At 39.7% G+C, this 144179-nt stretch overlaps 5 protein-coding genes across 5 annotated transcripts in view; 3 read left to right on the top strand and 2 right to left on the bottom strand.

Moving 5' to 3' along the window:
* Positions 1-8612, bottom strand: part of LOC135463320 (uncharacterized) — a 10811-nt gene extending 2199 nt beyond the window's left edge. The window contains exon 1 of the mRNA XM_064740581.1: positions 8580-8612. Within this exon, the coding sequence (XP_064596651.1) occupies positions 8580-8612 (33 nt within the window). The remainder of the gene's footprint in view (positions 1-8579) is intronic.
* A 6111-nt stretch (positions 8613-14723) lies between these two features.
* On the top strand, positions 14724-26816 carry LOC135463805 (stromal cell-derived factor 2-like). Its single transcript, XM_064741247.1, has 6 exons — positions 14724-14844; positions 15865-15977; positions 16431-16513; positions 17805-17944; positions 22400-22481; positions 26345-26816. Exons 1-6 carry the CDS (start codon positions 14760-14762, stop codon positions 26508-26510), a joined length of 669 nt encoding a protein of 222 aa, XP_064597317.1. The 5' UTR covers positions 14724-14759; the 3' UTR covers positions 26511-26816.
* Positions 26817-34827: 8011 nt separating this feature from the next.
* Positions 34828-42969, bottom strand: LOC135463834 (transmembrane protein 205-like). Its single transcript, XM_064741280.1, has 4 exons — positions 42367-42969; positions 37765-37934; positions 36864-37027; positions 34828-36372 (listed from the first exon to the last, which is right to left on the bottom strand). The coding sequence occupies exons 1-4, from the start codon at positions 42375-42377 to the stop codon at positions 36082-36084; spliced, it is 636 nt and encodes a 211-aa protein (XP_064597350.1). The 5' UTR covers positions 42378-42969; the 3' UTR covers positions 34828-36081.
* Positions 42970-55769: 12800 nt separating this feature from the next.
* Positions 55770-63262, top strand: LOC135463708 (uncharacterized). The gene is made up of 3 exons (XM_064741110.1): positions 55770-55908; positions 57206-57409; positions 61164-63262. The coding sequence occupies exons 1-3, from the start codon at positions 55831-55833 to the stop codon at positions 62124-62126; spliced, it is 1245 nt and encodes a 414-aa protein (XP_064597180.1). The 5' UTR covers positions 55770-55830; the 3' UTR covers positions 62127-63262.
* A 16661-nt stretch (positions 63263-79923) lies between these two features.
* On the top strand, positions 79924-126496 carry LOC135463543 (uncharacterized). Its single transcript, XM_064740802.1, has 3 exons — positions 79924-80852; positions 123670-123813; positions 126278-126496. Exons 1-3 carry the CDS (start codon positions 80651-80653, stop codon positions 126469-126471), a joined length of 540 nt encoding a protein of 179 aa, XP_064596872.1. The 5' UTR covers positions 79924-80650; the 3' UTR covers positions 126472-126496.
* The last annotated feature ends 17683 nt before the right edge of the window (positions 126497-144179 follow it).

The following is a 144179-nucleotide window of genomic DNA, read 5'->3' as shown; positions in this document are numbered from 1 at the left end:
TAAAGTGTATGTCATGAGAAATGCATCGTTTCCGGTGATCCCGCTCAATCAATTTTACATGCATGAACTCACAAAGTGGTCACTGGGATATGACCATTCAATAAGATATTGAATACGTTTAGAGCAGAGTTAGTTGAATCAAAACAGCAACAACACCATAAAATGCACAAGACCCCTCATTTTTCATTTTGAACAGTTTAATTTAAAATGAATCTATTTTCCCTAGGATAAGCGTGAAAATGAAGGCCCAACTTAAGATTGGAGTCTCGTATAAATCCCCAACTAAATCATTATGTGTGGATATTTTGGGAGCGTGGGATCATCACGAGGTAGAACTATGAACTACCTGAAAATAACCATAAAAAGAGCAACAAACTATACAGACAGAAAAAAGGAGTGTGCAAACTAAGATTTAGATCCGCAGATTTCTTCATCTGTGTTCGTCCATGCCCTATGTGCAAATTCACACTGGACCCCAGGCCGCTGCGGGGGCCTAATGGTTTGAGTCGAGAGACCTGGAATCAGACTCAGTTCGGGTCACACAACTTTAAAAGTACTAATTGTAGCTGCCTTGCTTGACGCTAAGCACTTACAGATTAGGGCAAGGTAACATTGCTTTATTTCCTGGTGTCAGCATAATGTGACGGTGTAGGGTGTCACGTCTGGTGTCTTCGGCATGACACTTCAGTGGCGCCAGGGCATTGGCAGCATGGATCTGCCCTGACACAAGAAGACACAATATATATACACACACCTGATGGCTAATTAATAATGCACAATTGTTAAGTACGACGTAAAACCCCATGCATACATACGTAAACAGAATCCGCAAAGCGAATAAAAGCACAATGTATATTAGCGGGGACTGACAAGCTACAAAAAGGGGGTTAAAATCTCAATAAAACACATAGGTTCCTGTTGTGCTGTTATAGTGACTATATATAGGACCTAAGTGTTTTATGAGCAGATATGCGACAAGTCTTACGTGCTACAGAAAAAAAGAAGCAACAAAAAAAAAGGAAAGTAAGGAAAAAAAAACGTGGGCCGCATTGTTAAAGCTGGGGGAGTTTTACAAGTTCACAGATCGAACACTTTTGCAATAAAGGCATACAAGCTCACCAAACCTATAGCAGAATTTTAGTGGCGTCGTCAACAAACCTCACCTTTAAGTTTTCTTCTTTAGCGCTGCACAGTTTTAAAAATACAGTGTCCACGTCGGTGTGTCTGGTGACTGCAAAGCTGGGAGGAGATCGGTTATGATTTTATAGTCAGTTCAGGCCCCATCCCCGTATGCCGTTTGCTGGCTAATATGCACCAGTAATCACCCATAACGCCTTGAACATGAAATATATCCTCTCCTTTAATTACGGTAAATTTATTCAAATTTCATATTCAGTCGAGGATGTAATACGCTAGACTCGTGGTTTGCGATTACATAGAGGGCCGTGACTATGATAAAGATCTTTGATGTACTTACCCACCCCCCTTCCCAACAAACCCCACCTCACCCCAAATACAGAATTAACTATCATCGCAAGCGGCCTATGTGTCAAAGTGTGTTAAGTAATTTTAAGGTGAATGATGGTAAATCGAAGGATTGATTGATTGATTGATTGATTAATTGATTGATTGATTGATTGATGGTATGATTGTGACTTGACGCCGTACTCATGATAAAGATCACTTATACAATTAGTATCAGTTTAAAGGTTGAGAAAAAAAATGTAAACCATCGACGTTTGGACAGTCACTGACCACGTGTGACGTACCTGCACATCATATTACTAGAAGAGGAACGAATGATCCGCGCTAACTGCCCTATCACCCCCTTGGTCATATTAGTGTCTCCGTGCCTGGCTATTGTCTTAGTATAAGTTGTGATCTTGACCACGTGCATACATCAATTGTATTTTTTTTCTCCAGAATCAACCTTAGCCGTGCCTACTGAGGAATAAATATTGTAAAGGTTGAATTCCAATTCTAAATTCACCACAAACAAGGAGAGCAAGGTAATCTGTAAATTTCTTATAGCGATTGGAAAACAATTTCCTCCAGCCACTAGACAGCGGATCGCTCCCCGTTTTACATAACAGGGTGAACGAACGGCATATATAGAACGTTAAAGGAATTTAGTTATAAGGAAGATTCATACCAAATACATGTTTAATATGCATGAGATTTATGAATATTCAAATCCAAAACTAGGTCACATATTCACATATTACATCATTGGGCCTTAATAACGAAAGAGGGACGCACAACCGGTTATTATTTTATTACCACTTTATTACCACTATTATCACAAATTTTTGCTCTTTGATTATATAAATCCCGGTTTGTTTACCTCATAGCTGTTTTTATCAAATCATAATGGTCATAACCCAACTCTAGACTCGGTCATACGTTTGTATATCTATTACTGTAGAAAGAATATCGTAGTTATTATCAAAAGTGGTAAATACCTGCACCTCGCGATTTGTAAGTTTAATATATTGGCAAATATCTGAATTACATTGCAATAAAGCTGTTGTGATTTACGAGAAAATTAACTAAAACTGGATTCAGATAAAGAAAATGCACGTATCCTAATTGATTATAAATTTCGTTCATGACTAACTTGTCCATTTTTCTTGATTCTGAGAGTTGAATTAACTTTAGAAAGGTTTTCTTGAGGTTTGCTTCAAACATGGGATAATATTTTACTGGAAAATTATAAGTTTCAGCGCCAAAAATAATATCATTTTTGACAATTATTTGCCTTAAAAAATGCACCTGTGTAGGTCAATGTTTAGGTCATATAGGGTAAATCTTTTTAAACTCTCAACGTCATTTCAGATGGAATACAGGAAAGGTAACATAGTTGTCAGAGTAACAAACGTGTAGACTTGTCAATGTTTAGGATTACTGGGCTATACATACGCGCTGACTGTTAAAAAGTTCCTTTGGAGTGCGTCAAGGGGCGTCGCTCACGCAAGCCCTGTTCTTAACGTATGGTAATGTATGCTAATTATCTATGTTAAATTGAACAGACTGATAACAGGCAATGCATGTTGCATAAAATGAATAGATTTCACGATCCAGGTGCATCTAGTTAAGTTAGATATGCCATGCCTATTCAAGTATAACACGTGCTGGAACTCTTAACTAAGCCAGAATTCTACACTTTCACTGATCTGTTTATATAACACTTGTATATAAATTCACCGACCGCGTGCAAAACCTTACTATTGTTAGGTCGGAGAAAAACCAAGCTGGTCTGGATAATTTCTACAAGATACTAATTAACCCTCAATTAAGAACAAAGCAAACAGGGAAATAGATTGATCTTGTTTTTTTTTGAAGTCCGTGTCCTGCTTAGGTTGGACTGCTATTCACCGGACAACCGGCGTTCACATTTGACAGATGGGGTTTACACAGAGAGACAAATACTTAGTGATAAATAAACTTGATGGATTTGCAAGGTACTGGTACAGACGCACTGGCACGTCACTCACAAATTTTTGTAAAATATCCCCGAGGGAAATAACAAGGAGAACACTTAAAAAAGAAGTTACAAAAGAGAAAGAAAAAAAGAACCAAACGAAAAACAAAAAAAGAGCAAAAACAAAACACAAAACGTCAGTAAGTTAGTTCTTTCAAGAAGAAACCTCGCATATATCGGGTGACCTACGGCAGTCATACGATTTCTCGTGATTTTGAGACCTCGTCATTCAAGAGTGAATTGTCCTTAGTTTTCAATGCACAGGCGAAAGTCAAATCATCAAACAGAACCATGCACGTAGTCAGTATATGCCGTGATACCGTTCAACATCTTCAAGTCTTAACTGCATCATTTGAAGAAGCGGGGTAATGACCCAAGGGACTCTCACCAATGTGGTCGCTGTGAGTTCAAGTCCAGATCATGTTGACTTCCTCTTCGGCCGCACGTGTGAAGGTCTGCTAGCAATCTGCGGATGGTCGTGGGCTTTTCCTCCCACCACAATGCTGACCGACGTCGTAAAAGTGAAATATTATTGAGTACGGCGTAAAAGACGTATCAAATGAATAAATGAATAAATAAATCATGGGAAGAAAATCATTTGCCATTGTACGTTTGAACATAATTCCATACGTTAGATCTTTTGTTTGTGTATTGATTTCATATCTATATGTAACTGGATAAACAATAAACAATATTCACTAAGAATAAATAGGCTGGGACGAATTTACCCCCTACATTTGTATTTTTTTTATGCTATGGTAAATAAATCCTGTAACAAAGAATGCTTTTGTTATTTGAAATCAAGTTGAAAATTATTATTGCTGATGTATTCCGTTAAGTTCACTATCAACAGGAGCAGACAAAGAAATGTTGTCTAATCCGTATCCCATCTATTTTTAAAGAACCCCTCGGTGAAACACTGGCAATCCTTACTCGACATTGATTCGTTCTTTGGCCTAAAGGCACAATAAAGCACTGGATAACTCTAGTTTACGTTCCTCTAGAGTTCATAGTAATTGAGCACAACACATGCTTTGTGGAGTCGCTCCTTAAGGGTAAGATCATTCTTGAACAACAACAAGAAAATCAACACATATGATATGGCTGTGGTATTCTGTTCTTTCTGTCGGGATACATCTATATCAAGGGAAACGTTACCGTTTTGAACCACAAAGACACACAGACATATTTACGTTTAATACACGATCGGCTCGATGCTGCATGCTCTCAGTGTCTGCACGAGCCACGATTCTGCTGCATGCTCTCAGTGTCTGCATGAGCCCCGATTCTGCTGCATGCTCTCAGTGTCTGCATGAACCGCGATTCTGCTGCATGCTCTCTGTGTCTGCACGAGCCACGATTCTGCTGCATGCTCTCAGTTTCTGCATGAACCGCGATTCTGCTGCATGCTCTCAGTGTCTGCAAGAACCGCGATTCTGCTGTATGCTCTCAGTGTCTGCATGAACCGCGATTATGCTGCATGCTCTCAGTGTCCGCATGAGCCACGATTCTGCTGCATGCTCTCAGTGTCTGCATGAACTGCGATTATGCTGCATGCTCTCAGTGTCTGCATGAACCGCGACTCTGCTGCATGCTCTCAGTGTCTGCATGAACCGCGATTCTGCTGCATGCTCTCAGTGTCTGCATAAGCCACGATTCTGTTGCATTCTCTCAGTGTCTGCATGAGCCGCGACTCTGTTGCATGCTCTCAGTGTATGCAAGAACCGCGAATGTGCTGCATGATCTCAGTATCTGCATGAGCCGCGATTCTGCTGCATGCTCTCAGTGTCTGCATGAGCCGCGACTCTGTTGCATGCTCTCAGTGTATGCAAGAACCGCGAATGTGCTGCATGCTCTCATTATCTGCATGAACCGCGATTCTGCTACATGCTCTCAGTGTCTGCATGAGCCCCGATTCTGCTGCATGCTCTCTGTGTCTGCATGAGCCACGATTCCGCTGCATGCTCTCAGTGTCTGCATGAGCCACGATTCTGCTGCATGCTCTCAGTGTCTGCATGAGCCCCGATTCTGCTGCATGCTCTGAGTGTCTGCATGAACCGCGATTCTGCTGCATGCTCTGAGTGTCTGCATGAGCCACGATTCTGCTACATGCACTCAGTGTCTGCATGAACCGCGAATGTGCTGCATGCTCTCAGTGTCTGCAAGAACCGCGATTTTGCAGAAGGCTCTCAGTGTCTGCAAGAACCGCGATTCTGCTGCATGCTCTGAGTGTCTGCATGAAACGCGATTTTGCGTTGCGTGAACGTATATTCTAAGCCTGGTATCTGACACTATTTCCACATTATCGTTTGTTGAACGTGACAACACGGCATCTGAGTAACTGTACACTGGTGACATGTAATAATGACTTTTGGTCAGAACTTACCCGGAATTTTACACTATGACATACATGGAACTGTACTCTGAACTATCTGCTGGAAACCTAAGGATGGTTGTGGGTTTCCCTCGGGATCTGCTCGGTTTCATCCCGCCATTTTTTCTGAACTTAATTAATCTTGAAACATGGCATCACTCAGACAACATACATTCTATTAAAATTAACAGATTAATTTTTGGGTGTAGCTGAAAGTTTACACTAGGAAATGCATGGAACTTTATTCTAAACAATAAATGAACGTTTACTCTAAAACAAGCTGAAAGTTTTTCAAAAGAGCTGAAGCGCACAAAACCTTTACTATACATGGCTACTATAAATAGTAAATGTATCGGAATTTATATGTAATAAACAACTAGTGCATTAAGAAAGGAATTAATTTCTCCACGTACTTGGATCTCATGCGAGCGAGCTGCTGATCGTTACACGGTTATACAACATGTCGTGTCTAGCTAATTAACACGCTTAATTAACGTCTGCTTCTGATTTGCCCGCCATTTTTTTTTTTTTGGCTTTTTAAAGCTGAAAACCACTTAACTGAAGATTTTTTGGTTTTAAGGTGAGAGTTAAACAGGTAACCCCAGTTCATTTTCTTGTAATATGTTCCATATAATAATAGAAAACCACTTAACTTTTGTAATTGCATAATAAACACCAAATGAAATTTATTTATCACCAGTTATGTTTCACAACCTTTGTAGTCTCCTTAGAAATAAAAAAAGTCAACGAGTGAATGTTTTTATTGACATTATTTGAGACGGTGTGACATATAACACTTTAGCACAGTCTCTGTGGATAGAGGTAACAGCCTACATATTTCACGTTATAGCTTTTTTGTACAGGTTAGAAAAGGTAAAAGATTATAAAAAAAATCAACAACCAGCTGGCTTATATGGTTAAAGATCTGTTACTTGCTAGCTATAACCGTCCTTGACCAACGAATGGGATCGCCTTTTCGAATAGCTTTCTCATATTTGGACTAAGTTTTAAGTCATGACCGAGGTTTGTCAGGTACAGTGCCGGAATATAATGTCAGTGACTTACTCCGGTCACACCTTTTTACTCCACCCATCATCCAGACAAATAGAAATATGTTAAACGCTTGCAATCAATCAAGCAATCAATGCCACAAAAAGAATATTATACACATGTACCCGGCCATCATATTTTCCACAGTGTTGTAGTGTACTTTACCTAACATATCATCTTACACTAATTTTATGGCTGCGATATACTCATGTATACTCATGTATACTCAACATGGCTAATTCATCAATCTACCATTAACCTAGATTAGGGTCGAAATATATGTTGAGTTTCGATGTTCAAAATGTTCAAACGCCTCGTCAACAAACATTACAGAAGAATCTGTATAGTAAGCTGTACTCTTTAATCCAAAGGAGCAGGTCTTACGATCTGGGCTTTCGATTCGTCTTTGCACTGTGCTTAGATGTGCAGCGAATCAAAGATCAGGCTAAAATCAAACATCAGGAAAACATCTCCATTTCTCAACAGCAAGAATACCTACATTCTTTAAAACGACGAAAAACCAATATCAAAGAGAGCGAGAAGAATCCGTTGTCACAAGAACAAAGGAAGGTAGGCCAAAAAAGACATGGCTTCAAACAGCCATGATCACGTGACCTGACAAACTCGTCACGTGTATGCAAGCGTGAGGGAAGACACGACAGACGCTCATTTGACTTTAATAATTAGTCGATAGACCTACATGTGCATGTAGAAAATTGAATTTTATCGCGATGATTAGGTGTTATAAAAATTAAATGTGATTTTGTCAAACAATAAATAAGGAGGAAGGAAGCTGAGAAAGAAAACAAGCGAAAAATAATTTTACTTATTTTCTAGGCCTTATATATGTTGATCGCAGAGTTTAGCGATCCGTCAATGAAACAAATCAACAAAAAGCGGAATAATTCCGAAAACTTGCAATATCAAATGGACTGTCTCTTCGAGGTCTTACGCTGGGTCAAGGATAATCAATCTTTTATAAGTGCACCATTGTTGTTACAGAGCATAGGCTAGCTTTAACAAGCACCCGGGTGACACGAGATCGGAGTCGTGAGTGACAGTCCCTTCAGATAGCACCACAGACGTTATATCCGCTCTGTTATATTTTTTACGCAATTGAAGAACCTGTCTTGCACACATAGATGGCCAGCCGCAAAACTAACTATTAAAAAAAGGCATTATTTTAACAGCTATGCATGGACTGTAATTTAATCGCTGAAACAAAGAAAGCTCAAAATATCTTTTTTTTCTGTTACATTTAAAAAGAAAAGTCAGGGATATTTTTAACATCTTGAAGTAGCTTTGTTTTATACATAGATGAAACACCAAGAAATTATTGTGCTACGTTAAAATGCTTTTGTCTAACAGCTGTGCGTGCGCAATAATGTAATACGCAAAAAGAAAGTAAAAAAAAGTTTTTTTCATACAAATTTAAAACGAAGAAGAAAGTCTTTGATAGGGTTTAACCTCTCGGGGCAGGTGTCTTTCACACTTAACCGGCCCGTCAAGAACTGACTTAAGATATATACACTGCTCTCTTAAAACTGCTTATTCGAACAGCTATATGCGTAGCCTGTACTTTAATCGCAAAACAAAGGAAGTTCAAAAATATCTTTCTTTGTTTACATTGAAAACAAAGAAGAAAAGACAACGACATTTGTCTTTCACACTTACCTGGATAGCTAAGATCTTTCTCTCTATGAACATGTCGATGGCAGCTGTGTCATGTCCACGCCATCGGCCCTGTGATATTTTATAGTCATTGCTACGAAATCACCAATCAAATAAATCACACTGAAATAAAACACAAACCAAATAAATTACAAATCAAATAATCAAAGTATATGTCTCTGATGCTTTTCTTTGAAAGCGCAAATACAAGACAATCCCATATAACGATACCGTACAGCGAGCCTAAATTCTACATTATAGTTTAGCGATGGCATCTGCCTAAACCAACTCTCTACACCATATATGTACAGTCCTACAGTACATTTTAGTGTAAGTCTTAAACTTGTTTTGTTCACAGTGCTATTTTAAATTACCAAGGACTTATTTATGTATTTATTTGACTGATATTTTACGCCATACTCAAGCATACTTCACTTAGTAGTATACGAGGGCGACCAGCATTATGATGGGAAGGAAACCCACCACCATCCGCAGGTGGCTTGCAGGCCTTCCCACGTACGGCCGGAGAGTAAGGCAGATTGAAGCTTGACTTGAACTCAGGGCGACTGCATTGTTGAGAGGCTCTTGGGGCTGGCGCGCTAACCATAGTGGTCACCGAGGCCCAAAAATTAGCAATGACTGGGTTATATACAGTGGACAGTGCTGATAAAATGTTAGTTGTCAATAAATTACTTAAGTGACGAATGCGTTCTTCCATTTTGTGTACAATACATTAAAAACTTGAGACACACAGATTAAAATGCTGAGACAATGATGTGGAAATGCTGGGAAAACATAACGCGACCTAAACAAAGAAAATCAAAAATAACTTTTTTTCTTTTAAATTTAAAACGAAAAAGAGAAAAAGACATCACGACAAGGGTGCTCCTGGCAAATTGTGTGCACTAAAATCGTTGTCTGTCTCTCCATAAGATCGGTGAGACTTTTTTCGTCGACCGGAAAATACATGTGTTACGTGAGCAAGGTTAATGACGACCGAGTTATTTTACAGCCCGTTACTAATGGCACATAATGGCGACGTTAATAACGAGACAAGGTGCCAGTCCATACACCTAATTAAAACAAGACACCAGCCAACCCACTTAGCTATGTCCTTTGATCTGCTGATAGATTCGCTTCAAACACCGAATGATTCAAAAGCCGTCAAATAATAGCCGTGTACAGGACGTCAAGTATTTAACGGCGAAAGCCCTGTATATAGAACTTAATCCAGTGTATCAAGGAACGCACCCAGCTTTCTAGACGCTTTCAATTCAATTAACGTTCCCGTACATACCTGTCATGCAAGGGAGATAATTTATTGGCTCTTAACTCCGGCTTTCTCACACTAATAGCTTGGTCACGAACAAAATGCACAGGTCATATCTTTACAGTTCTCTGTTTATGGTTGTTAAAGTTATCTCTTTTGTTGGATACAGCTATAAACAGGCAGACAAATGTTTATTTCTTTACTTCGTTAATACAGTTCATCTGTGTGCGTTTACATACAATAGTACAGTATACAAATGTCGACATATTGATATGGCGCACACATGCTGCTTCACTGGAAAGCAATGTCTAAACACCGAGCATGACGTCTTACCCAGTCACAGCAGTTTTGACACCAGACCAATCACTATTTGGCTGAGCGCATTTTGTTTGGCGCCATTTATATGCATGCACCAAAGTTACCAATTTTACAATTTTGGATGCGGCTACACATAGTATTGAACCCTGAACTCCAAGATATGTACTTGCAGTAGACCTCTTGGACACCACTTCGTCGTAGGCAAGCAGACTTGAAAGAATGAACCTTTCCTTTCGTTTCAAGAAAAACAAAAGTTTCATCCTCTCAACGGTGTCATTTTCAAGTACGCAAGTATGAGTGCGGTTGTCAACTCTTGTGGGAAAACGTGGTTAAGGAGCTATTTCAGTTAACTATCTTGACAAATATATCTGATTCAATGTACCCATACATCACATAAGGAACATGGTCACCGTACGTTGCATGGAAACTGCATTTTGTGTTTGATCAGGTGATTACAGTTATTGAATGTTCTTTAAACCACGTTGCTCTTTAAGGAATCCTCCTTATAAATTAAAATTGAAAATACATCTAATTATTTTCTCGGAAATGGACTATACATATATACAGCCATTTATCACAAGTGACGTGAGAGTATGTGTATATTTTTTTTACATATGCACGTATATGTAGATGTGAATATATAACATGACAGAGGATAAAAATACCAAAGCTTTGGCATTATATATTTATTACTTAATTATTTATTTATTTAATTGGTGTTTTACGCCGTACTCAAGAATAGTTCACTTATACGATGGCGGCCAGCATTATGGTGGGTGGAAACCGGGCAAAGCCCGGGGGCAACCCACGACCATCCGCAGGTTGCTGGAACACCTTCCCATATATGGCCGGCATTATGTAAACCTTATATTAATTAAAATGTTTACCATACCAAAGTTAAAAATTTAAACGGAGTGGGGTGGGTGTGGATGTGCATACTGGTTATAAGATCGAGTTTACTCGCTCCCTGTGTACATGCTTGACATGGATGTTGATTTTCCTGATGCGTGATGTCTTGACACTGAATCTTGTGGGGTCACTTTACCTCTGACATGACAAGGCGACCTTGTAGATTGGAGACATTTTGACCAGGTGACAATTAACTGTTGCGTTTTTTTTTTAACCATTGTAGTCTCTAAAGCAATCTATAAATAGATACGCTACGCGATGTGAGGGATGGAGTGCTGTGGTATAAAGCGACAATATAATACATGCATAACGGGATACTGAAGGAGCTGTCTCTATATTGTACCAATCATGTTAAACGACAGCTGAACATCTAATTCATATTTCTGTCGCTGAGTGAGCGAGCTTTATTTTGCTGTTTATCAGACAGTGATACCTCTGCGACTTTAAGACATGGGTGTCTTTTTGTTTGTTTTGGTTTTATATAAATTATTATTACCTGTTCATTCATGTTTCACGTCGCACCCAAGCATTCTTCATTTCTATATTACGGCAGTCAGGTTTAGTGGTGAAGGAAACCGGATTTCCCTGGATAAACCATCGCTCCCATCTCTGAAGAGATGTCCGATTACCCCCCTTTCTTAAACCCGCAGCCAAACCAACAAGAGCTGGATTCGAACTCGTGAACTCATTACGCAGGGCCGTCACATTCGCAGCGAGGCAATGCTTGGACCATCTGTGCCAGCGACCGAAACAGCCTATTTACGGCGCTTTTATTTATTTATTTTTTTTATCACGATTTTTTCGGCATGTACGTTTCCATTTTATTCTGCATTTAAATAAATTCTGTAATAAACGTATAATACACACATGTACATAGAAAGCAATTGTGCCAAAGTCACGGGTGAATATTATCATTCTATAACACCTGACTAATGTTATGTCCACTGAAAGACAACCATTCAAAGTATCCTAAACCAGCATTTAATTTTTTTTTAGATTTTTTTTCCAACCCAGTAAAAGTTTAATGAAACTTCGTCTAGACGCAGCTTCGGTATGTATCCATTATTGAGGACAAGGTGCCGTAGAAAGAATCGGACTGCCGTTTTACGGGAGGACGAATGTAATTCTGTGTATTTTAGGGTGTAAAGTCTTTTTTGGCTGCTAGCCTACCATTTTTTGGTGTACAAAATGGTGGAAATTGTCTAAGTTTTAGGCAGGTATGAGTTTTAATGATGACAGTTTGACATGCGGAGACAGGTGGTGATGAGGGTGCGAGTGATGTCCCCTTGTTCTTACCTGGCACCCATCTCAGCTGCCGACATAGAAAGGTCCAGATTTTGACGGTCAACCTATATCAAGATTTTTATGGAAAATTAATGGGGGTATGAGGTCAGAGCGTTTACTCTGGCTCTCTAACGTCGAAGGTATTTTCCGTACCGGTATCATCTAAGCAGTAGCCTGTGACAGATAAAAGTTGTGATCTTCGGCGATGAAGGCCCAAGTGATAAATATAGTTTTCTCAGAAATTGGACATACTGGAAGAATATTTCTTCCACTGATTGAACTTTTGCAGATGGAGATGCACGGCTGGGGCTTGTGATGGTGATTTTGACCCCAAATAAATGATTACAATAGGATTATTGTACAACTAGATTCATGCGCAATTCTGAAACAAATGGAAAAAAATCTAAGTACCACTGAGGCTGATCTGGGCATTCGACTGTCGCTGGATTTTATGCTTCAGTTTTATAGCGGTAGCTGCTGAGATGAGAGCAGTGCTGACCAAGTTATCGCGGAGGTCAGAGAAAGCACCTCGGCTTGAATACGGCGGATCAATAATTTTGCTGTATTTCTTAAAAGAAAACAGAAAAAATCTCTTGTATGTGAGAAACACGAAGGAGCAAAATTAAAATTCTTCAGATGTAATAAATTCAGAGACAAAAATTGAAATCTTAAGATTTTTAATTAATTTTAAGCGTTATCCGTACGTGAGATGCCGTCTTCTCATTCCTATAAACCTTCGGCTTCCGTAATGAATTTTGCACTGACTTTGATATTTGTAATTTAGAAACTGCTGACAAAACGCTAAAATGAACGACAAAAAACGTATTTGGGGAGATGAATGTGGTTTGGGCTGAGACGGTATGCTACTATCTGACATAATTTGTGATGACATCGCTGAATATTAAACGGTTTTTAAATCAACTGATTTTACGTCACTGATGGTGAATAAGGGATACAGACCTGCCCCACAACAATGTGAAATGGTCCTTCGGCCATACGTAACTAAATCGTTGTAAACGATCACAGAATCGTTGTCATCGAGACATCTTGTCTCACTTCATGGAGTGAATGGATGATAGCTACACCACAACTCAGGCCGCTCAAACCTGATAGCAACGTGTTTGATTGGACAAAATTCTCAAGATGGCCGTGTCGACTCACACCAGCCATTTGTGTGCAACATGGTGATTTTGTTCCAAATGTTATTCGGTGAAATATCATTAAAATATTCAAGTGTGACAATTTTTAGAAAGGATGACCACCCTGTTTTCGATTGAAATATATTTCAGCCAGGTGCTGTCTTGTCCCTTTAACCTCCATCAGGAAAATTAAATGCCTTTTAATGTTTAGGCTTCATGGACAATATTTAATATAATGTTGAACATCGACGAAATCACACCGATATTATCCTTTAGGCTATGCTGACAATGTATTTTTTAGAAATCTATGTTGGTCCAATATAGGCCTAGATTGTTTTAATTATGACGGGCGTACATACACATACGTATATAGTATGACGTTAAACCTCAAGCCCTCACTCACTTACATACGTATAGGCCTATATGGCGTTTTCATGCTAGGTAATTCGTAGTGTTGCCCACCTTAAATATGCTCAGAGACAATTTCACACAAAATTCACACAATCGCCTATGGCGCCATTAATGGGCCTAATAACCAAGTGAAACGTACTGAGATAGGCCTACACATGCACAGAACCCCATTATAGGCCTAGTATTGTGGAACACTGTCGAGACAGTTAGTATGTCCCAGACACTGTTGGAGGGAGGGAAGTAATGCAACATTTTCAACTAGAGTTGTATCCCTTGGTCCATATTGGCTTACCAACGTATTTTCAAAACAAAACTGCTTTCAGACAGCCGAGTCGGTTTCGAGGCTTACTGCCTGATATTAAACTGTCTGTGTAGCCTACATAGATTACCGCCTTTTTTTTTGGTTATATTTATACCATTTCTAAATAAATATTTGCTTCTGTTTAGTCCTACTATTCAAAACGTGGACGAATAACTCAATCAATCAGTACATCAATTATTTGCGTATTCTTTTATGTACAAGTATTACACCTGATATTGATTCGTTCATTCGTTTATATTTTCGTCCATTTTGTTTTCCATTGTTTTTGTTATTGTTGTTGTTGTTCTCTCATCACAGTAAATAGAATTGGCTTGTAAATGAGAAAAATCACTTAATTAGCATTATGAATAAATCAATCAGTCAATTGTCTGCCAAGGTAGCCAACTGTGTGTACACATGTACATGTACACAAGCCTGTACCCAGCCTTTCCGTGTCGATGCGGCGTGGACAGGACTGCCTCTGCGCAGGAGAGGCGGTTCATATAACCTGACGTGTCAAGCGGAGAGCTACACACGCCTGAACAACAAGCATGGCGTATCCCAGGCAGATCGCACTCGGCTTCTTAAGAGCCATTCTCTCTTTTCTCGTCGTTTTATCCTCTTCTGTTGCGTACGGTAAGTCTAGTCCAATCTGTGTTTGTTGGGCAGCAAGTATTTCAGATGATAAGATTCCAGAATTGTTCAGCAGGGTGGTGGTGGTGTTGTTGTTGTTGTAGGGGCTTCTGTCCATAGCATAACAACTCTTTAATTATAAATTATCTGTGGGAGGCACATACACCGGCACCTCAGCAACTAGCTTGATTATATAACATTTATATGCTGCAACAAGATTTGATTAAAATCTGTATGCCATCCACTTTACCTTTCCTCCACACATAAATTTATGAAATAAATTGCGATGACTGAACGTACATATACCGGCCCGGATAGCACAGTTGGTAGAGCATCCGCTTCGGGACCGGTAGATCCAGGATCAATCCTTGGTCGAGTCACACCTAAGACTTTAAAAGAGGAAGTTGTAACTTCCTCGCTTGGCGTTCAGCATGAAGGGGATAGTGCAACGACTGGGTGACCCGTATCAGTATAATGGGTCGGGCGGGGCTGCTTACTTGCCTTCGGTAAGTCGTCATCAGTGATGCAGCACTAAATAAAAGAGCGGTGGAAATCCGTCCTGCAACAAGGAGGCACATTACACGTGCATGTACCCTAATGATTCCTTCGTCGTCATATGACTGAAAAATTGTTGAGTACGACGTTAAACCCCAAGCACTCACTCACTCACTGAACGTACATAAATTGATGCCGTCAGAAAGTGATGAAAAAGGGACATACCTTGATGTGTCGTGCGACCGGGTAGAAGTTGGATTATACTTTTTGAAAATGTCAGCATCTTCTCGGCCTGACACACATGAGACAGTGTCAGAAGGTTGAGGGCTTACCCAGGTCACTCCAGTTTCTTCCACCCATAAGACATCTTATTGCTTGTGAGGAGGCATAAGGCATTTAAGCTGTATGCTCCATATTTGGATGTCAGACGAATTCAAATATGTGAATAAAATCAGTTTTCAGTAACGATTTTGCGTTATTCTAGTCATAACGTATATCCATGCACTAATATTTGGTTTTTGTTCACAGATTTTGACTACGAATTTGTAACTTGCAATTCAGTGGTAAAACTACAGAACTCGCAACATAAAATCCGCCTGCACTCCCATGATGTCAAGTATGGCACAGGAAGTGGCCAGCAGGTAAAATGTGATAAGTGTATATGTAAAATACGACCTAACAACTTCCAACATACAGTACAATGTCAGATCTGACATCCAGCGTACAGTACCATGTCAGATCTGACATCCAACATACAGTATAATGTCAGATCTGACATCCAACATACAGTACAATGTCAGATCTGACATCCAACATACAGTATAATGTCAGATCTGACATCCAACGTGCAGGAAAAATATGAGAGCTGACATACAGCCAGAGAGCAACCAACAAAAGTAAAATTTCAAAACATAATTACATCTTGATTTACATGTATTGAAATCAGAGTTATTATGAAAAAACTTACACTTTGTCTAACATGGCAAAAAAGAAAAAAAAAAGAAAAAAATTATGTACGGTGTGAAAAAATTTATTTTTGGTGTTCGAAGATTAAATAAATTACTTGCTAGCTAAGTAATTTCATGTATTTGCAGTCTGTAACGGGTGTGGAAGGATCTGATGATCATAACAGTTACTGGCAAGTGAAGGGTAAAACTGGAGCTACGTGTAATAGAGGGTGAGTACACTCTAACACACGGGACCGGTAGATCCAGGATCAATCCTTGATACCGGCCCGGATAGCACAGTTGGTAGAGCGTCCGCTTCGGGACTGGTGGATTCAGGATCAATCCTTGATCGAGTCACACCAAAGACTGTAAAAGAGGAAGTTGTAACTTCCTTGCTTGGCGTTCAGCATGAAGGGGATAGTGCAACGACTGGTTGACCCATATCAGTATAATGGGTCGGGCGGGGCGGCTTACTTGCCTTGGGTAAGTCGTCTCAGTAAAGCAGCACTAAATAAAAGAGCGGTGGAAATCTGTCCTGCAACAAGGAGGCACATTACACGTACATGCACCCTAATGATTCCTTCGTCGTCATATGACTGAAAAATTGTTGAGTACGACATTAAACCCCAAGCACTCACTCACTCACTCTAACACACATGTAGTTATAGTGGAATTATTGTAATGGACATGTAATAGTGATGAGTACAATATTACAGATGTTGCTGGCTTTCTCTCCGGTTGGACGTGGGAAGGTCTACCAGTGACAGCAATGTGGGAATGGTTATTGGTTATGCTGGGCTCTGCCTGATTTCCTCCCACCATGAGACTGGCAACCATTTTCCGTTGTATATGTGAATTATATTTGAGTAAGAAATGTGTTATTGTAGAGTACATTGTAACAGAAATGTGTTATTATAGAGTACATTGTAACAGAAATTTATTATTACTAAGTACATTATAATAAGCATTAGGCAGAAGTGGAGAAGAAGATAAATTTGGCTCCTGGGTGATCTTAAAAGACATGCTAAAGAGGTATTGGTGCACTGCAAATTTCTTACAATGTACGAAATTGGTTACAATGTCATACCCAAGAATATTTCACCTGTACAGTGGTAGCTAGGGTTGTAGTGGGATGAAGCCTGACAGAACCCTGGGGAAACCTACAACCATCACTAGCAGACCTTTGCATGTGCAGCAAAAGAGGAAGCTAGCATAGGCTGGACTGAACTCACAACAACGGCACTGTTGAAAGGCTCATCTGTGCTTGTGCTGCGGTGGCACGCTAACCACCTTGGCCATGTAGTCCCCCAACCCTCAAATGTTACCACGCTTAATGTTCTGCTTGAATTCTGCTTTTATCTTTTGTCCGGTGATGTTTTTGAAATCAGCAGATAAAATTCGAATCCAACTCATTACGCTGTTAATCACACGTCAGATAAATAAATACATGTATATGCTTGAGGTTTAGACCTGAAGTAACTGTTCCTCTTTTCCTGACTTGCCTCTGGGTTTGTTTTTCAGAGTGCCTATAAAGTGTGGCCAGACAATCCGCCTCATGCACTTGTCCACCAAACGTAACTTACACAGCCATCACTTCAACTCGCCACTCTCCCACAACCTGGAGGTCAGCGCCTTTGGGGAAGGGGGAGAAGGCGATGAGGGTAAGTTAAAGTCCTACCAATGCCATGAGCCATTGAAGGGACATTTTTTCCATCTAAGGCTACCCTTGTTTTCTAAACAGTTTGGATGGGACTATCCTAATCCCTCAGTCTTTTTGCACGTGAAAGAGCAACTTTCAGTCAGATTTATGCACCTTTTAATTTACTTTCAAAAGAACACCGGCTGGGTTGACCAATTTCAGGACTTCGTAAAGAGTGTAATTTTATCAGTCTATGCAAAATAATGCTCATGAATAAACATCTTGCAAACATACATGTGAAAAGGTTGAAGAATTACAGTAACACCAGAATATCACACAAAATAGGATTGGTCGGCAAGCAGCATTTTTATTTTGAATGGGAGAGGGATTTTAAAGAAATTATCATTGAGAGAAATAAAGACAAAAATTTCATCAAAGTCCTTATAAAAACTGTCGAATAGGATCTGTTTTCGGAGGGTCCATAGGGTTGACCCAACAGAGATGTTTTAATTTTGGCCAAATAAGTCGGTTCCAAGGGGTGTAAAAACACATCTTTGATTTGAACTACAAGCTTACAGAAAGCACGAAGTATAAAAGAAAAGAACAATAAAGCACATAAATTAGACTGACGTGAGTTTTTCATTCCAAAAAGCCATTTATACGTTAAGTAAAAAAAATGGAAATGCAGTTTGTAGAGCTTGTTTTGGAGGCCAGTAAATAAAAATTTGGAGCATTTCATCATTTTTCACCAGAATCTAAATATTTACTCTGGACTTAAATCTTCAGGTATCCATCGGAATCTAGTGCATATGATTATCCAATATTACAAAGCACTTGCTCCAAAGGTTTTATTGCAAAACAAATTTTGGGAATTCTACGTTCATTTCTTTAACAAGGCAAAACATTGTACATGTATATTTTATTGTGAAAAAAAAAAAAAAAGAGTTCAAATGTGACTTTTTCTGGGAATCAAAGCAGACTCTGTAGCAGATTTTGACAAGAACTGGATTCACATTGAAAGTGAAAAACCCTGTCCCACGAATGTTATCTAAAGACAAAAGTATCAAAATTTCAATTTGGACTACCGAAAAGTAAAGCACTGTGACAGAGTTTTAAATTTTGACTAAAAGCCCTTGTAGAATCAAGTCCAATTCTAGAGACCATTCACAGCATGAACTGGCTAGATCTGAAGAAGCACCTGACCTGTATACTGAGTGTTTGTGTTATTGAAATTTTACCTTTGTACTGCACAAGAAGAAAAAAAAAAACCTCATTAGTGGCCCTTAAGGTGCATGGGTCAGTCAGAATAAAAAAAAAATCAGAGCAAAATATGTATCTCGACGAATGCTAAACTTAAGGTGAAATTCGGTAACTTAGTCGTGTGGTTAGCTTCTAACCGCAAGGATTACTACTGGGGCTGCTGTGGGAAGACTTCAGTCTGTACAGTGTCTCTTTACTTGATCCTGTGAAATGATAATAAGTGACCACGTTTATACTTTTGTTTGTTTTTGTTTGTAAGACATCGGTCAAATGAATATAAATGAATTTGTTTCTTTTATCCAGGTGATAACTGTTTAGTGTTTCTTTTATCCAGGTGATAACTGTTTAGTGTTTCTTTTATCCAGATGATAACTGTTTAGAGTTTCTTTTATCCAGGTGATAACTGTTTAGTGTTTCTTTTATCCAGGTGATAACTGGGTAGTGTTTCTTTTATCCAGATGATAACTGTTTAGAGTTTCTTTTATCCAGGTGATAACTGTTTAGAGTTTCTTTTATCCAGATGATAACTGTTTAGTGTTTCTTTTATCCAGGTGATAACTGGGTAGTGTTTCTTTTATCCAGGTGATAACTGTTTAGAGTTTCTTTTATCCAGGTGATAACTGTTTAGTGTTTCTTTTATCCAGATGATAACTGTTTAGAGTTTCTTTTATCCAGGTGACAACTGTTTAGAGTTTCTTTTATCCAGGTGATAACTGTTTAGAGTTTCTTTTATCCAGGTGATAACTGGGTAGTGTTTCTTTTATCCAGGTGATAACTGTTTAGAGTTTCTTTTATCCAGGTGATAACTGGGTAGTGTTTCTTTTATCCAGGTGATAACTGTTTAGTGTTTCTTTTATCCAGGTGATAACTGTTTAGTGTTTCTTTTATCCAGGTGATAACTGTTTAGTGTTTCTTTTATCCAGGTGATAACTGTTTAGTGTTTCTTTTATCCAGGTGATAACTGTTTAGAGTTTCTTTTATCCAGGTGATAACTGTTTAGAGTTTCTTTTATCCAGGTGATAACTGGGTACTGTTTCTTTTATCCAGATGATAACTGTTTAGTGTTTCTTTTATCCAGGTGATAACTGGGTAGTGTTTCTTTTATCCAGGTGATAACTGTTTAGAGTTTCTTTTATCCAGGTGATAACTGGGTAGTGTTTCTTTTATCCAGGTGATAACTGTTTAGTGTTTCTTTTATCCAGGTGATAACTGTTTAGTGTTTCTTTTATCCAGGTGATAACTGTTTAGAGTTTCTTTTATCCAGGTGATAACTGTTTAGTGTTTCTTTTATCCAGGTGATAACTGGGTAGTGTTTCTTTTATCCAGGTGATAACTGGGTAGTGTTTCTTTTATCCAGGTGATAACTGTTTAGAGTTTCTTTTATCCAAGTGATAACTGGGTAGTGTTTCTTTTATCCAGGTGATAACTGTTTAGAGTTTCTTTTATCCAGATGATAACTGGGTAGTGTTTCTTTTATCCAGATGATAACTGGGTAGTGTTTCTTTTATCCAGGTGATAACTGGGTAGTGTTTCTTTTATCCAGGTGATAACTGGGTAGTGTTTCTTTTATCCAGGTGATAACTGTTTAGAGTTTCTTTTATCCAGATGATAACTGGGTAGAGTTTCTTTTATCCAGGTGATAACTGGGTAGTGTTTCTTTTATCCAGGTGATAACTGTTTAGAGTTTCTTTTATCCAGGTGATAACTGTTTAGAGTTTCTTTTATCCAGGTGATAACTGGGTAGTGTTTCTTTTATCCAGGTGATAACTGGGTAGTGTTTCTTTTATCCAGATGATAACTGTTTAGTGTTTCTTTTATCCAGGTGATAACTGTTTAGAGTTTCTTTTATCCAGGTGATAACTGGGTAGTGTTTCTTTTATCCAGATGATAACTGTTTAGTGTTTCTTTTATCCAGGTGATAACTGTTTAGAGTTTCTTTTATCCAGGTGATAACTGTTTAGAGTTTCTTTTATCCAGGTGATAACTGTTTAGAGTTTCTTTTATCCAGGTGATAACTGTTTAGAGTTTCTTTTATCCAGGTGATAACTGTTTAGAGTTTCTTTTATCCAGATGATAACTGGGTAGTGTTTCTTTTATCCAGGTGATAACTGTTTAGAGTTTCTTTTATCCAGGTGATAACTGTTTAGTGTTTCTTTTATCCAGGTGATAACTGGGTAGTGTTTCTTTTATCCAGGTGATAACTGGGTAGTGTTTCTTTTATCCAGGTGATAACTGTTTAGAGTTTCTTTTATCCAGGTGATAACTGGGTAGTGTTTCTTTTATCCAGGTGATAACTGTTTAGAGTTTCTTTTATCCAGGTGATAACTGTTTAGAGTTTCTTTTATCCAGGTGATAACTGTTTAGAGTTTCTTTTATCCAGGTGATAACTGTTTAGAGTTTCTTTTATCCAGATGATAACTGGGTAGTGTTTCTTTTATCCAGATGATAACTGTTTAGAGTTTCTTTTATCCAGGTGATAACTGTTTAGAGTTTCTTTTATCCAGGTGATAACTGGGTAGTGTTTCTTTTATCCAGGTGATAACTGTTTAGTGTTTCTTTTATCCAGGTGATAACTGGGTAGTGTTTCTTTTATCCAGGTGATAACTGGGTAGTGTTTCTTTTATCCAGGTGATAACTGTTTAGAGTTTCTTTTATCCAGGTGATAACTGGGTAGTGTTTCTTTTATCCAGGTGATAACTGTTTAGAGTTTGTTTTATCCAGATGATAACTGGGTAGAGTTTCTTTTATCCAGATGATAACTGGGTAGAGTTTCTTTTATCCAGGTGATAACTGGGTAGAGTTTCTTTTATCCAGGTGATAACTGGGTAGTGTTTCTTTTATCCAGGTGATGACTGGGTAGTGTTTCTTTTATCCAGGTGATGACTGTTTAGTGTTTCTTTTATCCAGGTGATAACTGTTTAGAGTTTCTTTTATCCAGGTGATAACTGTTTAGTGTTTCTTTTATCCAGGTGATAACTGGGTAGTGTTTCTTTTATCCAGGTGATAACTGGGTAGTGTTTCTTTTATCCAGGTGATAACTGTTTAGAGTTTCTTTTATCCAGGTGATAACTGGGTAGTGTTTCTTTTATCCAGATGATAACTGTTTAGAGTTTCTTTTATCCAGGTGATAACTGGGTAGTGTTTCTTTTATCCAGGTGATAACTGTTTAGAGTTTCTTTTATCCAGGTGATAACTGTTTAGAGTTTCTTTTATCCAGGTGATAACTGGGTAGTGGTGTGCAGCGGGAAACTCTGGTCAAGGGAACAAAAATTTAGACTGAAGAATGTTGTCACTGAGCAGTGAGTATTCATTCTTTTGTTGTCTTTGTCATGTTTGTATTGTTATGGCCTTACATGTGAAGGTCTGGCAGCAACCTGCGAATGGTCGTGGGGGAGGTTTTCACTCACTATAAATGCTGGCCACCATTGTATTGGTGAAATATTCATGGGTAAAGAATATTGGTAAAACATCGACCAAGGAAATTAAATACATATAGTGCCACTTTATATTGAGGCTTTTTTCAATGGTGGATGAGAGTATGAAAATTAAAAAAATATCATCTGCTTTGTGTAACATGTGGGCTGTATACCAGCAATTGTTCCTGATAAAAACATCAAAAGCTTTGAAAAAAAGGAAAATCATAAAAAAAACATTAGGATTGGGCAAAATTAAGTGCATTTGCGATTTTATTTTTATTTCATTTTGGGTTTTTTTTTAAGCTTCAGCTTGCCCATAAAACACAAAATAAAATTGGTGTTGCCTTAGCTTATTTTCTGAATCTGGCTGGACAGTTGTAAAAGTTATGAGCTGTTATGACCCCAGAGCCTCTTAATGATGCAGTCGCTGAGAGTTCAAGTCCAGCTCATGCTGGCTTCCTCTCAGGCCGTACATGGGAAGGTCTGCCAGCAACCTGCAGATGTACGTGGGTTTTCCCTGGGCTATGTCAAGTTTCCTCCCAATGGAATACTGGCCGCCGTTGTATAAGTGAAATGTTCTTGAGTACGGCATAAAACACCAATCAAGTAAATCAAATAAAAGTTATGAGCACCAACAGAAATGTCATTCAAATTCCATGAGGTCCATTGCTGTGGCCTTTGGACATGATGACTTGAAGAACTGGTACATACAAACCAGGTTGTGAATAGAGGAATACAACAGGTGCTCTATAAATGCACCACTGGCATGCTGGTGACTCACTACTGGCTTGCCTGTAGAGAAGCCTCTCCCTGCTGTATACTGTACAGTGCATGGTAGTTGCTGAGGGTCTTAGGGACAGATGTCTCACTACTGGCATGCCTGTAGAGAAGCCTCTCCCTGCTGTTTACTGTACAGGGCATGTTAGTTGCTGAGGGTCTGGGGACAGATGTCTCACTACTGGCTTGCCTGTAGAGAAGCCTCTCCCTGCTGTATACTGTACAGGGCATGTTAGTCGCTGAGGGTCTGGAGACAGATGTCTCACTACTGGCTTGCCTGTAGAGAAGCCTCTCCCTGCTGTATACTGTACAGGGCATGTTAGTCGCTGAGGGTCTGAGGACAGATGTCTCACTACTGGCTTACATGTAGAGAAGCTCTTTCTGCTGTATACTGTACAGGGCATGTTAGTCGCTGAGGGTCTGAGGACAGATGTCTCACTACTGGCTTGCCTGTAGAGAAGCCTCTCCCTGCTGTATACTATACAGGGCATGTTAGTTGCTGAGGGTCTGAGGACAGATGTCTCACTACTGGCTTACATGTAGAGAAGCCTCTCCATGCTGTATACTGTACAGGGCATGTTAGTTGCTGAGGGTCTGGGGACAGATGTCTCACTGCTGGCTTGCATGTAGAGAAGCCTCTCCCTGCTGTATACTGTACAGGGCATGTTAGTTGCTGAGGGTCTGGGGACAGATGTCTCACTACTGGCTTACATGTAGAGAAGCCTCTCCCTGCTGTATACTATACAGGGCATGTTAGTTGCTGAGGGTCTGGGGACAGATGTCTCACTACTGGCTTGCATGTAAAGAAGCCTCCCTGCTGTATACTGTACAGGGCATGTTAGTTGCTGAGGGTCTGGGGACAGATGTCTCACTACTGGCTTGCATGTAGAGAAGCCTCTCCCTGCTGTATACTGTACAGGGCATGTTAGTTGCTGAGGGTCTGGGGACAGATGTCTCACTACTGGCTTGCCTGTAGAGAAGCCTCTCCCTGCTGTATACTGTACAGGGCATGTTAGTTGCTGAGGGTCTGGGGACAGATGTTTACTACTGGCTTGCATGTAGAGAAGCCTCTCCCTGCTGTATACTGTACAGGGCATGTTAGTCGCTGAGGGTCTGGAGACAGATGTCTCACTACTGGCTTGCCTGTAGAGAAGCCTCTCCCTGCTGTATACTGTATAGGGCATGTTAGTTGCTGAGGGTCTGGGTACTGATGTCTCACCACTGGCTTGCCTGTAGAGAAGCTCTCCCTGCTGTATACTGTACAGGGCATGTTAGTTGCTGAGGGTCTGGGGACAGATGTCTCACCACTGGCTTGCCTGTAGAGAAGCCTCTCCCTGCTGTATACTGTACAGGGCATGTTAGTCGCTGAGTGTCTGGAGACAGATGTCTCACTACTGGCTTGCCTGTAGAGAAGCCTCTCCCTGCTGTATACTGTACAGGGCATGTTAGTCGCTGAGGGTCTGGGGACAGATGTCTCACTACTGGCTTGCCTGTAGAGAAGCCTCTCCCTGCTGAATACTGTACAGGGCATGCTCATTGCTGAGGATCAAGGGACAGTTTTGGTGCCATAAATACATTCACTGTATTTCACCTGAACTTAAGCATTTTTGATGCGACACATTTTTCTGATTAATTTTTCTCTCACCAACGCGGGTCGCTGTGAGTTCAAGTCCAGCTCGTGCTGGCTTCCTCTCCCTCTGTACACTTTTGGTACGTAGGAAGGTCTTCCAGCAACCTGTGGATGGTCGTGGGTTTCTCCCAGGCTCTGCCCAATTTCCACCCACCATAATGCTGGCCGCCGACATAAGTGAAATATATGCTTGAGTACTGCGTAAAAATACCAATCAACTAAATAAATAAATCAAAAGTTTTATTTTAAGGCCTTTATGTTCTTCTGATGTTCATTTTTACATACTAAACTTTAGATGAAATACCGTAGTTGTTCTGTTATTCTATTTGTTCTGACCTAATTCTCTAAAAAACAGCTCTACCAAAGCCAATTACATAATTCTACACAATCCTACACAGTCAATGCAAAATATGCACAAATGACTGTTTCTGTCTTATCACCTCTTTCTTTGACCGCATAGGCGAGAGTTATGTCCCTTTGAACAGGCGGTATATCAAACATCACACCTTACCTCTGATTATTGGTGTGACTTGAATAGGATTTTTGTTACATTTAGTCTACAGGTATCAGACTTCATAAAAACTGTCCCCCACAGGCAATGTATAAGGTTGATGAACCAGTCACAAACAAGCATAATGTTAAAAATTAAAATGGGCAAGATTACCATTTGAAGTTTCAAAGTTACATCAGTGTCTCGGTTTGTTAAATGTTCTTTCTTCATATATGTATTGAGAATTACTTCAATTACTTCAAATAAAATCATGAATCTGACCTGGCCCATATGCCTTACCAAAAACCCATACATGTCAATGTGATCTAACCCAAAACCCATAAATCGGACCTTATCATAAAATCTTACCTGACCTGACCAAAAAACCATAAGTCCTGATCTGACATGACTAAAAAACATAAGTCTGACCTGACCCAAAAACCATATGTGTAATTATGACCTAACCTGAAAAACCATAAATCTAACCTGACTAAAAAAAATATAAATCTGATCTGACATGACTAAAAAAACATAAATCTGACCTGACCCAAACACCATATATGTAAATATGATCTAACCTGAAAACCATAAATCTGACCTGACTAAATCTGACATGGCTAAAGACCATAAGTCTGACCTGACTAAAACAACATAAATTTGACCTAATCATCAATCTCACCTGACCAAAAGAAAAAATCCAAAAAAAAAAAAAATTCTCACGAATAAAACTTTCTTGAGCATTGCATAAATTCATGAACAAGGCAATTGGCATAACTCTGTATACATGTACTTGGTTAACAACCAACACAGTAAATAATTCTCACCTTTATTATCGACTTTATATTTCAGCTACCTGCACGTGAGCGGGGACTCGTACGGCCGCCCGATCCATGGTCAGTATGAGATTAGCGGCTATCCCCATCCCAGTGATCTCAACTACTGGCAGACCGCAGAGGGCATCTTTATCAAACCTGCCGATGACCCGTTACAAAACCTCAAACATGACGAGCTTTAACTAGAATAGGTACTTAACAGAATTTGCTCATTTTATATTTTCACTTGGACGTTTTCACTCGTTATTTAAATATTATGTGGAAAGAGTTATGTTTAAAGTACTGGTAAAGTAAAAGATCGTGTGTGCATTAGTATGGGAAGTACATTGTTTGTGAGCACTTAGATATGATACTTGTTTATGTGGGTCCATATGTCATTTGTTTTATACAAGCGTTTTGACAAGGTTTGATGCACTTAACTGATGGGTATATTTCATATTTTCATATGACAGGTAAATGAATCAATTTTGTCAGTAAATCAAAACTATGTATGTATGTATTATGAATTTCATTTATCTTCTAGCAATGTAAATATATAGGCCTACATTAACAGTTGTTTGAGAGTTCAATTCCACTCTGGGGCAGAATTTGTCTTTATATACTGTACGTAATATGACATTTTTTCGTTGCTTGTTATGATATTAGAACATTGAAACATTGAAAGCGGTGCCCATTTTATGCATTGACTTTTAACCCTGGCTACTTTGTGAGAAATGCCGTTGCTGCCAACACATTTGGTGAAGTCTGTTTGACTGGTTTTATATCTGTGGTACGTGTACTTTGGCACATGACTCTAACTGTACATGTTGTGGCCATTCTATGTTGTGACATCATTCCAGAATACAATGAACAATGTCTCATAATTTGGAAACATTGTGCGGTTTTATTGATATCCATATGTGTGAGCCTATAAATACAACAGATTGTTTCTAAATTGTGCTGACTTTCGTATCTTTGTTGACTAAATATCACGAATTCATGTGTAACTGTTTATTGTATGGTGTGTATGACGCAGTTCTGTCATTATTTCCCGTCTAATGTATCGATGGTATCATATTTAGTGGTGACACATGTTCACGTTTCGGGGAGAAAAGATAAGCCTTTCGGCTTATCACGAGTAGAAACAACATTGTAAACTGTTCCCCAGGTACTTTCTGATGTGTAAACAGTTACAGTTGTGACAAAGCGGGTTATCAGCATATAGTCTTGAAAAAAAAATGGGGCAAAAATGTGTATGATTAGTTGGCAACATTCTGTGTAAATAAAGTTAAGTGTATTTTATTTCATTTCCTGTCTCGTTCTTCGTGTTTCGCACAGAAGTACTATATATCTGGATTATCTCCCTTTGAATGTTTACCCCCGTTGTGCTATTTTCATAAGTACCGAGGTATTTGGCATTTGCTGATTTTTCCTCTACAGATAAAACAGACGGCCATTGTATATATATCTAGATTTTTTTAAATAAGAAGCCTCAGTACTGCAGAGACCGCTTGGGTGGCCTAATGGTTAGAGAGTCCGCCTCGAAGTCGGCAGACCCCGCAGTCAACCCCGGGTCGGGTCATACTAAATACTTTAAAGATCATATATGCTGTCGCCTCTCTTGGCGCCCAGTACTGGAAACATAACAGGTTGGCTCGGTGTCATTATAATGTGACTTGGTTTGGTGTCATGCCTGGTGTCTGCTTCAGTGGAGGTACACTTTGGCGGCGAGGACTCGTCTTGCCACAAGAAGACACAATATATGTACACAGACACCTGATAACCCCTCGTCATACGTGTGGCAAATTGTACAACGTTTAATCCCAAGCATACACAATGCATGCTACGTATATGCACATTTACGCTTGTGTACTTTTATGTAAATATGTCCACATCAACTGGCATCTTGCCGTATATACAAGACATTTGTAAGGATTTGGAAATTGATTGCACTATATTGTCACTGCTGGTGAAGCCTTCATGACAATAAGCGTTGGCGACCACCCGTATGGTTGTTTGCACAGTCTGACGTGCGTTGAAGACAACTGGACTTACACCAGTAGGACGTCAATAACTGTACGCCACACGTGGGAAAGTTTGTCAGGTAATTTGTCGAAACAATCTGGTTCCCTCCATCCATAAAACCAGTGGCTGTTGTACAATTGAAAAAATTCTTGATTATGAAGTCAAATAAAATTAAATATATCAATTGGGAGATGATATATGTTAACTCAAAAGGTTAATCTGTTCATTTTAAAAGAAAGAATTAATGGAATGTTTGTTGTATTTAAGAGAAAAATCTGCGTCAACAGAATACACTCTAGCATCAACTCAGATAACAGACTTTCTATTAAAATTAACAGATTATTTTTTGAATGTTGTTTGAATACCCTGACTGATGGTCACGTCTATACCGGTGTAAAACGGTCACAGAGGCGGTGTACATGTTTGCATAAGTTGTGAATGCAAATAATCGTTGCGGCCCTAATTAAATGTACCCACTTCAGGCGGGAATAAAAAGGGGAATTCCCTTACGCTGGCTAAAAGGGGGAAAAAGCTATGAAACCGACATCGCGGTCAATGGGAGATTGTTACGGGATATACATGTATGCCGTAAAAGCCCAAATTGCAGTAAAAACGTATCCGTTTTCTGACGTAACGCCGCAGTGTTTGTATATACCTACGTGCTTTGACGGAGCACACATACAACAGAAAGTTTGTACAGGAAAGAGTAATAGAGTAGACTTTGGACAGATTTGCTGACGGCGGAGAGGAGTTTTACGGAGTTTGGCATTGCTGCTAATACTGGATCATGCCAGGTTGAATCGAGTGCTGGCTAGTTCGGCTGTCACTTTAAGTCAGTGGGATTGTGATGTAGGCCTATGCCGGCGGTGAGTGGGGGTTTTGGGCGGCTTTGAGAACATTTGCTCCAGGCATAAGCATAACCACCATGGTATAATTTTAAAAAAAAGAAGTAATGAGTAACTTATGAAACGCCAATATCGAATTCAAAATATATATGCACAAGTAAATTTTCAAGGACTAACGGCTTTCTCTTGTGAATGTCGATGGTAGGAACTTTGCTCAGAAATATCCACTTATAGCAGCAATTAACAAGGCGACAAATGCATTGAACTTCTTACTTCTTTCAGCGCATGCGACGCTCCCAACGTTCGCTTTTCATCACTGCCACCACTAGCAAATTTTGTACAGAAATCTTGAACAACAACGAGGTCACTGGGATCACGGTGATGAGACAGGAAGTAATCTCAGACACCACTAAAACTCTGCCCCAAACTTTGTTTCTAATAATATAATACACACACGCTTTCTCTTTATTTAATGTAGGCACATTATGATTCTAGCCAACATGATAGATGCTGATTAAATAGTCCTGAGTGAGGATACTAGTGTTGAGGCTAAGCTTAAACAAGCCGAGAATCGCGCAGGGTCCAAAGGTCATGCTTGTCGAGTGGTGGCAGTGATGTAAAGCTGGCGTAGAGAGTGGCGCTTACGCTGAGAGAGTATGGCAGGCTATACTTCCCTGTATCACACAAAAGAGCAGGTAATCCTGAACTAACTCTGGTCCTGGATTATATGACTCGCCATACAACAGCAGAATGAATAAAATATTAGATTATGTTCATACAGTCGTCATGCATACAGATACATCCAATGTCGTGGTATTAATTATTACTGGGAAAACATGTACATGTATAGGATACATTCATGCATATATTAGCATATCGCCTATCATACATGTACATTGACGTTTAGCCTACAAAAGGGAAACCGAATGTACAGATCGGCTCGATGGCAAACTGGTGTGCTGTGGCTGGGTGGGTTGTCCTGTGCATGCGTGTGTACGGGATGGCGTTCTAGTTGGGCAGCATTATAGGTATATGTATATTGGTGGGACTGATGCTAGTATAATCTAATTTACTGGTGTCGTCCATAAGAAATAAAGTAAGGGAGAATGTGTGTGAATCTTTATTCCTGGGGTTCAGGAACTTCAGGTCATTCGCCTTTTATACTGGGTAGGAGTGAATCTTGTCCGGTGCCCTCGACATGGTGTTTTAGTGAAGCAGCTTTATAAATGTTTGTGAGACCTTGCTGGCAATATGCGGTTGACGTGGGGTATCTTATGAAATCTAACGAACGATATATATATATATATATATATATATATATATATATATATATATATATATATATATATATATATATATATATATATATATATATATATATATATATATATATATATATATATATATATATATATGCATTATATATTACATAAGTAAACTGTCATGTACATTGCCATGGTCTCTCCTCTGAATTTTATTTTATCATGAAGAGGACATTTTCTTCTATTTGAACTCTTTTTATCTAAAAATCAATACATCAGCAACAACAAAACCATAAAATAAATTACGACAATGGAGTCGTGTAACATATAATTATATACGACAACTGGAATGTGTAATGGCGACGACGACAACGTCAGATATATAATTACGCCGACGAAAACATAATTGCGGCAAGGACAACATGAATCAACAACATATAATTAATAAACAACATATAATTACGACAATGAGAATATTAAATACGCAATTTAGCCTACATCACAATGAAAATAACACGCTCACTGACGCCATAGCTTCAGTACTGTAGATATAACAATGGTTCATCTGGAAAACAATGCCCTAGTCTATTGTATATGATCCACACGTTAATTCACAATATCGACTACATCGGATTTCCTTGCGCATGTACATATAAATACCGCATGCGCCCGATAGGTCAAAAAAAAACACACACACACACACGCGGTATACGCATGACAAATTTTCACACTCTCAAAAACTTCATCTGTTAATTTTAACAAAAATTTGTTGCCAGAGTGCATGGCGCTAGAACGTATTCTGTTATAATAACACAATACTGTGTCGTATATTCCACATTCTGTTATTCTACTATAATCTTGATGTTGAATTTATATTAGCTGTCAGTAGACTTATAGATATACTGTACTATATGTGGCGGCCAAGCCGTTAGAGCGTCGGCCGCATGAGAAGAATGGCGAGGCTTCAGTTTGAGTCGGGTTATGTCAGGCTTCAAAAATGTGCGTCAGCTATGCACTGACTCTTGTACGCTCGGGAAAAAAGACAAAGGATAGGCTTGCTTGTCGGACTGATCAGGCTTAATTACAAATATATGGGGCGACAAGTCCCAAGGTAATAGGGCAAGCCCTTCAAATGACGGGGCACCACTGGTGTTTATGCTGTGAACTTCCAACGACAGGCCGCCAATTCTGGTTTATACGATGTGGCCTTCCAGCATCGGGGCGCCAATTGTGGCGTACATGCCGTGGCCTTCCATCGCTGTGGCCTTTTAGTAAATACGACGCTGTGGCCGACGGGGCGCCAAGTCTGATGTATACATGCACTGCCTCATCTCTATATTTCTACTTTCCTGTCTCGAAATTTTCACTTTTTCCCCGTCAGTTTTTTTTTTTTCATCGTGACACAAAGAGCCTTCCGTATACAGGCCTACATGAATGATGAAGCAAATGCTATGTCTAGCCGATGTCAAAATTGTATAAAAGCGATGTGATTGTGGCAGGCCTGTGATAGACCTATTTACTGACCTATCTTCTGGGTGAAAACTTGAGTGATAATTACAAACTTGTTACGCACACAGTTTGTCGATATGCATCACTGACTTGGGTTTTGTAAAGGCTTTGGAGTTTTAATGAGCTCGTTTTCGTAGAACGTATAAGTGAGAAAAACAATAAGAAAAATACTACAATTATGCCAGCCTAAGGTGAAATATTGTCAACTACAAGGTCTGCATTATATTCACAATACCGGCATAAGGTGGAATATTGTCTACTACAAGGTCTCTATTATATTCACAATACCAGCATAAGGTGGAATATTGTCTACTACAAGGTCTCTATTATATTCACAATACCAGCATAAGGTGGAATATTGTCTACTACAAGGTCTCTATTATATTCACAATACCAGCATAAGGTGGAATATTGTCTACTACAAGGTCTCTATTATATTCACAATACCAGCATAAGGTGGAATATTGTCTACTACAAGGTCTCTATTATATTCACAATACCAGCATAAGGTGAAATATTGTCTACTACAAGGTCTGCATTATATTCACAATACCAGCATAAAGTGAAATATTGTCTACTACAAGGTCTCTATTATATTCACAAGACCAGCATAAGGTGGAATATTGTCTACTACAAGGTCTCTATTATATTCACAATACCAGCATAAGGTGGAATATTGTCTACTACAAGGTCTCTATTATATTCACAATACCAGCATAAGGTGGAATATTGTCTACTACAAGGTCTCTATTATATTCACAATACCAGCATCAGGTGGAATATTGTCTACTACAAGGTCTCTATTATATTCACAAGACCAGCATAAGGTGGAATATTGTCTACTACAAGGTCTCTTTTATGTTTACAATACCAGCAAAAGGTGGAATATTATCTACTACAAGGTCCCTATTATATTCACAAGACCAGCATAAGGTGGAATATTGTCTACTACAAGGTCTGCATTATATTCACAATACCAGCATCAGGTGGAATATTGTCTACTACAAGGTCTCTATTATATTCACAATACCAGCATAAGGTGGAATATTGTCTACTACAAGGTCTCTATTATATTCACAGTACCAGCATAAGGTGGAATATTGTCTACTACAAGGTCTGCATTATATTCACAAGACCAGCATAAGGTGGAATATTGTCTACTACAAGGTCTCTTTTATATTTACAATACCAGCAAAAGGTGGAATATTATCTACTACAAGGTCTGCATTATATTCACAATACCAGCATAAGGTGGAATATTGTCTACTACAAGGTCTGCATTATATTCACAATACCAGCAGAACGCGATATATTGTCTACTACAAGGTCTCTATTATATTCACAATACCAGCAGAACGCGATATATTGTCTACTATTACGTTTGCATTATATGTGAGCGAGACAAAAAGTAAATTTACAAATACGTCATTAGAGTTAAAGTACATTTGCCGTTTTGCGAACAGGTTTATGGTAACGGAAATGTCACACAACGCACTTTCCTTCCTCCAGGCACGTGTCTGGTGGACATCAGACATGCGCACATCCTGTCCACACCCTGTCTTCCGCCTGTGGTTTTAAACTCGCTCACAATTATTGCTGTTGTACCGGTATATTGTACTTAACTATAATTGTATATGTTTATGCGCCACTTGTCTGAGTGTGTGTGTGTGTGTGTGGGGGGGGGGGGGGGGGGGGGGGGGCGAGTGGGGGGTGGATATATGTATCCCAAAATAGGATACCCATGTGCTCTGCCCCGCTTTCCCCTCACCATAATGCTTACTGCAGTCTTGTAAGTGAAATATTCTTGAGTGCGGCGTAAAACTCCAATCGATCAAGTAAATAAATAAATAAATAAATAAATAAAAACATAGGATAGACCATATACTGCAACGACGACCATAACATTTAACAGGGACCTTAGGTTCCCATATATTATCAGTTTTTGAAAAAAATCATGTCCTACAATTTGAAATTTGAATCTCACGATCCTGCATATGATTGGTCCGTTCGAGACACAAAGACAGCTTACGTAATAAAATGCACTGTCTGTTGTATTATCGTGGATTTCTTCTTTCTGCCGCATGACCAAAAGCACTATTTGGTTTAAAATGTATGGTTTACAAATCAAATAAATCTAGACAAATCTCGATAGGCGTAATTATGGTAAGCAATCAAAGGATTCCAAAGGATTGTGTATGAAGGGAATATCACTCCCACGTTGTGTACACACACACACACACACACACACACACACACGCACACAAATATATATATATATATATATATATATATATATATATATATATATATATGTGTGTGTGTGTGTGTGCGCGTGTGCGTGTGTGTGCGTGTGCGTGTGCGTGTGTGTGTGTCTATATTCGGTTGAACTCATACAGTGAGTTTTACGACTATAGGTGTGAGTTTTACTTTATGCATGCTCAGTAGAATCTCGTACTATTTAGCTAGAATTTGGAGATAAAAATTCTGTACAAAAATCACGTCATGATAAGCTCAATAGGCTCATACATATTCATATACATATGATAGAGGCTCAATAGGCTCATACATATTCATATACATATGATAGAGGCTCAATAGGCTCATACATATTCATATACATATGATAAAGGCTCAATAGGCTCATACATATTCATATACATATGATAGAGGCTCAATAGGCTCATACATATTCATATACATATGAAAAACAATCAATCAACCAACCAACCAATCAATCAACCAATCAACCAACAGACTGACAAAGTCAGTCAATCAGTCAACTATCCATTGATTAGTTATGTCATGATACTTGATCCTTGGTTCTCAGTGTTAGTTTTAGATGAATAAAAAAACTCCTCATAGAGAGACTTAAATATCTTTCATTGGCAAAGTTTTATTCGCGAGTGTTATACAAGTTCCCAATAAGGAGAAAATAAAAAAGGACAAAATCAACAAAATACAATAAAGAACGACAAAATACATATTAAATGTCAATTGTACATCGTTGTTGAAACCCAAACAAACATAAATGTATACATTCACTGCTGACAACTCAGTCAAGAATGTAAACAAAATAAACGTCATGTATTTAGCGCACGTCAGTTGTCATGTATTTCAAAACACACGTTGTCTATACAGTACAAATCTTAGTAAACACTCGGTTTACACTATGGGCAACACTCCAGACATGTCCCATATTTGCTCAAATGCTTATGTGTCAACATAAATGTTGGCATTGGGACAGTATTTAAATACATAACATATTGCATAACATACGACTGTGACCACAGGATACCATTTGTCAGGTACAATTACAGAATTTAACCAACTCGTGCCAACATTGATTCGATTCGATTTTTATCGCAAGATAGAAATTGTATGAAGAGATATTGTCCTAACGAAAGTCTATTCAACAATTCCCACAGTGAGATTAGCTGATTTCGAAATTCGGGTTTAATGTGCAATCCATTTGAGCAAGTTCTAAACTTTGAAATCGTAGGAGCACTCAGACGACGGACTTAACAAGGAATCACACGTAATGTACACATGTGAACAACGTGTAGGGCCTATAATGGTATTCAACAACTACATCCGCAAAAAATAACTGCTTCAGTAAAAGGGTAAAACCTCACTATATGCAATTATATCGCACATCAAAGAATTATCAGGACGAATATGGACATCCTTGAAACTGGTCATTAATTATTCTGAGTGAACAAACGGGGTTTGTGTAGTTAAGGTGGTTAAAACAGCACTTTGATCCATAACAAAACATCCACTCACATCGTGCAATGTACATTCTATCCCAGAACGCAATGAGTAAAGTGTATAGGTTACCTTTCAATAACATTCAATGGAGACAAAATAAATTAAATGTGGCAACATTTACGTAACATGATTTATTCCATTTATTCTATAATGTTTAATAAATACACTATCAACTGGCCATCAAAGAGAAGGGTGGAGCACGGCAAGTATGCGGCATGAAAAACCTACGATGACCTCGTCTTCGCCTCCAGTCTTGGTCTGGGTCTTGGTCAAACACTCAGACCGGATGTTCGTTGGTCGATTAACTCACCGTTGTCACGCACGCTTTGGAACTATTAATGTTTTTAATGACTGACGCTACAACGTCAACGTAGCACGAGCTTTGACGCCAAGTAATACATGAACACCAAATTGGACGCCAAGGTCACAACGTTTGCCAAGCTGCTGTAGCAGTGCCAACGTATAAACCGTTTGTGAATCTCGCGGTATTTGGCGTTTTCTTTGCTGTAAGACCGGCTGTCAATCTTCCCGACCACGCTGGACACGCCCATTTTAGTTTCGGCGTCACAACGTTCCATCATCGCGCTGATCGTGCCAGGGGCGAAAACAAGGCAGTTGGCAAAAGCTGCTAAGCAACCAATTCCTAACACACAGACCTGTAAATAGAACAGGAAAAAACATGGAATAAGCGTTTGTTATTATGAACTGTCTTTTCTGACAATTAACAAGTGAGTAGAACCGGTGCAACAGGTGGGGGATTGGGAAGTTTTCTTTCCTGTGTACATACGATATTGTTTTTACTACGATAAAAGGAAGTTCATGGGATAATTTCCAATAACAGCTTAATAAAATGTTAACATTTATTCATAATAATTATGGAAGATGAATTCCTGTTTTGTTTTTATATGTTTTATTTGTTTCAAACGTGTACATGTTGTTTTTGGACGGTTTTGTTTATTCAACAGTATGACAGTTGCGCTCCTTGTAATGGATAATTTAATGCTGAACTATGGTATAATTTTTGCCGAAAATATTGATAGGATTAGACATTTTATTTGACAAATGTCCATTTACATCTTGATAGGTCAGTTCTCTATACTGTTTTCAAATCATGGCCGTAAAATTTTTATCGTGAATTTTTGCTTACCTGTACTAGTTGCGAAAGCGTCCAGGTATCGGCTTTGAGCGTCAAGAGGTAGGTTGCCATGGTGATAACAGACATGGTGAGGCTGAGAAGGAAGAAGAGAGGAAACAGCTGGCTCTGGACCTCACCAAACATCTGGCGAGGTAAGGCGCGGAACATGACGAACCCTAGAAAAAAAGAAGAAAGAGTTAGTGCGGGGGTGACCATTTGCTGTGGGTACCTCGTAGATCACGTGATCTGACGCAGAATGGGACAGGTAGCGTTACCCTTTTGCAAAGGTGACGAAGATCAATCTTTCGACGTTGTGTAAGTGTTTAAATGATATAACATTTAAAAGGCTGTAAAACATCAGTGCCAACATTCTAAAATGTTACGCCGTGTAACGAGTGTCATTAAGCTGTAACATAATTTTTGATTACAAGATTTCATAATGAACGACACAACATATATAGGTATTGATTTAACATCAGATAATCTCAGATTACAACATTATCCAAGCATTTCGCAAACTGTTAATTTTTGAACTCTTCAGAAATTGTTTTTACCCGGCATTATAAATGCTTACCCCCATCAATACCAAAATTTTGTACTTAACATTATTAAAGCTATACATAACATTTAAGTCTTGAGAAAGTATAAAGGAGTGAGGGAAAGGCGCAACACGGATTTGAACTCTCAGCTTATATGTAAATATCACACTGCGATAAAACCAAGCTTTTTAAATCACGACAAACGTTTAACTATGATTTCTCTTATGAATATGTTCACATATTCGCGCAATGCACCAAATTTGTTCGCAGATACTTCGCAGATATAGTAGAACAAAAGAGTGCCATTGCAACATTCTTAATCTGTTAAACTCCACTGCACAGTTGTCAGAAAAGTCTGGAAACTGCTCACTCACCAGCAATGAACGTCACCCAAAGCTGTGACCCGAAATGAAGGGCCAAACTGCCTATTAGGACGAAGTGGATGAGGGTGATGGGGAAGTCGACGACATCTTTGCTCCAGTACAACAGTACACTGAGAACGACGACAGCCGCTGTGGAGGACTGGATCTGGGGTTGGGTCAACCTGCACAACATAATATTTACTTATTTATTTATTTATTCATTCTACAATTAGTAATTTAAAATCTAAATATTTCCTTAAAACATTTAACACTGTGCAAAAGTATCATATTTATTTAGTTAGATATTTAACTGATTGTTTTACGTCATGTTTAAGAATTTTCCACTTGCATGGTGGCCGTCCGTTTTATGGGCGGAGAGTACCGATCTATACACTCAGTGTAACTTTGGTAATTTGCTGATAAACTTCCCCACGTGTGAGGTACAGATACTGGCACCATATCGGTGGAAGACAAGTGGTTTTGAATGAAAGCTGAATTGAAAAAAAAAAAAAAAAGCAGCCTTATAAACGGCGGCGACCAACTCTCCGTGAACTACATGTAACAGTGAGAGCCGGGGATTCTATAAATTCTCTTTCAGATGAGACTGAAAAAGTTATTATTATTACTCTGTAAATCGCCCTTTATTAGCATTTAGACGAGCTTGTAATTAACAATAATTAGTTTAATTAGAGTTTGCTAATGGTGTCAACCAAATTATTCTGTTTCGTGCGTATCCTCTTACACGCTGACAATTTCTATCACCATACTTGGATTACGACCATGGAGTCTATTAGTGTCTCTTTCCAGTGATTTTAATGGATAGTCAAACAGCTTAAGAGAATCAGAGGTAATATTGTGCATGGTTTGTAGCAATTGCTTGCATTCTAAAATATTTTTTGTATTGTACTTGATATTGACAATAAACAGCATCGTCCCATGAACGTTGGTTGTGAGCTGAAAGTAAAGATCGTATACTTTCATGAGAAGTTTACTTGTTTCTAAACACGTGTTCGTTTAGAAACAAAAAAAAAATATATATATATATATATATATATATATAGACCCTGAGATTCTCAAGACAACTCACACAGTAGGTCTACGTGTACAGGCTTACATATCGTCAATACGGGGCTACATGTTAGTTAAAATGACCGATGCAACCTTCAAAGACGTACAATGACCTCAATCGATTCTGTCTTTGGGAAGGTATTACAAGTTGTGTCTAGTCGGAAATGGCCTGTGAAAGTTGACCTAGGAACCACCATCATCTGTGTACATACAGTGCACTCAGTGCAAAGTGCTTATCATATACCAAATGGATTTACCATAGTCGTATCACGAAATCAGGTCATTATCATTCATATGACCCACTCCCCTTCAGTGCAAGCGTCCCAAAGACCCTCTATTCGCATATATGCCTCTGCGGTTAAGCAGTGTTAGGAGGTACCCATATATCGACGCCTTGGCACCCAATCTTTATAAGGATGCTAACGCTCAAAACTGGAGATTTATTTTCTGTATCCAGCGTAACAATTTGCAGGAGGGATAAAACAGGACCAGGCCTATTTCACAGAGAAGTTAATGAGAAATGTTTTTTTTCTATATCTTTTATCATATAAAATCTTATAATATGCTTATTTTCTGCAGAGTATGTGATGGTCCTGTCTGATTACCCGTCATATTCAAACACTACATCCGTCCATATCTCAATAGCATTTAATTTTATTTCCAAACAAATTACTGTTTATTCACCTGGCCAATGTTAAATGCACCTCTACTGAATACAAGTTAATCCAGCTTTAGACCACCTGATCGGGCACATATTAGTACTGTATGTAATGTTACTCAGGTGTAACTAATCGTCCTGTGTGGTGGGCTACACAAGGATTTCAGCTTCAACGAAAATGTTTAGCTTCAAAGCCTCATATTTGTATCGACCAGATCGCACTCACTGATAAATTGCCACTAACCATTCCACATAACTTCCGTTTGTGGAAGTCCCATTTGTTCGCATTTAGTTGCTTACAAATCGCGATGTTATTACTTGTTGCTTTGGATCAGGACGAAAGTACTTCGATATACAGTATTTGCTGGGTATGAGTCGAAACACAAAACGAAGCATGGACCTGTTTTTAAGTTTCTTCGCTCTTGTTGTGTATTTTAGAATCTGTGCATTAACCAAAAAGGAGGTTCTGGGTCAATAATTGCAAGGGCAATTCTCAAAACGAAGTTTAACACAAATCACCGACTAAGAAACTAAGAAAGTATACAATGTAAGAAATAAGTCAACTGTTTTCAATAGAGTTGGAAATACCCAAGGAATGATCTAAGCCAATGGGTGGAATCGGTACTCAAATCTTGTAATCGTTGGAATTGATGTACTCAAAGTGACAATATGTTCAGCACGAGGCAAATTTACATTCCGTGACATGAGGAAAAATCTAGAACTGTTGTGAAGGGGAGCGCCAAAGATTTAGAGAAAACCGAACCTGAGAATAAAGCTTCATTCCTTCACTTGTATCATTCAATCTACCCGGTTGCTTATGATATGCTTTCTTCTCGCTCTGATGGCTTTCACTGCGTTCCCCTCGTTCACCTCGACAGTTTACTTGACACAAGTGGGCGTTTGAGCTAAATTTTTGTGTGTCTGGATTCTGTATCAGTATGTTTCTAACCGACTTTAAAAGCTCTACTTTCGTGCACCCAGCCATCCTTAATTCCCAGTTTTTGTGTGCAGCAAAATCCAAACAGGAAGATGTGTCTGGAGCGGGTGATTTCTGGATGATTGCTAGAGAAAACACACCGGCACTCTAGACATTAGTTTCCAGTCTTTTGCTTGTGTGCAGATTGAAGCAGCTCTTTGAGATTTTTGATGCATTTTATTTCTAACGAGTAGATTTTTTTTACATATAACTAAATATTTGTTCAAATGTTTGTACTTAACGCGCACGCACGATTGCTTCAGTCTGGCGTTGAACGAAGGCATGGAAATGTGACTGACTGGCGTCGCAAAGAGAAGGCGAATCGAATTTGCCTTTACTCACTCAAACCCATTTTCTTAAGAGGTCGATCAGTTGGATCAAATCCAGTGTCGATCAGTTCGATATATCTTAGGCCCAGGCTGTTTTATAATACTTCAGAATATTAAAATCATTAATAATAACAATATCTGTATTTGACGAATTATGCTTAAACAATTTAGATAAAATTCGTCCTTTCCCAAGGCATTCGCAAAAAAAGTGAATAATATACACACATTGTTAGGACTGACTATTGCACACTTCACTGCTCATGGTATACCATAATACGTGAGACAGAGCCGGTGTAATTGTTGCCGTGGTGCAAAGTGCAGATGTAAGGAAAGGTGTTGATATGTGACGCACGGAGACCTATGCATTTTCGTTAATAAGGATGAACTATTAAACTCGGCTTGGAGCACGTCAACGTTTCTGCCACGTCAATTAGGCCCGTTATATAGCGGTCTTCGCCTGCAGACATGAGTCATGCATCTTACGTGTGTAAAGCTCTCAGTACAGGCCTCATCAGTGCAAACTACTTCACATCGTAAACATCACTATATCACATTTACATTTATATATCATTACCACTGCGTTATTTCGATGTTACGAACTTTGAACTTAAACGTTGTTGTTTAGAGAAGGTATACATACACAAATATACAATAGACGTACACAAGCGTGCAAGGTAAGTAAACACATCATTACCCAAAGGCGATGTAGGCCAGAAAAGTGATGACACAGTGTCTATGTCGAAGCTGCGCTTATTGTGTCCTGTAACTCCGTACTTGTACCACTTCCTATTGTGTCATGTAACTCCATACTTGTACCACTTCCTATTGTTTTTTTTAATGGATTGGTGTTTTACGCCGTACTCAAGAATATTTCACTTATACGACGGCGGCCAGCATTATGATGGGAGAAAACCGGGCAGAGCCCGCTGGAAACCCACAACCATCCGCAGGCTGCTGACAGACATTCCCATATACGGCCGGAGAGGAAGCCAGCATGAGCTGGACTTGAACTCACAGCGACCCCATTGATGAGAGACTCCTGGTTCATTACGCTGCGCTAGCGCGCTAACTAACTTCCTATTGTGTCGTGTAATTACGAACTTCCACCACTTTCTATTGCGTCGTGTAACTCCGCACTTGTACCACTTCCTATTGTGTCGTGTAATCCAGCCCTTGTGTATATATATATATATATATATATATATATATATATATATATATATATATATATATATATATATATAGTTGTTTAACGCATCGTTGTCAGAATAGTATAAACTTCACACGAATAATGCATGGGTTCCCATTGTATACATAATTTTTCGGTATTTCGACTAAAATTAGGCGATATAACCTATATATAGAAAACAATACTTCTATTTGCAACCATTCCGTTTACATGTTACAGTTATACAGCTTAAGACGTAGACCTAATAAAAACAATGGCAGTTTTTATGCTTGGCTAGACAACCTACAGACTGACGGCAGAGCAGCGAAAGACATTTTTATTTAGTATCAAAAATTATCCTTATAGCGCAGTAAATATTTTTAAATACCTTTAATTAACTTTTTTCTCCACTTACCTGATATGCATAATTTGATGTTAGCAAGTCCAAGTGTGTTTCAAGCTTCTTCCTCTGACAATGCAAATTATTCCGGTACGTAAATCAGCTGGTTAGCTTCACAAGATCAATAGATTAGATGCTCCTCGCTTCGATGTATGCTGAGGAATGTTCACGTGGCACAGGTAAGAAAGTCCTTACAAATCACCGGACACAACAGATATTCAATTTCGTATTCAAGTGCACAAGGCTGAGGTATGGCCCTGCAGATTCCCTTTTTAAACAGTCTCTCTTGATGCCAGTTGTGTAAGATATAAGGGGGTTCGGCTGGAATCGCGGACGATGATTGGCTGGTGTGGATTACGAACTCCATTCTGATTGGTGGCCGAATATTTGTGAGTTGTGTCGTAGTTCCGATACAAGGGCGTTTGGAAATGGGATGAGACACTGGACAACGTGTGCGTTTGTGTGTGACGGCGGGAAGACAGAAGAGGGGAGGGGGGGAGTAAGGGAAGATGGGTCAATGACAGATAGACAATGTGCACACTCTGTAACACTCTACTTCTTAGCACCGCAAATAAAAACGAAATCCGTACAAAGTTCACCGGGTTAAGCGACAAAAGAAGCGTACCGTCTTCGCTGTAGAGGCCTATCCAGGGGGAGTCCTGCACGTCGTCCGTCTATCAACGTACGGAGTATGGATAGCGGGCCTGGCGAGGAAGGTTACGTGCTGCACAGCAGGTCTGAGCCTCCCTTGTGAGCGTGGATACACAAACTCTGCCAGTCACGGACGACATGGTCGATGAAAAACGGCTTTGTGTTTCATCATCTTTTCTGAATGACCTTACCGAAGCACCTTGTTGTCTACGTGCGGTCAGTTCTTCTGCCGGAACTTGAACTTTTGACACCGCGGTTTGCGTTGATGTATTTAAATTTATTTTGAACAAGTAAGCACCAGATTAAGAAAATGCAAAAATACTAATTTATTCAGTTTTGAACTCATTAATGCATGTTTCTCTCCGCCCAAGGGTTATCTGAGCTTTGTCCAGAGTAAAATTTTAGGTTTATGCAAAAGGTAATATTTAACAGAATTAGCAGGACTTTCGCTTGACAAATTCTTGGCAGATTTTCGTTTTAGCACCGAATATCTTTTGAGTGCTTAATGTTCAACGAATTGTGTGGTTTGACATTTACGAATTCTTGTAGTTTGCACGTTATACCCACGACAATGAATCAACGGGCCACTTAATCAGTGAACCAGTCCATCAGGTGACAAAGGATAAAGCTTACTTCGGATTGAAATAGTCAATTTTTTATTTCAAAATTTATCGGCAGGGTTGTTTCAAAACGGGTCAATACTTATTCAAAAATGTGTTTCATTTCAAAACTGATATTTTTTCAGAAATAGCTCTTACAGACCTTTCGTTGCCTTGCCCTATATTGGAAAGGGATCCTCCGTAGCTCAGTTGGTTAGCGCGCTAGCGCAGCATAGTGACCCAGGGGCCTCTCACCAATGCGGTAACTTTGAGTTCAAGTCCAGCTCATGCTGGCTTCCTCTCCAGCCCTACGTGAGGTCTGTCAGCAACCTGCGGATGGTCGTGGGTTTGCACCGGGCTCTGCACGGTTTCCTCCCACCATAATGCTGGCCGCCGTCGTATAAGTGAGATATTCTAGAGTACGGCTTAAAACATCAAATAAATAAATAAATATATTGAAAAGGTTGATGTATCGATGTATAGTCAAAGGTGCTTCCATGGATAGACTGGGAAATAAATCTGTAAAATACAGTCCAAATATATATATATATATATATATATATATATATATATATATATATATATATATTATAAAATGAGAGGATATATTGCATATCAATGAGCCAAAGTTATTAATATTCGATGCGTTTATTTAAACATTATATCAAGAACACTGAGCAATCTGATGAAAAGAAGCGATATAAGTTTAAGTTTTGATTTAATCAGTCGAATTAACGTGTGGAAAATGAAGACTTTGAATATAAATTGCGAAATGTTCAGCAGAGGGGTCCATGTGGCGGTCATACAAAACGCGAGCAGGGTACTGACGATCCCTTTGATGTCTCGTGAACAGCTTAACCATATATTCCTTGTTCATTCACGTCTATACCATCATATTTTTGAGAAATACTTATACACAAACTTGAAAGGAAAAAGAAAGAACGAGTTTGAAGCCACAAAAAGCAGTGCATGTACGTACTGTCTTTGTACATTTGTGAACCAGGAAGCAGTTGTCGACTCCAGCATGAGAATGATGCCTTTCAAATCGGAATAAAAAGGAAACAATGCATTGTTATGTAAATCATTTTCTTTGAATTCATTCAAATGCTGGGTGAATGCTTGTGGTTTAACGTCATACTTAACAATTTTTGAGTCATATGACACTTCTTTATTAAGGCGGGATAAATAGATATGTATCTCATATAGATTTTCTCCGGTATGAACGCACGGTGTCCCTTTGAGTACACCATTTAATAAATTTAATGAATACGACATTCTTATTTACATCAGATAGGATAATGATTTCTACAATTTCGAACTTTATTTATTTATTTGTATTATTTGAATATTTCACTTATACGATGGTGGCCAGCATTATGGTGGGAAGAAGCCGAACAGAAACCCATGACCATCCACAGGTTGCTGACAGACTTTTCCACTTACGACTAGCATAAGGTGGACTTGAACTCACGGCGACCGCATTGTTGAGAGACCCCTAGGTCATTACGCCGCACTGGTACGCGCCCCACCCCCACCATGTTCCGCTTTAGGATGGTCTTGACCGACAATCACTTTGATGTCTCTGGCGGATGATACCTGTATAAACCATAATAAATACCTGAGGATCAGTGTCAATAAATACACGTTACACTTTTGCCCTCACATATGCAAGCATGTACTAATGGGAGAAGTTTTGAACCCTTGATAATACCAGTGTGCACATATGTTAACTGTACCGCGGTATACAGAGTTGATCTTAGTTCTCGAAGAAAAAACCTTTGTGATATCAAAAGTCTAGTTGGCCTATGTATACATCTGTGTAGCCTCACAGTTTCTTAATTTACACATGTATATTCTATCCACGCTATAGCTTCAGTATTGCCGAAATGGGGTTATTACCATTTATTCATTCATTCTCAGTAGACCCTACCGCGTGGGTGTTATACCCGAATGTTTGAAACGCAAGGGTCAAGGGTTCACGTATATGGTATATAGAATAAAGTGTCAGACAGAGTTCTCGGGAGTTTCGCGTGTTGGCGCTCGCGCATATATACTGCGTTGGGGTCAGAACCCTGGTGGTACACGGCCTTCGCGCATATGCGTTGGGCAAATGGAGCGTACTCCTATGTTAGCTTTAGACATGAATTGACCATTTCACGGGAAGAAGAAGAATAATTCATTTAACCTGTAAATATATACAGAAATTACATTACTAATGTAGTAATTCATGTTTCTACATTTTAATTTGGTTGTATTATTTCACATTAATCGCCAAATCACAGCAGTTTGTACAGAAAATAAGCAGATATGAACAAATGGCTTTTAAAATTATTCTCCAAAGTTTACTGAACTGTCTCAGATGTCAACATAATTAACTGCATTGACAGAAATTTTTTTCTGTTGCTTTCGTTGGGTGCACTTTTACCTCTACTCTCTTCCTTCCTCCTTTTTCTAACTCTTAATTTATTTCTCTCTTCGACAAACAGTCGGGGGGCATGCAATGCACGCCCCTGTCCACGATGGCTGTATAAAGCTATATTTAATTAAATTTTTATACGCACTGGTGACGGTTTCTTATTCGCTGTTCAAAATGTGTACAACTCTTGTCCCATTATCGTCTACGATAGCCTATTCATCGATCGTTGTAAGGGCAATGCACGCCCCTGTCCACGACGGCTGTATAAAACTATATTTAATTAAATTTTTATACGCACTGGTGACGGTTTCTTATTCGCTGTTCAAAATGTGTACAACTCTTGTCCCATTATCGTCTACGATAGCCTATTCATCGATCGTTGTAAGGGCTGTACAACAATATATGCATGACAGCTCAGTTAGCGCAGAGATACTGATGCTCGGGAGAATACGTCATCACTCGCCACTTACAACGATGCTGCCCGAACATTCCCGATCGCTGACGTACATCAACAGATGGTAAAATGTAGGTCAGGCTGAATATTTGTATATTTTCATATCTCTCTACGCGTGCTGTTAGGCACATGGAAAAACGTGTTACTGTGCTATAGGTTACTACAGACATAGATCACAACACACGGGTGCACTTCGACTTAAAATGATATTCCCCTTGGCCGAGTTTGGATGTTGAAATTAGGCAGCTGTTCTGCACACCGTGGGCTATAAGCATATATATACACATGTACATCCCAGAAGACTAATAACTTCATTTTCAAGATGGCGAAAAAAAAATGTGATGACGTAATCTTTCCCCGGTCCATTGCTCAGGTGCCGTCTGATGCACAGAGGCGGTGTGTGTGACACGAATAGTTACGTATATATTTCAGACTTTATTCTGCAGTACATGCGAGAACATTCCATCGGTTTAAAAAAAGAAGTTCAACCACCTGAAGCCTTACTATATTTTAGGCATAGAGAAAAGTCACGATGTGGATACACTAAATTGTTCTTAAACAAAAATTTCACCTTGAGCATGGCGCTGAGCACCAATCAAAAAAGTCAATGGCCTAAATAAATCAATCAAAATATACTGAACAAAAATATAAAGACACGAAGCAATTTTATATTATTTTCTCTCAGTATATAATAACGTGTTAATTCAGAAATTAGGGTACAGTTAGTATTCATTATCAAATATGGCTTCAATTTCCACCAGATTGTCACATTTTACGGCAATAATCCAGGGACTATGGCAGAGTAAAAACAGAGTGGTCGGTAATCACAGTTCACGCTCTTCGTGATGCTAACGTTGGACACACTTGGTATTGGGTGCAGTCAACTGTGATAACCGACCACTCTGTTTTCACGCTGTCATAGCTCCTGGATTATTGCCCTAAATTGTGAACATATGGTGGAAAACTGACGCCACAACTGATAATGAATAATTATCGTAATTGTTGAGCTACCATATTTTTGTTGAGTATAGTTCAGATGCCATGGGCACACAAATTGCTTGTTTAACCATCTATGCCTCGTTGATCACCATGTTCCACATGCACTCATCGTACATTTTTGAATTTCATTACGCTACCTGCGGATAGTCGTGGGTTTCCTCCGGGCTGTGCTCGCTTTCCACCCACCATAATGCCGTCGTGTAAGTGAAATAGTCTTGAGTACGGCGTAAAGCACCAATCAAATAAATAAATAAATAATTAAAAAAAAAAAATAAATAAATAATTTCATTACATTTTATTACTGCACAGCAGTAGCAAGATAAATGTTGTCGAATATATGACATTTCTCTATGTACGATACAGTATCAGTTTCATGGTTCTACGGGACCTGAAAGTTACTACTTTTTAAGTATTCATATGAAGAGAATCCCTTATTGAGATAAACTGACAAGAAGCCGGATTTCATCGGTTACGTGTGGTCAACTGACACGTTGTCCTCCCTGCTCTGGTTTTACTCTATGTATGCTGATGTCTTTAAGATCAACATCAATTCAGATTTCAAACAGCAACATTGTTATACATGCACTCCCAATGTTAATACGGAATACAGCGCCAAACCACTGCTTTTATTTATACCAGTTCAAACTTATTTAAATTTCCTTGATTATGTTTAATGATTAAGTGCATACTTTAGTTGGATTTTTTTTCACCGTTTTGACAATATAACATCCAAATTTCAATTAATGCATTTGATTTAATGCAGCGTAAATTTAGCATCTCACGTTGGAATGAAGTGTTTGATATCTTGGAGCTCCATAATTCAAAGTCTATAGTGCGATCACGTGCTCAAATGCAGCTCCTGCGTGATAGTTCGACTGCAGCTTTCAGTCAGGAGACATGGCAGGTACATGGTCAAGGGCGGTGGTTTTCAGCGAGCTTCCACCTATCAGCCGCCGTTATAAGTGAAATATTCAAGAGTAGAACCAGCGGATGGTCGCGGGTTTCTTCCGCTCTCCACACGATTTCTTCCCAAGATAATGTTTTCCGCAGTCGTATTATTCTTGAGTGGGGCGTAAAACTCCAATCAAATAAATAAATAAATAAATAATAAATAAATAAGTATTCAAGAGTAAAGCGTTAAACCAAAACAATAAATAAATCCGTACGGGTCCATAAAATATGACTAAAATGTGAATATTGGATTTATAGACGAGTAAGTTTATAATAGATTGTCTTCACAATCACGTGACATAGATACATGTACAACGCCCATCCTCAGTTTGTTACTCAGAGGTATATGTATCATATATTGTGTCAAGAAGAGATGACGAAGGATGATAGTATATACCTTCGATCAGTTACGACTAACAGGTATATGTATATATATATATTGGGGTACAGTTATAGGCCTACATTGAATTATAATACTCGACAATTCAAAGGAGACTCATAAAATGTCACATAAGAATCATACAAGTCTACACAAGACCATAAAATGGAGCACTTTGGTTTTAGGTACATATAAGTACATATATGGTGGAATGGTGGCTCGTTTTATGCATGTTTACACACCAAGGCGGTGCTCAGCATGCAAAGCCTACGTGGGTCATGTGACGTCACGCGCGAGACAGTGTGACCTACTAATCGTTGGCCTGTGTCAAATTCTTTTGAATATCTGCTTCCTCATAGCTACAGGCGTATTGTGCACCTGGGGCATTGGGTCAGGGGTTTAGAAATGTGTGAAAGGATTGAACACTTATACGTTTGACGTCACATTGCATCGACATGACGTGAATTATGCAATTTTGTGCAACAGATGAGAGTACTTAGCCAATTTTCGAAATGCGTGTGTGTACAGGCGGGTTTACTTGCGTGGGTAGAAGCTGTAACACGTTGCATTGTTGGTTAACTTAGTAGAGCTTGGTAACCGCGCAAACAAACAGGCCATACGTTACAAATGACTTGCGCCACACAAATAATCAGCCGATGGTGAAATATGCAGATTCATCAAAATTTTGGGTGTGGTTCTATGTATGTACAACGTAAGCTCCGTGTTATGTGTGGAACTAATTTTGTGACCCTTTTTATGCACGCCCCGAGATATCAAAATATATTTATCATAAGGACATGCCGAAATTTAGCAAACAAACGAGCACGTTTAATATATGCTGACTCATTAAACTGAACGGGGGTTGTTCTATAGGAGACAAGGGTATTCATAATTCTAAGAGACATATTTTATTTACATTTTATGAGCTATATTGGGTAAGGTCAAGTTAGTTCATGGACAGATTTTTACTTGAGCTTGTGGTAGGACTGCATCAAATTTATACAAGTAAAAAAGTTGTCGTAATCCAGTAGACCCGATCCACTGATATTAATTTATTTATTTGATTGGTTTTTTACGCCGTACTCAAGAATATTTCACTTATACGACGCCGGCCAGCATTATGGTGGGAGGAAAGCGTGCAGAGCCCGGTGGGAAACCCACGACCATCCGCAGGTTGCTCCAAGACCTTCCCACTTGCGACAGGAGAGGAAGCCAGCATGAGCTGAACTTGAACTCACAGCGACCGCATTGGTGAGAGACTCCTGGTGTCGTTACGCTGTGCTAGCGCGCTAACGAACTGAGCCACGGAGCCCCCCCCCCCCCTCCCCTCCAGCCCGATCCACTGATAAGTTTCAGGTAATACATATGTAGTGTAACTCCGAAAAACAAGATTCATTTTGAATCAATAATTCAGCATTTTATTGCGCCTACACTCCCCATATAGCCCTATATATATGTCGTTGCTGGCTATTTTATATTACTCCTGATGATGGCATAATAAAATGCTGAAATATTGAGTCAAAAAGAAGCTTTCGTTTTTCTGAGCTACACTACTTGTGTACTACCAAAATGATTATCAGTTTCAGTGAATAAATGTGTTGAAGTACATTGTAAGAATCATTACGAATATTGGTTAAATGGTTATTTCTGGCGCCAAAATTCAGTCTAAGGCAGTCTTTAATTAAGGCGTGTAGGTCAAAATTTCAAACACACAGCTACAGTGGAAACGTTTTGCTCTTAGAAGTGTAAAATTTGTACACTGATTGTATACTACAGAACATCGCAGGCATCAATCACAATTTCATTTTTATCCGATTCTTAATTGTTTTTTAAGCACTTGCGATTTATGAATGAAGTCTTAAGTTGCTTGAGTTCTGGTCGATTCTGTTCGAAAACACATGCACATAGTGTATTATGACATTGGGCGTCATGTCTGGTTTCATGGACATGGCGATTTAGTAACAGCCATAACAGGACACCCTCGCGATCATATGTGATCCCTGTACCTATAGCTTCCGGGTAATGTCAAGGTGTCGCAAGGCTTGTGCTGTTTTGGTCACCTTGGCGAGATTTTGCACAATTCCAAATTTACGCAAGCCACAAATTAAATTACACAGCATAGAACTTATTCAGTGTCTATTATTATACAGTGACAAAGCCTGTTATTCGAATGACACAGGTAGACGCTGTCACGCAAATGCTAATCAAGAATGAGCATTACGACATAACGGCATGTACATGCATCACCCTCCATTGAATACTGATCCGATTTCACGACAAACCCTGTATGAAAAAAAAGAATAATATTATTGTCAAGGATGTGTCGAGTCATCATATTTCGTAATACCGGTATCTTATCTGTCTTGTGATTAGTATCCTTAGGCCTACTTTTGCTGTTGTTGTATTCCTTGGTAATGTCGCCTATTACGGATTGCTCACCTCCCTTTCAGGTAGCATTGCCTATATACACTCATATTTCACAGTCACGATTTACTGATTCAGCGGGTTTAGTAGGTCAAACTCCACACAGCGATTGTTCCACCTCCTTCATCCGACACTTCGGACAGATTTAAGGTCAGTCGAGGACGTAGATATTCCTTTACTGTATTCATGTTGGAAATTTGTTAAATTCATCTCAAAAAATGTGTCCCCTGCATCACGTGCAGTTTGAACTTTGTTCTACTGCATATAACCCTCTGAACAATGAGGTTTAGTGAGGTTCCTACCCGGTGTCACCTACTTACAACCTTTGACCGCCGTCGTACACTGTGTGAAATATGCGTGAGCACTCTATTTATAATAAATAAATAAATAAATAAACAAATAAATAAATAATGTGTATACTTATTTAAATGATATTAAAACAACAAAATGACATTTTTCTGAATGCACATATGTATTATGGTACATAAATATACTAGTAAGGCTATATATATATATATATATATATATATATATATATATATATATATATACACACACATGTATATGTGTATATAAATAGAGAGAGAGAGAGAGAACATCTATTGTGAATAATCAATGGTTATACAGGTCTATATACACTCTCATGGGTATAACTGGGAAGAAGAAAACATCATGCCGCGAGAGCGTGCATGCATAATGCGCAGTGTGTGTATACGTCCAACCTCGTGTCGTCGTCATATTAAAGTCGTCGCTGGATCTACATGTACTTAGGTGTCGTGTGTAAAATGACACCAGTAGCACCTATTCCGTATTCATGAAGACCTATTCGTGGAAGAACTCATCACGGTCTATGACGTCAGCTGAATATTCCGCCTTATATGAAGAACCGCGCGTCGATGTTGGAAAGTTCGTGAAACACGTTTCGTTCCTGTTTAAATTTAAACAGGAACTAAAATTTAAAATCAGTGACTATACCAGCAATGTTCTGACCAAACTGAGGAAAAAGAAATAAAACAGTTATACAAACATTTCTGGTAATTTGAAGTATATGGTATATATATATATTATTTATATAGACACTTACTTAAATATAGTTCTACATTTCAAACTACAATATATTTCGAACTCGAATTAAAACTAACGTTTATACAATGCATGTAGAATGCTATTGCTTTCACAAATTTATATTCCCTAAGTCAAGTTTCCCCAGATAAACATGTTCTGTTGACTTCGTTTTCAAATGTTTCCCAACATATGTAAATTACTGACGAACTCCCCCCCCCCCCCATACCAATCAGTACATTTACATGCATACAAACCATAGTAGAAGTTAAGTGGTATTCAACGAACGCTACAGTGCGCAAATTGTCTTCGACTGTCCATTGCCATTAAAGCCCTACAAGCGGAGAGAGCGGAGGTATCGACAAAGTCTCTTTTCAGTTAGGTCTAAGACACATCCAACTACGCATGAAGATGATCTTTTCAAATTGTCCAAAGCAAAAACTCAAATTTTCAAAAGCAGTCCAGGGTTTCAGATAAAAAAATGTAAACAGTTAACAATTATGCCTAAAAAAAACACTACAAAATTTATAATTACACACTTTGGAAACAATAAAATTGTTATCATTCCTTTCAGTTTTAATGAGAATACATGTAAGACGGTAACCACAATATACTATTGGTTATAGTTATTGGTATTAAATCAGAGGTGTCTCGGGGGAGGCCCCTCGGTAACCCAGGTAGACGCGCACATAATACTAAAGGCGTATAATCGTGTATTAACACTGTGCCGGTATTTTCAGCCAATCTGCATATGCCAAACAAGGAAGCATGACAGAGCAAATCTTATATATATTTATACTAAGAAGTAAAATACAATAGTTATTTCACGACAGGGACACGTAGACCAAGTAAATGCGTATAAATGGGTGGATATTTTCTATATATATTATAATAAGCATAGCTGCATTAAATCAACATGTCACCTGGGTCCTTCATTTCATTTTTTTTAAAAGGAACTTAAGGCTGTAATTTACATTCACCCTTGGAATATATAATAATGCACATTATAATCAATTCAAGGTGAATCTTCGACTCAAAGACAGCGGCACAACAACTCCGTATCTCCCTTTATGTGCGATGCTGGAGTCAGTTAGTATAATGAAATCAGGTGATCAATAAATTAAACCATGAATCAATGAGCGAGTCAGATAATCAAATGATCAGACACCAGTCAGACAACACAGGGTCAGACAGTCACGAGAGTCAGGCACCTGTGAGTCACTCAGTAAGTGTTAGACACCAGTGATTTCGACAGTCAGATAATCAACCACCAGTGAGTCAGAGAGTCAGATAATCAGGCACCAGTGAGTCAGAAAGTCAGACAGTCAGATAATCAGGCACCGGTGAGTCAGACAGTTAGACAACCAGGGGCCAGTGAGTCACACAGTCAGATAATCAGGCACAAGTGAGTCAGACAGTTAGATAACCAGGGACCAGTGAGTCAGACAGTCAGAGAATCAGGCACCAGTGAGTCAGTTAGTCAGGTATCAGTAAGATATTCATGTATCAATAGGCCTTACTGATATTTTGTCATATGCTGAAATCTGCTGTAATTACACATTTCAAACAGTTCGGTTTCATAAAACCATTATTATGTAATTTCGCACTATTTACTCGAAAACAACTTACTATGTATTGACTGCTAACTCTCTACCAGTGTTCATGATCGAACATAGTGCGCATGTCCAGATATTTATTGTCAGGGACCGATAGCACAAACCATTACAAAATCTGAATTTAAGATATCATTTTATACATTTTTATACCAGCTTATTTTTTGGCTTGGAAATTAAAATTTTGTCCACCCCTCAATGTTATCTTTAAAAAAAATGTGTCCAAATTTCAGCTTTCAGTACAAAACCTAACCATTGTCAGGAGCTTTTCAATTTTGACTTAGCCTAAGTCAAAAATGGCTTTGTGGAATCGGCCCCAGGTGCCAGCGATCTTAAACTTAAATCCACATTTCAAATCATTTTAAAATTGTTATTTCTGATGTAAGAAGGTCAAAATATTACATTGAGGACGTAACTTCTGGGTAAGTTATTGTGCAACAAATTTCGCCTTAAATAACAGAAAGGAACTTCCAAAATACACTGATTAAAACTTTGACTTAAGTGTAACATCGCTTCGTAACAACCCCGGGTCCTGATCCATATTTTCTCGAATAATGGTCAGTTAAGATGCGACTAACATTGGCAGGATTCATATATAATCTTATATGTTATGAAGGAATTTGATCCCTTATACGTGGACATGTAGGCCTGTACCAACGACTGCAACGTTAGTCTTCATGATGGCATTAACACCGATCTAATGAATGGACACCTACCTATTTGTTTTCTTTCGTACAGCTAGTACAGCTATACGTGCGTAGACCGACATGTGAACATGCCAGTATCTGCATGTATACAGGTTGTGCACCTGTTAGCCTACTAGACGATCATGTTATTTAAGGCGTGGGGTTGATAGAGGCTACTAATACTCCCCTCCCCCCTCCTCACCCCATCTACTGAATATGCAGAATAAAAAAAAACATGTGATAGTTAAAAAATTAGAATTAATGGAAAAAAATTCAACTTACTCGAATTTATCTGTCCCCATCCTTTAAAAGAAACCATGATAACAAAAACTGTTTTATTCATTGATTTTATTTTATTCGTGTTTTTACACCGTACTTAAGAATATTTCACTTATACGACGGCGGCTGGCATTATGGTAGGAATACCCTCAACCATCCGCAGGTTGCTGTCAGAATCTATGTTGACTTGGCATGTATTTAAATGTATATACTTATACATATTTATTCTACAGGTTATGGGTCGACTCTGCCGGTTTCCACCCACCATAATGCTGGCCGCCGTCGAATAAGTGAAATATTCTTGAGTACGGCGTAAAACACCAAGCAAATAAATAAATGAATTCTACAGGTTACGGTGGAAATCCGGAACCTCTGAACTTCTGTTCTCATTTCATTATTGGATACATTTTCTACATCTGCTTTTTAAGATACTTTTTGCATGGCTGTTTTTAAAAGACCAGTCGTCTCATCTCTGGAGACGCCTGCGTGAGGATGAAGAAATGTTCATAGGCTGGTATCATTGTCCAATCTCGTCTGAGCCGGCTATTACAAGATTGTTCCATATTTTGACCTTCACTCAAGGTTAGTTTTTTTTGTTGACATGTCAGTGTACTTCGGGATGATTGTTAAAGAAAAAATGAGTCATGCTTTATCTCTACTTTGTTATAACGATTTACAATCAGCAGGCTTCTAAATTTGAAATGTATCTACCTCGTCTCTGTACCGTAGGATCACGTGAAAAGACACTTGGGCACTTTGTTTTGATTCTGTCGAGCAGTAACGCCTCTCACTGTGACGTCTGCAAATACGGTCATTTGATTGGCTTGCTAAGTATAGTAGCCAATCGTAGGGTATAGAATGTTCTAGAATAAAAACCGTGTCAGCTGAGAGAGAACGTGATTCGAAGTAAACACACGGCGATGAAAACATCGAAGCTCCGAGTTGGAGCCAGTTTGTTATAAATTCATGACAGAATCGTCTGCAAAAATTTCACAGGCTGGACTAGTGGAGAAGGTTGGAACGCTGAGCGACAAAATGTCCAAGGTAAGAGCGTTAAAACGATCGTTTCGGGCTTTGTTTGCGAGTCTGTGTGACTGTAGCGTACAGGTTGTTGTTGTAATCTGTAATCAAAACAACGATGTCGCTTAGACATATTGGTTTTGCAATGTTTTACCTCAATCGTCCTAGCTGTCTGTCAGCGGGCTTGTAGAAAGTTTTGATGAATAACTAAAAATAGAATTTAGAAATAAATTTCTATTTGTTGAGATTGTGGAATCGTTGTTCTCAAATTTCAATCCGAGAACGACGATTCCACAGTCTGTGTTTACCTCGAAATGTCAGTCAGTCAGTCACGTTCATTGTTATCATTCAGCTGTTAGTTCTACTGTTTCGTAATGTAAACAAATACAGTCTAAGAAGCCTATGAATACGATTAAACAATGTTACTAACCATAGATATTCAGTTCCTTATTGTATCTTTTGTGGTATAGTCAGTGCCTATAAGCCTTCATTGTATTTTTTGGGGTATAGTCAGTGCCTATGTAAGCCTACATTGTATTTTTTTGTGGTATAGTCAGCACCTATGTAGGCCTACATTGTATTTTTTGTGGTGTAGTCAGCACCTATGTAGGCCTACATTGTATTTTTTATGGTATAGTCAGTACCTATGTAGGCTTACATTGTATTTTTGTGGATGGTACTGATAGTAGTGCTGTATTCCCTAGTCAGTGTTTTTGTGATTTAGTGTCAGTTCTGTTCATTATGGCGATTTCATGAGGACAGCCTGACCAGTGAGAGGTATAAAATCTGTAGATTAATTTGCATAAATGTGAAAGAACAGAATTGAGAACGAAATGTCAGGCCTCATACAACATGCGAAATGACATAATAATTGTTGTACGAAACCGAACTATTTGAAATTGCAGCAGATTTCAGCATATGATAAAATATCAGTAAGGTCTGTCGATAAATGAACATCTTACCGATGCCTGACTCTCTCACTGTCTGACTCACCAATGCCTGACTCTCTCTCTGTCTGACTCACCAATGCCTGACTCTCTCACTGTCTGACTCACCGATGCCTGACTCTCTCACTGTCTGACTCACTGTTGCCTGGCTCTCTCACTGCCTGACTCACTGTTGCCTGACTCTCTCACTGTCTGACTGACTGATACCTGGCTCTCTCACCGTCTGACTCACTGGTGCCTGGCCCTGTGCATATGTCAAAACTGTATAATCATAAGGCTGCTGTCCTGATCTATATATGTGTGTGTTAAGTTTATTGAGCTTGATACGTGTAACACCTAGGTGTTATAATGTTTGTCTTCTATCAATTTAACAGAAATCAACAAATGAGACCTCAACAAAGAGAGTGGGGAAGCGTGGCAGAAGACCGTCTAAGGTAGATGTGAAAGTAAAGTTAGAAAGGAGTCGTCAAAGTGCAAGAGAATGTCGGGCGCGGAAAAAGCTCCGATACCAGTATCTTGAGGAGTTAGTGAACAGCCGAGAAAAGGCAGTGTATGCACTGCGATCAGAGCTGGAGCAAGTGAGTATATGTTTTTATTATTTTAACTCCTATTATTTAACCGTGTTTTGAAGAGTTTTGATACCATTTATGCACATTAAATACAGACACTTAAATGTGTGGTAGAAATAAAGTGAACATGGAAATTCCAACAAAACAAACACCACAATTTTTTCCAGATGTTTTTTTTTTTTTTTAAATTGCGTGGGTTTTGAATCACATTCAATACCTACGCCGCGTTTTATAAGGCCGCGTTTTAGAAAGTAATGTTACCGATACCCTGAGGGCACAAACACTTCTGCTGTCCATGCATAAAGTTTGTTTCCAATGACATTCACATACATTCATGTAACACAAATGTTTCCTGGAATGAAGGAACAACTTTAGCAGGCGTGTAATATTACATTGTACACAACATATCAGTGGTTAAGAAGATGTGATATGACATTGTACACAACATATCAGTGGTTAAGAAGATGTGATATGACACTGTACACAACATATCAGTGGTTAAGTAGATATGATATTACATTGTAAACAACATATCAGTGGTTAAGAAGCTCTACAGGCATTTTAGCTTGGTAAGCATTTTGAAATGAAGTCATACATTGTGCTGATGAAGTCATCTCTTATTGATAGTACACCAAAAAAAAAAGAAAAAAGAAAAGAAAGTCAGAAGAATACTTTCATATAAGTTTTGGCTTGGCGTCTTGATAATTATGAAATTACGGTATGTGTAGGTCTTCTTGTGTCAGGTATATATGCAGGTACAAACTAGCCTTCTAGATCATTTCAGTCTGATGTTCCATTCATTTCCTCACTATTCTTGATCACTTATATGTGTACCCATAGGGATCATCATTTGCCCTACTTCACAACTTGAAAAAATTAATTCAGAACCAGCTCCTTAGCTAAGTATGTATTATGATGCAGTGTTAAGTAGTATCATTCACATACCAGCAATAGGTATGGATATACAGGGATGTCCTTCAAAAAGTGGGACTGCAAACGCCTTTTAGAGTTATCTCCCCTTATCTTAGACTTTTCTGAAGGATTTTGTAGAAGTTCTTCACATGTATGGTAGCTAAACCAATCTGGGCAAAGAATCTAAAGTTGAGTTAGGAAATCCTTGAAGAACAGGTGTGAATATGAAACTTGTGCCTTTTCTGATTGCGTAAAAAGAAAAACTGTATTTAGGGACGAAGTGAGAAATAAGTAATTTATACAGTATGATTTACCTGTGTGTTTTTGATTTCTGTCATGTCATGGTGTCTACAGACTGACCGTATTTATAATAAATTTATTTGAGTGACTTTTTCATGAAAATGGTAAAGAAAAAGACCGTGGGAAGGGTGGGGGATTTTCTGTTGTTGTCTCAACATGGAAGAACACAATACCGTCTTAGGACAACGTACTTGTATTTAGCTTTTCCTTTCATGGGAGGATTAAAGTAAATAAGTATTTAGAAATAGAAAAGATTTCCAGCAAATCTAACGAATTATCTGCCGTATAGAAATTCTTCAAAAGCCATTTTTCAGTTTTCACAGCCTGTTCATAGTTGCATTAAAGTCAGCATGAATGTTTTGTATTATGATACTGAAGATTTTGTTGCCGTCACTCTGTATATCACAGCAGGTACTCTGCCCTTGAAAAATAAAATATGGATTTTATGCTATGTTATTGTGAGGAACAAGAAAAGACAGCAGAAGAAAAAAAAAAAAATAAAATAAAAAGGAAGAAAAAAAAATGAACAAAAGAAAGGAGAAAAAAGCCAAGAAGCCAAAGGAAAAAAAAAAAAAAAAAGCAGGATAAGAAGTGCAAGCAAACGAAGATAAAATGAAAGAGATAAAATAAGAAAGGAAAGCGAGGAATCACGATGAACCTTGGAAGAAGAGAATTCGAGGATTTCATTCTGGAGCTTCATGGATCTGAAGCTGGTTATGTGGTGAGAGGCAAAGAGGAGAACGAATTTTGGAGGAGATGGATACAGCCAAGGTTTGCATGTGTACCAGACTTTGCTCAGTGTGTGTTCTAAATGTGAACTAGACTTGGTCAAAGCTTGCTGGTTCTGGTTACAGATTTCGGGGTTTATGGTGATGTTGGAATTTCTGAGTTTGCTAATGGGCAATAAGTCATATGTACTGTACTTCATCGAAATGGAGATGTATGAGGCCCAAGTTATGTGCTCTGTAAGATCAGACGTGAATTTCATGTGATGTGGATTACAAGGCTGGAAAATACGTGTATTAAACTGGAAGACGCAAATCTTCACTTTACGTGACAGAAATCAACAATGTTTGTATTTCAAGTCTTGGAGGTGGAGCCCTGGTTGAAGTGTCTGTTGTAATGTTTCTTGCAAAGGTGGCGACACAACAGTGCCCAAGCGTACATGTATATCTGAGTGTCAGAGGTTGTCTCCAAGCGCCTGGAAGTCACACGTATTATTGGCGTTGTACAGTTGTATTGCAGTGCTGTACAGTTGTAGTTTCAGTTTGTGATACTGTGTGATAGTCAAAGTGAAATTATAACAGGTCATTCAAATGTGCAGTGACTGACGTCATGAGAAATTACCAGAGATATCATTGCGAGTAGTATTACAAAGAACTCCAGCCAAACTCCTGTCTAAGCAGTTGCCACAGTTCAGTTGTTTTCGTGAAAGCTGCGAGAGGTTTGAGATGTGCAAGATGTTACAAGTCATGTTACATGAAGGAAGACTGTCACAGGTGACCAAGATATATTTCGAATGCAGGCTGAAAGTTACAAAGATGTGTTATATTTGCACTCTTCAAAGATCAGAGATCGAGAGCCTTGGTGATGTAGCAAAATAACATGCATATTGAATGGCAGAAGCATTACTTATGGATAACAACTCCTGGATTTTTTGTGTTGGTGACGTTCCGATGAAGGTTCTTACATCGTTATCAAACCATATGCATGTCCCCTGTGAGTTTACTTGTTAGCTTGCATCACAAGGGATGCAGGTAGGAAAAATAGTAAATATTTTCACAGAACAGCTTTGTGACTGTTTGATTCAGTGATGAGGATGATATGGCCAGAAAGATTTTGGATGCTCAAGGATTGTGTCTGGATTTCACCTTAAAAGTGAGAAAGGACCTGTTGCTGAAAAAGAATTGAAGTTCACTGAACAAAAGATAAGCCTGCATGTGTTCATTTCATAACATTATGGATAACAGAGCAAAGATTTCAAAGAAGCAAGATTTTATCAACATGTCGAAAAAAAAAAAATGAAGTTAAAAAGCAGAAAAAATTTCTTGACACAGTGCATATTATTGTTAGCCACAGAAACATCCAGCTCAACCGGACGTTCCTTACTCATGGTTGACCTCAGAGTACTTTTCCACTTTGACCTCTGTTGAATCTTATATATTTTATTGGGTCAAAAATGCTAACTGAATAATATAAGAGTGTACCTGTACTAAAACTTCTAGTCAATACATGCTAAAGTTGATACATTACACATATTTGGTATTGACGTCACCATATATTATCTGTACACCCTAAGATCAAATTAAAATAAAACAACACAGAAAGGGAAAAAAAATGCATAAATGGTTTCAATATATACCCCCTTCCAATGCTACATGTAATAGTGTGAAATTTTGAAGAATAACATTTTGTTCCTTGTTTCAAGAGCACTTTATCCTTGTGTTCCATCATCATGCCCCTGAGTCCAGAGTAATGCATGCCATAACCTGGGAGCATGTGAGCATGTGTATGATGTTTTGTTTTTCATCTCGAATATCCTGTGTTACAGTTCAGAGAAGTGTGTGAGGCTATTGACAATGGTCACATCCCTGAAGGAATTGAAAGTCTCTTGGCTTCATCTGCCACACCTGCAAACCAAAAAAGAAAATCTCAAAAGCCTGTCGTGAAAGCTGAAAGCGACAGCGAAGAAACTCCGTATGATATCCTAATGGATGTCCTCGGAAAGCCGGGGACAAGCCAGCAATTCGGAGAAACCTCAAAAAGTTCACCTGTTGGAAGCGATGGCCGGTCGTCACATACTGATGACCTCAAAGAAATGTCCCCTTCATCGTCTTCCAGTGAGTCATTGCAGAGTTCAAGTTGTTCCCCAATTACACCCACCCAGGAGGATCCAAGGACGACAAGTTTTTTGAACATTTTGGATGATATTCGCGGAACTTCCATCTCTGTGAGTGATACTGGAAACAGTTTTGATATGGCGGTTGGTGCTCCATACGAATTTGGAGCCATCGCTTCTCCGAATGTTGCTGTTCAGATGTCTCCCCCTTCCGTATTCCGTCATTTGCCCCCAGATGGCAACCACACAACAAGCAGTTCATCATCCTACAACAGAAATGTTAGTATGGATGTTGATCCAGCCTTTCAGGATGCCATCAACTCCGAGGCATCTGTCAGCCAAATTGTTTCCGGAAACTCTGGAGGACAACCAGTGTTTCTGGACGCCACTCCTGCGTCTGCACCGATGTTGTGCGGCACCGATAGCATATTTTATGCTACACCGTCAGTCTCCACGTCGTCGCCACAACCGTTTTTGTATGAGCTGAACGTATCGGCTGTGGGACAGGTGACCGGGGATGCCCAGCATGACGCCAAACTCTTGAACCATTTCAAAACTACGTCATCATGGTATCCCAGTGCCGTACACGACCAACCCACCAATCAGATCGTAACAAATGCGCCTTGTCCGGAGGATATACAGGAAATACTCTTGTCTACACAAGAATTGTCGTGAGAAGCAATTAGACAATTGTATTTGTGTAGAAATTGACGCGAAAGTCTACTTGAATGTCAGAAGTGATACATTCTGCATTCAGAGTTCGGTATCACTGACGGAGAGCATGTGCATTAATGCTTTCTGCTACAAATATTGTTCATGCATGTTAAAGACACAGCACTGCACCTTAAGAAGAAGCATGGTAGGATGCAAAGAAGAGTGAAGAGTTCAGGAAGAAGGGTGAAGAGGAGTCCATGAAGAGTCCGTGAAGAGGGGTACAGGATTCTCTCGGGGAAATGCTGTCAGTGCCATAGGAAAAGGATTTTGAAGCTCCGAAAGGGTACTCTCCTATTTATTGACTATGAGCACACAGATTACATTGTGACCTCCGAGAACTAATCAGCTGTAAACCTGTATTGTAACCTTAAATTCAGAAGATAATAGAGTAGTGCCTTTATTTTGTTCATTTCAAATTCCCTCGAAACTTAGGAATCTCAAAACATAGAAATTTTCATTTTGCACATTGTTTTTCTTCAAGTTTACAAAAACACACATTCTCAGTTGAATGATTTGCACATTTCTAATTTTCAGTAACATGAATGTAAAATAATTGTATACATATATTTATTTATTTATTTATTTATTTGTAAATCACATTTTTCTGGCTTGAAATTACTGACCAAGGACAAGGTTAAGTGAAGGCTTTGTTGAGTAAAAGATATTCTAATAGAGCATACTTTAAACTTTCTTTGAGAGTATTTCATTAGCTATGACATTGATTTACCTAATATGACAGAGTATTATATTTTGAAACTACGTATTTTGGAAGCAATATACATTTAACCTGTACTTTCGTTCCCTTGATTCCATTCCTTAACATGTAGTTAATGTAATGTCCATAGAATTCAACAGTAGAGCATTCAAAATTTATTATACAATTTTAATCCTGGATAATTCTCTCTGATTAAAAGCGACAGTACCAATTTTGTAAGATCTGATTTGACCGATTAACAACCGTTTTTATAGACCAAGGAGTCTGCGGGGTCGGGTTGGGGATGACTTACTGTACATGTACGTGGAGTAGCAGTAATTGTATGGCTTCAAACTCCATGTATTTGTGTGCTAGCCTTTATCAGAGACACATTTTCACCAAAAATTTTAATTGTTCAATACAATATATGTATATATATATATATATATATATATATATATATATATATATATATATATATATATATCTGCATAGGTTTTCTCTACAGAAGAAATAAGATATTTTTCCCCAGTCTTTAATATTACAAATCAAAGAAGGACTTGGTACATTATTTATTTATTTTTCTATTTTAAACATTAACTTGAATTAGATTTGCCATTCTTCTGATATATTAAGTTACATCCAGCATATGTGCCATAACCTTATACATGTATATACACTGCATGCTATACCTGTATGTGTGTAAATACAAACTTGGCCTTGCATGGGAAGGCCTGCTAGCAACTTGCGGATGGTAGTGGGTATCCCCTGGGCTCTGCCCAGTTTCCTCCCACTGTAAGGTTGGCGGCCGTTGTATACGTGAAATACTCCCGAGTACGGTGTAAAACACCAATCAAATAAATAAGTAAATAAATAAATATAAGGCCAAGATAGCAAGCTATGAAGATGATCCACCATGTGACAGCCCAGACTCATTCACTTAGCCGTATAATTTTGTTACACACGAGTCATAGTTTTTTTTTTTCTTTTCTTTAGTTTGGATAAAATATTTTTGTAGTTCAAAATTAAAATGTTGAACAAGATGTCTTTAGTCTACATATACATGTTCATGCACAGTATAACACAGCAAAATGTGAGTCACTTCATACTGTACATAGGTCAATTGTTGAGTGCAGCATGAAACAGTAATCAGATGAAGAAAATGTGTCTGTTCAGTTTTTAATATATGATATTAAATGATAAGTATGATACAGGTGTAGTGCTTAAATCACCATTAAGTTAGCATTAAGGTTTTTGGTTAATGCAGAAGACATTTTAATGAGCAATCAGCCAAACATTCTATGATAAATCATGTAGAATTTTGTTACACTCAGATAACCACATTAATATCAGATTTGTATTTTAGAATTCAGGAGGAAAAAAAGCTTAAATTTCAATGCTCACTTGCCGTTTTTTGTCTTTATTTTTTTTTAAATTTACACATTTCTATTTTATTTACTTTTTTTTCAAATTTGACATTTTATACAGTGTAAGTGAAACCTATTTTACATCTTGTCAGATACATTTATTTTGCTAAAACAGTGAAAGGGCTAAGCATGTGAAACTGAAGCTAGGTAGGTCACCTAAAGATGTAAATTCTGTGAACTAGGACTTCCAAGAAATGTGAACGAAAGGGAAAAAAGTTAAGGCAGGTTGAGCGAATTATGAAATGGAAAGCTGAGGCCTTTTGTTTCTGTACCTTTTTGCTTTTCAGATTTTCCCACACACTTAAACTCTACACTAATGTATTAAAAATATTCTATATACTTCATTGCCAGTTACGTACCCCTGGCAATGAACACATTTTTATGGACGTTTTCAGGTTTTGTTTTACTTCTAACGTGCCATTTTTTTATACCAAGAATAATGACTAATTTTGTTACGAGCATGCCTTTAGTGCTGTTTTATTGAATAAATTATTTACATACATGTATTGAATGCTATAAGGCGGTCATAGTATCTATTTTTATGGAGTGTACAGAACAGCACACATACATATGTAGGCCGCTGTCACTTTTTCTGTTTTCCAAAGGCTTTATTTGTCATGTAAATTATCACAAATTGCACGTATATTATTATTATTATTATTATTATTACATGTTTTATAATTGTTATTACATTTTGTTAAGTATTTTCAGTCATTTTCAACGCAAATTGTTAACAGTTAGACTAGCATGAGTTAAAGTTTGTTTTATGAATTTATGGTTCAAATTTATATTGAAAGTCATTTAAAAAGAGTTATATATATATATATATATATATATAAATATATATATTGTTATATACGTGTATTTATTTAGTGCTATGTCAATGAAGTTGTGAGTACAAAAAGTAAAGACATCTAAGTATTATACCAGAATGGTGCACACATTTACATTGCTTGTTCAAATAAAAAGACTGCTTGTGAAAATCTGGGTGAGGTGTGTATTTGTTTTCTTTTTGTTCTTTGTTGTTGTTGTTGTTGTTTTAATTAATTTATTGTTTTTGGGCAGTGGTAATATACATATTGTATTTTTCTTATATGTTGAACTCAAAATGAGAGTGTTGTTTCAAAGGGAGGTTTTCTTACAAATGATCACCTCACTTTCTTACCACAAGAATGTTTTTTTTTTTACTTAATATTTGCTTTACCGCACATGAGGGCAGGAGAATTTCCATTAAATGGGTTCTTAGGAACTTAACAACTCCATTCAGTATTGCATAAGATGTCAGTGTTGTAATGAGGTAAATTTGGTGTACCTTATAAAATGAGAGCCAAAGCCTAAACAGTCCTCGTATTATTATGTCGTCAAAAGTATTTATTGAAAGTCTTCAATAAAGTGGTTGCAAACGTATTTTTCATGTTGTTGTTGTGTTATTACTTTTATGATTTATTATTACTACTTTTGTAAAAATGGCGTGGGATAAAATATTCTCTGTAGCCTGTCAGTTCCTGCGTATAAATTGAGATTAAGGTCCTGTAGACAAGACATGACATCATGTAAAAACCAGCACATGGGCTGAGATTAAGGTCAGTAGATAAGAGATGACTTCATGTAAAAACCAGCACATTGGCTGAGATTAAGGTCAGTAGATAAGAGATGACTTCATATAAAAACCAGTACATTGGCTGAGATTGGGGCCAGTGGGTAAGAGAGAACTTCATGTAAAAACCAACACACTGACTGAATTCTACATGTAGGCCTGTAGACAAGAGGAGACTTTCTGCAACAAACCAACACACTGACTGAATTCTACATGCAGTCCAGTAGACAAGAGGAGACTTCCTGCAACAAACCAACACACTGACTGAATTCTACATGCAGTCCAGTAGACAAGAGGAGACTTCCTGCAAAAAACCAACACACTGACTGAATTCTACATGCAGTCCAGTAGACAAGAGGAGACTTTCTGCAAAAAACCAACTTACTGACTGAATTCTACATGCAGTCCAGTAGACAAGAGGAGACTTCATGTAAAAACCAACACACTGACTGAATTCTACACGTAGGCCAGTAGACAATTAAACCTGGACCTTCAAGTTCTGTTTACTGAGATAGTCTCAAATTTTTTTCTTCAGAATATTCTGTGATAAACTGGATAAAATTTTTTGACCTCACATATATTGCTAACAGATTAACCTCACTTTTCACCTCACGTTAACACGTACAAATTACGTGTGCCTTAACGTTTGTGATGTGAAGTCACACGTATAGAATGGTCAAAAGTTCCACACTCCGGAACTCTGTGTGTAAGGTGCCATGGTGTGGGGTGCCATGGTGTGAGGTGTCATGGTCTCGGTAAGCCGTTGACGACGTTCTTGTGGCCGTTTGCCCAGTCTGACGTTCGTTGACCTCGTCCCTCATCTTCCACTTCTTTGGTGTGCGGTTTGTCACATGTGGGAACGTTCGCTAGTAACTTGCCAGAGGTCGGTGGTTTACTCCGGATGCTTCGGTTTCCTTCACTCATGAAACTGGCCACCATCGTGTAAGTGAAATTTTCTCAAATATGATATTAAACAATAGTCGAATAAGCAAATAGATAAGGACTTAAATGAAGTGAAAAATATTTGTATGGGTTCTGCACGTGGCTATGGGTGGATATTGACTGTTAATGCCTCAGTGACAGCTGAATACAGGGATGAGGGTTTTCAGCCGATCTGTTGATTTTAAGGTATACACTTACTGTAAGTCAGGGCCTAGTTTCTCAAAGCGGCGTACGACATGTTTTTATCGTACAGTGGGGAAAAAAAAGAAAAATCCCCGCCGGTGTCAAGAAGGTTCAAAGCTGTAAACTCGTTTACGTCTTCCTTTATTACGTCACAATTATCGGTGTATGTGGGCGCATAAAACATCTACTAAGTACACAATCACTACAGCATCACGGAGGAAAACGTTGCGTTCTACTGTTATTTGGACCGTCTGTATATCCCGTCGGCGAGTCTCCCAATTTCAAACGATATTTTATGCGTCACTATTACCGTATTACTGACCTAGATGTGCGCATGCGTACGTCATCGTTGTGAAATTGGGCCCACTGAATTTTCAAAATATCTAACCTTTGACCAAAACTGCCAGAACTAACCCTTTTACTTCTGGGATAAGGTAGTAGAAGAAAGTTGAGTATATATGGTGAAATGATTGTCTTTTCTGTGTATCATATTTGCGACAACACCAAAAAGACCATGGGCTTATTCTTGTCCGTATGGCCCATTGGGAGTTACAAGAATTTAACCGTAAAACCGGACACACGACCACACATCCGTGAAAGGGATCCTAAAAAGTGAAAGTGATGGAATTTCATATCGCTTTATAGTTTGCGGCGACCAAAATTCCGGGTAACATATATTAGTGCTAAATTCAGGCCTCTTTAATTCTTTAATTTTGCAACGAAGTGAAAAGTGATAATATACCACAGAGTTGTATATCGTCGGTATTAGTCAGCTTAGTGTCCATTCATAGTGCGTATAGTTTCCAGGATGTGAACACAGGCATATATGTAAATCGTCCAACCGTATTTAACGCTAAGGTTTGTTTGTTCTGTATTGACATGCTTTTAACCGTATACCCCGTTCAGACGGGCAAAGTTCACCTGAGTCACCTTGCGAAAGTGGCTTTGAGCCAGTTCCACGTCGCCTATGTGAACGCAAAGTGGAGGCATCTAATCCGGTTTATTTGCTCCAGCTAGCGACGTCGCTTAAAGCCAGTTTCAGGGCTTGAGTGGGTTTATCTGCGCTGTGTGAACGGTAACTGGATTAAATGCTCCTGGTACGTAGAGGTCAGGATGACGTCGTAATTACTAAACCGGCTTAAATGTGACCTTGTGAACGGGCAAATCCCTGAACTGATTGAAAACGGGCTTGGCCCGTATGGTCGTGTGAACGCACGCATTTTTACAACTGGCTTGGGTTTAAATCAGTTCAGATTTGATTCGGTTTAAATATTGGCCGCGTTAAATAATGGCAGTAACATGTCATTGTCTAAAACTTCTACCAAGCCTTAGTGCCTGATCACGCTATAGAAGGCCTGGATGTTAGCATACACCAAACACGATTTCATCAAAGGCGGTTCTTACCAGCCTCTCGATCTGAACCAAACCTACCGTAGGCCATCATCTGACCAGGATACGGTACATGGTTTTATGATGGCAAGAATACGACATTATTTGGCGGTGAAATAACATCCCGTGTTGACATGCACATGTATTTCTCCATAAACAGGAGGAGTAGTTGAGGTTATGGGTACATTTTACGGTGATGTACATTAAAGTTTGTCATCTCCACCGGAAACCTTAACAGCGTGTGGAACCGTTAGTTATACTACCAGTTGCGGACATAACTGGCTTATTCACCTCAAATGCCAGTTGACCTCGCAGATCAATGAGGTTAGAGGCTCGGAGCGGGCTCTCGAACGTTTTTAAACGGGTTGTAGTCAGTATTGAAAAAAATCAACATGTGGACACCGATCAGATAAAGGAAGTTACGTTGATTGTTCTCTAGTAAATTAACGATCGCTCATTTACCCATTTCTGATAATTTTACGATTTGTTTTTCTATGAAGTCACAAATGTTTAGCTCCATTATGAATACGTCAGTCGCGAGCCTTTGCCACGTGGCAAGTCTGCAATTTTTGTGTAACGAATCCATATTTGTCGCGTGAATTTTGTGTATCACGTGGCAATTGATTTATTCTTTAGCTGGTTAACTCAGCCTTGACTTAAAGTCAAGTTACACTTAAAACCTAACGACGTGTTCACGCGGTGCGACTTGTCGTAATGGTTTATCGAATGCCATTTCAATGTAAAATTGATCATCTCTGTTTTATACGATTTGTATACCTTGTTATTAAAATCAGTTAACATTTCACACGTTTCGATTGTGATGAATTCTTCGCGTGGTGCAACGAATGGTGCATGTTACACATTTCTGAACGACTTACCTCATTTACCATACTTACCCATCTTGTATTCCCAAGGTGAGACAGTGGTGCCGGGACGTGGACACCGGGAACATCCCTGAGGATCTCCAGGAACACCTAGGGGATTGGGAGAAGGAGTATATCACCAAGGATCTGTTGTCTGCTCCCCAGGAGTGACCCGTTGCGTCACGCTTGTGTGGTCACAAAGTTTTACCTGCAGCGCTTCTGATCTGCAAGCTGCGTGATGAAGTCAGAAAGCCATTGAGATATCATGCTGGGATCGACGTCATTCATGTTGTAATTTTGACCTATGATGTTTCACGTTGAAACGTCATCTCTGTCGGCTGATTGGCCAGTGAGATAAGTTCAATAACGTTATCCATATTGCGATTGGTCTGTGTGATGACACAATTTAATGCCACTCATGTTAAAATCATGCAATGAGATCATCCGTGTTATGTAAATGTCCGGAATTACCGTCATAGTTTTTACAATTGACGAACCTAACAGTGTGATAAAGTCTCCAAGTAGACCGTTGATAACATTTGAAGTCTCTCAAATGCGAATGGCACTTGTTAAATCTAAGAACCTTAATGTCACTGTCGACAAAGCATAAAGCCTTATAAAACACTCTAATGAAATTCGCCTCGTGCGTTTTTACTTAGCACACTTTTCACAAAAGTAATCATATTTTAAAAAGTATTTCATATTTCTTTATATGTATGACAATTTGTGTACACTAAAGATATATCTATTGTTTGTGTATGGTTCTTGAAATTTCATATGCAGTGTATTGTCACAAAATGAATCGGGCCAAAGGCGAACTTTTGTAAATCGTTGGCTTATGTAACTTGTTTATTAATCTGTGTTGTCTTTTGGTATGTTTATCCCAGATGTGTGTATGTAAATGACAGTTTCTCAAATGCGATCGAGGCGGACGGGATAGAGATATATGGGGAAACCTCTAAGCAGATTTAAGGTGTAGAGCCTAAATTCTGATGTATAAGTCAAGATATGGACGACATGTTATGATAAATAATGTATGTTACGTAAAACGGAAGTTCCTAGGTGAAAAGATATTGTATATACGTGCCCATATGACCAATATGCAGTAATGGTGTGTACAAGCATTATTAGGGGTTAGTTTTGATATTGACATGTACGTACGAGTGTGTTCGTAACATTAGAAGTCTTTACGAAAAATGTTACATAAAAAAAGGATACATCTGGTCATATCAAGGTGTCTTAAGACTAATCCAGGGTTCCTGTCTAATGATTTCACCTTATATTGTTAACAGTTTCATAGCGAGTTCACCTTTGTAATAGAATGTTGTGGTATCGGATTGGCCCAGTAACAGTTTCTACAACAGTTCGTCTTTGTAACAGTAACATTCTGTAGTGGTTTCACCTTCGTAATAGTAACAGTTTTGCGGTCGTTTCGTATTACGTTATAGTAAAATCTCGCATAATTGTTTGTAGCGGTTTCAGCACCGTAATATTGTAACGTGCAGGTTTATAGTATAGATTCTGCGTCATGACAGAAATAGCTCTCTAGTGGTTTCATTTTGTCGGTAACAATAATAGCCTTCTGGTGGTTGGATCAGTGTTAAGCTAATAATGTGGCAAGGGTTCCATATGTGTAACAGTTAGTTTCGTTGTAGTTTAATCATGTTTCTGTAACAGTTCTGTTCTGGTTGCAGTCTTTGTAACAACTTGAATTTTGTGATTGTTCCAGATTCATAGTAGTTGTGTAGTGGTCAAAGTTCGTCTTTGTAACAGTAACATTTTGAAGTGCATCTGTCTTAGTAAATGGAACAGCTTTCTGTAAGTTTTGAAGTGGTTTGACTTTTGTAATATCAGTCAACGTCGTAAAAAGACGTCCAACATATGTGGCCAGTTTGATTCGAGTATGCACTAATCCAATCTAAAATGCAAACCAGTTGTTGTGGATATTTTGTGTTTCCATTTGCAAACTCTGTCCAAAGTTAAAATGGGTTCAAGGCAACCATTTTAATCCCACAATTTAATGAGAAGAGCTTTCAGTGTAAAGCCAGCTAAAATGGTGAACCCGAGCAAAACTTTTGCGCTATTTGTGATTTGTGAAAGCAGATAGATGGGCAGAGCTTCAGTTTCACTTGACAAAAATAGTTGTTAACTAGATCTGTCACTAACTAGGTCTGAAGTAAATACCTATTTCCATCACTTTCCCTCAGCCGTCATTTAATGGAGAGATCAAATCGTAGTACACCATTCAGAATCTTTAGTTCTCAAAACGCTCGTTTCAGTTCTCAGTTAAGTAAAATACCACACTTCACTCGGTAAAAAAAACGAGAACAAGAATTTGATTGGGCGACAGAACGGATGTATTGGGAAACTGTTTGGTTTAAATGATCTACTTAGTAACAGATCAGTACACGGAAATTTGAACAGAAGGTATGTTACTTGAATGATGCTGGATTATATTCTGTTGTTGTAACACAATATTCTGTCCTATTAAACATAATATCCTGGTAGTGTAGTAGCATCGTATGTTGAATTAACAGAATATGTATGTTGTGTTTAACAGAGCACTCTTCTGCAGTAGCAGAATGCATTCTAGCATTACCCAGACTTGCTATTAAAATCAGTAGATTAATTTTTAGAGTGTATATGGGAAGTGGTTGTTAGATCTGACTTATGTGAGGTAGAATCGGACACCATGCAGATTCATGAGATGGAATCGGACACCATGCAGATTCATGAGATGGAATCGGACACCATGAAGATTCATGAAATGGAATCGGACACCATGTAGATTCATGAGATGAATCGGACACCATGCAGATTCGTGAGATGGAATCGGACACCATGCAGATTCATGAGATGGAATCGGACACCATGTAGATTCATGAGATGGAGTCGGATACCATGCAGATTGATGAGATGGAATCGGACACCATGCAGATTTGATGAGATGGAATCGGACACCATGTAGATTCATGAGATGGAATCGGATACCATGCAGATTGATGAGATGGAATCGGACACCATGCAGATTTGATGAGATGGAATCGGACACCATGTAGATTCATGAGATGGAATCGGACACCATGCAGATTTGATGAGATGGAATCGGACACCATGTAGATTCATGAGATGGAATCGGACACCATGCAGATTGATGAGATGGAATCGGACACCATGCAAATTCATGAGATGGAATCGGACACCATGCAGATGCATGAGATGGAAAAGGACACCATGCAGATTCATGGGTTGACTTTGAAAGCCCTTCTCGCACTTATTATCGTGGGGCCAGTTGTTCAAAAGCAGATGTGGTCTTAAGCCAGCTATTAACTTTACTTCAGCCTGAAGAGAAATTTACTATGTATTAAGATGAGACTGGTATCAAGACTTAAACTGGTTACATTTTTAACACACTCGTGAACAACTGGTCCCCAATTGTCTTTCTCGTGGCTGTGAGCATGTGTAACGCCTTGAAATAATTACACGTATACAATCTGTCTTATCAATGCAAATGCAGGGTTTGCCTGCCAGATATGCACTCAAAAAGCGAACGAATGTGCAATATTTATATATATGTATATATTTTGTCAACGGTTTGCGCTGCGCATCATGCTTTTTGAACTACAGTTTTCTATATCGATTTATGGTGTTCGTGTATAGATGTAATATTGGTATACATGTATGTAAATAGGCCTCCGTGGCTCAGTTCGACGTAGTTCAACGCCCTGGTCACGAATCCAATTTTTTTTTTTCTCCTGTGATGTATATTTTTGTCGTAAATTGCGAAAAAGTGCAGAAAACTATTAATGTTGTAAAGGTGAAAATCGCTTTGTAATAAGGGCTATGTATGTGCTATATGTATGCTGAAAATCCTTGAGCTGTGTGAAAAATAACAGAGGACATGTAAGCCACAGGTCGACAGACTACATTTGGCACATTTATACCCACATATTATATAATGTACAGACAGTGCATTGATGGTTACGAAGAATATGCGCTTTCTATCAGTGCATAAACACCATTCAATTAACTTCCTCTTGTCGTCGTATTACGGTTGATAGAGAGCCTTTAATTGTAATTTTCCTGAGAAGCTTTTTTGCGATTAAGCTGAAATTTAAAAAATGCAGATGCATGCAGAGATTTTTGAGGGCAAATTATTGGTGCAAAAATCAGTTATTGATCTGTGAAAATGCACTGATTACCGAAAGTGATGTATCCCCCCCATATTTGGAGGTCACGTGACAGAAAATCGTTACAGCTGTAAAGCTGAAAATGGCTGTTTGAAAAAAGGCTATGTATGTACTACATGTATATTATAACTCGTTGAGCTATGTTGAAAAAAAAAGGGGGGACTTGCATGCCTTAAAATATTGCCCAAAAGTCGATTTACTCTTTTTGGCGCAGCTACGTACGCATACTGTACAGAGTACTTAAGGCTACGAAAAATGTAGGCTGTCTAATTAAGTTGGTTTTCTATCTATGCATGGGCACCATTCAGGTTACTGGAATTTACACCGCATAGGCCGGCAATACCGGCTCGAACCCCGGCATAGCAGCTATGTTTAGAAATTTATTTGTGTCATTTTTTAATTGTTGTCTCCTTATTTCGTTAGTGATTATAAAAGATTTGTATAACTATAAAGGGGTTATTTGCGCTGTATTAGCTTTATCTTTCTGTGTAATGAATCATTTGGTTGCGAGCTATGGTGTACATGGGTGTGCTCCTACAATAATGCGATATCGCTGCACAGTAATTTTATGGTGCAATGTGGTTGCCACACACTATCGTGTGGTTCACAGTTACATAGTAACGGTAACTATGTATTGCACAGTAACCATACAGTTATAGTATTGAGCTGTGTTCAGATTCATGTGTACAAGTACACAAAGAAAAAGTCTTAATGTATAAAAATGAACATCATCGTGATTGGTTTGGTCCGTATGCCACTGTTTCCTTGCCTTGATTGTCTGAAAGGAAATGCTCTCTTTATTCACCAAATGGAGAATAAAACTGGCTAAATGAACAATACGACCGGCAAAATTTTACCCTAAAGATGAACTAAGAATTCAGAGTGATTCTTTTTTTGGTAAATGACAGATTGTCAGTCAGAATTAATAGAAAAATTTTCTTCAGATTTTCCCTTTTGTGTATTATTTCATTTTTGTAATTTAACTACTTCTTATTAAAACATAAATTACACTTGATACTTTTGAGTATGGCGTTAAACACCAAACAAGTAAATACTGAAGTCTAAAGCTGGGCGTAGGTCGACTTGCGATCAAGGGTGTCGGGGTCATCAATATGAGTCGGAGGTTGCCAGTGATCGCAATCTCGCGTATAAATCGACTAAGACAGGTGTCAGACAGGATGCCCCCAATTGCTTCCAGTTCCGAGAAGCCTCCCAGTCGTCAACAAACCCCAGTTGGTCCGAGTGCTGGCAAGAACGATCTATACATACGTATGCCCAGCGTTAATCAAGCTTGTGGATGGAATCCGTCTCACATACATATATGGATTTCAGCGGTCAGCATGTTGTTTATGACTTAAACTTTAATACTAGTCTCACCTTAATACATATCAGAATAAAGTTCAAAATCTGACTACCCTTTTGAACTCGCAGTATTTGTCCATTGTCATCATTTTTATTACTTGTCAAGATAAATGATTTGTATATGTATGTATATCGTGATATTTCATATAAATTATCTGTGTGATTGATTTGGATGGAACGGGTATGTTTTAGTGCATATAACACTAATATTAGTACTGTGGATTGTCATGGTATCTGAAAAGTTCAGTTTGTTGTCACATTTTTGTCAACAAAGTGTTATTTCTTGCTCCTGTCAAAAGCCTGTATATATTAGTTACGGTCAATCGGCGGAAATCATGTACTGCTTTCGCTAACGGGTTAATGAAAGGACTGAAAACTTGTTTTTTATACTTTAAATTAGATTTAATATGTCAGAGCAAAACTTACACCACAGCGTGCACTGCATGGATACTGCTACCCTTCAGCAAGCAGAAGGGTGGCTGCAAGGCGCTTATCAGGTTTATGTACCGTGTGCTACCGCACAGCAGTCGCACTGCATTGAGTGACAAATCGCACGGTGATGTGTTCTTGAAGACTACACAGTACAGCGCAATTGTCGCTCGGTAAATACTGTGCGTCTATCTCAAAACATCTAGTTGCCACTGTTTGTGCAATATCTCAATGTTCGTGATTCCGGACAGAGCCAGGGGAAACCCACAACCATCCACAGGTTGCTGCAGACCTTCCCACGTACAGCTGAAGGGGAAGCCAGCATGAGGTGGACTTAAACTCACAGCGACCGCATTGGTGAGAGACTCCTGGGTCATTACGCCGCGTTAGTGCGCTAACCAACTGATCGAGCCACATAGGCCCCTACCATAAAGAAAATGCCAGAAACAGTAAACTGCAACTCTTCGAAAAACAGACTTTCTTTTTCGACACTTTTCCCTTAGCTTGCTTTGAGTACACGTGTAGATGCAGACGGATGTATCGAGTTAATTTTGGCCTGTAGCATGTTGAATTTACCCTGTGAAAGTTGGATGTATTTTGTTTATTTAAGCCGAACATCAATAAATGGATGCTATGCATGCATTATTGTATAGTATTCTGTGTTTATATCACCATTGTTCTCAAAACGAGGTCATCTGTTCAAAGTCAATACTGTCAGTGACACGGAGGTTAGGTCAGGTTTGACTGGCTTGCTGCCGTGGTTTCCTTTGTGCTCTATCCACTTTCCCATGGGTTCTACCCGGTGTCCTTTGTGCTATATCCAATGAATTGGGTACTGCCTGGTTTTCTTTGTGCTCTATTCACTTTCCTCTTGGTACTACCCGGTTTCCCTATTGCTCTGTGATCACTGGGTTTTACCCGGTTTCCTTTGTGGTCTCTCCAGTGTTCACTGTGTCCTACCCGGTTTCCCTTGTGCTCTATGCAGTGTTCACTGGGTTCTGTCCTGTCCCCTTTGCGCTCTATCCCGTGTTCACTGGGTTCTACCCGGTTTCCTTTGCGCTCTATCCCGTGTTCACTGGGTTCTACCCAGTTTCCTTTGTGCTCTATCACTGGGTCCTATCGGATTGTCTTTGTGCTCTATCCAGTATTCACTGGGTTCTACCCGGTTTCCTTTGAAGTTTATTTGGTTTTCTCGTTGATCTAGGGTTTCTTAGGGTTCTATAGCCGACTTCTTTGACTTACTTGGTTCTTTCCGGGGCCTGTCTCGTTTCTTTTAGGCTCTATCTTAGCGCTCTCCTCGGGAGACCTGGAATCAAATCCATGTCGGGTCATACCAAATACTGTAAGAATGATGTCTAGAAAAGAAACCGTTTGACTGTCACAATAACTTCTTTTGGACAGGCATACCAACAGCTTCTTCCTCCAGCTGTAGTTTAATTTATATAGTCTTTGATTGGTTGATTGTATACTTTGCGCGCTCATAGAAAGAAGCAGTCTGTGCGTCACCGCTGTTGCTGCTGTAATGTTTCTGATGGTCGTTGAACTCCGGTTGATGTGTCGTCAGGTACTTTTAGGAGTTTCCGTCCATCTATATTTGATGTGAAGCCTAGAATCGCACCCAAGGATTTTCCATTTCTATACGATGGCGGCCCAGTTTATAGCCGGAGGCAACCGAATACTGAGTGCAAACCATGGAGCCCATCAACACATCCGGGTTTCTGTTATCATTCTCAGAAGAGATGCGGCATGCAATGAACTAGCCGGAATCTGAAAGGAGAGAGAACGCGAGATTAACTTTTCATGAAATCTCGCGACATCAGTTAATACAATGCGGAAACAGGACGTTTATCTCGCATTATCACGCAGAATAAAGACGTGAATTTGTCACAACCTAACCCGTGTAAACGCAATCAGTGTACAAGTGCTTTACGAAATTCAAGGGAAGCAACCGATTCAGTCATAATTGAAAATGTTTTCTCACTGTAAGAGTGACTGCACCTTGATCTCCATATGGCAGGAGCTTTATCATTTTTGTTTACATGAGTGCATTTCAGAAGGATGAAATATTCTGTACCCAAGAGACACAACGGAAAGCTCATTCGTATGAAGTGTTGAACCTGTCGCAGCCGCCCGTTGAAAGATACGTACACAGGTTCGAAACCAGGTTTCGCAGGTTCTACAGTGGCTTTTATAAATCAGAAGTATCTGGTGACGGTCATTATTTCCCTCCCCTTCAACCCCAAACCGTTTTATTAGGGAAAAATTCTGAGCCTGGTCTGGAGCTACAACAATACCAATACTACATGTCTGTAGAAAGAAGGGGGCGAGGGGGAATGACCCAGGAGTTTGTCAGCAGTGCGATCGCTGTCCAGATCATATTAACTTCCTCTCCGGCCGTAGGTGATGAGAAGGCCTGCCATGCAGTGACCTGTGGATGCCCGTGCGTTTCCCCCTAGCGCTTGTTTGTCAATCGATGGGACGCACGGGGTGGTTCAAACCCTGCCTTGGAAGACGGGGACTTTGTATCTCTGCCTTGGGGGGCTTGGTAACAATACTAATTTCCCTGAGGTCGATTAATTACTCCGGTTTCTTCCTCCCATCAAACTGATCAGTATTGTACATACATGTGTGCGTGACAAATTCTTGAGTCGTGCGTGAAACAAGAATCACATAAATCAGATAAATTAGATAAATCAAAAATCTAATCTAATCTAATTAACAAATGAAGTCAGTTGTACTGAAATATTTCATTATATGTCGTGTCATGGGCCTTGGTAATTAAACACAGCATGAAGTGTTGAATAATATTTAAAGCCAAGCTTGACCGATTTCATGGTAAGCAGTTGTTTTCATTTGCCTCACATACAGCTTTACAGAAATCTTATTTATGGCGCCCAACAAGCAGACAGCACCGGCTGTCACATCTACAGACCTAAACACATTTGTTCTAGAAACATCGGTGTAGCACTGGTAAAATAAATAAATCTGTTGTAATCGCGGCTTGCACGTGGTTTCATTTCACGAGAACGGCGTTTATGTAAGTTTTTTTTTCTTTTTGGAAGGAATGCACAGGCGTCATTTGTGGGCGATCGAATGTACAGTCTGCTGACGATGACGCTGTCAAACTGCTCACAGCTACAGCACCGATGAGGAACTAGAATGTCGCTGTGCCCATTGTTTCAGAGGGGCTTGCTTAGTGGTTCATCGATTGTAAATGTCTGTGTAGCCCGTAGCGTGGGTAATGGCGACTTTAAATAGAAAGTAAAAGGGGAAGAATTAATAATTATACACTATTTGTGTGTGTGTATTATTATTTGTGCGAAATTACATAGCCTGTATACACATGAACGACAAAGACTTGATTCGTTTGTCATATCGATCCTTAGTTCATTACTGTTTTACTGAATCAAGTTTTGTTGCAGGTATAACAAAAGCTTGAACTGTTTGACCTTGACCCTTAGCTATCGGTTTCCATTGAACTCCCAACATATACTGTAGGCTATTACAGTACACGCATGTTTATTTGGCCAAAACCTCAGGTGTTTTTTGCATATAAAATAAAGGTTAGGACGACCTATTTGCTGTCCAACAGGCATTGGGCTTCATTTCAAACAGGAAAACGAACAGGCGTTGGACAAAGATAATTACAGCTGTATTACATGCCTGTTTTATCTTGTAGAAATACAGGTGTTTGAAAGGATTTTCACAGCCTAGGTCAGTTCCTCACACAGGTCTCAGTTTGACAATTTAATAAAACAGAATTTCAAGTCTATATACATTTGGAGGGGGGGGGGGGGGGTGGTAACCGGGGCAAGAGTTAAAATTTTGATGTGTTTCTCTAAAGAAATGGCACATACTTGTGATATGTTCAGTTATTTGTAATAAATGCCTATAAATCAAATATGAAATGCATAAGCGTCTCTATCACGTATCAGACTTTGAAATAAGACGAACATTGCCTTTGTGAAATCGTCTCTAGCTTAAGGTATGCGTAACAATCAGAGTAAATTTTAGTCCTATGAGCAACAAACAGCAAACAGATCCACCCAAAATACATTTCGTTTACTTTCACACGCCATACGAAAGCTTAGGTGGCGGCTTTCAGCAGGAGTTTGCTATGGTTATTTATGGAGTATCAAAGGAAACTGTGGAAAAAAATACAAAAGAAAATAATCTGTTAACTTTAACAGTCTGTTGTTTGAGTGATGCTAGAATGTATACAGTTATTGCAGCATATTATTCTTTGAAATACAGCAAAAATATTCTTTTAATTCAACATAAAGATTCTGTTACACTAACAGGGTATTCTGTTGAATATAACAAAGTATTATGTTATAATAACAGTAATGTTCTAACATCACTCGGACAACAAATTTTCTGGTAAATTAAGATTATTTTTGTGAGCTAAGGTCATTTAATGTATGGTATATAACAAAGTTTCAAATTCGACCAGAGGAATTTTCTTCTTTCTGCATGCCAGGCGAGTCTAATCGATAAACCATCTGGCCTGTCATCTGTAGCCATGTACCAAAAAGCGAAGCAGCCGAAGCTTTGACGATGATGTGTTTGAGAGAGAGAGATATCAGTTTACACGCTGTGCAGATTGTAAAAGTAGACCGCGCGTGTTAAAATCTAGCCTCTCGCCAGAGCTGCCAGCATTAGCTTGTACGCGGGCAGATACAGCCAGTCCTGCACATTCAGCTACGTATAGGAAGACGGTCGGCAGGAGAGATACTGGGATAAGCTGTGCGCTGAGAGAGTCGTGTGCATTGTCTTGTCTGAATATTTTGCCCTGTACATTTCCTTCTAACGGAGACATCAAAGCCGAGGTAGCTGCCGCCAGTGACAAATTTACGTCGTGGTGATTTGGAAGAATCGCATCATCTTTTGTGGCCGGCATCCCTGACTTCCCGCGCAGCATACAGCCGACTCGTCAGATCTGTCCGGATCAATACTAAAGTTGTACCCTCGTGGTAGCTCTGTGGCACAATCTACACCGCAACAATCGCTCTGATGTGGAATGCTGCATAGAGGTTCTACAGCTGTTTCATTTTGCTGAGATCCAAGTCCGCTCTATTCTCAGCTAAACCGCGTTTTGAGTTTTTCAGTCGTAGACTGTTACCGCGGCCTTATTCTTTGGCAGCTCTTGACTTGACAACCAATGCAAACGCCGATTCGCCCTTTTACTGCATATACCTGTTTGTCAACAAGTTCTGTATAAGATCGAATCTGTCTATCTGACTTGTTGCCAGTCTCGTGCAGATTGGGATCTGGATTTATCGTCGGCTTTGCAGAACCACATAAAAGGCTGTTTTTGGACCGCGCGTGCGGTGTGGCCTCCTTTTCCACTGAGATTTCCAAGTGTCGTCTGCCTCAGTGAAGTTTTTGCAAAAATCCTTATCGTCCAAAATGGCGTCTTGTTTGGCAGTGATGGGGATCATATGGCTGGTGATTACCAACCTAGCCATCATCATTTGTTTCTCCACGCCATTCTGGATGGAAGATTACATGATCAATCTCATTAATAACGAAGGTCTCTGGGCTAAATGTGGCATCAGCTCCTGCGTCTGGTTCTTTGAGGACGACTTTGCGCTAGAGGAGACCAAACCTGGTAAGTTTCTATGCACGAGACCATTTTAGGGGAGTTGTAAGGAATCGGTTGCTGCACGCGATAGATTGATGTATATTCACTGAAGAGTCTGAACACCTGAAACGCCGGAGGGTGGGGGGGCACAATAAATACAGATGGCATGCTTGCAGCTGATTCTTTAAAACTTCCCAATTTTGTCTGACCTACACGTTTTCCTCCATACACGAGTCACCTGGTGACACGTGTATTTTAGTTTAAGAGGGTCTTATATGTGTCAGACAGGTGGCCCAGCACAAGTTCGTGTTATCCGTCCATCAGGCTTCCTCACTACGTGAGTTTGTACGGAATACGCAGTGTGACAACACCTACGTGTACTTTTTTTTAAAAGAGCCTATTCACTCTGTCACGTTTCTGAAATGTGTTTCTCTTATAGCCCAGTTAGCCGGACTATACTAGGAAGAGTGTGTCCAGCTGGGCTTTGTCTCCCCATAGGTCCAAACACAAATGCTTATGATTTATTTATGTATTTATTTACTTGATTGGTATTTTACGTCGTACTCAAGGATATTTCGCTTATAGGACGGCGTTATGGTAGGAGGAAACCGGACACAGCCTGGGAGAAACCCACGACCATCCCCAGGTTGTTGCCAGACCTTCCCTCATACGGCCGGAGAGGAAGCCTGCATGAGCTGGACAATGCGACCGCATTGATGAGAGGGTCCTGGGTCATTACGCTGCGCTAGCGCGCTAACAAACTAAGCCACGGAGGCCCCCAAATTCTTATGTCACAGCACATGTGTTTATGTTAAAATAAAAAGTTTTCGCTGAAACAAAATGTATACCTCCATACATCCCTGCACAATGTGACAAAGGTGTATTTGAGTTTCAAGAGTAGTCATTCGGTCACGTGTTTGAAATACCGGGTTACTGCGTTGAAATACTGCGTTGCTGACACGCACAATGTTAAAAAGACGTGTATGCACATTTTCTTTTTTATTTTATTTATTTCATTGGGGCCTTGCGGTATTTAAGTGAATCTACGACAATTAGGTTCATAATGTGAAAAACACCTGCCATTTGAAGGTACCTTATAAATCCGCTGACTTGAAGCTGCAGCCGGATTAGTGGAGCGGAATTCAGATCTTAATTACAACCTCACTGATCAAGGCTTGCTCATTGAGCTGTTAATCTCGGTGCTACCGATCAACGCGGGCGAGCAGTGGGTCAAGTTTCTAACTGTTTTCACATACCGGGTACACTTTGTGTTCAATTAGGAATAATTCACGTATGCTCTCGTTCAGGTTTCTTAAAACTTTGTTTCCTGGATCCACATACACATTGTGGCAAGACCATGGTTCATCTTACAGTAGATTTTGTAGACCTATGCCCTCGTTAAAGTTTCAAGAAGGAGTGTTTCTGTTCTTATTCACATGGCCTCGGGAACACGAAGCGATCTTACTAAAGCCGCTTTAAAATTGTTATTTCTGATGTAACAAGGTCAAAATATTGCCTCACAGAGTAAATTTTGGTCAAGTTATTGTACGACAAATATCGGCTAAAATAACGGAAAGGAACATACCAAATTTAAGGATTAAAATTTAGACTTAGGTCTAAGTTCGCTTCGTAAGTAGAGATGCGTAAATGTAATATGCCAAGGTTTGGGTTGCTAATCACAACGATTCCAGGGTTAATGATAGGGTGTAGGACAAGTTTATGTATGCTCTGACGAATCGTAAAACAACGTGTGTTCATAAGAGTGGAGTGGGACGGTTGGGGGTATGGCGGTAGGGAGGTTTGGCAGGTGGCGGGTGGGTGGGGGGATTTCATGTAAATGAGAATCACGTTTCTCAAAATGATACAAGCTCGGTGAGAACAAGGGGTTGAACCTAGTCTCAAATGGCTAAGCGTTTCTTCATTAGTGCGACGTAAACTGCATGTGGTCATTACATCATCGCTTGTGTGTACTGTATACTGACTCTTCGTCAAAGTAAATGGGACACAGTGGGTGGGATGGTAAGGGAGAAGGGGACGGGTGTTTCGTTGCATTCGGGAGTGTGTTTAACGTTTCAGATTTACTATCCCATAGTACAAACATTGGCTCTGAAAACTGGGTCTAGTGTTATTCGTATGCTAGGGCATAGGCGTAAATACGGTATATTTCAAGCCAAATTATTATAGCACATGACCCATTGAGCAAACACAAGTTGTTGACGGTTTAATCTGAGTTTTGTTTGATAATGTTTGAAGTTGTATCATTGGACATGTCCTCTAGCATCATAACTGAAATTAAAGGGAAGGCATTGAGTTGAATACGGCATTTTCAAGGAGGACACTTTAGCGAGTTATAAAGTTTCATTTTTAGTAATGTTAAGTTCATACAGATTTAGTGGGGAAGACTGCTTGGTCTCAAGTCGCTATATGGTAAATAGTCACTAAGCTAGCGGCGTAGTATTTATTTGATTGCTGTTTAATGGAATACTAAAAAGCGATCAGTTTTATGTTACTGACCAACATCGCCACGTGTAATGCAGTGCACGCCATATTGGTGGAATTACAACAAGTAGTCTTTAACGGTTGTGGGCCCGCTCGACTACGACCGGTTATAGTCACTGAGGCCCCGCGAGACACATTCTGGTGCATTTAGGTGTGTATTGTCGACAGCACGGTATACTAACTGAGACATAGAGCAAAGGCACAACGTTAGTGCAGAACTGGACATGTGGTTAACCCTATCCGTGGCAAAGTACGATCACCTAACTTTTTCTTTACGTCGGCCAACATGTTGTTCTTACTTCTCCCGAACATTCGAAAAGTGTAACACTGAATACATGTATGTGCTTTAGCAGCATGGTGTGAGCTCAGTTAGGTAAAACGTAATCAGCAAAGAGCTTTTCCCCCACAGACAAGCCCAGACGTTGGTGCGTTTCCAAAGGCAGAGGGGAAAATTGTTGGTGTATACCGTAGAATTAATCGTCTTATGTTCATCTGCGACACAAATAGAACAACATGTGCGTAACGAATCCAAAACCTGTGTCGTAAATGCATGCCCTCATACTATCCGTGTTCAGTAAAGTGAAAAATCAGTTTGAATTAAGGTCAAATTTCTGTCGTCAATAGACACTGAATGTTTTTTATAGTCCATTGTTATAGTTAATATTCACCGCATGTGTTGTATTTTATGAGCAGTGGTGTTGCAGCGATTCTCGAATATATGTAAGTATCAAGAGTGCAGTTTCACGAATGAATACGTTCGTCATGTATTTTAAGGAGCGGTGCAAAGCTTTGCGAATGAATTTTCGTTGTGTGTTTATTTAAATTTAACTAAATGTAGTTAAGTGGGAAGGTCTTCCATCAACCTGCGGATGGTCTTGGGTTTCCCCCAGGCTCTGGCCGATTTCTTCCCACCATAATGTTGACCGCCGTCAACATTCTTAAATATGGCGTAAAACACCAATCTAATAAATAAATAAAAAAAAATAAATCAAATTTTATGTAAAAAAAGACCTTGCAAAACAACAAGGCGTGGTAGAAAATATACCTGCAACAAAGAAACAGCAATAAGTACTAGATATCCTCAATGAAAGTTTCTACTTTTTACCATGATGTATTGCCCAGTGCCTGTCATCATGATGTACTGCCCAGTACCTGTTACCATGATGTATTTCTCAGTGCCTGTTACCATGATGTATTGCTCAGTGCCTGTTACCATGATGTACTGCCCAGTATCTGTTACCATGATGTATTGCTCAGTGCCTGTTACTATGCTTGCAGTTTCTAGGTTGTAGAAACAGAACAGCCTGCTGCTCGTCTGGCGAGGGTAGCGTCACATTTAAAACCGTTATTCACCTCTGCACCATCGAGAGCAGTTTATTTTCTACTTTGCTTTCTGAAGGCTTGTACAAATTCTAATGGTCGTTCTGGAAACAAATCGGGAATGGGCTGCGTATGCATGCGGGCTTCGCGAGATGGTCTCCAGTTTATCCAGGGGCATGTTTGAAAAGGCGTTCCTCTCAGGAATTGGATACCCCAAAACGATACAGGCCTAAGCCTGCCATTGGCACACTCCCTCTGCGGACTTTGAACTTTGACCTTAGAGCTCATTTGGGAGTGAACACAATTACAAGCGTACAATCTGCTTTGCACTGGACTTGGCATGCGGTAATTTTCGACACAGGCTCGATTAACAGTTTCTACCCGCAATAATTAAAGCGATCTACGTGTACGTAACAAAATGAGTTTGTGTTATTGCGCCAGGGTTTCTGATTATATTCTCATCTCAAAAGTGCCAAAGGTTTTGGTACATTGGAACTGCTAGTAGCTATGTAGCGGATTTTACACAAAAGGTGTCGGTGGGTTTCCTCCCACCATAATGCTGGCCGCCGTCGTATAAGTGAAATATTCTTGAACACGGCGTAAAAACACCAAATAAATAAATTAATCAAAACATGTCGGCACTCCGTGAAACACAGTGGGATAATATTAAGGTAGCCAGTGCTGTATGTGTAACTCGCTCAGTTAACTAAGGAAGTATAATACACGAGGGACTAATTTGTACTGTGAATTCAAACGTTGCTCTTAAAATGAATCTATATTAAATCGCCTCTTGAGATACACGAAAAGTGTCCATTCACAAAATGTGTATTGTTATTAATTTGTAATGCGCCGGAAAACTACTCACAACATTTTTTACAGTTAACATGTACTTGAAATATCACGCCACCAAATGATTTCAGTTGAAGCATGGGTCCCTCAGCTATGGCTTATATTTTTGGTTGTGGAAGGAAATGCGTGCACTGCACGGGAATCTTGCGCCTTGCTCGGATGTCTCCGTGGCCTGCTTCACACATATGGTTTGCATCAAGTCACCCGCGGCTGGTTAATAGGTTGAGTCGGTTAAGTCCATTCCTTCGATTATAGGAGAAAGTCAAGTTTTTTAGGTGTGACTCTACATACTCTATGTACTGTACTCTGTAAAAACATGTGCGGAGGGAAAAATATTTACCGTGGTGTTTTGCGTGCCTTGATAACTAAACCCAAGACGGCTTAAGGCTGATAGGTTTCTACCCAGAATGTGGATCTATCCTTTGATTAGCTCTACTGCAAGTACAGGATTACTGCATCTCAAGTAAAGGAGTGTATTGCCTTAGTAAGCTTCAATGTTTTCAAGCGTAAATCGGATTTGTCAGCGTAGAAAAAGTGAAAACGGAAGATTCGTAGAGGAGGGAATGGAAGGTGCGCTCATGAGGTTTGATGATGGATTGAAGCACTTACAATACACGTAAGTGTTGTAAATGTACAGTTAGAGTAGTTCTGGGAATTTTTAGATCAGTGAATTTGACCTTGTGTCTACGGTTGCGGATTAAACAAGCATACTATTGGAGCTTACATGGCACTGAACATCAATTTTGCATATATATTTTCTGATACTTGCTGTATATTAATTTAAGACCGGGACTGTATACTGTCCAGTCAGATTCACTGGTCTCAAAATTTCCATCACTTTTAGCTGTATATTTACGACAGTTTTTAGCAGTGCAAAGTTTTGCATCATGGGTTAAAAGTTTTCGCAAAGCGCCGTAATAAGGACATTGGTAATACCAGCTTCATTTGTAACTGCGTCGGCTTCATATCAAAACCACATGTCTGATGTCACCGGCGCCCAGTTGCCGCCGTTGCCCTGTTCACTAATGGGTGTCAAAGTCACCACCCATCTGTTGACCAGTGACACTAACTGAAGTCGTCACAGCATTCTGATTTTCTGGATTTTCTGGACTACCCTGCATCTCTGTCAAAGACCGTGATAATTACTAAAGCCGTTGAATCCCGTATCTCGCCTTACGTACCCGTTGCCCAGCGGAAAGTCTGTTATAGCTTAACCTAACCTAACCGTCACAAAACCTTCCATATTAATCTCGAGTAAGCCTTAATCGGAGTGTAGTGCGAATGCCATCATCTGGATCTGCGCATGCCATCATCTGGATCTGGGTACATCATTTGTTCAGGGGAATTATTAATATTGGTCAACACACGGAATTCAGCAAATTTCTTGTACTAGGTCTGAGTTACAATTTAAATTCGAGAACTGAGAAAAATACAAATAACATCACTGCATGATTGATTCCAACTGCTTAGTGACGAAAGTTTATAATAGAGGGGTTGCACGTGACATCATCACCCTCACAGAAAAACAGCCAACCATAATTATACATAGGCTGGTATAGCCACAGTACTCCAATATGGCTGCCGGAAGTAGGTCATGCGACCCTTCTCTTCTGACTAGGCTATATTCCCCGTTATGCGATTTCGGAATGTTAATATTCAAGTATAATGATGACGACGAATCGCATTTGCCAAAGGCATTTCCGGATCTACCGTAATCAGGTGCAAGTTAATGACCTATAAGATATTCATAGTTCTGCGGTGCTGTCATAGTTTTCTCTCAGCCAATCACCAGCACACTCTTTGGTCACGTGACTAATATACTGGAGGTCAAAACAAAGTCGAATTTAAGCTAGGTGAGATAGTCATTGAAGAAGATTTTACAAAATGAAAAATATAGCTTTAAGGTAAAACATTCTTTCTGTAACTATGATTAGAATGTGTCTAGACTTCAAATATGATAGTTCCATTGCCATGTAGTACTTAAAACTGTAGGAATCGGCAAAAATCATTATTTCGCCCATTTAGATCCATGTTATTTATTACCGCCTACTCTTTACCAGGAACCCAGACGGTCGAAACTATGAACAGTGTTACTCCCGTTTATATGACATGAACAAAACACTGTATTACACTATGCTAATACAGGCATATATATTTAATCATATTTAGCTGAAAAAAAACGCGAAGGCTGTAGAAACGAAAAAAAACGTCTGGACTAAATTTAAGTGCATGATTGCACCCGTTTGGTTAGAGACACTTTCCATGCCCTGTTGGCGTTTGTACGTTTTATTTTTGCTGGTGACATTTTACCGCCAGTCTTCGTGTACATGTTCGTGTCAAGTTACATTCTCGTTGATATTTAGTAATGCCACTTAACACGCTTAGCATGCCACCATCCGCATGACCTAATAATATTCATCACAGCCTCAAATTCCACATTTAGCCTCTACTATTATCCTTCATAGCAGCTCTAACCGTTTTATTCTGGTTAAATCTGTTCTTAGAAAAGTGACATTTTACGTCCTATTTGACGCAAGCTTATTTGATGAATTAATAGGCCTATAATGGATTACTCAGTGATACGCAACAGGACTATTCCGTACTATTGACCAGATGCAATCTGTCTGTATTCATATCAACGGATTTTTGGGTGATTATTTTAGAATGGAATGTTAATTACATGTATTTGAAAGTAGACATTAAAGGCTATTGTATGGCTATACCGGAGATTGTTAGCAAAAACTCCATACTCAATTTTTGATTCATTATTTTAGAATGGAATGTTAATTATTTGAAAGTAGACATTAAAGGCTATTGTATGGCTATACCGGAGATTGTTAGCAAAGACTCCATACTCTCTAATGAAATCATATTTTTGCCTTTTAGTAAATATCAGCCTGTACTGCTAATGTTAAAATGGTTCTAAAATTTGAAATCTTTATATAGTGTCCCGCTTGATAAAGTTAAGGAAGTTAATATCTTTTAAAAGGTAACTAATTGCGCTATTGTAAAATATTAGCAAAAAATCGCTTGAATTTGTGCTGATCGATTTTTTCCAAAAGTCTCCGATATATTTCTTTAAATTACTTCGAGTAAGCTCCATTTGAACCCGGATTCTAATTCAATGAAAAAAATCTGGAGGCATTTGTGAAACTTTCACTTTCATTTCTTGTGACTGTGATAAAACAATATGTGAAATAAATGGATTGTCAGCCCTTTGTTTTTGTTTTGAGCGATGTCGAACCTCATAACATACGATTTGCACAATTTGTAGGGAAAATCTACCTCGTCCATTTATGAAATTATTTCCATAAAATGTCTTCTAATGAAGCTTGATTGTTAAACCGATATTAGTAAAACAAACGTTGAATCTAATGACGATGAGTTGATTGATGGCGACATCTGCCATGGCGATGGCTTGTTAACTAAACGTTGGGTACAGGCGGCCCAGTTTGCTACGTCACGATGACGATAACTTGTTAAATAAACGTTGGTTACATGCGTCTCAGTTTGCTACGTCACGATGACGATAACTTGTTAAATAAACGTTGGGTACAGGCATGCCAGTTTGCTATGTCAGTTTAAGACACACAGTAGGGCACCTGCTTTTAACTTAATCAGATGTAAATGTACAAGGAAACAACGTCTTGATACGACATAAATAATGATGAAAGCTGACATTAATATCGATCCAAACAGACAAACAAATAGTCAAATCAAAGTGCTACGTCCCAAACGTTTGTGTCAAGCTTTTATGAGAAGAGATGTACGCGTTTGATTGATTCACAGCTCTTGCCTCCGGTCGCTGCTTGCCATTATCTCCTGTGCGCTTTCCTGGATTTGTCAGATGGTCAGATGGTATAGATGGGCACCGAAGGGTCAGTGGAATCCTAGGAAGATTTATAAGCCATGTTGGTCACGTGACGAGTATTAGCTCAGCTATACCCACTAACGTTGCTGCGTAGTCGCCATTCGACAGAGAAATCCGCTTCAATTACATGCACTGCTCATTTTGATAGGGGGTTTATAGCGAATTCGGAGTTTTACCCTAGGGGAGATTTCGCGAGAGAGTTGATTTAATCTAAGATGGCCGAAGAGAAATGAGGCGGTGTCCCTTCTAGTCACTTTTGGTAGTCCTGTTCTGTCTAGATCATCGGACCGACAACGAATATAGAGCTGTTTGGTTATACTGAAGCCCTTTAGAGGTCGATTAAAGTAACTAACACAAAGACGGTGTATATACTTGCACTTACTAGATTCACAATTCCAAGGATGCTAAATTTAACCAATTGTTCACAGCTTTCGCGGTAGTCGTCAGCTCTTTTGAGAGATCAAAAATGTCATTTGGTGCAGACCAATTTTTATTACAGTATTACATACTGTAGGCGTTTGTAATGAAGATGGGGGTCATGTTTCACAAAGGCTTGAAAAATGGCAGCTCGTTTTCGCACTTTCACCCTTTTCTGTTGGCGTATATCAACTGGGGTATCGCATCTCCAAGGCGGCCAAATGTCGGTATATACTATGACAGACTGCGGTGTCAGATCTGGTGTCTTCCGCAAGGCGTTTCCAGTAAGGCAACACTGTAGATATACGCTCATATAGCCTTGTGCCCGGCTGGCTTAAAGATCAGGAAATATGTATGACAGAAATAATGTTACAATGTTAGAAGTTAAGCCTTTTTTGGATTGGTTTCCAGTGTTATTATTTATTCATAATTAGATACCATTCCACAATGTGTGCTGTCAAAATGAAATTTAATTTGAGCGCTTACAAGTGTACCCCTGAAGCTAAAACTAAAAATGTCAAAAAAGTTTTATATTAAAATATATTTATTCTTATGTTTTGTTTCACTATATGCCTTGAAATACGTGAGGTGGTATCAAGTGTCAGTAGATTCATGTCACGTCATCACAAAGGAATACACATCAGGATAGATATCATGTCACGCCATCACAAAGGAATACATATCAGTGTAGATATCGTGTCACGTCACCACAAGGGAATACATATCAGTATAAATATCATGTCACGTCATAACAAGGAAATACACATCAGGATAGATATCATGTCACGTCATCACAAAGGAATACATATCAGTGTAGATATCATGTCTCGTCACCACAAGGGAATACATATCAGTATAAATAACATGTCACGTCATAACAAGGAAATACACATCAGGATAGATATCATGTCACGTCATCACAAAGGAATACATATCAGTATAAATATCATGTCACGTCATCACAAAGGAATACATATCAGTATAAATATCATGTCACGTCATAACAAGGAAATACACATCAGGATAGAAATCATGTCACGTCATCACAAAGGAATACATATCAGTATAAATATCATGTCACGTCATAACAAGGAAATACACATCAGTATAGATATCATGTCACGTCATCACAAGGGAATACATATCAGTGTAGATATCATGTCACGTCAGCACAAGGGAATACACATCGGTATAAATATCATGTCACGTCATAACAAGGAAATACACATCAGTATAGATATCATGTCACGTCATCACAAGGGAATACATATCAGTGTAGATATCATGTCACGTCAGCACAAGGGAATACACATTGGTATAAATATCATGTCACGTCAGCACAAGGGAATACACATCGGTTTGATATCATGTCACGCCAACACAAGGGAATACACATCGGTATAAATATCATGTCACGTTATCACAAGGGAATACACATCGGTATAGATATCATGTCACGTCATCACAAGGGAATACACATTGGTATAAATATCACGTCACGTTATCACAAGGGAATACACATCGGTATAAATATCATGTCACGTTATCACAAGGGAATACACATTATTATAGATATTATGTCACATCTCAACATTATTTATCTGCCCAAGTTGATGTCAGTCATTATGATCATTACAGTCTTTGTGGTTACCTGCATAACATTTCGACATAACACTCTGCGTGTGTATAGCCAAAGATGGAGCAAATTGGATATGACGGGAAAATCAGATTTCATACAAATAAATGTATGTACAACGGTGCGCCGTAATGCCTATGAAATGGTGACCGTTAAGGAAGTTGTTTCCAAGCCTGATATAATCAGATGTGGACATTTCCTGAAACAGGGGGAAGTATGACTTGTTATTCATGGTTTAGCCCAAAGCACGCAATGTTTGAATAGTAACTGTAGGGAACAGCTTTATTTCCTCCTGCGGTAAACTTAATTGTCGATTAAGTGAATGTACACTTACACGAAATGTGTAGGGAATTGTTTATTATATATGTGAAACTTCATCACGTATAGCTAAAATAATTAATTTCTTTTTCTTTTTTAAGCTCATTAATAAATATATGGTAATAGAATGATAGATCACTTCACCCCTATACTCAGTTTTACTCAAGAGTTTCTTTTTTGTCTTTAGAAGACACGAAATCAAGTATCCTAGTTCGTCCTGGAAATATCAAGAAATTACGCTAATTTCACTACGTTCTAATATCTAGATATGCGGGTGGCTTAGCCTGGGGTGTAATGTACTGATGTTATCTGCTAGCTACACGAACATCATCCAAACTGTAACAGAAAGCGAATGCACATATAGGCGGTAAAAATCTGCCTAAATTACAGCTATTTTACGCTGACTGGCATGGCGTATAATTGAGCAATCAGAGTGCGATAATTGATTGTCCGCGGGGCTGGCAGCTAGTTCCGGTCTAGTGTTACAATACAGTTAAAAGGCTTGTACTCGATGTGCACCAAGGCTTGACTTATCAGTCACGGCAATATATTTTCAGTCAAGAACTAACGGTTCGGTTTGAGAGTTTGGCAATTTGCGTATTTAGGAGCAGTCTACATGGCATCCCTCTATATGTATATAAATATGGACCAAATACACGTTGCCAACAAACACAGTGCCAACAGTACTGGTCAGCCTACAGCCAGCAGGGGCCACGGTCACTCGTACCTTTTCGGCACTCGTACACATGAATTAAGTATTAATCCCTAAATATTTTTTTTTTTTTGCGGAAGTCATTTTTGTGCGTGGAACTAATTATCTGAAAACCACGTGTGTAGAAATCGATGTTGATCTCGGTTATAAGAAGTTAATCACGAGTTTTATCATGGGAGAGTCAGTCCATCTGGCGTCAGACGTGGTAATGTGTGATATTAATTGAGTCTCTGTCAAAGTCAGAGTTGTAATAAGTAGGCGACAGTTTACAGGGTTAGTGGCCTACATGCGCAACTAGTTGGGTGTATGAACATTGTCAGGAGGAGACATAGAAACTGTGACTCTGTTGGCCCGTAAAATAAACGACAGGACAAGAAAAGGCAAGCCTTTAATTAAAGAAGATAATAAACGGAATGCAACATTCCAATCTAGTGTTCAAGCAACCTTACATAAGTGTTGTGTGGTCAGAGGATTCCGCTGATTGAAGAGAATCCTTGACATTTCCCCATGAGATATTTTCCCCGTGATATTTTTTTCCCATTAGATATTTTCCAGACAAGTTATTTTCCGCAGTAAATATTTGCCTTATTAAACAGCCTTCCCCATTAGACGTTTCTTTGACATTATTCGTATTGGATATCTTCCCTTGTTAGATATCTTCAAGGCCAGGTTCCTTGTATGGATGCATTATTTAAATGTTTTTTTCTGTTAATAAATGTGACACAGCATGTGCACCAACTTTAGACAAATAATTTCTAATCAATTGTATGCATAGCATCGGCTTTTTTTTTACCTAATTCTGCTTAAGTCATTGTGCTTGGGGGGGGGGGGCGTGCGCGTGTTGTTTTTAAGCATTTCACCCCTTGCATGTGACCATTGGCCAACTAGTTTTACTGTAGGTACTGCAGCCTGTTACTTGTATATCTATGAAGTATGAAGGCAACTCCTTAAGGAATGCTCAATAAACAGCGGGCAATGGGTCATTAATGAGGAAAATGCCTGTATATATCCTCAAGTTCGGTATTAACCTTCCTGGTTCAGGCTGTTGTTAAATAGCCGTCATTGCTCATTCATCATGGCGCACTGCAAGCGATGGTCTGGAGAAAATGCAGGACAAATCAAAGATGAAAGTGCAGTCACTGTGGTGTGCAGAAGGCTGCATGCCTATATCAACCACCCCCCACCCCCATATCCACCACCACCCACTACTCGCACACATAAAAACAGCGTGCAGGGCCCAGTTTCAAAAAGAAGCCGTACATGTACGTTAATCGCGCGTACAGGACAATGGTATGGTAAATGTAACGTTCAGAAAATCGTACGACAAATGTACGGTAAAAAATGTCGCGCATCGCTTTGTCAAACTGGGCCCAGATGTGCAAACATGTGAATATGAGTACATGGCAGACTGAACGTTTAGTGATTGTGTTGACGAAAACACCTTGCTCATAAAAGTAACCAGCGCTTTTTGGTCGCCAGATATAAGTGACCGAAACAATTATGGTCAATGGTTGAGTGACCAGCTTTTTTTCCCTTGACCACATAATTTTGACCAATTTTTTAGCGATTTATTTACTGGTTTACTTTCTGGTTTTATTTATTATTCAGTTTTATCAACAGCTTGTAACTTAAGTTAAGTTTCTGTTCATTCTGTCAGGCATTGGTGACATAAATCGCACGCAGTGCTCGTCAAACGGATGTAATAAAATTCTTGTGAGCGAAAAGATTGATAACACGTGAAATTACTTCCTTCAAGCCCAGAAGCAAATATTCGTGCAGTGTAGGCGTACAAATGCCACATCGTCATGATTTTACAAAATCAGGAAGAATGTGATTGTTTGGCTTTTTGTCCCAGTGCATTAGGTGTTAATGAATTATTAAAGTAATAAAGCTAGAAAATTCTCTTAACGTCACCATAAAAATGACAATCAGTATAGAATGTGAAAAATTTGACATACAAACCGATCGATCCACCGAACGAAAACCCATCGACAGATAGAGAGAACAAATTATAGAGCTGCTTTTGCAGCTAATAAATGCAGTTAAGGCCTCTGTACTTAACTAAAACATAAGAAAAGATGCTGTCAAAATTGTTTTTCAGATTTCGTGCAAACTGCAGTTGCACGAAACGGCGTTTCGTTTAAAAACGGCGTTTTTTTTAAATCGTTATGTAAACACGTTCAAGCCATGCGTGTAGGTTAGGTGTTCGTGGCCTGCATGGAGGTCAGGTCAAGTACCCGCGTATGTTTGGGAAATCTTGCATCATGTGATGTTAAGAGGAAAACTACAGAAGTTTGCTGTAGACATGTAGATATAAAGTCTTCCATGGCTTTTTGCAGATATATTGTTAAGAACTCCTGGATTAAGAATTGCACTGAATCCATCAGCCATTAGGGGCCTCCGTGGCTCAGTTGGTTAGCGCGCTAGCGCAGCGTAATGATCCAGGAGTCTCTCACCAATGCAGTCGCTGTGAGTTCAAGTCCAGCTGATGCTGGCTTCCTCTCGGGTCGTACGTGGGAAGGTCTGACAGCAACCTGCGGATGGTCGTGGGTTTCCCGGTTTCCACCCACCATAATGCTGGCCGCCGTCGTATAAGTGAAATATTCTAGAGTACGGCGTAAAACACCAATCAAATAAATAAATCAAATCAGCCATTAAGGTTAGTGGTATAGTCAGCAGACCGGGGTATCACGAAGTGACCTTAGACTTACGTCACAATCTTATTCATTAAACTCTCCTACATTCCTTTCCGATATTTTAGCTGAAATTAGCTACAATTACTTACCCAGAATTTACGCTGTCAAGCAATATTTTGATCTTACGTACGAAATAATAATTTTTAAGTGATTTGAAATTTTGACGTAAGTCTAAGATGGTCTCGTGATCCCAGGGCCAACGTTGCATGGAGGACAGTGCGAAAGTGGGCACTGTAGGCCGCTAAGGTTGTTGCTCATGTCTAAGAGAGGCTTACTCATGTCAGAGTTCTATATCGTTATATGTTATTTTGTCTCTGACAAATAAGGCAGTATGTTGGAATCCCGATGGTGTACAGCCGATTGCCCGCTGCTGTATTTGAGAAACAGTTATAAGCATTCGTCGATTTACGATATTTTCATGACATTTTTCTTCTCCGAAAGGTTAATAGAAATAATCTTCCAATCGAAAAACTAATCTCTAACCTGTTAAATTTAAGATAATATTATGCCACTTAACTAGATTACTTTACTGCAGCGCAATAGTATGTCATGCACAACACAATACACCAACAAAAATATTCTTTTGAAATAACAGAATAAGTTTGTCATAGACACCTGTGTTAATTTAACAGAGTGTAGGTTTTCATACATTTTCGGCACACTCAGATCAACAAGTGTGTGTTTTGTTACAGTTTGTATTCTTGGCAGGCTTTGGGTGTGACTTGCGTAGTGCGTAGTACCTCACGTAACACGTGACATTTCCCACTGCGCGTGTCTAGACTAGCTAGGATCACAGCTGTGATGTGTAACTCTTCTCAGTTGTAAATGTCGTTTGAAAACAATCGGAAAACGTCGACCAAAAATACACGTATCTAAGCTTAGACTCCTACAATCGTTCAGTCTGCGCCATTCGATGTACCCTTAGGGAGAGGGAGGGTGGGGGCGGGTAGGGGTAGCGGCCGGCTCGCTTGCTCAGATGGTTGAAACGAGCGTTAGACTAGTGCGGTTACGCGTTCGTATCCAGCTCTCGGCTTCGGCTTTAAAAATATACTTGGACGAAGGTCATTGACATTGACTGAAAAATTGACACTCCAGTTGCCTTCGCCTACAAACCTGACTGTAGTCATACAAGTGAAAACTTCTCGAGCTTGCGCGGTGCGTTAAAGACCTATCAATGAATCCATCAGTCATGCATTCAGTCAAAAAACCGGTGTGATTTCGTATCCAGCTCTTTACGAGTTGTCTGTAGACAAAAAACATGACAGCCATCTCCACCGCATCCTTAGGTCGTGCCTAGATCTCAACAAGCACGACGGTACAACTCTTTTAAAAACAAGAACATAAGCATTTATTGCAGTCTTGCGAGGTAAAGAAGAGTTATCAGAAATGCTGCAATGAAATGAATTGGCGGCTGTTAACAATTGGTGGCTGTTAACAGAAATCGTACATCCCAGATGGTGCTGCCTGTCATATGAATGACTGTCTATCACATGTCTCTGTAATACTTAGTGGTTCAGGGTCACTTGCTGTCTCTGTGACCAAATGGTGCACAAACATATGGTAGAAATTACCCAAGCGTCCCTTAGCAGCATCTCTCTATCTGTTTTTTTTTTTGTTTTTGTTTTTTTTTTTTTGCAGAAACGATACACCATCACTTGCTATATATTGGCATGTCTGCTCTGTGACTACAACTGCTTGCATTGCGATGTTTTCTAGAAATACCAGAACACCATGTTTGATAAAACCAGGGTCTCTGGGCTAGCTGTGGTCTGAATGTATCGCTTGCCAAATCTTCACCGACAAAATAGCCGAGGAGAAAGATGTTCATTAACTGATAAGCGCGTTTGAAGTCACACCCTTACAGTGTGTTCAGGAGGGAGACATTGATTAAAAAAGGCCGGCTGAGGTCTACGAAGCCTCAGATGAGTCCTGGGGCGCATGCGCGAAGTTCTTATAATTGGTTGCTCGGCTTGTTTCATGTACAGAGCTCGACATGCCTTTACGACCTGTTGAACATGGCGTGGTGTATGAACACGGAATGGGCTGAGTGAGTGATGGACGCCTTAGGCCTCCGTTACGACCCACCGATCGATATATTTTATCGGCTCCTACCCCTTCCATTTTACGTCGCCGTTCCCAGAACCTCTGCGTGTCGTTTCATTTGGAATCGCTGCGCAATGACACCTCCTAGAGCAATGTTTTCCTCATAACTTCTTTCCTAACCATCTTCTTCAGGAAACAAGTGGTACATAATTACGCCTGGAATGGCTGGATTGTACTCAGCTCCAGCATCTTATCTCGTTTCTTCATAACTTCAGCAACATAGGCCTACCATTGTCAGAAAATACCATATAAATGTTCAGCATTTTCTACATGTACATGTACAGTTTTTCTGTCGTCGAACTATTTATAACTGTGATTAAAACATGTGACGATACATATCTGTTATTGGTTATCACCCGTTGCATCAAAGAAGAGAACTTCAGTTTGTATAATGACAAGGCCGGTCCATTCCGAACATAGCCTTAATTCTACAAATCCTCTTGCGCGTATAAAATAACGAGAAATAAGATGCAAAAGAAGTTATCCGTTTTCAATGAGGTTGTTAGAATCTTCTAGATTTACCGCCCAATTACATTTCAGTTAAAATCGATCGATTAACTGATCGGTGGCTTAGTGTTTAGAGGATCCGCCTGGAAGTCAGGAGAACTGGGTCCGAACCTGGCTCGGATCATAACAAAGATTAAAACCACATGTTTCTTGTTGCTGCCTGGCTTCACCCACGCAGCGTTAAAAGACTAGAGTAAGGAAACAGGACTGGTTGGCCCAGTGTCAGTGTAATGTGACTGGTTGGAGTGTCTGGTGTCTTGGGCATGATACTTTAGTGGTGACAGTGGTTTGGAGAGAACATCTGTTTAGTTCAGAGTTGAAGAGAGCCCTTGAAATAGGCAGAACTCTTTTGTCATTTTACATCATCGATCTGTATAAATTATAAGACTTAGGTTTAAACGATGGACATTACGCGTGCATATAGTGCGATATGAATCTCTTTTGTTGCGGCGCGCACTTCTGTCATGGCAGCGAAAGGTATTTACGCGTGGGTGATTTATACTTTTAGCGTGTTCTTAAGCCAAAATGCAAATATGTTTTTTCCCACCCGTTAATTGTTTTTTTTTTTGAATTCCTATGTAAAAATAAACGCTGATAAATAAATGAAATATGGCATCTTGATGACGACATTGTGATTTGAAATCGCACGTATATTTGTAGTAACTCGGTAAATATGTAAGAAATTTATCAAATAGAATTTATATATTCTTTTATGTACATACATACATACACAGAAAGAAAAAGATGAATTTCTTTCAAAACCCCGCTTGATATACTTAACTACATGAAATGGATCACTATCCTTTAATATGACGTCTTTATTGATGCGCATAAATCAGATATTGGCTATTATCAGCCATCGAATGTGTTGGACACTTTGCAATTACAATGTCGAATTAGGACGGTGTTGTTATTAGCATGCAACTATACTTGACATCGGCTGTATACCCTGAAGTGACACTCACGTACGGCTTAACGCCAGTATCCAGCAATCCACACCAGGAAACATTGCCTCGAGCTATTTGAGGGGTCGTTTCTACTCCCCAGAAATTCAATATTTGCACACACCGTCTGTAATTGAAACTTGGGGTTGGCTGGTTGTAGTGAAATCAACCAGTGGATATTTAACTACGCTACATCGTCTTGTCCGTTACACGTATAGAGGCAGGAAAGGCGTGATCAAAGGCAATATACCGGACGGACAAGTGAACAAGGCGGAATCATGATCGTATTCAGTCAGCATTAAGGCAGTAAGAGCTCTGCGGTTCTATGCGCTAATTACCTACGACATCCTATCCCGTCCTCCAGAACTTTACTTAGGATTTTGCATGCATGATGGAAGAGTTTCAGTGCCATTGCTCATTGCGAAAATTCTTGCATGCGCTTTGTTTTAATTTCTGCTTGCAGTAAGGGCACATCAACAGCTTTCAACAAATGATACGAAAAGAACAACTTAAGATAAAAGTTTCAGAAGGCGGGCTTAGGAACTTTTATGACCACAGTGTTTAAGCGTAGAGAGAAAACACGTCAAACGTATTTACTTCCCAGATTCACCTTCTAAATCTCAGTCTGTCCTCATTTTCTGGGTATAGATCACTTAAACTGAAGAAAAACATAAAAATGTTATGGGCCTCAGAGGAAAGGCCATTAAACACTCTCCCTGAAAACAACTTCATTTTAGTTTTTTGCGGATTTTGTTTTCACTGAATGAAGTGCTGAAGTCAGATGTTTGGATTGCAAGCTAGGCTGTATGGACCTTAATGTATGTTAATGTATGTCGTCAGGCACCGTGTTAGCCAAAGGAACAAGCCGCCCATATTCAAAGTAGATCTTCCAAGTCGTGCTTTCCTTTGTTCTTTTATGTGACTATTCGAGGAGTCTGGTATTCTTTGTCCGGTTTCCGCCCGACATAATACATTGGCCACCATAAGTACGATATTTTTGGTACAGCGTAAAACAACCAGTGCAAAGAAATCTTTTGTGAGACACATCCATATGTCTACCCACTTTGTTCTTTTGTGTGGCTTATAAGTGCACTCTTTGTGCATATGTGACGTTGCCATATATGTGCAGAATTTATTCCTCTGAGTGACACAGGTGTTATGTGGCTAATTAACTCTTTAACCGGAAAAATTTTGGAAGACCAAATACAAGGCAAAAACATAGCAGTAAATTAGATTGCATACACTACAATGGAGCAATGCGTTTTACACAGAAGAACAGAAACCTGTAGAGATCCGGGCAACTTTGACCGGAGACATTTTAGAACTCGATCATGTTTTTTTACCGTTATTTGGGAAATTTGCTGTGTAAAATGACCGATACGTTTGCGTGAGTGCTCGGATAAACATATGACAAGGTTTGCCCTTTAATAATCCCACAACTTTCGAGACTGATCTTGTGACCTTCACCGAGAGACACTTTGGCTTATTCCAGCTGGGGGAACCATTCCACTGTCCAAAAGGACGTCACCGCCGCCGCCATTGGCATTGAAAGGCTAACGATCTGCCAAAAGCTCCAAAATGCCAGCGGCTGGGATTTATCCCTCGTGTGCCGCATAGCGGTTATCGCAAGTCACAGTCACGAAAACGGGCTCTGAGAACTGGGCCGGACAACGATTAACCCATACGTGTTTCTATGGTGATACATAGTGATAAGGCAGTTAATAATTCCTCCCGTAGGGCCACGCGCAATTAGACCCGGTTTAATTAAGACGGATTTAAGTATACACGCGTAATCGCAAATGGCGGGTCAAATGTGGGTGTGATTAGGCTGTATTAATCCGCCGAGCCTTTGTACCGGCGCTGTAATTAAAGCGCTTGTGTCACTGTCGAGCCTGGACCCGTTAGCACTCGCTGTGATACAACGGCGCGGTATTAAACCCTCCATACTGTGACCATACATATATACAAGGCTAAATGAACATGAACATGGCCCGCATCCTCAACTGTGCCTGTACGGCACATGGCATTGTGGTTACCAATGAGGCATATCGGAACATGTGGTATTAGCCGATAATTATGTAGACGGAGCACTCACAGACCGCCTTCACTATTCAAATAAGATGCGTCCGAGAATTACAAGTGCTCTCAGCTATATACAGTGGTTGGTATTGAGGTAAATCCGTAAGTTTTCGATGAAAACTGCCCCGATTTTACTACTCTTTGAGGTTACTGAGCGGAGAATGCACTGAGAGGAGTATAAAATAGTCTCCGAAAATTGCAGTCGCGGTGAAAACTGGAGGTTGAAGTCCATAGAGCGATCGTAAGTCAAGATGATCGTAATTCCGATAGTGACTTACGTGTATGTCTTTAGCACAAGCAGTGATGAAATTTGCGTTAACTCACCATGCGGTTGCGTTATGCACGTTTCAAAGACTTGAGTCAAATATACACAAATACAAATCAAATGTTTTGCTGTTGAAAGCTTATAATTTTTATTTATTTATTTGATTGGTGTTTTACTCCAAGCATATTTCACTTATACGACGGCGGCCAGCATTATGGTGGGAGGAAACCTTCCCACGGCAGACCTTCCCACGTACCGCCAGAGAGGAAGCCAGCATAAGCTTGAACTCATAGGGACCGCATTGGTGAGAGGCTCCTGGGTCATTTACGCTGCGCTAGCGTGCTAACCCAAATGAGCCACGGAGGCCCCTTTATAATTTTTAAAATGATTCATTACTGCAGAACAATGTATGAACAAAGTGTATTTTCTCTTCTGTTATGGGCGCCTGCAATTATGACTTAAGGCTTTAGCTGCTTGATAAATACGAGCTGGACAGCAGTCGTCGAAACGAGCACGCTCTATCTCTGCCTGTAGTGACGCTGAGGATATCGGCTCCGCATATCTAAACCACCTCTAATCTAGAACACACAACCATATAAATTGTGCTCAGCAGCTGGGCAAGCCTGTTCTTTATTTACCCTATGGTAGTATATAGTGTAGGAATTCTCCTATTGTAGCATGTATGCTGAATGTTGGTGAACTAAGAGAGAGAGCTAACGAAATCTGATCGGTATCTTTGGCCAAACAGTCCAGAACAAAGTCTACCGTTCAATAAAAACGTCTGTTTTCAATCAAGCTTTTCAATTCAACACTGCTTCCATACACTGTTAATACGTATGCTTTAGGCGAGATAACCACTTCACCACTGCTTCCATAACACTGTTAATACGTATGCTTTAGGCGAGACAACCCTCCCTTACCCCTCTACAACTGAAATTCGCCATATTGTGTCGTTTTGGATTTGACTGGATGTACCAAATACCAACATCTTTCACTCTGTAGTTGTTAGCTTATGGGCACATAAAATAGGAGGCTTGCAGTACTCTAACTTGAGCAATAGGAGAGGTCTAGTACTGTATGTAAGCAAGTTTATCTACACAGATGACATGTACGGAAATTCCACAGAAAGCTGTTACATCAACTGTTTCAATCCTAACGGAATTTTACTGTTATTTTGCATGCATCTACAGGATATATACATATAAATATATATGTATATATCATACATATGTATATATCTATAGGTTAGCTACAGTTCTGTTCAGGTACGTATTAATGTATTGTCATGGAATGACGGACCATGCTTGGTGTTTTCGGCGTGCGTGGCGTTCCAGTGAGGCAGCACTATATAGGTACATATACAGAGATATTCCGAGATAGATACACTGTTGTAATGTTCTGTCACTCCTCTGTTTTTGTATTTCCAAGTTAATTACTAAATAAATAAAATGCATAAAAATTTAACAACAAACAATTTAACAACAAAACACTCCTGTGTCATCAAAAACCCATTCTTTGACACAACCCCAATTGTTTACTCTCGATTTAATCTGATCTGATTGGTGTTTTACGCCGTACTCAAGAATATTTCACTTATTCGACGGCGGCCAGCATTATGGTGTGAGGAAACCGGGCAGAGCCGTGGAAAAACCCACGACCACCCGCAGGTTGCTGACAGACCTTCCCACGTACGGCCAGAGAGGAAGCCAGCATGAGCTGGATTTGAACTCACAGCTACCGCATGTGTGAGAGGCTCCTGAGTCATTGCTCTGCGCTAGCCCCCCCCCCACCCCCCCGGTTTAAGCTTCCACGCATAATTTCACTTAGACGTTGAGAATACGATTGGATTGTCTTTTTTTTTTTTTAGCTCAAACGTAATTTGTATGCGGTATATGCAGAAATTCTTCATGAATCCCTTCACCGTTTGACTTTATGAAACCTTTACATCGTCATAGTCCATATATGTATTATTAAAGTAAGCCTTTCTGAAAGTTACTAGCGAGCTCGTCAATTTTTATACTCCTTGGACCGAAAAAATACCAACAAAAAAAGAACATCAAACCTGTATTTTAGAAACTTTTGCAATGCCACCACCAGAACGTGGGTTTAGAGAAGGTTGCTCTGTTCTCACTCAGACCCTTGTTCAAAGCAGTTACGGATCCCGATTCTAACCACTAACTGATCCCTTTTTCCTCATGTGGGCTTCTAATATTTTCTCTCTAGATAATCTCCACTCCGGAAGGGTCCGATTAACAGCCCGCGAACCGATTATAATCCACTTAGCGCGTCTTCACGTAATGGCCATATGGTTTTATCTGTTGTTTTTGACAGTGGTTTATTCGATTATTTTCTCCTCACTGCGTCTCAGGTTAATGGGTTATGGTTTTTGCATCACCCGATTATGTTTTACATCTCGTTTCCTGGCGTCCTTTTTTCTGAGTCCTATTGTAAAGTAGACACATCAATAGTTTAATAAACGATTCTTCCCAAACCTGGATGTTCCGGTGAATAATTGATAGGTCAGAATGTCAGAGATTCTGTAAACATATCTGATGATTTATACATGTTCTGGGGAAAGCGACAACCTGAGAAGATAAGACGTAAATTGTGCTTAGAGTCTGACGGTGATAAGTAAATATGTATATAAACCAAACCATTCTTACAACGTCATTATTCTCTCAAAATCACAGACTATTTGACACTTCTTGGCGTCCAGTAGACAGTCGGGTCAGGTAACGGCTCTACCTAACCCAACGGGTTGCATAACCTTTCACTATTTTTCATATATTCTCGTCCGTTTATTTGACAAGACGCGACAAACGATGGTTCGGGCATACTTTCTCAAAATCGTGACAAATAGCCTATTCACTGTAGGTTGACGATTCAGACCTCGCCAGACACAGAGAGACAAGATAGTAAGAAATATACCACGCACACATTTGCTTTACAGCTGCGACATCCACAATATAAGATTTCGTGTCGTCTTCTACCCAGGCACCACCTTTAAGTGAAAATGGCACAAGCTAACAAGTAGGAGGTCCATTTTTAAAGATAGTACGTCAAAAATTTGACGTAAAGACCGATCGACACACAACTAACAAGGAAGTACTCACAGACTTTCTGAAAATCGTACACGAATAAATTGTTTGTATGTTTGGCAGAGCATCAAGGGAGAGACAAAAATCACGTGACTGAGACAAGGCAGGGTTTACATACCGAACTGGAAACCGCGCCCTAGATATCTGGGTCGTTAAATGGACTCTTCGAAGGGTTGTCGACTGGCCCTGGAGATCGCGTGTTCGAATCCAGCTTCCGCTTGAAAAATAACTTACTATCATACAATTCGCTGAACAAAGGCAGATTTAAGTGAGAGTCATTGACTTCAAAAGATTTTTATACTATGTATACTCGTCGACTTTATAGTCACTGTGAAGCTTTATGTCTTTCCGGTGGCAAGATTTATTTATTTATTTATTTGATTGCGGTTTTACGCCGCATTCAAGAATATTTCACTTGTACGACGGTGACAAGCATTATGGTGGGAGGAAACCGGACAGAACCTGGGGTAAACCCACAGCCATCCGCAGGTTGGTGGCAATATTTAAATTTCATGGGTGAATGTGTGATCTACTACATAGACTTGCGAGACGTTCGAGATGAATGATAAGAAAGTTACACTTTTTTGGAGAATACATCACTCTTGTTTCATTCTGTGCAACACGAAAACCATTTTTTTTGTATCCTCATGAAGATTTAGGGATTCAGATATTCTGTGGGCTGCAAGCAAACTGATAGTCATTGTATCCCGACTGTTGATGTAGTGTCAATTTACCCGGGAATTACAGTCCGTTCGGAGACTCTGGAGGGGACGCCTGCGCAGAAGGCTTTTCTAGTAATTACACGGTATCTGATCCAACCTCCACTGAATCCCGAGGCTTTTATCCGGTTTAAGGGGTCTTTAACTTAATTTAGGATGTCTTGACTCGAGCCCTAGAGACGTTAAGTGACATTGCCCTGCTTGTTGTGTTTTTCTTGGCTTTCTCGACCCCTCAATAATCTTTTACTTGCCCAATTTCCCAGCAGCGTAATGCAGTTTTGGTCCATTCGCTCTGCTTCTAGAACTACCACCTTTTTGTTATATGGAGAAATCGCGTCTTCAGTGCTTTTTAGTGTTTTCTGCCTTAAGCCGTGAAAAAGGAGTGTTCCTCAAAGAAAGGGAGGAATCAGTGACGCTGATTTTAGCTGTGACAAGGCGCTCAGTGGGAAGACGATGTTAATGTTGTTGTGGTTGGTGGCAAGCGGTTCTTGTATCGTGCATGCGCTGTAGCTCGTGAGCCGCGCGGTCAGTTTTCGTAATCTTTAATGCCTTCTCAATACGTGTTTGCATCCTGATTGTTGATACAATTGCTTATATATGTATTACCCTACTGCATGATAGTGATGTAACCTTACCCGTGGGGAAAACCGCAATCATCCATTCATTCTTTACGTTAATAGGAAGGCGTCTTTTGAGAGTTCACCTGTGTTATTATGCAAATAAAGCGGGGCGTTTTGCTAAAATCGGCTTTAGTTGATCCAGTCTGTTCTCTGAAAACACTTAACATGCGCGTGACGTCTCCTGTTTTTGCGTGGCGCACTCGTCTTGAAGACGTTCCTAGCGGTGCAGCACAACCTCACTTTGGCGTCGAATTAGCAGGGCGTAGCAGTGTCATTGAAGAAAAAAATACACATTCAGGCTAGCTGTAGAGAAGGCAATAGGTGGGATGTGAAATGTGAACGTCAGGTTAGTGAGCATACCAACACTTATTAGGAAGGAATAGATCACCCAACCTTCTCTTGATTTCAGACTTCAAGAATTAATACATTTGATCCATTTATGTGACTGTGGATAAATGCCGTACCCAAAAATATTTCGCTCATAGGACGGCGGCCAGGGTGTAAGGTACCCGACAGGTCATTACTGGAATTATTTCTAAAAGCATGTCTTGTTCACCAAGTTAAGACTGTGGACAACGCTTATAAACAGCCCTCGAAGTTGACCTCTTTTTCATTTGTGGCACTGGTCGATACATGGGCAGCCATTTTGGAAGCGTTCCCACGACGAACCTTATCCCACGTTGTAGCGATTCTTTGCTTTCATGACGTTGATTTATCCTCTTTGCTGGAATTTAAGTCACAAGGCGCACGGCTGTCACGTTCTCCTAGAGATATATGCCACGTCGATGGCAGACTCGCGTATGAAGGCTCAAGCTTTCGGGTCAGAGAGTATGGATTACTTTGATCAGCGTCAGAATCATGTCAGAAAGTCTTTCAAGCTGTCTGTCAAACCGTGCAAGATGATGGAGTTTTGCTGGACCAGGCCCACTTTCAGCTAAAACTTCTCTCAGGTTTTTGACGTCGTAAATGCTGGTGCCTGTATTTAGTATAACATAACGCTACTACTTATTTACGATGAAAGTTACGATCAGAATAGATTTACGAAGATTTGTGCAAATGGGGCAAGGGCTGGAGAAGGTCAAATGTCAGACATTGCTTGACAAGGGAGCTTACGGGTCAGTTGTTCTTAAGTGATCTTTAGTCTGTACAAAGTTCCACTCGGTGTATTATTTGTCAAGATGACAGCAATATTTAACATTCATGCATGTCTTAACTTTTAATACGCGGCCGATCCAAAGCAAAAGCTGAATCAGAGTGTGTGAATCTCTTTTACCTGATACATGCGAGACGTTAAAGGTTCGAATTCGACACTTTGCACCAATCGAGCCCGTGTCGGGAGGGTGATCAGAGATAAGACATATAAGTGATGGGCTCTCCGGCCGTACGTGGGAAGGTCTTCCAGCAACCTGCGGATGGTCGTAGGTTTCCCCCCGGGCGCTGCCCGGTTTCCACCCACCATATTGCTGGCCGCCGTCGTATAAGCGAAATATTCTTGAGTACGTCGTAAAATACCAATCAAGTAAATAGAGATTAGTGATGGATGGCAGGGAAATCTGCAAATGATCATGCGATTAGTTAACGGTCCGCATCAAGGGAACACTTGTGAGCTTCATGACCAGATGGGGTAGGAATGCAACACTAATATTTTCTGTCTGTTTTCTGTTTTCAATTAACAAATGAAGCGTTCTTTATAAATCGACAAGGGTTTTTCAATCTTAGTCTCCAGTAGTCTCCAAATATCTGAAATTTTAGAATCTCCAGCAGTATTGACCAAGAGTTAACAATTGCAAAATAGGGATTCTTGTATTACACAGTGGAATCGTACATCAAGCAAACAAAAGTATTTCACCAACGATATTCCGGTAGACGAACCTTTCTAACACGTGGACACACGCATGGCCAATCATTTTGATGTTGGGTAAACCCTGATCGGGTAGTTCTTGTGGGTAAATCCGTCTTTCCTTTAATCGATTTTGTCCATCCAGACAGAATCGTCAACCAGCCACCCAAAATTTCTCGCCTCCGGTACACTTACTACCGCGCGATCTTTGCGTCTGTTCCAAAATTCTGGCAGTTGTCCAAAGTCTGGCACATCTCAGCCGTTATATCGTCTGTTCACATGTGATCTTCGGTGTATGGTGACAGGTTTTACTTGCTTCCACTGGAGTAACCCACTCTTCACCCTTTCCTCACCGAATGAGCTCGCCACATACGCTATGTATGACAACGGGGCAAAGCTTTCCACACCAGGGCAAGGGAATGGACTGATTAGCCCAGTAAATCTCTGGAGATTGTCTGTATAATGCTCAAGAGCTCGCTCTGGTCATGTTGTCAAATATTCATTTACAGGAATACAGCCGTCAGAATTCTTACCCTTTAATTCCCGTTTGTCTTGTTTCGCGTCTCGTAGAAAGCTGTGGTTTATTTTCCAATTTGAACGTACTGGCACGGATTTTCTACATTCACTGGGGTACAGTTATTCTCACTCATCATTTTTTAAAAAGTTTAGTCGCATGAAATAGGCGTATTTCGAAATAAATGAAATTGCTTCCGCGTGAAAATTTTCTGCAATATTAACAGCGTCTTCTGAATTTCCTGCAAATACCAGGGGTTTATATCATTTCAATCTCTATAGTATACATAGAACACAATTCAGATCGGCAATACAAGGTACACATTGTATATACTATAAGGTGCTTTAACATGACAAATACGCTTTCTGTTTACTGTGAAATACTAAATGTTACCTTAACGTTCAGGAAAACTCTACTGCTTCGGAAGTTTTTTATAGAATTAACTGGCGCATACAATAATCCTGTAAGCGTTATATTTTAATACGATGCTGGGTGAGTATTTAAAGGAAGAAAATGCTAAACAAAATCGGTAATAATGAGAACTAAAGGAAAGCTCTCAAGCGATGTTTGTTCTCAAACAAGCACGGCATCAGGATTTCGGCTGGTCATTTTGGTGGAATCGGTTAACTATGGAGATTATAAATACAATCAAATGGTCGCCGCCATATATGGCTAAAACTCACAAACTAGCCATGTAGTCGACCAGGAGGTTTTTAGCACGTGAAGATAATAACGTAAAATACGAATTCTTATGTCAATTGTCAGCTGACATACGGAACTGTGTAACTTGTGCGTTTGCAACCAAACCACTATTTGCACTAGACAAACGGAAATCGGCCTTGTCATTAGTTTACCATAAGGCAGCCCGTCAGAGGTTCGGCTTTTTTTCTTTGTTGTTTCTGTCTTGCGAGCCTCGGTAGTTTCTGAACATAAAATCGCACAGCATTGAAGTGCGTTGATGTAGGGACTGAATGCAATGGATTTCTAGTACCATTTTAATTAGTGTAAGAGGCTGTTTTGTATTCTATTCAGGCTGATTTAATGGTTCTATGCAATGTCCCTGAAATATCAAAGTATTATAACGGGATGGGTATAATTCATAAGGCTTATCTGCAATTTTTAATAACGATGATGTCATGATTGTTGTGAAAATTGTGATAACTGTACTGCCACAAAACCTTTCTGCTCTGCGTTGGATAAATTGATATTTCGTTTAATATTTGATTATGAAAAAGTGTCATGTACAGATAAACCCGTTTTCGCCTGGCATTATCACAGGGAAGGCATTTTTAAAGGGAGAAATACCGTGGATGTAGGTTGACCTACATCATGATGGTGGATACGAAAGTGCGGTTGCACAGGCCTCTCTGGTGGAAAGCTCAGTGCCCGGATGATTGGTGACAAGACTGGGTTGACTTGGAAGTAGAAGCTATGTAATTAGATGCCGTTTGTGTTTTTGTATGATTTCCATTTGTAACGTGGTTTGCTAAGATCACACAGAAGATGTAATGGCAGACGTTACGAGTTATTCGACGAAAGATCCAAAGGGGAAAAAGTCATGGAAAGAAAAAAATCACTGAGCAAATGTGGGCGAAATCCTTGTTTTTTTCCTTCGGCTAATGCGTTCTCTGTCATACTGTGTATTTCCACAGCGAACCAGCGGTGTAAACTGAGACGAATGGCGAGCTCCATCCAGGGCACAGATTTAACATCAGCGAGCTTCTTCAATTTTTCATGCACCTGTTGACGTTAAAAATTTAACAGATCTTTACTTTTTTTCACCATGCAGCCTTTCTAATCCGATGGAGAGGCTAAATGATGCAGTATCGGAAAAGTCGGTTAAATGATACTCATAATTATCGATGTGTGGAAAAATGATAACTATCTTGATGAAGATGCCGATGTAATACATTGTTTCAACTGTTGTGTGAAAAGAATAGAATAGAGATGGTGTTTTTAATTGCGATTGATAAGTGTAGCTTCAATAGTGTTGGCACCGGCCCGGATAGCACAGTTGGTGGAGCGTGCGCTTCGGGTAGATCCAGGATCAATCCTTGATCGAGTCACACCTAAGACTTTAAAAGAGGAAGTTGTAACTTCCTCGCTTGGCGTTCAGCATGAAGGGGATAGTGCAACGACTGGTTGACCCGTATCAGTATAATGGCTCGGCCAGGGCGGCTTACTTGCCTTCGGTAAGTGGTCTCAGTGAAGCAGCACTAAATAAAAGCGCGGTGGAAATCTGTCCTTGTTGCCGTTCTGCAACACGTACATGCACCCTAATGATTCCTTCGTCGTCATATGACTGAAAAATTGTTGAGTACGACGTTAAACCCCAAACACTCACTCGCTACATTTCGACGATAGCATAGGATCAATCAAAAATATGCTCATTTAAATAAGACTAGGATGGGAGACTCTTCAGGTGACGATATAATATAACATATCATATGCTAAATGGACAAAAGGGTTCTGTTAAGGTCTTTAACGCTCGTCGGGGCCTCCGTGGCTCAGTTGGTTAGCGCGCTAGCGCAGCGTGATGATCCAGGAGTCTCTCACCAGTGCGATCTCTGTGAGTTAGTTCAAGTCCAACTCATGCTGGCATCCTCTCCGGCCTTACGTGAGAAGGGTCTTTCAATAACCTGCGGATAGTCCTGGGTTTCCCCCCGGCTCTGCCCGCTTTCCACCCACCATTATGCTGGCCGCCGTCGTATAAGTGAAATATTCTTGAGTATGGCGTAAAACACCAATCAAATAATAATAAACTGTAACGCTCGTCATTTTCGAACTGTATCTAATTCCGCTTAACCCGGGGCTAGGGGCCGTAAAGGCGGCCATGCTTATTACATCTGCATGATGCCTTTATGAACAGTTGCAATCAAAGCGCGACTGAGGTACCTTATGTAATTATAATTTGACCTGGAACTCATCCACGGACTACGAATTTGAACTTTAGATTGGAATTCATGCCTGGACTATCAACTGTTCTCCCGGCATCACTGAAAACTGATGACCGCTTCTCTCTTGTGTGTTACCGGCATTATTTCCTATTTGTATAATTTCTTACAAACCCTTGTCTTCGGGAGCTAGTGTTAAAACGTTGTTTTGGAAATGGATCTTGCGATTATCGACTTGGAACGACCTTTACGGACTACGGAGTGGTATACGAATGTCGGACATGACGCTTATATTCTTTATTTTCGTATATAACCTTTGATGATATTCGTCCTCATAAAAGGGGTATTGAAACTTCTTCATGACATCTTTTTTTAGGCCATTAATGCTGGTTTTTATGCCTGTGACATTTCTGTATGTGAGTTTTTGGTATTAATGGACTGATTTTTGGTATTACATTGAAAATTGCTTATTTATATATGTACTTGTTCTGGATGTCGTTTCACAGTTGACGACTGCTTGAGGCTGTATATGGATCCTGTACCATAAAGTTGGCAAGGTGAACAGTTGCAACCAAAGTGCGACTGAGGTATATAGACTTTAATTGCAGCCAACAGCACTCTGTGATGGCTGTGCCCTTGACGCTGTTGCTTATTCTTCTTGTTGACGTTCTTCGTATTCTTGGTGCGCACATTTGAAATGCGCATGCGTCTCAGCTTATGACCGCACAGTTATTATATGTCTTGTTGATTAAGAGCAACCTATACACTAGCTGAATGTGTGTTACTTGGTTTGGCTACGGATTAACTTACTCGCTTAGAACATTCCTAGGGTACTGTGAAATCATCAAATAACTGTTAAGTGCTTATCTTCAACCGGTTATTACTCTAATTCTGTATTTTATGTAATTTATTGGTTCTTTTGTATTTTGTGTTACACGTTGTTGAGGAAGTTGATCCCAGAAGTATCGACGTAGAACGTGCGCGAATGCCCTGTTAACATAACGCGTATGCTATTGGAATATCGGGCTTAAAGGTAGTACATAGTTTTTGTAGTAGTGTACAGAGTTTTGGTCAGTCACGAGATATGCGAACGTAAAAATTGTATTTTCAGTAATCATGTATTACCTTTGAACATGAGATTTGGCTTCCATGATTGTTACCTTAGGGTTAACATCACCAGTCTTCACGTAGATAATCGGCGCCGGAAGGTCTTCAAATGGACTGTCGCACTTACAATCGCGAACAATGTCTGCTGGACACTTCAACTCGTCCACTCCAATTACAAGATTTCCAACTTACGCTCTAGACGTTCAACGGCTTAAAAGCCTTGAACAATAGCACCAAAGCGTGCAACGCTTTTAATATATATCTTTCGCTGTCTGTATGTATATGCTGTCCTTATCCATTCGAGTGGCTTGCCTGACCACGGAAACACAGTCAAAACTTTTGTTTAGAGAGCACTCCCCCACCCCAAACCCGACCCCTGCTCCTGCTTAGCACAATGAACATAGAGATTGGTGTTTGTTCTCTTGGAAGCTCTGGATGCTTCGTCAAGACTGGTCAAGTCACGATCTTTAATAGAACGCCAAGCGATAACAAGCCGTATCATTTAGAATCTCATTTACTCGTCCATCGCAGAGTGGGACCGGGAATTGCTTCTGGCGAGGTGAATAACTCAATCGATGGAAGCCTTGCACCTTAACACATGATGTCTGCTTGGTTTTGGTGGGGGGGGGGGGGGGGGGGGGAGGAGGAGGGACAAGGGCAGCGGTACCCACGTTAAGACCCATTCCCCAATCGATCTGTGCCTAGAACCGAGGACACACGACATGCAGCACCAAAGACAGTCTTACCAAACCTGTCTATAAGCTACAGCATGTCTACTGGAAGGACGCCATATGTACTTTAGACACAGCGTACCGTTCTCCACAGTTTCAAAACGAAGACAGACCCTCGGGCGTACGACGATGCCATCTTTTAATCTGGATTGTGCACTACGTTCACCGTTAAAATAGTGCTTCTCATGATAACATGACCACATGCTCACGTAGAATACGCCCGTTTTGGTTTTAGCCCTGGACAGTTGTTCAGAAGGACAAGATGGGCAATACCCTTAGTACAATAAAAAAAGTTCAAGCGATAAGCTTGGTGTTGTTCCTCGTTTGTACAAACAGGTTGTTTATTATGTATTAGTACGAGATTGGGATAAATTTTTAATGGACATAATGACTTAGATTTGCCCGATGCAATTCTTGGATACCTTTAAACGGAAAAGCATGTTGGTGGTGTTCAAAGGACAAGTCATCGGTAGTACATATGTACCCCGTCCATTTAATTGTGTTTAAATTGGAAACTGTTTATAGTACAGAGCGTAGAGGGTATTGAGGGATACAGTATGGGATCTTCGTATGTTTTAATAGGATTCCATGCTGAATTGCCGGCTGGTCTAAAAGCTTTCTAAATCCACGTCAATAGCAAACTAGTTATCACCGAGTGGTTAGCTCCCAGGGGAGACTGTAGAGCAATGAAGGAATCTTCCCATTTGTTTGATCGCCATATCCATAAATACTAGCAATATATGTACATCATGGCAGATGCAGGCTATTTGAATGATAAAAGAGCGCTAAAAGCCCGCTAAAGTGTACCAGTGGTGAACTAGTGGCGAGTCATTGGCAACTGTTTGTATGATTTGCTTCCAGACTTTACAAAGCAAGCTACTTATATCCGGATACTTTTTTTTAAAATCTGCTTTGAATCAAAGGAAATACCAATGCAACTTAGTCTTAATTTGAAGAAGCTGCGGTTAAACCGCATTTTGCCGTAACTCTAAAAAAAATGGCCTTCCTCTCCAGCCGTACGTGGGAAGGTTTGTCAGCAACCTGAGGATGGTCATGGGTTACCCCTGGCTCTGCCCGGTTTCCTCCCACCATAATGTTGGCCACCATCGTATAAGTGAAATATTCCTGAGTACAGCGTTAAACACTAATCAAATAAATAAATAAATAAATAAAATACGGCCCTGAAATAAGATTTTTTCATGGAAGTCCATTTGCGGTTGCTACAGATTAATGAATAAGCCCAGTGCTTCTCTACCCACCTTTTCCTATCGCTGACTATTAAAGTAGGGTCTGTGTTACGAGAACAACTGATCACTTATCACGGTGCACAGCGTTTTTTCAAACTGTATCTTCTCGAATATTTTGTTGGGGTTTGGGCGGGGGGAGGGGGTATAGGTGCACATGTTGGGCCCATGTTTTAATGCGGTTTGGGGTAGGGGAGATGGGGTGGATGCTGTGCCAATGTTTTTACTTTTGTGCTCTGGATACTGCAGATAGCCTTTGACGTCAACATCAGTCTATCCACTGGCCCAAAAGACAGCGTATAAAGTGTTTAATTCCGACACTGGTGGACAAGACAACTTGTGGAATTATACCAGACTAAACAGCATCCGATGGCGCGGGGCATTGCTTACGTTATGGCAATGGAGATTCGAAGACGAACTACACTAACCGTGTGCTATTTTCTGCCTTAAAACAATATTTATTTTCACATGAACGAAAGTGGATTTGCGAACAGGCGCAACGCATATGTAAACACTGCTTCACAAAAGTGTACAAAGTCTGAACAAAATTTGGCAGGTATTCAGTGCAATACAAATACATTCGGATTAAACATCAAAATAGAACAAAAAAGCACAATATATCTATATGTAAATAACAATAAATAATATAAATAATTAAATTATTATTATGTTTTCTAATTATCTTGTGACTTGTCTTTTCGTAGTAAGGTAATACTCAAACGAAAGTACCCCACTTGGGGTACTTTGTTTTCTCTTGACACCAATCAATGATTGAGAATTAGATTTCGCTGATATTATTTCTTGTCAACGAGATGAAAAGTCCGTCCTTACAAAAAAATACGATTAAGAGGTTTTCCTTGACGTGAAGTTCGCCTCATTCATTTCCAGCTAATCTATACCATATAGAAATGTAACCGTATTTGCGATGTTTTTGTATCGGTGAAGTAGAATCAAGTAAACATATCTGCCCTCAAATTCAGGAAGGAATAAGTATACTTTGACACCCTTATAACCGTTGCAAATGTATACGGCACGAGCGGAGTTGTGATGCCAAACTACATGTAGTTCTATAGTCCTAAGTGGTAGCGTCAAGTTACTGGTTTTAGCTAAACACAAGTGAAATGAGATAAATGGATGTAAGTCAGAACTCGGCTCATGCGTTGCTTTTGCCTGGAAACGGTATAGGATGTTGTTTTGTTCAATGATAAGCGATCTGTTTGCGGGGAGCACTAACTTTGACCTTTTTATCTTTAAATTTTATCTCAATGGGCGGAGTCGTTCAGTTTTGTGCAGGCGGACTTCGTCGAACACCAGCATGAGTTGTATACACAATGATGCGGGCGTGAGGGAATCTCATATCCGGCAATGCGGGCGTCAGGGAATCTCACATCCGACAATGCTGACCGCATTACGGATGGGAGTTTGAGAGCACTTGAAAACAAGGCATGTTGACCTCCGACGACAAACATGAATGGCTGCTTGATAGCTCGCCAAACCTCGTGAAAGTCCGTGAAGAGATATTCTCCGACTGTGTCAAAAGAAACATGGGGCAATTCTGGTACTCTATTTTGTGTAATTTTAAAATCATGAAGTCAACGAGCCATGCAGAGGGAAACCAGAAGATGTATGAGAAGAGCTTAGAATTTAGAGTCTTATACCTTGCCTACATCCCATGTATAGTCTCTGCGGTAGTAGAACTGTGTTTTGAATTGTGTTACGAACTTTCCCGAGCAAGACCTTTGATTCCGGAAACACCCACCCTTATAGTTACATCATAACCTCTCGGCTTATCTCATCCATGTGTTGATAAATCCTACATCTGTATGTGTAGTTACAAATTACATTCAAGACACAGCATATTCATATGAAGAGAAGTCTGTACAGAAATCACTCGAATTGAAATAAATAACTGTAGTTCATATTGTAGTTACTAAGAAGTCAGTTACTAAATTCATCTACGAGTTCAGTGTTGTCATTTTGTTGCGGTTGTCATTTTTGCGCTGGCTTAATAAAACTGTAGTAGAAACAAGTGGCCAGATCTTAGTGCTTTTCCGGTAAATATACCCAGGCGTTATGTGACAAAGGAGCAAGAGGTGACATTTGTACGCCATTCAGAAGTACCTCATGTATTGGTGTGACGTCATCATACGAATATAATAAATAAAAAACACAAATTGTGGACTGGTGTCAATGATTACGACTAATTAGGAAATCCTTTTCCAGGCAGTTATGACGTAATTAATGGACTCATTAATACTATATCGTGGTAAGTGTCAGACCAGGGCTCAACGGGATGATCAACGGGATGATCAACGTGAAGTGTACATTCAGAACTATGATCCGCTCATGGCGTGGGAAGGTATGGCAGTAACCTGCGGATGGTCGTTGGTTTTCCCTGGGATCTATCCGATTCCATTACACCATATTGCTGGCCGCCCGTCGTATATTCTTGCAAATGGCGTAAATCTCCGATCAAATAAATCAATAAGTAAATAAATAAATGTTTGACTTTTATCATCCCATCTAGTTTCTCGAGTTTGCCTACCTCCCACTACACCAAGCCTGACCGGATCTCTTCCTTGCTTCTTTGACTTAATCTAATTTAAATTATGAACGTTTTTTGATGTATAACTGATAGTTTTTTTTATTTAAAGTCACACCACAGATTGGGTTCCATTTTTATGGCGGTTGTTTCATGGGTTAATTTTCTTAAGAAATGTTTGAATTTATTTTGTAACCATTAGCTGTTTGCTGTATTTTTCAGTTCAGTGGCTCCCCAGTTCACCTGAGCATAAAAAGTAGAAATGAACTCATATCACGCTATCGTTGTCAAATGACTGAAAAATTGTTAAGTACGACTGTAAACCCTAAGCACTCGCTCACTCATATCACACTGGTTGTTTCGCAGTGACCAGCTTTTTCCTGTTGTTATGCTTCAGCTGGGCACAGTCCTCAGTGTTAGGCAAATTTGAAAACTGTTTTGTCTGAGACATCCGTCAGTTTTGCTGTTCAGCAAAGATTCATCGCTCTACTTTGGCTTCTAAACGGCATTATTGGCACTTCCGGGTTCACACCAGTTATTCTCATTAGTATAAATAATAGAAAAGGCTAGCATTATTTTGGCTGCCTTACCGTGGCTCGAAATCACCGGATGGTGTCCGGAAACCCCTTTTTCCACGAAATCCTATGTCGTCATACACGTACTGTGACAGCTTGAATAACCATCATTAATGATGAGAATTTAAGAGCGTTGCTATAGCAACGTCCGTTGTGCATTAAGGGAAAAATGTACAAACCAGTTCTTTGGAATGCAAATGTTATTTTGCAAATGAGCATTACGTGGCATCTCCAGGAGCGACCCATTATGCGTGAGTTGATGCACATTGACATCTCCGGCATCACAGATGGCGCTTTGCGGCGTTGTTTCCGGCACAAAAGACAACGTTTTTCGAAAACCCCATAATGGTCTTGTTTAATGAATTCATGATTTGAAAAAAAAGATAAAAAAGGATTTAACGAAGCATAAATTCTGGGCTTGTGTTTTATGTCGTACTCAAGAATATTTCACATATACGAGGAGGTCAGCATTATTGTGGCAGGAAACTGGAGAGAGCTGGGGGAAACCTACTACTGCCCGCGAGTCTCTGAGGACCTTCCCACGTACGACCGGAGGGAAGCCAGCATGAGCTAGACGACCAGCGATGGCTTTAATGAGGCTCCGGGAAGACCCCACGACTTCATGTAGATAGAAAATGTAAGCGTATATATAAAACCGTCTCTAACGATTTGAGCAGTGTTATTAGGTGTATTATTTTCTTCTTGTTTTTCATTTTCACTGATTTTTTGACTGAACATCTTAAAATTATGCTAACATATCAGACAACCAATAACTCGGCCAAGACATACCTACATTAACCTTCCACAGTCATAATGAACAAGTCGATCAGTCATCCGTTAAATCAGCAAATTTTAACTTACAGTCAAGCAAAAACCCAAAAACTATTCTATAAATCAATCAGGTATTCTCATCATCTTCAATCATATGTTCACCATTATTATATACCATGTGACCATCCGCGCTAGCGCAATACCGTTGTTTCCTTTATATATTCTTAGCTTATCGGATTTTCTCAGCAAGCGTACCAGTGTGTTCGAAGTAGTATTATTGCTCGGCGATATGAATCTTAGTCTTCGTTGCCATGGTAACTGATTGGATATTTGTCCAGAGAAGCCTTTTATCTGTAAGATGATTTTTACATATTAATGTATCGGACTATATTACCGACCGCGCAGATATGGATCTCACATCCATTGTTAGCCCCTATCCATCTGCTTCAACTATGTCATTACCCGATTCAAGTAGTTCTTTGGGACACACGCTGTCTTTTTGCTGACGAGAAGCCTAACCAAGTGGCACTTCCGCATGCACAGTGTCGCAGTCTCAATCAGGTCTGTGATTGCAGCGCAGAATCTCAAGGAAAACGCGGCGTGATGATTCACAATCTCGGTGTCGATATTCTGTGGCTGATCATGTTGTACAGACTGATTGGTTTGGTTTGGTTTGGTATTTCTGTGAGTGGTCCTGTTGTACATACTGACATGTTTGGTTTGGTATTTCTCCGAGTGGCCGTGTTGTAAAGATTGATACGTTTGGTTTGGGCGTTTCTGTGACTGGTCGTGTTGCACAGACTGATACCTTTGGTTTGGTATCTCTATGAGGCTATGAGTATGTTATCTACTTGCAACATACTGCTGCGATGCTGAATATTAAAATCTTAGAATTATCAATCAATCAATCAATCAATCATTCGACCAATTCATCAGGAAATCAGACAATCAACAATCGCTATTGAAAATGTATTTTCATCTTCGAACTAAAATTTTGTAATGATCGTACAGAGGTCAGGCCATTTGAGATAGTGAAGATTCCTTTCCTCGGCCTCAAATAGAATAAAACACACCTATAAAGATATGACCCCGCTTTCCTTCCACCATAATGCTGGCCGCCGTCATCGAAATGAAATATTCTTGAATACGGTGTAAAACACCAAGCAAATAAATAAATAAATAAAGATATGACATCTCGTTTAATTGGTGTGTATCAGTGTAATGCTGTATTACGTAAAGAACTCGGACCGATTCCACAAAGCAAATTTGGACTTAAAGTAAAACTAGAAATATGATTTTATTTTTATTTTTGGGACCGTACATGAGAAGTTTGACCACCTTGTCAATGTTATGTAATAACATTATTACTATTGTCAATAAGGACGCTATGCTGAATTTTGACTTTACTCAGAATTGTGTTCGTGGAATCGACCCAGGTCTGAACAGTGTAATGCACTGCTTTGCTTGGTTAGGTGTTTTACGTTGTACATCCCCTTCCCCAAAAGAGGAGAAAATTACAGTGAATAATGCTACACCCTATGTAAAAAACGATGGAAACACATTGGAGAAGACTGTTGCTCTTTGCCCCCTCGGTGTATGATTCACTTATGTGGCGAGCGGAACATCCAAAGCTTGTAGAAAGAATCTCCCAATGTATGCGTTTAATAATACTATCATCAATCTTCAGGTAGTATCTTCCCTCTTTATCTCTGAGTACATTGTTTGCAGTTCAGCTTGTATCAGAGAAATCTTACTAGGAGGGCAAAATGGTTGTTTATATGTTAGAAAAAGTAACCCATGTCTTCGTACAAAACATGTAGGTTCTCAAATTGAAGCCGACTAGAGGACATTAATCTGCAATTATCACCATCCACACTACAGGTCATCTGTTAGAAAGGCCAATGGAGAGAGAGAGGGAAAAGATTTAATCATTTTCCTCGAAATTGACCCGTTTTCAAGGAAAAATTGATTATCGCGTAGAAGCAAGATGAACGCGGCATACTCTGATGGTGTCTATTTTTTACAATCTTCCCTCAGATTTTTCTAAAATTGATTCTGTTCAACTTGCCAAACATCTGCAAATGGGCGTTCAATGGCAAGGCAAACCAATCAAGTTTTATTTCCTCGAAGTATCCCCGAAATCGACTCTAAGACCGTGGGTGTAATTTTTCCAGCTGTCATGTCAGAATCTTTGAATCAGGCCATTATTCAGGCCTAAGCATTCCGGGAAATGTGCCATATGTATATGTTAACGCTGATGGAACTGAACAAAAAGAAAAAACTCGGTGATAGATAACCCGAGGCACTGATACTATTTTACTGTAAATGAAATGTATGGCATGATGGTAGCGTAGCGAGTTAAATTACATAGATACGTTGGACTTGCCCCTGTGTCTTTCCAAAGGACCATCTGCCCCATGTACCTGAACTGTGTGTAAAAGTTTAGCCAACGAAACTAGATTATTGTGTTATACTTAAATATGAATTTAATTTCTTAATTTTCTTTTCATAGTTACTTAAATTAATTAGTTAATTAGTTCACTTAAACTGTGAAGGCTCATAATCTGAGACTGTCACAAGGACATTCCGCGGCTATCGGCAATACAGTGAAACCACACAAGCGGTTGTTGCTTGACACTTATGACCTCTTGGAATATGTGGCCCCTTGGAATCTGTTGGTTCTCTGAATCTCCAGGTTCGTGAAGTCTATGGCCTCTTGGAATCTATTGGGGTCTATCGCCCCTTGAAATCTATACCTTGTAGGAATCTGTGCCTTGTATAAATCTGTGTTACCGCTGTGGTTTTACTCTCTCTGTGTTATTATATCGTAGGATATATCATATCACGCCATACCGTGGCGTGACCTGTAGAAATCTGTTTCTTGTAGGGGTCTATGGGGTGTAGGAATCTATGGCCTGTAGGAATCTGTGACTCGTGTCAGCCTTTGAACCTGGCCTATAGGAATCTGTGACTTGTGGCAGCCTTTGAACCTAGCCTATAGGAATCTGGCCTGTAGGAATCTGACCTGTAGGAATCTGTGACTTGTGGCAGCCTTTGAACCTGGCCTATAGGAATCTGTGACTTGTGGCAGCCTTTGAACCTAGCCTATAGGAATCTGGCCTGTAGGAGTCTGTGACTTGTGGCAGCCTTTGAACCTGGCCCATAGGAATCTGGCCTGTAGGAATTTGGCCTTTAGGAATCTGTGACTTGTGGCAGCCTTTGAACCTGGTTTGAAGGTATCTGGCCTGTAGGAATCTGTAGCCTGATAGAATTTCTGGCCTGTCGGGATCAGTTTGGACAGATCAATGAATGGATCTTAATTTTAAGATTTTTAAGAAGGCTTAGGATGAATTATCCAAACACCATTATCTTTTGGTCAATGGTTTCACGTATTTACCTTTTGGACTCCGACAAACGCAGTCGTAAATACACACACTTTGAAATACAACGCTACGACAATAGAAGTGTTCGTTTGTGACGTGACGTCGTCGCTTTAGGCATGGCATTGTCGCTCTTGAGCACATGATATGCAGAACCGTTTGTTGACGAGTGTATTAAAAGTTAAAAAAAGTTAAATCTTTATACCAGTATTGGCCATATACAAAAGTAATAGCATTTTAGTCCAGACTAAACTTAATACAAAGCTTAAATGTTAATGCACTTTTGAACAGCTGGTTTCAGAACATTAATTAACGATTTAATTATCTCATGGAGTTATCTTTTCTGCCATTTCGAATGACAAGATAGTAACTGATCTTCAACATGTAAATTAGGGCTTGGTCAACATTAGGGAAAACACGCCTTACATACAGCCCGACAGCCCAACTTCCTCACTCATATGAGTACATTTGCGTGTAGTCAATTGAAGAGAAAGATATTTGTTCGTCTATAAGCCAGAGCAGAGTCTTACCCATCCATGTTAAAAACGCAGAATCTCCTCCTTTAATCTCCTCCCTCTACAAAATCTGCAGCAGAGAGACAACAGGATAATGTAACATGGATGCCAGTCACAAAATCAGTTTTGGTCTTCCTGGAACACGAAGTTATCTCAACCTCTATTTTGAAAGCGAATTCCACTTTTTGTCTGTCTTGCCTATTTTAATTACCCTTGCTGTACGAACAGGTAAATTTGATGAAACATCCACTTCAGCCTATGACATTGGGCTAGCGGGCTTAATGGATACGAACAACCAACTCTGGCTCATGTAAAATCATCCAGGCTATGTGGTAGTATTTAAAAAATACCATTACCTAATTTCCATCCATCGACGAGGCGCTAATTCACTTGAATATTCATATGACCTGTTGTAGGTAGCACTGAAATGTAATCCAAACTAATTAGCTATTTATTTCGAGAAATGCTGGTTGATTCCAGATCCGACCTGGAGCCAGGTCTGGAATTTGCTGACAACATTTAAAAAATTAGGTCACATGTCCACTGGATACCTCTGCTGCAGAAATACCGAATGTTTCTATTTGATTGTAAAGATAAATCCCTGAGCTAGGGCTTCTGTCAGTAGCAGAGACTGTTTTTTTTGGGGGGGGGGGGGGGGGAATGGGGTTGCCGAATGTGCACAATAGACTCAGTCACGAGGGCGCTGTGACATGTTGCATTATTCATCTACGGAGCTGCGTTTTATGTATTTTTTGGGGGGTGAATATGAAAAATCTTCGCACTCATTTGCGGACAAAGAACCAACTTCATTACTCCGTTTACGCAGGATTCACTCGAAGATAAAAACGTGATTCCGTCATAAAAGCGGCTTAGTGTTACGTCCCTTTGTCATGCAATGGAAATGCAAACGATCAAATTGTTGTTGCGGCTGGCTTTTTCTGTCCAATAGAGAATAAAACTGGAAATAAAACTATAGGAGAGATGTACTGGCCACTGAGAGCAAAATGAGCAAGGTATTCCTACGACTCCATTTGATGTTCGATATACCTAACTTGTGCATAATAGCGCCATAAAAAACCGAAAGAAGCGTTGGCGCAGGTCTTTTGGGTAGGCATACAGTAGCAAAATTAGAACATCTGGATGTTATTTCTTGTAAACACTGCATATATATTGTTTTGTATGTTAAATTTTGTACACGCATTAAGTGGTCACTAAACCCAAGGTAATGCGACACTTTTGATATTTTGCAAACACAACAACAAGCTGCTGGTTGGGAGTCTGCATGTACAGGTGGCCATTTTTGCACAGCTGCGTGATTCTAATTAGATGGTCCACAATTAATCTTTCATTTACTTACGTGTTAACGTCTGGCTTCACAGCAGTGTCCCACGACAAAAGGAAGCATTAATCATGATGTGTAGCTGAGTTATTTATTTAATTGGTGTTTTACGCCGTACTCAAGAATATTTCACTTATACGACGGCGGTCAACATTATGGTGGGTGGAAACCGGGCACAGCCCGGGGGAAACCCACGACCATCCGCAGATTGCTGTCAGACCTTCCCACGTACGGCCGTAGAGGAAGCAAAGAATGAGCTGGACTTGAACTCACAGCGACTGCATTGGTGAGAGACTCCTGGATCATTACGCCGCGCTAGGGCGCTAACCAATTGAGCCACGGAGGCCCGATGTGTAGCTGAGAATCCCCGTAAGGTAGAATATCTTGTTGCCTGATTTGTTGCCTTTCAATCGCTGGGACACCAGAAGTGCCGGTTAAAACTCGACTTTCGACAGGGAATTTGTAGAGTGCCCCGCTGCCAGTGTTTGTACAGCCATGATGATAACAAGCGGTCGTTAGGGACACTCTTGTCGCCGTGTGCGCAGTCAGACTTTCGAACATATCTGTACGCGACATGCGAGAATTTTCGTCATCAACTTGCCAAAGGTCTGTGGTTTTCCCCTGCAATCGTATTTTTCTACCCGTAATACCGACGACCATCGTATAAATGAAGTATTCTTGAGTATGGCGTTAACCAATCAATCAACAAACCAATCAATCAAGTTCTTCCTCATTGCAGTGTGGTTCAAGGCCGTGCAGGCTCTGGTGGCCGTAGGGTTAGGGTGCGGGCTCCTCGCTCTTCTCTTCGCCACGTGCTCTCTCTGTTGTGAGACCAAGAGGTGTAACTTGAGCGCTGCCATATCAACTGTACTCATCCTAGCCTGTAAGTATCTTTATAATATGGACGACTCATCCTGGCCTGTAAGTATTGTGGTAATGTGGACGACTCGTCCTGGCCTGTTAATATTGTGATAATGTGAACTCGTCATTCTGGCTAGTATTGTGATCATGTGCACTACTCGTTCTGGCCTGTAAGTATAGTGATAACGTGAACTACTCATCGTAACTTATAAGTATTGTGATAATGTGAACTCCTCATCCTGGCCTGTAAATACTGTGATAACGTGAACTCCTCATCCTGGCTAGTATTGTGATAATGTGCCCTACTGATCGTAACCTCTAACTGTTGTGATAATATGGCCTTCTCATCGTAACCTCCAAGTATTGTGATACTGTGATCAACAAATCGTACCCTCGAAATATTGTGATAATGTGAACTTATCACCCTGGTTTATAAGTATTGTGATAATGTGAGCTACTCATTCTGACCGGTAAGTATTGTGATAATGTGAGCTACTCATTCTGACCGGTAAGTATTGTGATAATGTGAGCTACTCATTCTGACCGGTAAGTTGTGATAATGTGAGCTACTCACCCTGGCCTGTAAGTATTGTGATAATGTGAACTCCTCATTCTGGCTAGTATTGTGATAATGTGAGCTACTCATTCTGGCCTGTAAATATTGTGATAATGTGAGCTACTCATCCTGGCCTGTAAGCATTGTGATAATGTGAGCTACTCATTCTGACCGGTAAGTATTGTGATAATGTGAGCTACTCATCCTGGCCTGTAAGTATTGTGATAATGTGAGCTACTCATCCTGGCCTGTAAGTATTGTGATAATGTGAGCTACTCATCCTGACCGCTAAGTATTGTGATAATGTGAGCTACTCATTCTGACCGGTAAGTATTGTGATAATGTGAGCTACTCATCCTGACCGGTAAGTATTGTGATAATGTGAGCTACTCATTCTGACCGGTAAGTTGTGATAATGTGAGCTACTCATTCCGACCGGTAAGTATTGTGATAATGTGAACTACTTGTCAGTTTTAGGAGTTTAACCAAGAAAAGTACATTACTAAATTAAGTGTTCAAATTGGAAAGTTGATATTATGGGCCGTATTTTGGAATAATATTGGGAAAGTATTTGGTGAGTTCCATTCACATTTTACGTAACCAAATCTTTAAAACAGCTAATCTGATACATGCAGTATACTCAGGAAATCCTGAAACAAAACGAAAAAAAAAAAGAAGTAATGAAAACCTAAAATCATTATACATGTAGCAAAACATGGCTCATTAAAATCCACCTTATCATCTGAACATTTAACTGCGTGCGTCGCTAAAAAAAATGTGTAGTTTCCCATTGTCTTTCTATTAATGCTTCATTCATATTTATCCGAGTCGTATTATTGTATCGCGCTGTCCTTCCGTCCGTAAACTTTGCTGGAATTAAGTATGTATCTACAGAGCATTGAAACGAGATACTTGTATACATGTGCTATCCGCGGGCGCACAAGACTTAAAATACATCCCGCCGGAAAAGACTAAAGAGTTATGCCCCCTGTTTTGGCTATGTTAAGTTTCTTGTCACCAACACTACGTCTACAAAGTTCCAGTTAGAGGGTGCTAAACTCGAAATGCTTATGAAGGTACCCTGAAGCCTTATGAAAATGGATCCCAACAGACATATTTTCAGATCCCCAAAATCTTTTGTTTTTTTTTCACCTTACGCCTTGCATTGTGACCGGTGTTTTGACTACTTTCAGTCATGAAAGCAGAATAGGTTTGTTTCTTTCATTAAAAAAAAATCTAGAATAGAGCTCTGCTATTACTGCTGAATGTTAGTACTAAAGCGATTCCTGTGACACCATAATATGACAAGAAACATATTGAAATCCACCCGACGAATCAGATCGTTCAAACTTGCATTATCGCCATTATAGATCAAGTGATGACGTCATCGCGTTATGGCCACATGTACCTTCTTACACATACGCATACAGCCACTGTCCATGAACGGGAGTTTTCTTCTCTTCTGTGGCATAATATTGAAAAACATTCTTAACTTTACCTCGAGTGTTTCAACACGCTTCGAAGTTATTTTGCCAAACAACCTCCAGTTTAAGATGTTACCTCGTAATGTCACCCGCCACTCAATAATTTGGATCACCTCAATTTTGTTGTGTTTTTTGTGTCTGTGTTGTGCCTGATTATGACGTTTTTATGTTATGCTTTACCGTTGTCAATTCAAGTCCAGCCTGTGTCGGATTTCTTTCCGAGATTCCATTCCTGAGAACGCCTGCCTGCAACCTGCGAGTGGTCGTGGGTGTCCTCACTGGCCGATTCCCACCCTCCAAAATACTGGGCGCCGTCGTATAAATGAAATATTCTTGAGTACGATGTAAAACACCAGCTAAATGAATAAATGAATACATAAATGACGCTTTTTAAATTTGTTTGCTTGTACCTTTTTCTTTAGGATTTCTTTTCCTTCTCTTTTCAGTTCTGTGCATTGGTATCGCTATAATTGTGTATGGCGCCAAGGCGAACTCCGAATATGGAGTGAACATTGGGCTGAAAATGAACATGGGCCGGAAGTTTGGCTGGTCCTTTTGGTTGGGCGTGGTATCTGCCGCTCTCATTCTGCTTACCTCGACGATGTACGCCTGTGATTGTAAACGACGACCAGGCGTATAGCAACAACAACAACAATAACAACAGCAGTAGAAAAAGGCCCAGAGCGGCTACTGTGTATAACTGACGAAAAAAAAACAAACAAAAAAAACAAAACAAATCAAAACAAAAATTACGAACTGTTTCATACACATTTATATATGTACTTAATCTGATCATACAAATTTTAGTAGCTAAAAATATTAACTTGAAAATGGAATTTCTAAATGGATTGTGTGATGTGTAGAAAATAATAGATTATGATACAGGCAGATATATATATATCAGCTCGCTGACGTACCCATATTATTTGTCCGTCTAGCGATGGGGAACAAAATCGTCAGGACTGCGGAAATATTTTTACAACAGCAATCAGTGAACTCGTTTTCAGCAAAGATCAACAATTCTGGGAAACAAGCAAACAAAGACTTGAAGGGAACAATTTTGCTGAAAATGCAATAACTCCAGTACTTGCATACTCATATACATAAATAAACACATCATAAGCTGGAAAACTCAAGGTAAGCCTTATCTTATAGTCTGGCACTCTTAATTAGAGAATTTCTGGATTATGTTCTGGAATGTGACATAGCAACGCAGAGCCTAAATCGTGACAACAACAATAACGCATATTTAATCTCCGAATGCCGAGTGCGGGTGCCATATTCATATATTTAAAATCTACGTAGCTTGACACTGGTTCAAAATGTATGCGTGTGTATGAGTGAGTGGATAATCTAAACAAATAGATCTTGAGATTTACCTATGGCCATTATTCTTACACGATTAATAAATTTGAGTATGTGGGGGGGTGGGGGGGGAGGGTGAAGGGGCGGGGGAGTCGGACTCAGACAACCTTGACGAGTCATTTAATTTCATTTCATTTAATTTGTGTGTTTTTTTTCTCTTTTTTTTTGGTGGGGGGGGGCGATCATCTTTTATTCATCGGTCGTACATTAATATATGGACGTTAATATCCGCGTTTGAATAATATTGGTTTTTGTTTCACCTATTGCTATATCAAAGTAAAAAAAAAAGAAAAAAAGTGTCCATGGTACTCGTGTAGTCAAAGGTGTGTATACCGCTTACAAATTTTTCAATACGCTTTAAGAGTAGGTCGACGATTTCCTTTTTCTAACATAACGTTTGTCACTTTAATGGCCATAAGACGATGATTTTTATGTCTACTCAATTATACAGCATGATCATTTATCTTTCAAATGAGTTTTGGAGTTAATAAGCGTGTAACATAGTGACGTCACTTCCGTTATGCTACGCCTTAGAGAGAACCAATGGGAAAATTGGAATCTGGTTAATTCTGCTCTGATACAATATAATAGAAATCAGCATTGTTTTGCTTTTTTTTTTTTCAAATTATTTCACTGGAATAAACATACTTAAAAGCATAAAACATGTTTAAAAGGATAAAAACTCGCGGGAAATTTTGATGAAATAAACAGATACATTCTATATGGAAAGAATCAAACTTAATGAGAGCTCATAACTTTTACTGTGACTGCGGTAAACAGCTTGCATCAATCCCGATGGACGTAACAGTACTCAGCAGTCCATGCGCCATCTTGTAAGCTGCATGTGGCCTCTCCGCTCTTAGGTAACCAAGCTGTAGTCACGCCATTGTTGGAATGGCCAATTTGAAGCATATTCACATATATTTCCCTCATATTTATTGGGCATAATGCTAAAGGGTACACTAATTACATAATGTAACGGACATCCCGTTTGCACGAGTAGCGTAGCGTGCGGTAGTGACCAGATAAGCACATCACTTTACCGTTGACAAAAATAAATACCTTTCCTCGAAGCTACCTGTCTTAAGAGCGAGTCAATTTCTGGAAGATTTATTAACCATTCTTTATGCATCTCTCTCCCTCTCTCCCTCCCCCTCTCCTTCTCTGTCTATATATATATACATATATATATATATATATATATATATATATATATATATATATATATATATATATATATATATAGACACGAAATCAGACGGCTATTCTTTTAACTTTAACTTGGCACTTCACACTTCACCCCTCCCCCAACTCCACCCCCACTCAAACTCAACCATCCCTCTCCCACCTTCATCCACCCCCACTTTCACATGCCACTGTCACTTTCGCCACGCACAAACAACATCTCGTTAACAAATGTTACACAAGAACGAAATAAACGTTGTTGTTTTCGTAAGCCATGTATTTTACTAAATGTATTTTTTTATAGAATAACGTCACACTGTTAATGTCTTGCCATCGTTGGCCTGTCTGGTGCTCTGTTTTGTTCCTAAATGGTTTTAAAGATCGTTGAAATCTTCATCAAAGGCAGTTTTTGCAAAAAAATGTGACTTGTATTATAACAAGGGGTATTCGTATATGCGCATTTGTTTGTGAAATGCCATTTATGTTTTAACTAGTATCTTTCGTGGACAACTTCGTCTGTATTTGTGGTTTTTGTAGCTATATTCTTTTGGGAGAAATAAAAGATATCGTTTCCGTATAGAAACTTTTAGTTTTAGTAGCAGGGAATTTTTTTAGGTCAGCGATATGAGTAACTTCTCAATTTTTTTTTGGCGATACTTGTAATAAGTAAGAGCAAACCATTGCGTTATCTATGTTGAGGCTATATCAATGTGTTCTTTGTTACAACTAATGTCTTCTCTTGTCACGCGGTTATATTTTCGCTGGAGAATTTTTTCCCCATTAGTTATGTTTTATTGCATAATATCACATGGTGTAAATAAATATACGTCATATTTTCTGTTGAACTGAAACTGAACCATGTAAACAATCATTGGCTTTGACATACGCAATGCTGATCACTGAAATTCGTACCTTTTCAAACACATTTGTTCTTACCTTTTGAAGAGCTGCGTTTAAAATGAGTTATGCTTCATTCTGCTGTGTGTTGTAAGCTCGAGTCACTTCCAACAGACATAACTGAAGTTGTTTGCGCACATGTACATTTACAAGGTGTGGAGTGGCTATATTCATTAGGACTGTGTATTAAATATAAATACCTTTCCTCTTATATGATGAATGTGTCTAAAACATGTATATAAAAGCTCTCTCATTATGATGTCATCTTCAAATTTGCCAACCAAACCAATCCTATCGCTTTATATTTTACGAATGTAAGATTATATATACGTCATATCCATGTCACAACCGAACATCTCTGACGTCATGCAAATAGATTCTTTTCATAGCTGGAAAATGACCCAGCAGGAGTCGAAGACAATTGTAGGATGAGAAAGAATCTATAACACGTATATGGCATTTTTGATGTGACATTGTGAACTCGTACCTTTACTCCTATGTGTTTTTCACTCTTGTTTTACGTTGTAGTGTCATGCTGTGATTTTTATACACAGTATCCGCACCGCTATATACGTACACTCTATCATGGTGCTATGTGACCTTCCATCATTTCCCCAAAAGACTGTCCGATTACTTCAGAAAACTTTTTGTTTCAAAGTTTTCATTCCATAACTTAACATATGTTGTTATTAGCTGTCTGGCGACTTTCCCCGAGCAGTTTGTGTGGTTCATTAATTCCGTCATCTATATTCATTGCCCTTCTTTTTTTCGGTTTTTTACGCAAGTTCCTTTGGTACCATTTACCATTGATTGTACGATTAAAGTATTGGATTTTGCAAACAAATATTCAATAATGATTAAGGCGTTGCAAGTTGACAGTTCTTATTGGCCTTCTTAGAGAACCAATTTTGACGGGAAACTGGTGATTTCCAGCTAAGTTGATGTGTACATAGAAGTTGTCAGTTTCAAGTGTTTGGTTACGTGCCTATCAATAATTTAAGTCGTACCAATATATATAAATACGTAGATTAACACACCATGCAGGCCGGAGTTTGCGATTGCCCTATTTTTAAAATTTAGACCCATCAAGAACTTGCAGTTGTCTCCCAGGTTTTCTGTCTCTGTTGCAGAAGTATCATGTGATCACATACCTTGTCGCTCGACAAATTCTCGCCAAATCTCGCCAAATCTCGTGCCGTTCGGCCCTCCATATGTCTTCCCTCTAGCAATGTGCAATCATATTCACTCACATCGTACGTTTTGTAACTAATGCCAGGGTTATGTCTTGTTTTAAACTTGTTTTTAAACATTTACCCACACGTTTTTGTAAATACACGACGACACCCAAACTAATGTTTTCTAATCCCACGTGAAATTATATAAGTATTGTCGTAAGTAATGAAGCAATCAAATATATAGATTAGGCGCGTGCGCGTTGTGGGTTTCCAAAGGTCTCGTCCGTCTGTACCCAAGATGATACGTATATCACTGTGGATTCTTCTCACGAAAGACAAGGCCTGTATTCGTGTTTCTAACATTGTGACCAATAATCTCGTATCTATCACACTTACTAGCCCTATTTTTGTACAGCATTACCCTGATATTCATGCGCGTGACCTATTTTGTGCGATATTTGAGATCATTCGAAATATTCGCAAGGTACAGCCTGCTGGAAAAAAGTATAACCGGTTTCTTTTATTCAGTTCTAATTTTGGCGCCAAATGGGTGTTTCCATGAAGGAATTATTTGATTTGTTGATGTGTTTCGGTGAAGAAGTTTATTTCAGTCGATCCATATCGCTGTACATGAAGCTAGTACAGTTTTTTATGAACACTACGGCAGTAATTTTGTGCACTGTACGCTATATGAAAACTGTTAAGTGGTTTTTGTGTGATTTATAGGATGGACTAGTTCAATACGATTGGTTAAATAACGCGTATGAAATAATGCATGTTCAGTACGACTGATAAACCACACAACATGTTCAATTGGGCTGATATACCACAAAATATGTTCAATAGGATTTGTTAAATAACGCGTATGAAATATGACATGTTCAATACGACTAATATACGACTGATATACCACACAACATGTTCAATACGGTTTGTGAAATAACGCGTATTAAGTATGACATGTTCAGTACGACTGATATATCACACAGCATGTTCAATACGACTGATATATCACACAACGTGTTCAATACGACAGATATATCACACAACGTGTTCAATACGACTGATATGCCACACAACATGTTCAATACGACTGGTATACCACACAATATGTTCAGTGCCACTTTTGCAATACAATTTGCCTGATTTGAAGCATACGACTAAAATCGCATGTCCACGGTTTTCTTTTTTTTTTTTTTTTTTTTTTTTTTTTGGCTTCAACGCGCTTGGTCTACAAACCAATTGGCATGAAAGCCGCAAGCCAACATTAATCAGGAGATTTTGAACATTTAGTGGTAAATGTACAAATAGTACCAACCGGGCCTTTTTTTTTTGTCACTGAGCAAAACACTTGTAGTACTGAGAACCTGTTACAGGTCACGCGTTTAGGATTGCGAACAAGTTACAGGCCACAAGCTAGGAGTGAGAACAAGTTACAGGCCATCTGTTTAGAATTGTGAACAAGTCACACATGCTAGGAGTGAGAACAAGTTACAGGCCACCTGTTTAGAACTACGAACAAGTTATCGACTACATGTTTAGTATTACGAAAAAGTTATAGAACACATGTACAGGAGTGGTAACAAGTTACAGGACACATCTGTTTCGGTAGGTCCACTTACACTGTTAATGTTATATAGTGCGGTACACCAAAAGCTTTTATTTCTGGGTAAAATTTTATTGGAGATCGCTTTTAGCTAACATGTGTCAGAATATGCTTTTCTGATTATTGTTAATCTGGTATATACTTCCTTTTGAGTGATTTTGTATAAAAAGGTATTTTTTTCTCATCTGTTCGTATGTAGCGATTAAAACGTCTAATAAAACCACTTTCAGTAATTTTTGAATTCAGTTTGCTCTTTAAACAAAAGCATGGGTCACTTGGGCGAAGTATTCCAGGCATGGGTAGTCATGTGTTATGTTCCCGTGAGGCAGCACCTTGATCAAGCACTGCTCTATCCGATGTCAGGTCACTGTATCTGAGTGGGTCGTCATGTGTGGTCTTCCCGTGAGGCAGCATCTGGATCAAGTACTGGTCTGTGAGGGTCGTCATCGCGTTTGCTGCATTTAAGTGAGGAAGCGAGTGTCTGACCGGGACATGTAAAGGGTTGCTGCGAGACACAGTAGCTTTTACCAGGCAGGTCGCAAGTTCGATTCCAACTTTCACTGACTCACTTGTTTGTTGCATTGATAAACTTGAATGGCGTCATAACGTAAAGACAAAAATAACAAATCTCACTACATCATAGAGCTTCGATGTCCTGTCATAGGCCACCTAGATTATGCTTTCTCAATCCGTTTCGTCTGTCAGCAGCCTGGGGATGGTCGTGGGTTTCCGCCGTGCTGTGCCCACCGTAATGCTGGCCGCCGTCGTATAAATGAAATATTCTTGAGTATGGCGTAAAACACCGATCAAATAAATAAATCAATAAATCTGTTTCGTTTACTGTAATATGTGACGGATGCTTCATACCATAGCCTACTCATGGCTTCACCTTTCCCCATAGCCTACTCATGGCTTCACCTTTCCCCATAGCCTACTCATGGCTTCACCTTTCCTCATAGCCTACTCATGGCTTCACCTTTCCCCATAGCCTACTCATGGCTTCACCCTTTCCCCCATAGCCTACTCATGGCTTGACCTTTCCCCATAGCCTACTCATGGCTTGACCTTTCCCCATAGCCTACTCATGGCTTCACCTTTCCCCATAGCCTACTCATGGCTTGACCTTTCCCCATAGCCTACTCATGGCTTGACCTTTCCCCATAGCCTACTCATGGCTTCACCCTTTCCCCATAGCCTACTCATGGCTTGACCTTTCCCCATAGCCTACTCATGGCTTCACCCTTTCCCCATAGCCTACTCATGGCTTCACCTTTCCCCATAGCCTACTCATGGCTTCACCTTTCCCCATAGCCTACTCATGGCTTCACCCTTTCCCCATAGCCTACTCATGGCTTCACCTTTCCCCATAGCCTATTCATGGCTTCACCTTTCCCCATAGCCTACTCATGGCTTGACCTTTCCCCATAGCCTACTCATGGCTTGACCTTTCCCCATAGCCTACTCATGGCTTGACCTTTCCCCATAGCCTACTCATGGCTTGACCTTTCCCCATAGCCTACTCATAGCTTCACCTTTCCCCATAGCCTACTCATGGCTTCACCCTTTCCCCATAGCCTACTCATGGCTTCACCTTTGCCCATAGCCTACTCATGGCTTCACCTTTCCCCATAGCCTATTCATGGCTTCACCTTTCCCCATAGCCTACTCATGGCTTCACCCTTTCCCCATAGCCTACTCATGGCTTCACCTTTCCCCATAGCCTACTCATGGCTTCACCTTTCCCCATAGCCTACTCATGGCTTCACCCTTCCCCATAGCCTACTCATGGCTTCACCTTTCCCCATAGCCTACTCATGGCTTGACCTTTCCCCATAGCCTACTCATGGCTTGACCTTTCCCCATAGCCTACTCATGGCTTCACCTTTCCACATAGCCTACTCATGGCTTCACCTTTCCCCATAGCCTACTCATGGCTTCACCTCTCCCCATAGCCTACTCATGGCTTGACCTTTCCCCATAGCCTACTCATGGCTTGACCTTTCCCCATAGCCTACTCATGGCTTCACCTTTCCACATAGCCTACTCATGGCTTCACCTTTCCCCATAGCCTACTCATGGCTTGACCTTTCCCCATAGCCTACTCATGGCTTGACCTTTCCCCATAGCCTACTCATGGCTTCACCCTTCCCCATAGCCTACTCATGGCTTCACCTTTCCCCATAGCCTACTCATGGCTTCACCTTTCCCCATAGCCTACTCATGGCTTGACCTTTCCCCATAGCCTACTCAGGGCTTCACTTTGAGCTTTGATTTATTTGACTGTTGCTTATAAACGCCATTCTAGTAATGAAGTAAACTGGTGTGCCAGTTCCCACACGTGACGAAAGCAGCTATGCACACTATACTGGTGGAAGATTAATGACCTTCAGTGGAAGTTTACACTGCTCAAGCGGTCACACGAGAGTCGTCGACCGCTCACTGTCATCGAAGGCATCGGAGGGTCGCTCTAAAACACACGTACTACCTATGCCGCAGATTTTGGGGCAAAAAGTCGATCAGTACAAATCAAATCGAATTTTTGCTATCATTTTAGGACAGGCAAACTTACTGCCTTTCACTAAATATCAGTCTCCTCTGTGCACTTGTAACTGTTCAAAATCGGTAAATAAGTTCATAAAATTAGTATCCAAATCGCTTTCGTGACTTTTTCAAACTTTGCATTCCTTAATCACTATTACTAGTACCTGCATGCACAAGTCTGTTACGTTTTGGAAGACGCCAATTTGAACTAATGTTGGCAAACAGAGAAAATTTTACTCAGTTAACGAATATGAATTTTTTGCCAAACATCTCCGGTATGGCAGGGAGAAAAGCGGGATGAACCACGGGCTTTTGGCAAGTTACTGGCTAACGTTCATACGTCTGACGGTCAGAGTTGCAGACTACATTGGCGGGAGACAGGTGGTCGTCTTCAAACGCACAATTGGGCAGACTGCTCCTATGAGCGTCGCCACTTACGAGGCACCCGGAATAAAACGATCGGTCAAATTATCTATCCAAGATCAGGGTTAAACCAACAACAGCAACCAGTGGTTGGGAGTCACACAATAAAACACTAAACTTAATGCTGCTGCCCGCAAAGAGTTCTCGCCTATTACCGGACGCACGCACACACACCAACTCGCACGTGTCTTTTCATTCCAAGTTTCATAAAATCAATCACTCTGAGAGCGCAAGGGGTTTGAAAAATATAGTAAGAATTTGTTTATTACAACACATGTAGAACAAATTTGTCTTTATTTATTTGTCAGGCAAATCACAACGACGCATTCCTTGATCAACAAGACAAAACACAAAAGTCAAAAACAACTTATTATATACCGTAATAAGAATAACTTAGCAACATGCAAATAGACAAAGTAAATATATTCATAGCTTAGTCTGTTGAACAAAAGCGTACACCATGTGCGTTTTTGTACTTTGCTGAAATACTTTACTGGGAATAACAATGTTTTTCTTCCAAGGGGTACAAGCCACCTTGGAAAGATCAGACCAAGAAGGCAGGGTTGGTGGGTGGTGGGGGGGGGGGGGGTGGGGGGGGGGGGGGGCACAATTGTACATATCCCAGACACGATCATAAAAAAACGAAAATAGTTCAAAGCTGGAAGAGAGGAGCATCTGTAAGCACAAAAACAAACATATGTCCTGCTCCTGCCACCCCTCTGCGGGGTCTCTGTAGTGTAGTTAGGAATTACTCTATTGTCTTACCACTGTGTCTTGATTGTCCCTTTAAGAATAACTGTATTGTCCAAGCATTATGTCGTGATTGTCCCATTATGAAGGACTTTGATTTTTAAACATTATGTGGTGAGTGTCCCATTATGAAGGACTTTATTGTGTTACCATTGTGTGGTGATTGTCCTATTATGAATGACTTTCTTGTGTAAACATTGTGTGGTTGTTGTTGCATTATGAAGGACTTTATTGTCTTCCATTGTATGACGATTGTCCCATTATCAATAACGTTTTTGTCCAAGCATTGTGTGATGATTGTCCCGGTATGAATAACGTTATTGTCTAAGCATTGTGTGTTGATTGTCCCGGTATGAATAACGTTATTGTCTAAGCATTGCTCGATGATTGTCCCAATATCAATAACGTTATTGTCTAAGCATTGTGTGTTGATTGGCCCATTATGAATAACGTTATTGTCTAAGCATTGTGTGTTGATTGGCCCATTATGAATAACGCTATTGTCTAAGCATTGTGTGTTGATTGGCCCATTATGAATAACGTTATTGTCTAAGCTTTGTGTGTTGATTGGCCCATTATGAATAACGTTATTGTCTAAGCACTGTGTGATGATTGTCCCAGTAGGAATAACGTTATTGTCTAAGCTTTGTGTGTTGATTGGCCCATTATGAATAACGTTATTGCCTAAGCATTGTGTGTTGATTGGCCCATTATGAATAACGTTATTGTCTAAGCATTGTGTGTTGATTGGCCCATTATGAATAACGTTATTGTCTAAGCACTGTGTGATGATTGTCCCAGTAGGAATAACGTTATTGTCTAAGCACTGTGTGATGATTGTCCCATTATGAATATAAATTTCTCTGCCTCATCACAGACTTCTTCCGAAGTTCTTCAGCGTTCATCACTATGACCTCTTCTGTTTTTGTTATTTATTTATATTTTTATTTGATTGGAGTGTAACGCCATATTCAACAACGGCGATTAGCATTATGGATGGAGGCAATCGGACAGAGCCGGGGAAAACCCACGACCATCGGCAGGTTATTTATGTTATTTGTGTGTACTATGAATAGTACGATGCCACTTCAAAAGTTTTGTTTTTTCGCTCTTCATCTGTATCTGTAAGCACATATTCTAAATTAACTAAACAAATATAGGAACAAAAACAAGAAAGCAATCAGAGATTATAATGATGTATATCGACCTCGTCCCTCCTCTCTCCCCTCCAGAAAATATAAATATACCACAACTATGCGCAAGAGTAGATAACTCCTAAAACAGATCAAATTGTGAAAAAAATAATCTCACACTGCACAACTTCAGGTCATTGTGCATACTTTGTGTGGGTTTGATTTATTTATTTATTTGATTGTTTTACGCCGTACTCAAGAAACTTTCACTTATACGAGGGCGACCAGCATTATGGTGGAAGGGAACCGTGCAGAGTTCGGGGGAGACCCACGACCATCCGCAGGTAGGTGTGAGTTTGAGGACCCTACGCCTAAAAACAGCCGAGATGTTTCACCGCACAAATCGGAGTTAAAAGATCCCTTCAGGAAACTTATACAGCAGTGAATATTGTGATTTCACACAGTTCATGTGGTTCGATTTCACACGGTTCGTTTGGATCGCCTTTCACTGAGCGGAAGTCTCTGCTGTGGTGTTGGTCACGTGATTACCTGTTTCACCATCGGAAGGCTCTGAAAAGAAGACAAGATAAAATTCAGGTAAAACTCTTGGGCAGAAGCTCTTTTGACCGCCTTAATGGTGGCAGTGTTAAACTACTGACTATTAGGTTACAATGAGCTGACATATTGATGGAGTCTTTTTGAATGTTGATAAAGAAAAAAAACAAAAAATCCAAATAAATGAACATCCAATATTAAAAGTTTACATAATTTAATATTTATATTCCCCTTCATAATTAAAAGCCGCAAGAGAGAAGGATTGAAATGGCTGACCGTGTTTGGGTCGTTGTAACGCAATCCTCAACAAAGAAGTGTCTTTCTTAGGAAAATCCTTGATCGTGGTTATAGGCAGCGGTTGCGAGGGCGTGGTTATAGGCAGCGGTTGCGAGGGCGTGGTTATAGGCAGCGATTGCGAGGGCGTGGTTATGGGCAGCGGTTGCGAGGGCGTGATCTCCATCACAGACGTGGTGTCCTGATCGCCAATGACTGTCAGCTCTTCCAAAACAAAGATTTTGTTTTTAAATATTAATCAGATCTAATGCGACATCTGACAATCACTGACTGAATCAAGCGTGAAGAAAAACTGGAAAAAGTCCGTCAAGCAGAAAAATATGAAATTTCTCAGAATCCGGATCAGGGTCTAGTTTCACAAAACGACCTACGACAATTTTTTATCTACATTTGTCGTATGATATTTCGTTGAAAAATATCTCACTTGTACCACGGCAGGCAGCATTATTTGGAAGGGGGAGGGAAGGGGTGGGGGGGGGGGGGAGTGCTGGGCAGTGCCAAGCGGAAATCCACGACCACAGCACAGGTATGCACGCAAGTGAGTAAGTACTAGGTGTCTAGATAAATCAGTGAGAAATTAAATGATGGAAACACTCGGACTCACCTGGGCCTGCTCTCCTTAAGGGACCTCTCAGCCATGACCTATCCTTTTCTGGAAAACTACTTATGGTAGTGGGCGGGGCTGAGACAGGGGTTGGATCTGTATGTTGATTGGCAGGTAAATCTATGGGGTGGAATTCACATTTAAATGAGTACAGGTAACATAATTACAAGAACTACGTAGGGCGATAAACTGTCAAAAGAATATTGTGGTTATATCGTGTTAGCCTAAAACACCACTTAAATAAAAAAAACAGGGGATATTCATGTTTGCACCCATGCGGCCTAAGATATGACGTGACAAATGATAACACATGATAAGAACTGCATAAGACATCATTTTGAGATCATTTACAACGATTTAGTTACGTGTAGCCGAAGGATCATTTCACAAAATTTTGGGGCGCAAGTCTGGATCATTTAAGCACCACCACAGACTTAAAACCAGTTGATTTACAAGCCGTGTAACATTCAACGACAGTATCACAAATTATGTCAGACAGTAGCATACCGTCTCGGCCCAAACCGCATTTATCTCCCTGAATACATTTCTTTGCTGTTCATGTTAGCGTTTAATTAGCAGTTTTCAAATAACAAATATCAGGGTCAGTGCAAACTTCATTAGGGGTGCCGAAGGTTTATGGGAGTGAGAAGACGGCATCTCATCGAGCAACGCTTAAAATTAATCAAATCTCAGGATATAATTTCTTTTCTCTGAATTTATTACCGTACAAGGTAAGAATTCAAATTTTGCACTTTCGTCTTTCCCTTATGCAATACATGCTATCTTCAGTTTTCTTTTATAAAGTAGAGAAAAATTATTGAAACGCCGTGTTCAAGCCCAGGTGCTTTCTCTCACGTCCGCGATAACTAGGTCAGCACTGCTTTCATCTTAAAAGCCACGGCTACAATATTGAAGCATAAAATCCAGCGATATTCGAATGCCTAGATCAGTCTCGGTGGTGCTTAGAGTTATCTCCGTATGTTTCTGATTTGAGCAGGAATCTAGTTATACTACAATCCTGTTGTAATTTTGTAACTTAATAGGGGTTAAAATCATCAGCATAAACCATCTGGAGGATACGACTTTAACCCGAAATACACTGGGTTTCTGGAATTCCTTGTAAGTCATACAGTTTACACCTACTGTATCAGCAGTGCAAGCAGTGGAGGAAATATTCTTCCAGTATGTCCAATTTTTGAGAGAACTATATTTACCGCTTGGACCTACATCGCCAAAGTCAACAACTCTCATCTGCGATAGGCTACTGCTTAAACTATTATACGGAAAATACCTTTAACGTTAGAGAGCTATAGTAAACGTCATGTCACCTTGCTCTCGGTAAAGGTAACGACGACGAAGTTTCAATAAAATTTTACTGGGGTTGAAAAAAATCTAAAACAATAATTATTGCAGGTTTAAGATACTTTGAATGACAGTCTTTCAGTGGATATAAATATTAGTCAGCCCCTATCTTTCACTTTAAGGGTATTTTAAAATGGTCATTTTGTATTCCTTAGAATTCCATGCCAACCACATTCATTGCGGAAATAAAGTTACTATATTCTATACCAAATTCAGCTATCTGGAATGTCAATCATATTCGCTACAAAATTCGGATTAAGTACTTAGCGTTTAGGTGAATCAATCATATTGAATGACAGAAACACTCGGACTCACCTGGGCCTGGTCTCCGCAGGGAACCCCTCAGCCATGAGCTGTCCTTTTCTGGAAAACCTTTTGTGGTAGTGGGCGGGGCTGAAACAGGTGTTAGGTCTGTATGTTGATTGGCAAGTAAATCTGGGAGGCAGAATTCACTTTTAAATGAGTACAGGTAACGTAATTGCCAGAATTCAGAAGGGCCATAAGCTGTTGAGAGAATGTTTTCTCTAATTATTATCTTTATTTATTTTAAAGCCCGAAATTTTTGATATTGTTATTTTGTAATCCTTACAGTTCAATGCCAAGCACATTCATTGCGGAGATTAAGTTGCTATAGTCTATTTGGTTTGGCTAGTGGCCTTTATTCAGGTCTCTGTAAAATCAATCTATGGGGCAGAATTCACATTAAATAAGTACAGGTAACATAACTGTCCCAGAATTTCCATCTGTTGCAAGGATCCCTAATGTCCTGTGGTAAAATCACAATCAGTCTTACAAATAAAATTCGAACACGACACTTCATCTCCCAAAGGCCTGACCGAGGAAGAGAACCAATGCTCAAACCGTTTGAGTCTGTGACGGTCTTTACAACTCTAAATGATAAAATACGAGTTACTAACGGTAAGTGTAAGCTGTAAGGTTTGTTTTGTTGTTTTCACAGAAGAAAAACTTAGGTTCCCACACAAATTGTTTATTTATTTATTTTATTTAGGGTTTTACGCCGTATTCAAAAATATTTCACTTGTACCACGGCAGCAAGCATTATTGAGTCGGGGTGGGGTGTGTGTGTGGTGTGGGGGTGGGGGGGGGGGGTATGTAACTGGGACAGAAACACTCGGACTCACCTGGGCCTGGTCTCCGTAAGGGACCTCTCAGCCATGAGCTGTCCTTTTCTGGAAAACCTTTTGTGGTAGTGGGCGGGGCTGAAACAGGTGTTAGTTCTGTATGTTGATTGGCAAGTAAATCTGTGAGGCAGAATTCACTTTTAAATGAGTACAGGTAACGTAATTGCCAGAATTCAGAAGGGCCATAAGCTGTTGAGAGAATATTTTCTCTAATTATTATCTTTATTTATTTTAAAGCCCGAAATTTTTGATATTGTTATTTTGTAATCCTTACAATTCAATGCCAACCACATTCATTGCGGAGATTAAGTTGCTATAGTCTATTTGTTTTGGCTAGTGGCCTTTATTCAGGTCTCTGTAAAATCAATCTATGGGGCAGAATTCACATTAAATAAGTACAGGTAACATAACTGTCCCAGAATTTCCATCTGTTGCAAGGATCCCTAATGTCCTGTGGTAAAATCACAATCAGTCTTACAAATAAAATTCGAACACGACACTTCATCTCCCAAAGGCCTGACCGAGGAAGAGAACCAATGCTCAAACCGTTTGAGTCTGTGACGGTCTTTACAACTCTAAATGATAAAATACGAGTTACTAACGGTAAGTGTAAGCTGTAAGGTTTGTTTTGTTGTTTTCACAGAAGAAAAACTTAGGTTCCCACACAAATTGTTTATTTATTTATTTTATTTAGGGTTTTACGCCGTATTCAAAAATATTTCATTTGTACCACGGCAGCAAGCATTATTGAGTCGGGGTGGGGTGTGTGTGTGGTGTGGGGGTGGGGGTGGGGGGTATGTAACTGGGACAGAAACACTCGGACTCACCTGGGCCTGGTCTCCGTAAGGGACCTCTCAGCCATGAGCTGTCCTTTTCTGGAAAACCTTTTGTGGTAGTGGGCGGGGCTGAAACAGGTGTTAGTTCTGTATGTTGATTGGCAAGTAAATCTGTGAGGCAGAATTCACTTTTAAATGAGTACAGGTAACGTAATTGCCAGAATTCAGAAGGGCCATAAGCTGTTGAGAGAATATTTTCTCTAACTATTATCTTTATTTATTTTAAAAGCCGAATTTTTTGATATTGTGATTTCGTAATCCTTACAATTCAATGCCAACCACATTCATTGCGGAGATTAAGTTGCTATAGTCTATTTGTTTTGGCTAGTGGCCTTTATTCAGGTCTCTGTAAAATCAATCTATGGGGCAGAATTCACCTTAAACAAGTACAGGTAACATAACTGTCCCAGAATTTCCATCTGTTGCAAGGATCCCTAATGTCCTGTGGTAAAATCACAATCAGTCTTACAAATAAAATTCGAACACGACACTTCATCTCCCAAAGGCCTGACCGAGGAAGAGAACCAATGCTTACACTGTCAAAATTTTAGGGTCAACTCGACCTAATTATTCAGGGTCGCAGGCAAAACTGAACCTTAAATATAGGATCGAAAATAAGGGTCGAATTGTTTAACGCTAACAATAAAGGTCATTGTTCGAACAAGATAGATTTTAGGGCTGAAACAGGGTACAGACCGTAAATATTTGGAACCCTCATTTTTACGGTTGCAAACTCAAGCAAGTTTTTTCATTTGACTCTAAAATTTAGATCAGTACATACTGTTAAGAGAAAAGGGTCAAAACTACTAGAAAAACTAGGGTCAGATGTGACCCTGATATTCAGGGTATAGACATGACCAACTTCAAATATTAGGGCCTCTTATCCCAAATATTTAAGGTAAGTGTCCTGTTTCAACCCTAAAAATCTGTCTTGTTTAGAACAATGACCCTTACTTTTCCGATCCTATATTTCAGGGTTAGTTTGCCTGTGATCCTGAAAAATTGGGTAGAGGTGACCCTAAAATTTTGACAGTGTAGGGCCTATCCTGAATATGTGGGTCGATTACTAGAAACAGAATCTAAACAAGAACTGCTTCACTGAGACGCCTTAACGGAGGGAAGTAAGCCGCCCTCGCCCTCGCCCTCGCCATCATACTGATACGGGTCAAACAGTCGTTGCACTATCCCCTTCATGCTGAACGCCAAGCACAACTTCCTCTTTTAACGTCTTTTAACGCCTTAGGTGACTCGACCCAGGATTGACCCTGGATCTACCTTTCCCGAAGCCGACGCTCTACCAACTGTGGTATTTTATTTATTTATTTGTTTATTTATTTCATTGGTTTTTTACGCCGTGCTCAAGAATATTTCACTTATATGACTGCGGCCAGCATTATGGTGGGAGGAAACCGGGCAGAGCCCGCGGAAAACCCACGACCATCCGCATGTTGCTGTCAGACCTTTCCTCGTATGGCCAAGTGTGCTATCGGGGCCGGTAATACTTATTTTGCAAAACCCATTCATGTAGGGTAATATTAGCCCTAGTTTTTAGGGTCACATTGCCCCATTTATTTGACATGACTCTGTTTAATGGTGCCAAGTAACCCTAGATTTTAGGATTGTGGGGCACTAATTTATAGGGTCTGATAAGTGACCGTAATATTTGGAGTTGGTCATGTCTATACCCTGCATGTCAGGGTCAAATCTTACACTCAATGCAGCAACCATTATTGAAGATGGGGGAGGGGGGGGGGGGGGTGTTAACTGGGACAGAAACACTCGGACTCACCTGGGGCTGGTCTCCGTAAGGGACCTCTCAGCCATGAGCTGTCCTTTGCTGGAAAACCTTTTGTGGTAGTGGGCGGGGCTGAGACAGGGGTTGGGTCTGTATGTTGATTGGCAGGTAAATCTATGAGGCAAAATTCACTTTTGATTGAGTACAGGTAACATGATTGCTAGAATTCAAGACGGTTATAAGCTGTCGAAAGAATATTTTCTCTGAAATATTGTGGTTATATCGTGTTTACCGAAAAAAAAAATTTAAATCCAAAAATAGGGTATAATCATGTTTTTGTTCATATTTTCCGTAAACAAGCGATTGTATCAGTATACGGGTGAGTCGTACTTGCCTGGTTCGTCTTGGTCGCCTGTAAAGACTTTATAAGGAATCGTTCTCACCTGGCGACGTACGTGGGAAGGTCTGTCAACAACTTGTGGATAGTCGTGGGTTTCCGCTGGGCTCTGTCCGGTTTCCTCCCACCATAATGCTGGCCGCCGTCGTATAAGTGAAATATTCTTGAGCACGGCGTAAAAACACCAATAAATAAATAGCACACCAGCGTGAAGTAATGACCCAGGAGCCAATGCGGTCGCTGTGAGTTCAAGTTCAGCTCTGTAGGCTTCCTCTCTGGCCGTATGTGGGAAGGTCTGCCTACAACCTACGGATGATCGTGGGTTTCTTAGGCTAGGTCCAGTTTCCT

Source organism: Liolophura sinensis, chromosome 3 (assembly GCF_032854445.1).
Source record: "Liolophura sinensis isolate JHLJ2023 chromosome 3, CUHK_Ljap_v2, whole genome shotgun sequence".
In the NCBI taxonomy this organism is placed as follows: Eukaryota; Metazoa; Mollusca; class Polyplacophora; order Chitonida; family Chitonidae; genus Liolophura; species Liolophura sinensis.
The sequence above is the reverse complement of the archived record's forward strand: the minus strand, read 5'-3'. Positions and strand labels throughout refer to the sequence as shown.

Excerpts from the sequence above, each read along its gene's own strand:
- LOC135463805 (XM_064741247.1), top strand. The coding sequence starts at position 14,760 with ATGGCGTATCCCAGGCAGATCGCACTCGGCTTCTTAAGAGCCATTCTC. Across the intron at positions 15,978-16,430 it reads GCACAGGAAGTGGCCAGCAG|TCTGTAACGGGTGTGGAAGG; the intron begins GTAAAATGTGAT and ends ATGTATTTGCAG. Across the intron at positions 16,514-17,804 it reads GGAGCTACGTGTAATAGAGG|AGTGCCTATAAAGTGTGGCC; the intron begins GTGAGTACACTC and ends TTTGTTTTTCAG.
- LOC135463834 (XM_064741280.1), bottom strand. Across the intron at positions 37,028-37,764 it reads TTGGGTGACGTTCATTGCTG|GGTTCGTCATGTTCCGCGCC; the intron begins GTGAGTGAGCAG and ends CTTTTTTTCTAG. Across the intron at positions 36,373-36,863 it reads CGCTTTCGCAACTAGTACAG|GTCTGTGTGTTAGGAATTGG; the intron begins GTAAGCAAAAAT and ends TTCTATTTACAG.
- LOC135463708 (XM_064741110.1), top strand. The coding sequence starts at position 55,831 with ATGACAGAATCGTCTGCAAAAATTTCACAGGCTGGACTAGTGGAGAAG. Across the intron at positions 55,909-57,205 it reads TGAGCGACAAAATGTCCAAG|AAATCAACAAATGAGACCTC; the intron begins GTAAGAGCGTTA and ends TCAATTTAACAG. Across the intron at positions 57,410-61,163 it reads TGCGATCAGAGCTGGAGCAA|TTCAGAGAAGTGTGTGAGGC; the intron begins GTGAGTATATGT and ends CCTGTGTTACAG.
- LOC135463543 (XM_064740802.1), top strand. The coding sequence starts at position 80,651 with ATGGCGTCTTGTTTGGCAGTGATGGGGATCATATGGCTGGTGATTACC. Across the intron at positions 80,853-123,669 it reads GCTAGAGGAGACCAAACCTG|TGTGGTTCAAGGCCGTGCAG; the intron begins GTAAGTTTCTAT and ends TCCTCATTGCAG. Across the intron at positions 123,814-126,277 it reads AACTGTACTCATCCTAGCCT|TTCTGTGCATTGGTATCGCT; the intron begins GTAAGTATCTTT and ends TTCTCTTTTCAG.